This window comes from Lissotriton helveticus, chromosome 1_1 (assembly GCF_964261635.1).
Source record: "Lissotriton helveticus chromosome 1_1, aLisHel1.1, whole genome shotgun sequence".
Lineage (NCBI taxonomy): Eukaryota > Metazoa > Chordata > Amphibia > Caudata > Salamandridae > Lissotriton > Lissotriton helveticus.
In genome coordinates, this window is record NC_136057.1 from 1540764994 (window position 1) to 1540909172 (window position 144179).

The following is a 144179-nucleotide window of genomic DNA, read 5'->3' on the forward strand; positions in this document are numbered from 1 at the left end:
CACAGGTCCTCCATGGGTACTATAGGAACTACACAACATGACGCCCTCAACATTGGTTTGGTACTAATTTAACAGTAGAATCTGAGTAGGTCAGTCATGCTAAATTCCCAAAGACCCCTACTCACAAACACCAGAGACGGCTGGAGTGGGTGGGCACAAACTCCGCCTGTCAGGATCCCTCCTTTCAGCAAGCCTAATGCAGATTCAGTGTGCTTACAGACAAGAAAATGGCACACCAGCCGAGACTTCACTTGGTCCGAGTTGTGGAATGCGCGGAATGCTAGGTTAGCAGTCTATCCTTCCCAGCGCGAGATCGAGAGTCCAGGTGCAGCGCGCGTTCCTTTGGAACTGCGCACTTCACCGAGGAATCCAGTCACAGTGGTCGCGTTAGAGTGTGTCTTCGGAAAATTAAGCTAAGAAACGTTTTCAGCCAGCAAAGAGTTTTTTCAACTTTCATTACCTTGACCTTGGGTTCACGTAGTCCAGAGTTTACAGAGTGTTCAAGCAAAGTTCGTGTTTTCAGAGAAGAAACCGGAGCCTTTGAACTGCGTGTAGAGATGAATCTTTCTAAGCTGTGAATTCCTGTCTTTCATTCACGGAAGCTGAAGGAGAGAGACTCATTCGAAGTAGCGGAGAAATATAGAGCTAAGTGAAATGTTTCCTGTAATCTGTGCAAGTTTATGAGACTGTGTAAATATAGTATTTCAACGTTATCAATGCATGGAAAGATTAATGAACATTAACTGAGTGAATCAAAACTCACCAGTGCTGAATTTCGTCCATTGAACCAGTGCAAGACAAAAGACTTCACGTTATCTAGAAAAGAATAGGGACAGTGTTAGAGAGGTAGTTTGGGTTCTGTGAAAGAATTTACAAGCAGAAGAATAGGAAACTTACCTGAAGAGTTGAATGAGGTTAATTCATCTATCCAGGAGAAGGTCTCTGTACAAGAAGAAAAAACAATATAAGGACAACATTTAGACAACACTGGTAGGTGGGGAAAAAACAAACAGCATTATATAGAGCCAACACAGAGCAGTGAGCAGAAGGTAATAACTCTATTGTCATTGCAGAAGTAGGAGGAAGAGCTGTCATCAGAAAATACAGATTAGACAGATCATTCACCAAGCTACACTTCAGTATAGAAGAGAGGCAGGTCGTTACTGATTCCTGGGTAGGTGTTCTTAGAAACAGTAATAGGAAGACCATAGTAGCTCAGGTACAGTGATTCATTATTTGAATGTGTTTAGTATTCCTAGGGTTCTTTGAGAAGCTGATTTGCAAGCTGATTGAAGATTCCCACGGAACTCCAGAGGATCAGGACCAGTCTCTTCTCTGTTTTATTTATTTCGTTATTTTATCCAATTTTCCCCTTCCCTCTATCTAATCAGTTAGAGTCAAGATATATTCTGATTCTGATTGGTTGGAAGTGGGAGTCGGAAAGCTAGCATCTTCTGTTCCTGTGCAAGTCTTCGAGAGGAGAAGTCGGTAAGAAAGTGGACTCTGACAGAGTGTAGTGCCCACGTTGTAAACTTGCACCCGAACAGAATGGTTGAGGGAATTAATTTGCAGTCATTGGGGGCGGTGTTAGATACTATACAAAAGGAGTTAGTAGCGGTAAAAGAAGAAAACCAAAGGTTGAGACAAGAGGTGATTAATTCCAGAAAAGAAACCGCAGAGTTAGCGCAGCAAGTTGGGCCATCACTTTTAAGAAATAGGGAGACTCCCATAACATCTACAGGGGGAACTAGCAAATCAACCACACAGGTCATACATTCCTTGTCCCCAGTGATACCCCTAGCGGCACCAGAGAGATTTAATGGGGATCCCCAGAAAGCACAGGTGTTCATCACACAATGTTCCTTGCACTTTATGTGTCGCCCTTCTATCTTCCCTGACGCACAATCTAAAGTGGCATTTATCTTATCATATTTGAGTGGGGATGCGGCCGCATGGTCTATGCCTTTGGTATCAAGGGATGACCCTCTTCTGCAGAATTATGATGAGTTTAAAAAAGAATTTTTGCGAATATTTGACCGAAGAAGAATCTCGCAGGCAGTGGACAATGAGTTGTTGGATTTGAAACAGGGCAATAGAGACTTAGTAGCGTATTTGGCCCAATTTAACAAGTTAATTATGGAGACAGATTGGCCCGAAAGTAAAAGAACTGCAATATTCTATCGTGGCCTACGAGATGAATTAAAAGATGGACTGGCACAAATACCTAATCGACCCACAGAGATATCTGCCCTAATAGACCTAGTATTGGAATTGGATTTCCGTCAAGGGGAACGGAAGGGGGAAAGACGACGTGAGTTTCGAAGCACAGTACCCCGTTTTGATAGAGCAAGGTTTGAACCAGGAAAAGGTACAGAAGGAGGTAACAGCTCAGAACCCATGCAAATCGGAACAATAAGGGGACCGCTTACTAAGGAAGAAAAAGAGAAAAGACGAGCCAGCAATTTATGCATGTATTGCGGCTCAAGCGGACATTTTGTGAGGCATTGTCCAAAGAAACCTAAAGGATCTTATAAGCCGAAGGAAAACTAGCTGCACCACCTGTAGAAGGAGTTGTACAGGTGGATGCGAGTCAAGAATCAACTCCACAAGAACATCAATTGGCTAACACCCTACAGTCGTCTTCTCCACATCTCATATTATCAAAGACCATCAAATTCCGTCAAGAAGTGCGAGAAGGCATAACAGTTATGGTGGATTCAGGGGCAACTGGAAACTTTTGTGATCTGAAATTCGCAAGTAAGATTGGATTGAGAGCCATAGCCAAAGACAAGAGTGAATCGGTCAGAGCCATTGATGGGACGAATTTGTCTTCTGGACCTATAGTAAGTCACACGGAATTGGTGCAGTTAATTCGAGAGGATGGTCATCAAGAAGACATTCATTTTAATTTGATCGACGCCCCTCAGTTTCAGTTGATTCTTGGACTTCCTTGGCTCACTGAGCATAATCCAACGATAGATTGGGCTGCCAGAACCATAGAAATGACTTCAGATTACTGTAGGAACAACTGTTTCGGAAACCAAATAGAAAACCATCGGGAGAATCCGGCCCAAGCCTTATGTTCAGCTGATGCAACGGTGTGTGTAATCGATACCCAGACGATACCCCCGGAATATCAAGATTTTAAAGATGTGTTTGATGAGCAGGAAGCGGAACAGTTACCACCGCATCGTGTCTACGATTGTAAAATAGATCTTGAACCAGGGGCAAATATGCCGTGCAGTCGGGTTTATGCTCTGACTGAGAAGGAGCATGCTCACTTAAAGGAGTACCTCAACAAGTATTTAGCAAATGGATTCATTCGTCCTTCTCAATCCCCAGTCTCCTCGCCTCTATTCTTCGTGCCGAAGAAGGAAGAAGGCGAGTTGAGGACTTGCATAGACTATCGCGCAATCAACCGAATAACCAAGAAGAATAGATATCCACTTCCTCTCATTTCCGTCTTGTTAGACCAGGTGAAGGGGGCACGAATATTCACGAAGTTGGATCTAAGAGGGGCATACCATCTCATCCGAGTAAGGGCTGGGGATGAATGGAAAACGGCGTTTAGAACCCGTTTTGGACTGTTCGAGTATCAGGTGATGCCCTATGGGTTGTGCAATGCCCCTGCTGCCTTTCAGCATTTCATCAACGATGTTCTCAGTGAATACATAGATCAATGTGCAATAGTTTATATTGACGACATCTTGATTTACTCTGTCGATGTACAAGAACATCGGAACCAAGTACAAAAGATTCTACAAAAGTTGAGAGAAAACAGGTTATTTGTCAAGCTGGAAAAATGTGCTTTCAATGTCACTGAAGTTGAGTTCCTGGGTTTTGTAATCTCGCAGTCGGGAATTCACATGGACAAGCGGAAAATTCAGGCAGTGTTGGAATGGAAGTCCCCAACCAGTGTAAAAGAAGTACAAGCATTCATTGGTTTTGCAAACTTCTATCGTCGGTTCATTAGTGAGTTCTCCCGCCGAATCCTTCCTCTCACTAGGCTGTTGAGGAAAGGGGTACAATTTGAATGGTCTGAGGAAGCAGAATTAGCGTTCAAGGCCTTAAAGGATGAATTTACTTCAGCTCCAATCCTTCTTCATGCAGACCCATCTGAGCCCTTCTATGTTGAAACGGACGCTTCAGATCTGGCTGTAGGAGGTGTACTTTCTCAAAGGAACAAGGAAACTGGTCAACTACACCCCGTGGCCTATCGTTCACGGAAATTGACTCCAGCAGAAATCAACTATACAATAACCGAAAAGGAACTATTAGCAATAAAAGACGCCTTCAAGGAGTGGAGACACTACTTAATGGGAGCTCATCATGTAGTTACGGTTTACACCGACCATCGTAATTTGAAATTTTTAAAATCAGCCAGGACCTTGACGCCTCGGCAACTTCGCTGGTCATTGTATTTCGCCGACTACGATTTTGTTATTACCTACAGACCCGGAGCTCAGAATGGAAAAGCGGACGCCTTGTCCCGAATGGGTACAGGAGAAGGAAAAGAGGAAATTAAGACACAAGCAATCATTCCCAATTCAAAAATCATCGGTGCAGTAGATTCTTTGAGTGTTAAGGAACGAATTCTCCAGGTCATGTCGCCTGAGAAAATGCTGGAGTGGGTGCAGCAAGGAGTTGGGAGAGAAGTCATTGATGGTTTACCTTATCAGACTGAAGCCTTGTACTTACCCACTTCTACACTACAGAGACAAGCGATGAATGAATGCCATGATCATCTGTTGGCAGGTCACAAGGGAGAATTGAAGACTGTGGACTTAGTTAAAAGAAAGTATTGGTGGCCACACATGAATAAGGACATTGAGCAATATGTAAAGACATGTGAGATTTGTGCGCAGGGAAAATCAGAACGGCAAGCACCTAAGGGTTTATTACAACCTTTGCCTAACCCTCCTTCCCCCTGGCACACAGTCACTCTAGATTTGATAACTGATCTTCCCACTTGTCAAGGGTTTAACACCATCTTAGTGGTAGTGGATGCATACACCAAAATGGCGCATTTTGTAGCGTTGAAAGGAACTCCAACTGCTAGGCAGTTAGCTGCTCAATTTACTGCTCAGGTGGTGAGATTACATGGAATTCCTGAGGTCATGATATCGGACCGAGGAACTCAATTTGTGTCTCATTTCTGGAAGGCCTTTATGAAGAGACTTGGGGTTGAGACACGTTTTTCCACCAGTTTCCACCCAGAGACTGATGGACAAACAGAACGAGTGAACCAGGAAGTGGAGCAGTATTTAAGGTTATACACGTTGAAGCAGGGTGGGGAATGGTTGGACTATTTATGGACTGCAGAATTTGCCTATAATAACGCAAAGAATGTGTCCACGGGTTATTCACCATTCTATTTGAATTATGGCAAACACCCGAATTCCACAGTGCAAGATGTTCACATCTCTGTCCCGGCAGTTCAGGATTTAGTAACTCACTTACAGCAGATACATGAAGAGGCATCCAAGAATTTAGAGCAGGCAAAAAGCAGGTACAAGAAGTATGCTGACAAGAAGAGAAGAGATACCCCAGATTTAAAAGTAGGTGATGAGGTTTGGTTAAATACTAAGAATCTTCGATTAAAAGGCAGTAGAAAGTTTCAGCCTAGATTCATAGGACCATATCCTATTGCAGAACAGATCAATCCAGTAACCTTTAAACTAACTTTGCCCACAAAACTAAAGATTCATCCAGTTTTCCATGTCTCCTTATTAAAGAAATCAGTTGAGGGGTTGCGGAAAGAAGGAATTCCACCTCCCATTCAGTTAGAAACTGGATTAGAATTTGAGGTCAAGGAAATTGTGGATTCAAAACGAGTAAGAGGAAGATTGTACTATCTAGTGGACTGGAAAGGCTATGGGCCAGAGGAAAGGTCTTGGGAGTTGGAGTCGGATGTGCATGCTCCTAGGTTGGTGTGTCTCTTTCACCAAAGAAATCCTACCAAACCTAGACCGGGAGGACCCTCCTTGGTGGGGGGTACTGTCAGGATCCCTCCTTTCAGCAAGCCTAATGCAGATTCAGTGTGCTTACAGACAAGAAAATGGCGCACCAGCCGAGACTTCACTTGGTCCGAGTTGTGGAATGCGCGGAATGCTAGGTTAGCAGTCTAGCCTTCCCAGCGCGAGATCGAGAGTCCAGGTGCAGCGCGCGTTCCTTTGGAACTGCGCACTTCACCGAGGAATCCAGTCACAGTGGTCGCGTTAGAGTGTGTCTTCGGAAAATTAAGCTAAGAAACGTTTTCAGCCAGCAAAGAGTTTTTTCAACTTTCATTACCTTGACCTTGGGTTCACGTAGTCCAGAGTTTACAGAGTGTTCAAGCAAAGTTCGTGTTTTCAGAGAAGAAACCGGAGCCTTTGAACTGCGTGTAGAGATGAATCTTTCTAAGCAGTGAATTCCTGTCTTTCATTCACGGAAGCTGAAGGAGAGAGACTCATTCGAAGTAGCGGAGAAATATAGAGCTAAGTGAAATGTTTCCTGTAATCTGTGCAAGTTTATGAGACTGTGTAAATATAGTATTTCAACGTTATCAATGCATGGAAAGATTAATGAACATTAACTGAGTGAATCAAAACTCACCAGTGCTGAATTTCGTCCATTGAACCAGTGCAAGACAAAAGACTTCACGTTATCTAGAAAAGAATAGGGACAGTGTTAGAGAGGTAGTTTGGGTTCTGTGAAAGAATTTACAAGCAGAAGAATAGGAAACTTACCTGAAGAGTTGAATGAGGTTAATTCATCTATCCAGGAGAAGGTCTCTGTACAAGAAGAAAAAACAATATAAGGACAACATTTAGACAACACTGGTAGGTGGGGAAAAAACAAACAGCATTATATAGAGCCAACACAGAGCAGTGAGCAGAAGGTAATAACTCTATTGTCATTGCAGAAGTAGGAGGAAGAGCTGTCATCAGAAAATACAGATTAGACAGATCATTCACCAAGCTACACTTCAGTATAGAAGAGAGGCAGGTCGTTACTGATTCCTGGGTAGGTGTTCTTAGAAACAGTAATAGGAAGACCATAGTAGCTCAGGTACAGTGATTCATTATTTGAATGTGTTTAGTATTCCTAGGGTTCTTTGAGAAGCTGATTTGCAAGCTGATTGAAGATTCCCACGGAACTCCAGAGGATCAGGACCAGTCTCTTCTCTGTTTTATTTATTTCGTTATTTTATCCAATTTTCCCCTTCCCTCTATCTAATCAGTTAGAGTCAAGATATATTCTGATTCTGATTGGTTGGAAGTGGGAGTCGGAAAGCTAGCATCTTCTGTTCCTGTGCAAGTCTTCGAGAGGAGAAGTCGGTAAGAAAGTGGACTCTGACACCGCCACAGCTGAGTAGGAAAAATATCCTATTTATTGGCTGCTGGTTAATCAAGCTTGAGGGACTTAGTGTTCTTAAATTGTGCATCACACCGTGTCTTAGATCCCTTGAACAAACTTCTTTGTTTCAAAATGACTGAGGCTGAAAATAACGCAGTATTGGGAAGTCATCTCTCAGCAGAAGATGAAGAGGTGGTTGGAATTCTCTTTCCACCTAAATTCAGACGTACTATCACCCTGAAACTACTAGAACAATTGAGGCACACAAATCAAACAAAATAGAGGTATTCTTTTTGTGGATTACATTCCCATGCTAAAACACACACATTTCACTCTTACACAGAGGGAGATGCACCAGCGAAATATGGTCCTGGCAAGGACATAGAAGTACCACTCAAGTACCAGGAACATTTTTACTGGTTTAAAGGCATCCTACCCCACTAAAGATACAGAGTAGGAATAGGCCCGCGTGGAGGAGACGGGGCAACATGGACAACAGTAGCGGCCTACACACCACATCCTGACATTGACACATTGCCTCAACCAGACTTACTCACACAACACAAAGATTTAATTAGAATCTACAGAAACCTGACACAATTCGTCATGAGGACTTTCACAGTCCAACCAACAACAGTTGCAACAAATGGAACTCAATCACAGGGTATAGCAACTAAAATAACTCCACAAACATTATGCACGGTAAAGGATAAAATGCCCACAAATCGTGAACAAATACCATTCTGGGTAGCTCAGAAAATAACTCAGCTCGAGCCAGTATTCCCAAATTCTACCACATTCGAAAAAGACAGGCTGTGACCAGGTATCAGCCATAATACTAGCAAATATTAAAGGGGAAGCAGCTTCAGTGGCAATCCGCCAATGCCTAAGGAAGTTCGGTCCAATGGATCAACAACACAAACTGGCCAAAATAATCAAAACTGCGTATGCAGAATTAGGCAGAGACAGTTTGGGTAGGAAAGCTTTAAAACCCCAACTGATGGGCAGTCCTGAAAAGGATACGTCTAAGAAGACACCTGCTTCTTCTTCTAAAATGAAGAGGGATAATAAAAAACAATGAAAACTATACAGAAAAGAGATCTCAATCCCGAGATAGATCTCCTCCACAGGAGCCCTTTGAAAAGAGGTATAATCTCAGGAATAGGGAAAATATTAGGAAACCTGACTGGTATCAGGATACTGATACATGTTCCTCTCATTCCTTTTAGGGCTCGATGAAAACCTCAGAGAGCGAAGGACGGTCAGAACACAAAGTTGAGCGAACAAAGTACAGAGACAAGCAGCACGCTCAAGACTAAATAAGAAGACAAGCCAAAATCAAAATCTCAATTTAAGAAATAGAAAATTGCAGGTCTGAAGATCAGACATGCCCAGAATACTAAGGACGCAGCTTATGAACGGGGAATGGCCTCAGACGATGCTAGGCAGTGCGGCAGAAGTAACATTAGCTCACCAGAACCTGAAGAGATTTCTGGTGACAGCGGACTTTATTGATTAAGTCACTGTGGAAACACCAGACACAAGGGTGAGCATCCCACATAAGTTACATGAAATAACAATCCAAATGGAGGGGGACAAGCCCAGGAAAGTTAAAGGTCTCTTTGGGGAAAATCTGTCATCTGGGTATGACATCCTTTTGTAAGAAACAGAAGTGTGAAGGAGGGTCTATAGGGGAAATATATATTTAACGACCTAATTGCATCCTATCCCCTAATCTAACTGACAACAAATACATAAGGGATGCTAAAGGTCTGAATGTGGCTCACAAATTGTCTGCTTGTTCAAAGTGTGGTGCATGAGAAAGTAATGGAATAGGTGAGAAATGCGAGAAGAGGGAGAAATATACCCATCAGCCCACCAAATGGCGGAGACTGGTCATCTGGGATTCTTTGAGACTGGTATCTACTAGGTTGCTCACTCGTAATATTGTGAGAAATCCTAGTATATGATCCACCAGTGATGGAGGCCAGAAAGTTGTGGTATAGGTGCTGAATGGGCAAAAAATAGCAGTGCTCAATAAAGTGTATAAACAAAAGAAAAATGTGAAAATTAAAATTGCCTAATGTGGTGCCAAGAAAATGACTTTAATGAGAATGCCACCACAGTGGCAAGGTTAAAAAACAGAGTGTCGATAGTGCCAACAAATACTACTATCAAGAAATGGTCGACATGTTTCAGCCGGAAAGGCTTTCTTCAGGACCTACTGATGTTAAACACTACTGCAAGAAGTGAAGACAGAGAAGAAAATATCTGTCTATTAACAAAACAAGTTTGTACCATGCAAAAAAGCCTACCGTACTTGGAATGTTAGGTGGTAGGGAAGTTAAAACATGGTCAATGAAAACTCTCACCTGTGAAAACACACAAATACATGCAGATATAATTTTTGATTTTTAAAAAAAAAATAGCAGAGGTTATTTAAACCTGGACATATAATGGCCTTGTATCAAAACTTAATACAAAATTGTACTGTGATTACTAATAACTCACCCACTTATTTGTTGGGGAAAAGCCTCACCTCGACTGCCACTCGCTCAGGTTGAGAGGCTCCGCGCTAAAGAGATGGGAGGAAAAAGAAGAAAGAGAACATCCATTTCTTTAACCGACATACAGTAAATAAACTTTTTATTACACCATCTCTTATATTGAAGTCTCTGGTGCGTGATGAACAAATTAGAAAGCGACCTCAGCTGGCCACTAAAGTTAATGTTAAACCTGTACTGAGTTGTTAAAAAAGATAGATCAATATCTATACTTAGAAGTGGAGGAATCAGTTGGCATTAACCTTCATAAATAATCAAACTTGTGGATCCAAACATTCAGAATGTGCGGCAGATTATTGTCCCATCCATTGGTGGAAAACCAAGAGAATGCAGAGAATGAATGGAGGGCACAAGAAACACTGTACCCAGTGAAGTCCTCCAAAGTATAGGGATCTCTAAAGCAATAATCCTTGTAAATCCTGTGCGGTGATGTTTTCCCTAGCCAGACAGCCACCCACCTGTCCGTCGGTGCCCCAGGCTGTAACTGAGCCGAGGGGAAGGTGTCGGGAAAGGTGGGATGGCGATTGAAAAGAGAAGATAGCGGACCACAGAGAGATCCTATCTATTCATCTCTGATTGGTTAGTTCTTGAGCCGGAAACCGGAAGTAGTATCAGCGCGGCTTACCCAATTTGTTAATGGTCTCTTCGACTGAAGGCGTATCATGTCGAAAGTTAAAAGCCCATCCTGTAATGTACGAACATGGCATAGCGTTTCTTTAATGTTAATAGAATTTATTAATTTCAAGGCGAACGATTCAGAGGGCGGACCACGACGGAGACCACCACCATGAAAAGTCCATGTAAACCGGAAAAGGATATAAATTCCACCGGGCCAATGAGGGAGCAGAGAACTCCGCCAATTTGATTGGATGACTGGAAAAACCGGAAACAAAAGAAGAAAAACACGCTTGTGTTTACAAAGTGTAGTTGTGGGGGCCAATGATTCACAAAGGATCAATTTCGAAAAACAATTTATGAAAATCGAAACAGATGGCCCCTATTCATTTAAAGATATAAATATATAAACAGAGGACAAGGCTCCTTTTTACCGATTCGACAGCCAACCATCACCGGAAATAGATGTCAAAAGGCTCCGGTATAAAGTGTCGGAACCCATTGATTTGTAAAAATTGTTCAATGTCGGCCGGTCATAGATGTTGAATTGAAGCACTCGGCCACATATGGTCAATGTCGCCACAAAAATATATATATATATAAAAATATATATATAAATATTTTGTCAAGGAATTATGAGGAACATGCACCCAATGTATGAAGTCACATGGAAAATAAAACACATATGTTGATCATAAAGAGAGATTTTATGTGACAGTGCATGAACTAATGTATTTTATAGGTGTGAGTTTCATTAGGTTTCTCTCGTCGATGAAACACCATAACCCAACGTTGATAGTGTTAGTCTTGAGATTGAAGGAATTAAACCTGAATCCACAGGATTTCATCATTTAACCCATTTGTGTCACACTTTAGTTTAAAAATCCATTTCTGTTCCTTGATAAACAGATAGTGGGAGACGTCATTCACGTGTTGGGGAATGAAAGGTTGTTCAAGGACCACCCATTTCATTTCTTCTGCAGTATGTTTCATGAACAGGAAATGGTTGGTCAGCCGTGTGGCCTGTCTGTTACGCCTAATTGTGCTTTTGTGCTCATGAATTCTGAGCTTAACCTTATTAGAGGTCATGCCCACATAGCGGAGGGAACAAGGACAAGTAATCAAATAAATGACCCTATCACTGTTGCAGTTGGTATGGTGCTTAAGTACCCATGTGCGCTGTGTACCTATATCCACTGTCAGGGTTCTCTCTGTCTGCGGGCACACAGAACAGGTGCTACATGGATAGTGACCCTGGACTGGGGGAAGATTCCTCAAGGTAGTTATAGAGTCCTGGGGGGGTAGATCGAGGTCTGGTGTGGACTAGTTCGTCTTTTAGATTTTGACTTCTTTTAAATGAGAATAGTGGAGGCGGGACTATTACCCCAGCAGTGTTGAGGATTCGCCAGTTTTTCCAGACAATTTTTTGTACCTGTGTGGAAATTGTACTAAAGGTGGTCACAAAAGTAAGCTTATCTAGGCGCGATTTTACAACAGGTGGTGCTAGTAGGGCTTCTCGATGGTTGTTCGAGGCCCTCTTACGCGCCCTTTTCACCAGAGTGCATGGGTATTGACGTTGCTTCAATTTTATTGAGAGCTCACACGACTGGATGTCAAAGTCAGACCTCTCTGAACAGTTTCTCCGGACCCTTAGAAACTGCCCAAAGGGCAGATTTTCCCTAGGGGAACGGGGATGGTGGCTATCAAATCGGAGCAAGGAGTTCCTTGACATCGGCTTGCGATACAATTTGCTCGCTAGCTGGCCATCCTTGGGGATGATGAGTAGTTCTAAGAATGGAAGCTCTACCTCATTATGTTCCACTGTGAATCTGAGAAATTGATTTTGAGTATTGAGCCAATCACGAAAAGCGAGTAGGGAGGTTACATCCCCTCGCCATATAACCAGGATGTCATCAATGTATCTCTTCCACAATATCATTTGGTGGTAAAATGGATTATTGTGATCGAGTACATGCAAGGTTTCAAAAGAATGGACATAAAGATTGGCCAAACTTGGGGCGAAAATGCTCCCCATCGAGGTGCCTGATATTTGGAGATATAAGGTATCCTCGAATTGGAAAATATTCTCAGTCATGGCTATCCGTGCCAATTCCATGATAAAGTGGATAGGTGTTAGACTCTCATGTACTTGTGCTTCAAGTAAGCGCCTTACTGTCAAAAGAGTCTCTTCCTGAGGAATACAAGTGTAAAGCGATTCAACATCGAAACTGACCAGGATGTCAGTCTCGACGTTGAAAGGTACTTCAGGTAGCAATCGGAGTATGTCCTTGGTATCCTGAAGATAAGTAGGCATTGTACGAACCAGAGGTCTCAAGAAGAAATCAACAAAGGACGAAAGAGGTTCCAACAGGGACCCGATGCCGGAGATTATCGGTCGACCTGGTGGTGGCCTAATCCTTTTGTGAATTTTAGGTAGGGCATAGAAGTACGGAGTGACTGGGTGTAGGGTAACCAAATATTACGCTTCTTGTGATGTTATCCAGCCCTCCGCACTTGCCTCTCCCACTAAATTCTTCATTTCAGCTGTCAGACGAGTTGTAGGATCAGTGTGAAGTAGTGTATAGGAGAGAGTGTCTCCTAGTTGTCTCAGGCATTCAGCTCGATAAGTGGTGGTGTCAAGGATGACAATTGCACCACCCTTATCAGCGGGTTTTATTGTGATGCTCTGGTCCTTGGACAAAGTGTCAATTGCCTTCTTTTCTATATTGGAAAGATTTTGAAAGGTGCTCTGTTTAGAAAAATCCAATAAGCCAATCTCGTGGATTACTGCTTTCTCAAAGGCTCCAACCATGGAAGGTACCTGTTGGAGGAGAGGAGTGAAAGTAGATTTTTTCTTAAGGCCAGTGTTGGTCTCAACAGCCATCTGGCGCTGATCTTTTGTATTGTTAGCAAAGAAGAAGTGAAGGCGGACTTTGCGAAAAAACTTCTCAGCTTCACTGCGCAATTGAAATGCATCACCACTATACGTGGGAACAAAACCAAGTCCCTTGTTGAAGACTTGATGCTCAATTGGACTCAAAATGCGTGTACTCAGGTTTACCATCAGGTCCTCATCACTTCCCGGGATGACTATTGCTGCCCTCGCCTGCTGCGAGTGTTTGGGGGCTCTTGCTCCTCTTCCCAATGTACTTGTGGTTGACCCCTCCGTCTGCTCCTGCTCCGGCCTCGGCCTTGTCCCAAAAAAACCTGGCCGTCATAATATTGGGGCAGTGGATGGTATTGGGGCATCGGTTGTGGGAAATGAGGATATCCCCATGGGGCTGGTGGCCACCATGGACCCTGTTGGTAAAACTGCCCTTGTCCAGTACTTCTGCGGTTTGGTCGATTATATTGACCTCTCCCTCTCATTGGGAGCGTTCCATTGGTTCCTGTATCAGAGTCACTAGAATCAGGATCTGAGGATAATGTAGAATAATTGGATCCATATATTTTACCTTTTTTGGTGAAATCTGGTGGTGTATAGTTTTCACTTGTATATGGGTACATTTTTTCAAGAGAGAATTTTGCCAGATCTTTCTTAAATGTGTCTATATTAGTAAAGAAAATGGAGTCTTTGTACTCCTTGTTAGTCTTGTTTGTCTCATCTAGTTGTTTTTGAAACTGTTTGTTAGTAAGAGTGGTCTTGAACTGACCCTCCAGTACCTGTATCTCGACGAGGATGGCATCAGCCACCCTCTTCGCAGTCGTGATAATGAGGATGAGCCAATCGCGTGTACATCGCCACGCGATTAAAGACCAGTCTTTAAGAAAGATTTTATCTGTGAGGAACAATGTAGGGGTGTTGGTTACTAGAAGCCCCGTGGGAGCACACTTCCCGTGTAAATATTCAGCCATGATTTGTCCATGGATGATAGTACGGGTATGGCTTTTTTTCAGATTGAGGATGCTATCACAATCACCTAAGGGACTTGGTCCCGGAGTGGGTATTAAGTCTAACATGCTTGGATTTTCATTAATGATTGAAGTTAAAATGTCATCATCAAACGATAAGCCAGCGAAATCTGCCATCTTAAGAGTCTACCTCGTGTCACCAGAGAGAGGAAATTTATAAGCAAAGCTACATGTGCTTGCCTAGAAAAAAAGGGGAAAAAAGACCCGCAGCCAAAGCTGCACAATATACGTAAGAAACAGAAGTGTGAAAGAGGTTCTATAGGGGAAATATATATTTAAAGACCTAATTGCATCCTATCCCCTAATCTAACTGACAACAAATACATAAGGGATGCTAAAGGTCAGAATGTCGCTCACAAATTGTCTGCTTGTTCAAAGTGTGGTGCATGAGAAAGTGCTGGAATAGGTGAGAAATGCGAGAAGAGGGTGAAATATACCCATCAGCCCACCAAATGGCGGAGACTGGTCATCTGGGATTTTTTGAGACTGGTATCTACTAGGTTGCTCACTCGTAATATTGTGAGAAATCCTAGTATATGATCCACCAGTGATGGAGGCCAGAAAGTTGTGGTATAGGTGCTGAATGGGCAAAAAATTGCAGTGCTCAATAAAGTGTATAACCAAAAGAAAAATGTGAAAATGAAAATTGCCTAATGTGGTGCCAAGAAAATGACTTTAATGAGAAGGCCACTACAGTGGCATGGTTAAAAAACAGAGTGTGGATAGTGCCAACAAATACTACTATCAAGAAATTGTCGACATGTTTCAGCCAGAAAGGCTTTCTTCAGGACCTACTGATGTTAAACACTACTGCAATAAGTGAAGACAGAGTAGAAAATATCTGTCTATTAACAAAACAAGTTTGTACCATGCAAAAAAGCCTACCGTACTTGGAATGTTAGGTGGTAGGGAAGTTAAAACATGGTCAATGAAAACTCTCACCTGTGAAAACACACAAATACATGCAGATATAATTTTTGATTTTTTTTTTAAAAAAGCAGAGGTTATATAACCTGGACATATAATGGCCTTGTATCAAAACTTAATACAAAATTGTACTGGGATTACTAATAACTCACCCACTTAATTGTTGGGGAAAAGCCTCACCTCGCCTGGCACTCGCTCAGGTTGAGAGGCCCCGCTCTAAAGAGATGGGAGGAAAAAGAAGAAAGAGAACATCCGTTTCTTTACCCGATATACAGTAAATAAACTTTTTATTACACCATCTCTTATATGGCAGTCTCTGGTGCGTGATGAACAAATAAGAAAGCGACCTCAGCTGGCCACTAAAGTTAATGTTAAACCTGTACTGAGTTGTTAAAAAAGATAGATCAATATCTATACTTAGAAGTGGAGGAATCAGTTGGCATTAACCTACATAAATAATCAAACTTGTGGATCCAAACATTCAGAATGTGCGGCATATTATTGTCCCATCCATTGGTGGAAAACCAAGAGAATGCAGAGAATGAATGGAGGGCGCAAGAAACACTGTACCCAGTGAAGTCCTCCAAACTATAGGGATCTCTAAAGCGATAATCCTTGTAAATCCTGTGCAGTGATGTAGTCCCTAGCCAGACAGCCACCCACCTGTTCGTAGGTGCCCCAGGCTGTAACTGAGCCGAGGAGAAGGTGTCGGGAAAGGTGGGACGGCGATTGAAAAAAGAAGATAGCGGCCACAGAAAGATCCTAACTATTCATCTCTGATTGGTTAGTTCTTAAGCCGGAAACTGGAAGTAGTATCAGAGCGGCTTACTCAATTTGTTAATGGTCTCTTCGACTGAAGGCGTATCATGTCGAAAGTTAAAAGCCCGTCCTGTAATATACGAACATGGCATAGCGTTTCTTTAATGTTAATAGAATTTATTAATTTCAAGGCGAACGATTCAGAGGGCGGACCGCAACGGAGACCACCACCATGAAAAGTCCATGTAAACCGGAAAAGGATATAAATTCCACCGGGCCAATGAGGGAGCAGAGAACTCCGCCAATTTGATTGGATGACTGGAAAAACCGGAAACAAAAGACCGGGTCTCCCATCATTATCAATACCCCACGTCTTTAAAAGATGAAAAACACGCCTGTGTTTACAAAGTGAAGTTGTATGGGCCAATGAGTCACAAAGAATCAATTTCGAAAAACAATTTATGAAAATCGAAACAGATGGCCTCTATTCATATAAAGATATAAATATATAAACAAAGGACAAGGCTCCTTTTTACCGATTCGACAGCCAACCATCACCGGAAATAGATGTCAAAAGGCTCCGGAATAAAGTGTCGCAACCCATTGATTTGTAAAAATTGTTCAATGTCCGCCGGTCATAGATGTTGAATTGAAGCACTCGGCCACATATGGTCAATGTCGCCACAAAAATATATATATGTATATATATATATATATAAATATATATATAAATATTTTGTCAAGGAATTATGAGGAACATGCACCCAATGTATGAAGTCACATGGAAAATAAAACACAGATGTTGATCATAAACAGAGATTTTATGTGACAGTGCATGAACTAATGTATTTTATAGGTGTGAGTTTCATTAGGTTTCTCTCGTCGATGAAACACCATAACCCAACGTTGATAGTGTTAGTCCTGAGATTGAAGGAATTAAACCTGAATCCACGGGATTTCATCATGTAACCCATTTGTGTCACACTTTAGTTTAAAAATCCATTTCTGTTCCTTGATAAACAGATAGTGGGAGACGTCATTCACGTGTTGGGGAATGAAAGGTTGTTCAAGGACCACCCATTTCATTTCTTCTGCAGTATGTTTCATGGTCAGGAAATGGTTGGTCAGCCGTGTGGCCTGTCTGTTACGCCTAATTGTGCTTTTGTGCTCATGAATTCTGAGCTTAACCTTATTAGAGGTCATGCCCACATAGCGGAGGGAACAAGGACAAGTAATCAAATAAATGACCCTATCACTGTTGCAGTTGGTATGGCGCTTAAGTACCCATGTACGCTGTGTACCTATATCCACTGTCAGGGTCCTCTCTGTCTGCGGGCACACAGAACAGGTGCTACATGGATAGTGACCCTGGACTGGGGGAAGATTCCACAAGGTAGTTATAGAGTCCTGGGGGGGTAGATCGAGGTCTGGTGTGGACTAGTTCGTCTTTTAGATTTTGACTTCTTTTAAATGAGAAGCGTGGAGGCGGGACTATTACCCCAGCAGTGTTGAGGATTCGCCAGTTTTTCCGGACTATTTTTTGTACCTGTGTGGTAATTGTACTAAAGGTGGTCACAAAAGTAAGCTTATCTAGGGGCGATTTTACAACAGGTGGTGCTAGTAGGGCTTCTCGATGGTTGTTCGAGGCCCTCTTACGCGCCCTTTTCACCAGAGTGCATGGGTATTGACGTTGCTTCAATTTTATTGAGAGCTCACACGACTGGATGTCAAAGTCAGACCTCTCTGAACAGTTTCTCCGGACCCTTAGAAACTGCCCAAAGGGCAGATTTTCCCTAGGGGAACGGGGATGGTGGCTATCAAATCGGAGCAAGGAGTTCCTTGACATCGGCTTGCGATACAATTTGCTCGCTAGGTGGCCATCCTTGGGGATGATGAGTAGATCTAAGAATTGAAGCTCTACCTCATTATGTTCCACTGTGAATCTGAGAAATTGATTTTGAGTATTGAGCCAATCACGAAAAGCGAGTAGGGAGGTTACATCCCCTCGCCATATAACCAGGATGTCATCAATGTATCTCTTCCACAATATCCTTTGGTGGTAAAATGGATTATTGTGGTCGAGTACATGCAAGGTTTCAAAAGAATGGACATAAAGATTGGCCAAACTTGGGGCGAAAATGCTCCCCATCGAGGTGCCTGATATTTGGAGATATAAGGTATCCTCGAATTGGAAAATATTCTCAGTCATGGCTATCCGTGCCAATTCCATGATAAAGTGGATAGGTGTTAGACTCTCATGTACTTGTGCTTCAAGTAAGCGCCTTACTGTCAAAAGAGTCTCTTCCTGAGGAATACAAGTGTAAAGCGATTCAACATCGAAACTGACCAGGATGTCAGTCTCGACGTTGAAAGGTACTTCAGGTAGCAATCGGAGTATGTCCTTGGTATCCTGAAGATAAGTAGGCATTGTACGAACCAGAGGTCTCAAGAAGAAATCAACAAAGGACGAAAGAGGTTCCAATAGGGACCCGATGCCGGAGATTATCGGTCGACCTGGTGGTGGCCTAATCCTTTTGTGAATTTTAGGTAGGGCATAGAAGTACGGAGTGACTGGGTGTAGGGTAACCAAATATTGCGCCTCTTGTGATGTTATCCAGCCCTCCGCACTTGCCTCTCCCACTAAATTCTTCATTTCAGCTGTCAGACGAGTTGTAGGATCAGTGTGAAGTAGTGTATAGGAGAGAGTGTCTCCTAGTTGTCTCAGGCATTCAGCTCGATAAGTGGTGGTGTCAAGGATGACAATTGCACCACCCTTATCAGCGGGTTTTATTGTGATGCTCTGGTCCTTGGACAAAGTGTCAATTGCCTTCTTTTCTATATTGGAAAGATTTTGAAAGGTGCTCTGTTTAGAAAAAACCAATAAGCCAATCTCGTGGATTACTGCTTTCTCAAAGGCTCCAACCATGGAAGGTACCTGTTGGAGGAGAGGAGTGAAAGTAGATTTTTTCTTAAGGCAAGTGTTGGTCTCAACAGCCATCTGGCGCTGATCTTTTGTATTGTTAGCAAAGAAGAAGTGAAGGCGGACTTTGCGAAAAAACTTCTCAGCTTCACTGCGCAATTGAAATGCATCACCACTATACGTGGGAACAAAACCGAGTCCCTTGTTGAAGACTTGATGCTCAATTGGACTCAAAATGCATGTACTCAGGTTTACTATCAGGTCCTCATCACTTCCCGGGATGACTATTGCTGCCCTCGCCTGCTGCGAGTGTTTGGGGGCTCTTGCTCCTCTTCCCAATGTACTTGTGGTTGACCCCTCCGTCTGCTCCTGCTCCAGCCTCGGCCTTGTCCCAAAAAAACCTGGCCGTCATAATATTGGGGCAGTGGATGGTATTGGGGCATCGGTTGTGGGAAATGAGGATATCCCCATGGGGCTGGTGGCCACCATGGACCCTGTTGGTAAAACTGCCCTTGTCCAGTACTTCTGCGGTTTGGTCGATTATATTGACCTCTCCCTCTCATTGGGAGCGTTCCATTGGTTCCTGTATCAGAGTCACTAGAATCAGGATCTGATGATAATGTAGAATAATTGGATCCATATATTTTACCTTTTTTTGTGAAATCTGGTGGTGTATAGTTTTCACTTGTATATGGGTAAATTTTTTCAAGAGAGAATTTTGCCAGATCTTTCTTAAATGTGTCTATCTTAGTAAAGAAAATGGAGTCTTTGTACTCCTTGTTAGTCTTGTTTGTCTCATCTAGTTGTTTTTGAAACTGTTTGTTAGTAAGAGTGGTCTTGAACTGACCCTCCAGTACCTGTATCTCGACGAGGATGGCATCAGCCACCCTCTTCGCAGTCGTGATAATGAGGATGAGCCAATCGCGTGTACATCGCCACGCGATTAAAGACCAGTCTTTAAGAAAGATTTTATCTGTGAGGAACAGTGTAGGGGTGTTGGTTACTAGAAACCCCGTGGGAGCACACTTCCCGTGTAAATATTCAGCCATGATTTGTCCATGGATGATAGTACGGGTATGGCTTTTTTTCAGATTGAGGATGCTATCACAATCACCTAAGGGACTTGGTCCCGGAGTGGGTATTAAGTCTAACATGCTTGGATTTTCATTAATGATTGAAGTTAAAATGTCATCATCAAACAATAAGCCAGCGAAATCTGCCATCTTAAGAGTCTACCTCGTGTCACCAGAGAGAGGAAATTTATAAGCAAAGCTACATGTGCTTGCCTAGAAAAAAAGGGGAAAAAAGACCCGCAGCCAAAGCTGCACAATATACGTAAAAAACAGAAGTGTGAAAGAGGTTCTATAGGGGAAATATATATTTAAAGACCTAATTGCATCCTATCCCCTAATCTAACTGACAACAAATACATAAGGGATGCTAAAGGTCAGAATGTGGCTCACAAATTGTCTGCTTGTTCAAAGTGTGGTGCATGAGAAAGTGCTGGAATAGGTGAGAAATGCGAGAAGAGGGTGAAATATACCCATCAGCCCACCAAATGGCGGAGACTGGTCATCTGGGATTTTTTGAGACTGGTATCTACTAGGTTGCTCACTCGTAATATTGTGAGAAATCCTAGTATATGATCCACCATTGATGGAAGCCAGAAAGTTGTGGTATAGGTGCTGAATGGGCAAAAAATTGCAGTGCTCAATAAAGTGTATAAACAAAAGAAAAATGTGAAAATGAAAATTGCCTAATGTGGTGCCAAGAAAATGACTTTAATGAGAAGGCCACTACAGTGGCATGGTTAAAAAACAGAGTGTGGATAGTGCCAACAAATACTACTATCAAGAAATTGTCGACATGTTTCAGCCAGAAAGGCTTTCTTCAGGACCTACTGATGTTAAACACTACTGCAATAAGTGAAGACAGAGTAGAAAATATCTGTCTATTAACAAAACAAGTTTGTACCATGCAAAAAAGCCTACCATACTTGGAATGTTAGGTGGTAGGGAAGTTAAAACATGGTCAATGAAAACTCTCACCTGTGAAAACACACAAATACATGCAGATATAATTTTTGAAATTTTTTTGAAAAAAGCAGAGGTTATATAACCTGGACATATAATGGCCTTGTATCAAAACTTAATACAAAATTGTACTGGGATAACTAATAACTCACCCAGTTAATTGTTGGGGAAAAGCCTCACCTCGCCTGGCACTCGCTCAGGTTGAGAGGCCCCGCTCTAAAGAGATGGGAGGAAAAAGAAGAAAGAGAATATCCATTTCTTTACCCGACATACAGTAAATAAACTTTTTATTACACCATCTCTTATATGGCAGTCTCTGGTGCGTGATGAACAAATAAGAAAGCGACCTCAGCTGGCCACTAAAGTTAATGTTAAACCTGTACTGAGTTGTTAAAAAAGATAGATCAATATCTATACTTAGAAGTGGAGGAATCAGTTGGCATTAACCTACATAAATAATCAAACTTGTGGAACCAAACATTCAGAATGTGCGGCAGATTATTGTCCCATCCATTGGTGGAAAACCAAGAGAATGCAGAGAATGAATGGAGGGCGCAAGAAACACTGTACCCAGTGAAGTCCTCCAAAGTATAGGGATCTCTAAAGCGATAATCCTTGTAAATCCTGTGCAGTGATGTAGTCCCTAGCCAGACAGCCACCCACCTGTCCGTAGGTGCCCCAGGCTGTAACTGAGCCGAGGAGAAGGTGTCGGGAAAGGTGGGACGGCGATTGAAAAAAGAAGATAGCGGACCACAGAGAGATCCTAACTATTCATCTCTGATTGGTTAGTTCTTAAGCCGGAAACTGGAAGTAGTATCAGCGCGGCTTACCCAATTTGTTAATGGTCTCTTCGACTGAAGGCGTATCATGTCGAAAGTTAAAAGCCCGTCCTGTAATATACGAACATGGCATAGCGTTTCTGTAATGTTAATAGAATTTATTAATTTCAAGGCGAACGATTCAGAGGGCGGACCGCAACGGAGACCACCACCATGAAAAGTCCATGTAAACCGGAAAAGGATATAAATTCCACCGGGCCAATGAGGGAGCAGAGAACTCCGCCAATTTGATTGGATGACTGGACAAACCGGAAACAAAAGCCCGGGTCTCCCATCATTATCAATACCCCACGTCTTTAAAAGAAGAAAAACACGCCTGTGTTTACAAAGTGAAGTTGTATGGGCCAATGAGTCACAAAGGATCAATTTCGAAAAACAATTTATGAAAATCGAAACAGATGGCCCCTATTCATATAAATATATAAACAAAGGACAAGGCTCCTTTTTACCGATTCGACAGCCAACCATCACCGGAAATAGATGTCAAAAGGCTCCGGTATAAAGTGTCGCAACCCATTGATTTGTAAAAATTGTGCAATGTCCGCCGGTCATAGATGTTGAATTGAAGCACTCGGCCACATATGGTCAATGTCGCCACAAAAAAAAAAATATATATATAAAAATATATATATAAATATTTTGTCAAGGAATTATGAGGAACATGCACCCAATGTATGAAGTCACATGGAAAATAAAACACATATGTTGATCATAAAGAGAGATTTTATGTGACAGTGCATGAACTAATGTATTTTATAGGTGTGAGTTTCATTAGGTTTCTCTCGTCGATGAAACACCATAACCCAACGTTGATAGTGTTAGTCCTGAGATTGAAGGAATTAAACCTGAATCCACGGGATTTCATCATGTAACCCATTTGTGTCACACTTTAGTTTAAAAATCCATTTCTGTTCCTTGATAAACAGATAGTGGGAGACGTCATTCACGTGTTGGGGAATGAAAGGTTGTTCAAGGACCACCCATTTCATTTCTTCTGCAGTATGTTTCATGGTCAGGAAATGGTTGGTCAGCCGTGTGGCCTGTCTGTTACGCCTAATTGTGCTTTTGTGCTCATGAATTCTGAGCTTAACCTTATTAGAGGTCATGCCCACATAGCGGAGGGAACAAGGACAAGTAATCAAATAAATGACCCTATCACTGTTGCAGTTGGTATGGCGCTTAAGTACCCATGTACGCTGTGTACCTATATCCACTGTCAGGGTCCTCTCTGTCTGCGGGCACACAGAACAGGTGCTACATGGATAGTGACCCTGGACTGGGGGGAGATTCCACAAGGTAGTTATAGAGTCCTGGGGGGGTAGATCGAGGTCTGGTGTGGACTAGTTCGTCTTTTAGATTTTGACTTCTTTTAAATGAGAAGCGTGGAGGCGGGACTATTACCCCAGCAGTGTTGAGGATTCGCCAGTTTTTCCGGACTATTTTTTGTACCTGTGTGGTAATTGTACTAAAGGTGGTCACGAAAGTAAGCTTATCTAGGGGCGATTTTACAACAGGTGGTGGTAGTAGGGCTTCTCGATGGTTGTTCGAGGCCCTCTTACGCGCCCTTTTCACCAGAGTGCATGGGTATTGACGTTGCTTCAATTTTATTGAGAGCTCACACGACTGGATGTCAAAGTCAGACCTCTCTGAACAGTTTCTCCGGACCCTTAGAAACTGCCCAAAGGGCAGATTTTCCCTAGGGGAACGGGGATGGTGGCTATCAAATCGGAGCAAGGAGTTCCTTGACATCGGCTTGCGATACAATTTGCTCGCTAGGTGGCCATCCTTGGGGATGATGAGTAGATCTAAGAATGGAAGCTCTACCTCATTATGTTCCACTGTGAATCTGAGAAATTGATTTTGAGTATTGAGCCAATCACGAAAAGCGAGTAGGGAGGTTACATCCCCTCGCCATATAACCAGGATGTCATCAATGTATCTCTTCCACAATATCATTTGGTGGTAAAATGGATTATTGTGGTCGAGTACATGCAAGGTTTCAAAAGAATGGACATAAAGATTGGCCAAACTTGGGGCGAAAATGCTCCCCATCGAGGTGCCTGATATTTGGAGATATAAGGTATCCTCGAATTGGAAAATATTCTCAGTCATGGCTATCCGTGCCAATTCCATGATAAAGTGGATAGGTGTTAGACTCTCATGTACTTGTGCTTCAAGTAAGCGCCTTACTGTCAAAAGAGTCTCTTCCTGAGGAATACAAGTGTAAAGCGATTCAACATCGAAACTGACCAGGATGTCAGTCTCGACGTTGAAAGGTACTTCAGGTAGCAATCGGAGTATGTCCTTGGTATCCTGAAGATAAGTAGGCATTGTACGAACCAGAGGTCTCAAGAAGAAATCAACAAAGGACGAAAGAGGTTCCAACAGGGACCCGATGCCGGAGATTATCGGTCGACCTGGTGGTGGCCTAATCCTTTTGTGAATTTTAGGTAGGGCATAGAAGTACGGAGTGACTGGGTGTAGGGTAACCAAATATTGCGCCTCTTGTGATGTTATCCAGCCCTCCGCACTTGCCTCTCCCACTAATATCTTCATTTCAGCTGTCAGACGAGTTGTAGGATCAGTGTGAAGTAGTGTATAGGAGAGAGTGTCTCCTAGTTGTCTCAGGCATTCAGCTCGATAAGTGGTGGTGTCAAGGATGACAATTGCACCACCCTTATCAGCGGGTTTTATTGTGATGCTCTGGTCCTTGGACAAAGTGTCAATTGCCTTCTTTTCTATATTGGAAAGATTTTGAAAGGTGCTCTGTTTAGAAAAATCCAATAAGCTAATCTCGTGGATTACTGCTTTCTCAAAGGCTCCAACCATGGAAGGTACCTGTTGGAGGAGAGGAGTGAAAGTAGATTTTTTCTTAAGGCCAGTGTTGGTCTCAACAGCCATCTGGCGCTGATCTTTTGTATTGTTAGCAAAGAAGAAGTGAAGGCGGACTTTGCGAAAAAACGTCTCAGCTTCACTGCGCAATTGAAATGCATCACCACTATACGTGGGAACAAAACCAAGTCCCTTGTTGAAGACTTGATGCTCAATTGGACTCAAAATGCGTGTACTCAGGTTTACTATCAGGTCCTCATCACTTCCCGGGATGACTATTGCTGCCCTCGCCTGCTGCGAGTGTTTGGGGGCTCTTGCTCCTCTTCCCAATGTACTTGTGGTTGACCCCTCCGTCTGCTCCTGCTCCGGCCTCGGCCTTGTCCCAAAAAAACCTGGCCGTCATAATATTGGGGCAGTGGATGGTATTGGGGCATCGGTTGTGGGAAATGAGGATATCCCCATGGGGCTGGTGGCCACCATGGACCCTGTTGGTAAAACTGCCCTTGTCCAGTACTTCTGCGGTTTGGTCGATTATATTGACCTCTCCCTCTCATTGGGAGCGTTCCATTGGTTCCTTTATCAGAGTCACTAGAATCAGGATCTGATGATAATGTAGAATAATTGGATCCATATATTTTACCTTTTTTGGTGAAATCTGGTGGTGTATAGTTTTCACTTGTATATGGATAAATTTTTTCAAGAGAGAATTTTGCCAGATCTTTCTTAAATGTTTCTATCTTAGTAAAGAAAATGGAGTCTTTGTACTCCTTGTTAGTCTTGTTTGTCTCATCTAGTTGTTTTTGAAACTGTTTGTTAGTAAGAGTGGTCTTGAACTGACCCTCCAGTACCTGTATCTCGACGAGGATGGCATCAGCCACCCTCTTCGCAGTCGTGATAATGAGGATGAGCCAATCGCGTGTACATCGCCACGCGATTAAAGACCAGTCTTTAAGAAAGATTTTATCTGTGAGGAACAGTGTAGGGGTGTTGGTTACTAGAAGCCCCGTGGGAGCACACTTCCCGTGTAAATATTCAGCCATGATTTGTCCATGGATGATAGTACGGATATGGCTTTTTTTCAGATGGAGGATGCTATCACAATCACCTAAGGGACTTGGTCCCGGAGTGGGTATTAAGTCTAACATGCTTGGATTTTCATTAATGATTGAAGTTAAAATGTCATCATCAAACGATAAGCCAGCGAAATCTGCCATCTTAAGAGTCTACCTCGTGTCACCAGAGAGAGGAAATTTATAAGCAAAGCTACATGTGCTTGCCTAGAAAAAAAGGGGAAAAAAGACCCGCAGCCAAAGCTGCACAATATACGTAAGAAACAGAAGTGTGAAAGAGGTTCTATAGGGGAAATATATATTTAAAGACCTAATTGCATCCTATCCCCTAATCTAACTGACAGCAAATACATAAGGGATGCTAAAGGTCAGAATGTGGCTCACAAATTGTCTGCTTGTTCAAAGTGTGGTGCATGAGAAAGTGCTGGAATAGGTGAGAAATGCGAGAAGAGGGTGAAATATACCCATCAGCCCACCAAATGGCGGAGACTGGTCATCTGGGATTTTTTGAGACTGGTATCTACTAGGTTGCTCACTCGTAATATTGTGAGAAATCCTAGTATATGATCCACCATTGATGGAGGCCAGAAAGTTGTGGTATAGGTGCTGAATGGGCAAAAAATTGCAGTGCTCAATAAAGTGTATAAACAAAAGAAAAATGTGAAAATGAAAATGGCCTAATGTGGTGCCAAGAAAATGACTTTAATGAGAAGGCCACTACAGTGGCATGGTTAAAAAACAGAGTGTGGATAGTGCCAACAAATACTACTATCAAGAAATTGTCGACATGTTTCAGCCAGAAAGGCTTTCTTCAGGACCTACTGATGTTAAACACTACTGCAATAAGTGAAGACAGAGTAGAAAATATCTGTCTATTAACAAAACAAGTTTGTACCATGCAAAAAATCCTACCGTACTTGGAATGTTAGGTGGTAAGGAAGTTAAAACATGGTCAATGAAAACTCTCACCTGTGAAAACACACAAATACATGCAGATATAATTTTTGAATTTTTTTTGAAAAAAGCAGAGGTTATATAACCTGGACATATAATGGCCTTGTATCAAAACTTAATACAAAATTGTACTGGGATTACTAATAACTCACCCACTTAATTGTTGGGGAAAAGCCTCACATCGCCTGGCACTCGCTCAGGTTGAGAGGCCCCGCTCTAAAGAGATGGGAGGAAAAAGAAGAAAGAGAATATCCATTTCTTTACCCGACATACAGTAAATAAACTTTTTATTACACCATCTCTTATATGGCAGTCTCTGGTGCGTGATGAACAAATAAGAAAGCGACCTCAGCTGGCCACTAAAGTTAATGTTAAACCTGTACTGAGTTGTTAAAAAAGATAGATCAATATCTATACTTAGAAGTGGAGGAATCAGTTGGCATTAACCTACATAAATAATCAAACTTGTGGAACCAAACATTCAGAAGGTGCGGCAGATTATTGTCCCATCCATTGGTGGAAAACCAAGAGAATGCAGAGAATGAATGGAGGGCGCAAGAAACACTGTACCCAGTGAAGTCCTCCAAAGTATAGGGATCTCTAAAGCGATAATCCTTGTAAATCCTGTGCAGTGATGTAGTCCCTAGCCAGACAGCCACCCACCTGTCCGTAGGTGCCCCAGGCTGTAACTGAGCCGAGGAGAAGGTGTCAGGAAAGGTGGGATGGTGATTGAAAAAAGAAGATAGCGGACCACAGAGAGATCCTAACTATCCATCTCTGATTGGTTAGTTCTTAAGCCGGAAACTGGAAGTAGTATCAGCGCGGCTTACCCAATTTGTTAATGGTCTCTTCGACTGAAGGCGTATCATGTCGAAAGTTAAAAGCCCATCCTGTAATATACGAACATGGCATAGCGTTTCTGTAATGTTAATAGAATTTATTAATTTCAAGGCGAACGATTCAGAGGGCGGACCGCAACGGAGACCACCACCATGAAAAGTCCATGTAAACCGGAAAAGGATATAAATTCCACCGGGCCAATGAGGGAGCAGAGAACTCCGCCAATTTGATTGGATGACTGGAAAAACCGGAAACAAAAGCCCGGGTCTCCCATCATTATCAATACCCCACGTCTTTAAAAGAAGAAAAACACGCCTGTGTTTACAAAGTGAAGTTGTATGGGCCAATGAGTCACAAAGGATCAATTTCGAAAAACAATTTATGAAAATCGAAACAGATGGCCCCTATTCATATAAAGATATAAATATATAAACAAAGGACAAGGCTCCTTTTTACCGATTCGACAGCCAACCATCACCGGAAATAGATGTCAAAAGGCTCCGGTATAAAGTGTCGCAACCCATTGATTTGTAAAAATTGTTCAATGTCCGCCGGTCATAGATGTTGAATTGAAGCACTCGGCCACATATGGTCAATGTCGCCACAAAAATATATATATATACATATAAAAATATATATATAAATATTTTGTCAAGGAATTATGAGGAACATGCACCCAATGTATGAAGTCACATGGAAAATAAAACACATATGTTGATCATAAAGAGAGATTTTATGTGACAGTGCATGAACTAATGTATTTTATAGGTGTGAGTTTCATTAGGTTTCTCTCGTCGAGACTCTGTCCCTCACCACCCCTTGTTGTAAATATTTTTGTCCACCCTAAGCGTGGAAGGGTATACTCAGACATGAGTCCCTTGCTCATTGCACCATCAGGATTCAAGCAAGCCGGGCCGAAGACGGCTGTAATGCCAGAAACCGGTCCCCGGAAGCTTGTTTCCTTCCCAGTGTAAGAATTGGCTTTTGTAGTTTGGTTTGCCCTGTTCCCATCATGCACTGGGACAGGAACAGACTAATTTGCATACAGCCAGGTTCTGAAACTGGGATGGTGCAGTGAGCTAAAAAACGGTGTTGGATCTAGCCCTGATCTCTTGACTGGGTGAGAGTATTCTGCTTAATTCAGAGACTCTGTCCCTCACCACCCCTTGTTGTAAATATTTTTGTCCACCCTAAGCGTGGAAGGGTATACTCAGACATGAGTCCCTTGCTCATTGCACCATCAGGATTCAAGCAAGCCGGGCCGAAGACGGCTGTAATGCCAGAAACCGGTCCCCGGAAGCTTGTTTCCTTCCCAGTGTAAGAATTGGCTTTTGTAGTTTGGTTTGCCCTGTTCCCATCATGCACTGGGACAGGAACAGACTAATTTGCATACATCCAGGTTCTGAAACTGGGATGGTGCAGTGAGCTAAAAAACGGTGTTGGATCTAGCCCTGATCTCTTGACTGGGTGAGAGTATTCTGCTTAATTCAGAGACTCTGTCCCTCACCACCCCTTGTTGTAAATATTTTTGTCCACCCTAAGCGTGGAAGGGTATACTCAGACATGAGTCCCTTGCTCATTGCACCATCAGGATTCAAGCAAGCCGGGCCGAAGACGGCTGTAATGCCAGAAACCGGTCCCCGGAAGCTTGTTTCCTTCCCAGTGTAAGAATTGGCTTTTGTAGTTTGGTTTGCCCTGTTCCCATCATGCACTGGGACAGGAACAGACTAATTTGCATACAGCCAGGTTCTGAAACTGGGATGGTGCAGTGAGCTAAAAAACGGTGTTGGATCTAGCCCTGATCTCTTGACTGGGTGAGAGTATTCTGCATAATTCAGAGACTCTGTCCCTCACCACCCCTTGTTGTAAATATTTTTGTCCACCCTAAGCGTGGAAGGGTATACTCAGACATGAGTCCCTTGCTCATTGCACCATCAGGATTCAAGCAAGCCGGGCCGAAGACGGCTGTAATGCCAGAAACCGGTCCCCGGAAGCTTGTTTCCTTCCCAGTGTAAGAATTGGCTTTTGTAGTTTGGTTTTCCCTGTTCCCATCATGCACTGGGACAGGAACAGACTAATTTGCATACAGCCAGGTTCTGAAACTGGGATGGTGCAGTGAGCTAAAAAACGGTGTTGGATCTAGCCCTGATCTCTTGACTGGCTGAGAGTATTCTGCTTAATTCAGAGACTCTGTCCCTCACCACCCCTTGTTGTAAATATTTTTGTCCACCCTAAGCGTGGAAGGGTATACTCAGACATGAGTCCCTTGCTCATTGCACCATCAGGATTCAAGCAAGCCGGGCCGAAGACGGCTGTAATGCCAGAAACCGGTCCCCGGAAGCTTGTTTCCTTCCCAGTGTAAGAATTGGCTTTTGTAGTTTGGTTTGCCCTGTTCCCATCATGCACTGGGACAGGAACAGACTAATTTGCATACAGCCAGGTTCTGAAACTGGGATGGTGCAGTGAGCTAAAAAACGGTGTTGGATCTAGCCATGATCTCTTGACTGGGTGAGAGTATTCGGCTTAATTCAGAGACTCTGTCCCTCACCACCCCTTGTTGTAAATATTTTTGTCCACCCTAAGCGTGGAAGGGTATACTCAGACATGAGTCCCTTGCTCATTGCACCATCAGGATTCAAGCAAGCCGGGCCGAAGACGGCTGTAATGCCAGAAACCGGTCCCCGGAAGCTTGTTTCCTTCCCAGTGTAAGAATTGGCTTTTGTAGTTTGGTTTGCCCTGTTCCCATCATGCACTGGGACAGGAACAGACTAATTTGCATACAGCCAGGTTCTGAAACTGGGATGGTGCAGTGAGCTAAAAAACGGTGTTGGATCTAGCCCTGATCTCTTGACTGGGTGAGAGTATTCTGCTTAATTCAGAGACTCTGGCCCACATGCATCAAAGTAGATTGCATTCGCAATCGTCATTTTTCTGAGAAAACGGGCGTTTGCGAATGCAATCTACTCGGCTGAGATGCATCATTCTTGGTGTGCATTTTCGGTAATTTAGAAATCCTATTTTAGTATGCGAGTCCTTAAATGACTCGCAACGGATGCGATTCGGTTTAAAAATGGAAAACTGCCTATGCATCAAAGTTTAGAAGATGCGAATTCTGTAGAACTCGCATTTAGCATTTCTGAAATTTAGAACAAGTCAGAGTTGGTGTAATTTTTTCGCAAGCTTTGGAAAGTTTGTACTGTGGACGGTGTGGAAGTCGTGACAGCAATTAAAAGTGTCAGAGTGCATTCCCAAACTGTGTGAATGATGTCAATTGTCAGGGCATGGGCTGATCTAGTGCGACCTATGACCTTTTGAGAATGTCAGATGCAATATGTGTTTTTTTCCAATTAATCCTGCAGTTGCACAGGTTTTGGTTAATATTCAGTGTGTTTCTGTGGAAAATGAACACATTCAAAGGGTGAGAAATGTTGCTGAATGAAAAATTATTTTCACATGATGTACTGTGATTTTCACTTTTAAATGTATTTGTATTTCAACTTAAGATTGTCTTTTAATTTTTTACTCCTATATTTGCATGCACTGTTAAGGGTTGCAAACCAGCTTTTCTTATGGTCTTGCTGATTGGCAGCTCCCCTATATAAGGCAGGGTTTGCCTGCATCCACTGTTGCTGTCTTTCAGAGAGCAAACAGGAGGCTTTCACAATGGCAGCACTTTTCTTCCTTGCACGCCGCCACAGATTGAGAATAGGAGCAGGTTTGAGGGGAAGGCAGATAGAAGAGAGAATTTTTAGACTTAGGATTACTTTGCTTGGTCAAACTGAAGACCAAATTTATGATAGGTACCGGCTTACTGGTGACTTAATAATTGATTTAATTAATGATTTGGATCCCTTGTTGCAAAGGGAGACTCGCAGGACAAATGCTATCCCTACTCATGTTCAAGTCCTGTGTTGTCTACACCTGTTAGCGTCTGGTTCTTTTCAGGGGGTGGTAGCTATTGCTGGTGGTGTATCCCAGAGCTCTCTGTCCAGATTTTTCAACTCTTTTTTGGATGCAATGTTAAGTAGAATTGGTCATTACATAAAGTTTCCTTCTACTCAACAAGATTTACAGAGAACTAAAGTGGATTTTTATGGTATGGCACAATTTCCACATGTGATTGGATGTGTTGATGGGACTCATGTACCTATTTGTCCTCCATCTGAAAATGAGTACATATTCCGTAACAGGAAAAATGTTCATTCTCTGAATATTCAGGTGATATGTAACTCCAAGACCATCATAACTGACATAGTGGCTAGTTGCCCAGGGAGTGCCCATGATTCTTACATTTTCAAACATAGTGCAATACATGCCAGACTTCTAGCAGGACAGTTTGGAGATGGTTATTTGCTAGGTAAATGGTTTTATCCATTTCAAATTTAAAACTTGTCCTTCTGTCACACTTACCAAGTAATACATATCTAAAGTAAGTGTTGTTTTCTTTTGGTTATAGGTGACAGTGCCTATGGAGTCAGGTCATACATATTGACTCCATACCTGAACCCAGCAAGTAGAAAGGAACAACATTACAACCAGTCACATAAATCAACGCGTAATGTAATTGAGAGAACATTTGGTGTGCTTAAATCAAGATTTCGCATACTACATAAGACTGGTGGTAGTTTGCAGTATAATCCAAAAACATGCTGTAAAATTGTTGCAGTCTGCGCCATGCTGCACAACTTGGCAACTGAGAGAGGCATACCTTTGGAAGAAGAAGACATGTTACCACCAAATGACAATGATCCCCAGCAACCCCCAGCAAGACAACATGGACCAGAGGCTGCAGAAGGACGGATAAGGAGAGCAGAAATTACACAGAATTATTTCTGAAAAGGTAACATGCTTTATTTTCATTTCTCTACAAAAAAAGGAATTTTGTACTATGTAACCAAAGACATGTACGGAATATACAAAGTAAATTTATGTCATTTCTCAAAAAAAAACACCAGGCCTCTGTCTATAAATGAGGATCTTCATTTCAGTCAATGATTAAATGTGAAAATAATTATTCATGAAAAATGCCTTTCACAAATAACTTGCTTGCATACTACTTTTTACGCCCACGCACACCCAAAGCCTTTGCATTTTTATTTCCTTCATCCATCACCGTGTGGCATCCTTCCTTAGCAAATCTAATACTTCTTCTTGACCCACCAAAGGTCCCTTCTGGTGGATTAACTTTTTTCCCACCCATAGCACTATCATCCTTTGGTTGAGTAATTACAGGTACATTATCACTGTTACAAGCATGCTCTAAGGAAACCTCTCTCTCCATTCCCCTTCTTATTGCCACAAATGAAGCATTAATTTTATCATGTATTTCTGCATTTTGCTTGCAAATTTTGGATAATGAATTGGAAATTCTTGATAATAGTCTGTTCTGGCCATGTAAGCTTGTCTGTTGCCTAAGGTGCCTATGAACACTTTCCTTATGTTGCAATTTCATTACTGTGCAAATTGATTCCAGTGACTTTGCTATACTGTCCATTTTTTCAACAGTAGCCTCTTGGGTATATTTGAAATCATCAGCCATCTTCTTCATAGTGCTGTGCATGCCTGCTATGTTTTTGCACATAAACTTCATGTTTCCTTTTATAATTCTAATGTCTTTTCCTTGCAGACGCTGTATTTTTAATATTTTATCCTCTACAAGACTTCCAGTGGTGGACCCCTCCTCAAACATGGACACTGTTGAGGTCCTTGGACGCCTTCTATAAAATTGGCTTTGCCTCCTTCGCCTACTAGGCCTGGCATTGTTGGCTGTTGGTGTGGGGTCTGGTATTGAGACTGCATTTCTTTGAGTACTTTCATCCTCTGATTCAGTTTGCAGTAATTGGCGAACTCTATGCTTTTCATTTAATGTCTCCTGTGCTGTTGATGTACTTGGAATGTTGGCATCCTCATTTATTTGAATATCTAAGTTATTAAAATCTCTTAAATCTTGCTCTATCAATTCTTGTAGTAATTCTGTGAAGTAAAAACAGATATTTTGATTGGAAATTGCTTGGCTGTGATTAATAAAGAAATTAATTGTACCTCATGGATGTTGTCTAAATAAATTTTGGTTATTTACTAACATATCTGTGTTTCTGGATTTTTTTATGAGAAGTAAAACTTTTAAATGTCAAGCATTGTTTTCAAAAAACTACATTAACCATGATGCATTACTCTGACCAATCTAAATTCCCTTTCAGAAAGGCAAGTAGTGTTATAAATGTAATTTACCAAGCATGTCAATGTTGCAACATTCTTCCATCTACTGCCTTCACTATGGTACTTGAAAACTATATCATTCATACACTTACATTATCAAACACATGTTAACTTACCTTCAGAGGGAGTGATGAGGTCTGAAGTGTCTATGTTCATGACACCAACAACTGCCTCAGTCAAAAGTGTCCCTTCCACGAGGTCTTCCAAAGGGGTTGTTGGTGTGTCTTTGGGGGGGCCACCTCCAGTTTTGTTTGCTGATTTTATTCTTGCAGCTATCTTCTCCTTAGCGCGACTGCGCAAGTCATACCACCTCTTCTGTAAATTGCAGATTTCCTGGTGAGCCACTCCAACTGCATTCACCTTTGACTGAATGTTGAGCCACACATTCCTTTTTACAGCATCAGGCACTTTGTGAGACAGTTTTCCAAATAACTGTTCATGCCTGTCTGTCACCTCCTCAATCAGAATTTCAAGCTCTTTTTCTGAAAATTTGACTTTTCTTTTCCTGGAGGGCCCCTCTGCCTCTTGATTTTCCATGTCCTTCCTTGTCAAAAACACAGACTGCAGCAAAAACAACCTTCCTCACCAAGCTCTGAGATCAACTGCCAGAGCTACATTCAAAGGAAACATCAGGTGTCCCTGATTGCCTTCTGAGGCTTTCAAATAATCAGACTGCATCAATTCATCAACTGTGCTGTTTTCGCATTTTGCGAAATCGCAAAATGCGATTTCGCGGTATGCGATTTCGCAAAATGCGGTGAAAAGCGCGAATCGCATTAAATTGCGATTTTTTGCGGAACGCAAAAAAAACGCGAAAATATTGATGCATACCATTTTGCGATTTCTTATTTGCAATTCCTTAAAAATCGCAAATAAGAAATCGCAATCTCCCACTATGATGCATGTGGGCCTCTGTCCCTCACCACCCCTTGTTGTAAATATTTTTGTCCACCCTAAGCGTGGAAGGGTATACTCAGACATGAGTCCCTTGCTCATTGCACCATCAGGATTCAAGCAAGCCGGGCCGAAGACGGCTGTAATGCCAGAAACCGGTCCCCGGAAGCTTGTTTCCTTCCCAGTGTAAGAATTGGCTTTTGTAGTTTGGTTTGCCCTGTTCCCATCATGCACTGGGACAGGAACAGACTAATTTGCATACAGCCAGGTTCTGAAACTGGGATGGTGCAGTGAGCTAAAAAACGGTGTTGGATCTAGCCCTGATCTCTTGACTGGGTGAGAGTATTCTGCTTAATTCAGAGACTCTGTCCCTCACCACCCCTTGTTGTAAATATTTTTGTCCACCCTAAGCGTGGAAGGGTATACTCAGACATGAGTCCCTTGCTCATTGCACCATCAGGATTCAAGCAAGCCGGGCCGAAGACGGCTGTAATGCCAGAAACCGGTCCCCGGAAGCTTGTTTCCTTCCCAGTGTAAGAATTGGCTTTTGTAGTTTGGTTTGCCCTGTTCCCATCATGCACTGGGACAGGAACAGACTAATTTGCATACAGCCAGGTTCTGAAACTGGGATGGTGCAGTGAGCTAAAAAACGGTGTTGGATCTAGCCCTGATCTCTTGACTGGGTGAGAGTATTCTGCTTAATTCAGAGACTCTGTCCCTCACCACCCCTTGTTGTAAATATTTTTGTCCACCCTGAGTGTGGAAGGGTATACTCAGACATGAGTCCCTTGCTCATTGCACCATCAGGATTCAAGCAAGCCGGGCCGAAGACGGCTGTAATGCCAGAAACCGGTCCCCGGAAGCTTGTTTCCTTCCCAGTGTAAGAATTGGCTTTTGTAGTTTGGTTTGCCCTGTTCCCATCATGCACTGGGACAGGAACAGACTAATTTGCATACAGCCAGGTTCTGAAACTGGGATGGTGCAGTGAGCTAAAAAACGGTGTTGGATCTAGCCCTGATCTCTTGACTGGGTGAGAGTATTCTGCATAATTCAGAGACTCTGTCCCTCACCACCCCTTGTTGTAAATATTTTTGTCCACCCTAAGCGTGGAAGGGTATACTCAGACATGAGTCCCTTGCTCATTGCACCATCAGGATTCAAGCAAGCCGGGCCGAAGACGGCTGTAATGCCAGAAACTTGTCCCCGGAAGCTTGTTTCCTTCCCAGTGTAAGAATTGGCTTTTGTAGTTTGGTTTGCCCTGTTCCCATCATGCACTGGGACAGGAACAGACTAATTTGCATACAGCCAGGTTCTGAAACTGGGATGGTGCAGTGAGCTAAAAAACGGTGTTGGATCTAGCCCTGATCTCTTGACTGGGTGAGAGTATTCTGCTTAATTCAGAGACTCTGTCCCTCACCACCCCTTGTTGTAAATATTTTTGTCCACCCTAAGCGTGGAAGGGTATACTCAGACATGAGTCCCTTGCTCATTGCACCATCAGGATTCAAGCAAGCCGGGCCGAAGACGGCTGTAATACCAGAAGCCGGTCCCCGGAAGCTTGTTTCCTTCCCAGTGTAAGAATTGGCTTTTGTAGTTTGGTTTGCCCTGTTCCCATCATGCACTGGGACAGGAACAGACTAATTTGCATACAGCCAGGTTCTGAAACTGGGATGGTGCAGTGAGCTAAAAAACGGTGTTGGATCTAGCCCTGATCTCTTGACTGGGTGAGAGTATTCTGCTTAATTCAGAGACTCTGTCCCTCACCACCCCTTGTTGTAAATATTTTTGTCCACCCTAAGCGTGGAAGGGTATACTCAGACATGAGTCCCTTGCTCATTGCACCATCAGGATTCAAGCAAGCCGGGCCGAAGACGGCTGTAATGCCAGAAACCGGTCCCCGGAAGCTTGTTTCCTTCCCAGTGTAAGAATTGGCTTTTGTAGTTTGGTTTGCCCTGTTCCCATCATGCACTGGGACAGGAACAGACTAATTTGCATACAGCCAGGTTCTGAAACTGGGATGGTGCAGTGAGCTAAAAAACGGTGTTGGATCTAGCCCTGATCTCTTGACTGGGTGAGAGTATTCTGCATAATTCAGAGACTCTGTCCCTCACCACCCCTTGTTGTAAATATTTTTGTCCACCCTAAGCGTGGAAGGGTATACTCAGACATGAGTCCCTTGCTCATTGCACCATCAGGATTCAAGCAAGCCGGGCCGAAGACGGCTGTAATGCCAGAAACCGGTCCCCGGAAGCTTGTTTCCTTCCCAGTGTAAGAATTGGCTTTTGTAGTTTGGTTTGCCCTGTTCCCATCATGCACTGGGACAGGAACAGACTAATTTGCATACAGCCAGGTTCTGAAACTGGGATGGTGCAGTGAGCTAAAAAACGGTGTTGGATCTAGCCCTGATCTCTTGACTGGGTGAGAGTATTCTGCTTAATTCAGAGACTCTGTCCCTCACCACCCCTTGTTGTAAATATTTTTGTCCACCCTAAGCGTGGAAGGGTATACTCAGACATGAGTCCCTTGCTCATTGCACCATCAGGATTCAAGCAAGCCGGGCCGAAGACGGCTGTAATGCCAGAAACCGGTCCCCGGAAGCTTGTTTCCTTCCCAGTGTAAGAATTGGCTTTTGTAGTTTGGTTTGCCCTGTTCCCATCATGCACTGGGACAGGAACAGACTAATTTGCATACAGCCAGGTTCTGAAACTGGGATGGTGCAGTGAGCTAAAAAACGGTGTTGGATCTAGCCCTGATCTCTTGACTGGGTGAGAGTATTCTGCTTAATTCAGAGACTCTGTCCCTCACCACCCCTTGTTGTAAATATTTTTGTCCACCCTAAGCGTGGAACGGTATACTCAGACATGAGTCCCTTGCTCATTGCACCATCAGGATTCAAGCAAGCCGGGCCGAAGACGGCTGTAATGCCAGAAACCGGTCCCCGGAAGCTTGTTTCCTTCCCAGTGTAAGAATTGGCTTTTGTAGTTTGGTTTGCCCTCTTCCCATCATGCACTGGGACAGGAACAGACTAATTTGCATACAGCCAGGTTCTGAAACTGGGATGGTGCAGTGAGCTAAAAAACGGTGTTGGATCTAGCCCTGATCTCTTGACTGGGTGAGAGTATTCTGCTTAATTCAGAGACTCTGTCCCTCACCACCCCTTGTTGTAAATATTTTTGTCCACCCTAAGCGTGGAAGGGTATACTCAGACATGAGTCCCTTGCTCATTGCACCATCAGGATTCAAGCAAGCCGCCGAAGACGGCTGTAATGCCAGAAACCGGTCCCCGGAAGCTTGTTTCCTTCCCAGTGTAAGAATTGGCTTTTGTAGTTTGGTTTGCCCTGTTCCCATCATGCACTGGGACAGGAACAGACTAATTTGCATACAGCCAGGTTCTGAAACTGGGATGGTGCAGTGAGCTAAAAAACGGTGTTGGATCTAGCCCTGATCTCTTGACTGGGTGAGAGTATTCTGCTTAATTCAGAGACTCTGTCCCTCACCACCCCTTGTTGTAAATATTTTTGTCCACCCTAAGCGTGGAAGGGTATACTCAGACATGAGTCCCTTGCTCATTGCACCATCAGGATTCAAGCAAGCCGGGCCGAAGACGGCTGTAATGCCAGAAACCGGTCCCCGGAAGCTTGTTTCCTTCCCAGTGTAAGAATTGGCTTTTGTAGTTTGGTTTGCCCTGTTCCCATCATGCACTGGGACAGGAACAGACTAATTTGCATACAGCCAGGTTCTGAAACTGGGATGGTGCAGTGAGCTAAAAAATGGTGTTGGATCTAGCCCTGATCTCTTGACTGGGTGAGAGTATTCTGCTTAATTCAGAGACTCTGTCCCTCACCACCCCTTGTTGTAAATATTTTTGTCCACCCTAAGCGTGGAAGGGTATACTCAGACATGAGTCCCTTGCTCATTGCACCATCAGGATTCAAGCAAGCCGGGCCGAAGACGGCTGTAATGCCAGAAACCGGTCCCCGGAAGCTTGTTTCCTTCCCAGTGTAAGAATTGGCTTTTGTAGTTTGGTTTGCCCTGTTCCCATCATGCACTGGGACAGGAACAGACTAATTTGCATACAGCCAGGTTCTGAAACTGGGATGGTGCAGTGAGCTAAAAAACGGTGTTGGATCTAGCCCTGATCTCTTGACTGGGTGAGAGTATTCTGCTTAATTCAGAGACTCTGTCCCTCACCACCCCTTGTTGTAAATATTTTTGTCCACCCTAAGCGTGGAAGGGTATACTCAGACATGAGTCCCTTGCTCATTGCACCATCAGGATTCAAGCAAGCCGGGCCGAAGACGGCTGTAATGCCAGAAACCGGTCCCCGGAAGCTTGTTTCCTTCCCAGTGTAAGAATTGGCTTTTGTAATTTGGTTTGCCCTGTTCCCATCATGCACTGGGACAGGAACAGACTAATTTGCATACAGCCAGGTTATGAAACTGGGATGGTGCAGTGAGCTAAAAAACGGTGTTGGATCTAGCCCTGATCTCTTGACTGGGTGAGAGTATTCTGCTTAATTCAGAGACTCTGTCCCTCACCACCCCTTGTTGTAAATATTTTTGTCCACCCTAAGCGTGGAAGGGTATACTCAGACATGAGTCCCTTGCTCATTGCACCATCAGGATTCAAGCAAGCCGGGCCGAAGACGGCTGTAATGCCAGAAACCGGTCCCCGGAAGCTTGTTTCCTTCCCAGTGTAAGAATTGGCTTTTGTAGTTTGGTTTGCCCTGTTCCCATCATGCACTGGGACAGGAACAGACTAATTTGCATACAGTCAGGTTCTGAAACTGAGATGGTGCAGTGAGCTAAAAAACGGTGTTGGATCTAGCCCTGATCTCTTGACTGGGTGAGAGTATTCTGCTTAATTCAGAGACTCTGTCCCTCACCACCCCTTGTTGTAAATATTTTTGTCCACCCTAAGCGTGGAAGGGTATACTCAGACATGAGTCCCTTGCTCATTGCACCATCAGGATTCAAGCAAGCCGGGCCGAAGACGGCTGTAATGCCAGAAACCGGTCCCCGGAAGCTTGTTTCCTTCCCAGTGTAAGAATTGGCTTTTGTAGTTTGGTTTGCCCTCTTCCCATCATGCACTGGGACAGGAACAGACTAATTTGCATACAGCCAGGTTCTGAAACTGGGATGGTGCAGTGAGCTAAAAAACTGTGTTGGATCTAGCCCTGATCTCTTGACTGGGTGAGAGTATTCTGCTTAATTCAGAGACTCTGTCCCTCACCACCCCTTGTTGTAAATATTTTTGTCCACCCTAAGCGTGGAAGGGTATACTCAGACATGAGTCCCTTGCTCATTGCACCATCAGGATTCAAGCAAGTCGGGGCGAAGACGGCTGTAATGCCAGAAACCGGTCCCCGGAAGCTTGTTTCCTTCCCAGTGTAAGAATTGGCTTTTGTAGTTTGGTTTGCCCTGTTCCCATCATGCACTGGGACAGGAACAGACTAATTTGCATACAGCCAGGTTCTGAAACTGGGATGGTGCAGTGAGCTAAAAAACGGTGTTGGATCTAGCCCTGATCTCTTGACTGAGTGAGAGTATTCTGCTTAATTCAGAGACTCTGTCCCTCACCACCCCTTGTTGTAAATATTTTCTCGTCGATGAAACACCATAACCCAACGTTGATAGTGTTAGTCCTGAGATTGAAGGAATTAAACCTGAATCCACGGGATTTCATCATGTAACCCATTTGTGTCACACTTTAGTTTAAAAATCCATTTCTGTTCCTTGATAAACAGATAGTGGGAGACGTCATTCACGTGTTGGGGAATGAAAGGTTGTTCAAGGACCACCCATTTCATTTCTTCTGCAGTATGTTTCATGGTCAGTAAATGGTTGGTCAGCCATGTGGCCTGTCTGTTACGCCTAATTGTGCTTTTGTGCTCATGAATTCTGAGCTTAACCTTCCTAGAGGTCATGCCCACATAGCGGAGGGAACAAGGACAAGTAATCAAATAAATGACCCTATCACTGTTGCAGTTGGTATGGCGCTTAAGTACCCATGGGCGCTGTGTACCTATATACACTGTCAGGGTCCTCTCTGTCTGTGGGCACACAGAACAGTTGCCACATGGATAGTGACCTTGGACTGTGGGAAGATTCCACAAGGTAGTTATAGAGTCCTGGGGGGTAGATCGAGGTCTGGTGTTGAATAGTTCTTCTTTTAGATTTTGAATTCTTTTAAATGAGAAGAGTGGAGGCGGGATCATTACCCCAGCAGTGTTGAGGATTCACCAGTTTTTCCAGACTATTTTTTGTACCTGTGTGGAAATCGTACTAAAGGTGGTCACAAAAGTAAGCTTATCTAGGGGCGATTTTACAACAGGTGGTGCTACTAGGGCTTCTCGATGGTTGTTCGAGGCCCTCTTATGCGCCCCTTTCACCAGAGTGCTTGGGTATTGACGTTGCTTCAATTTTATTGAGAGCTCACACGACTGGATGTCAAAGTCAGACCTCTCTGAACAGTTTCTCCGGACCCTTAGAAACTGTCCAAAGGGCAGATTTTCCCTAAGGGAACAGGGATGGTGGCTATCAAATCGGAGCAAGGAGTACCTTGACATCGGCTTGCGATACAATTTGCTCGCTAGGCAGTGCTTAATTTGTGCCGGTGCTTTCCGGTGCTTAGCACCGGCACTTATTTTTCAGGGCCGGGTCTACACCTAAGTCAACTCACGTCAATGACTGAACTGCCTGTAATATATATCAGCATAAATAATTGACTCACTACAGAGTAATTCACACTATCACAGTACCCTGAGTCCCCGCGAACGGTGCTGATGTACCGATAATAAATCCATATCGTGGTTCCGTGCAAATTTGCCGTTAGTTCTGTGTTGCTTTGGGCGGGCGAATGATTGGGTTGGATTTTATGTGGGGTAGGGGCGCCAGCAGCGTGCGTGTGCGTAACATTTTTTTTTATTCCAACGCCTGCATACACGCACTTCTGGAGTCACTGCCAGTTGAGCATGACGTATAAAGGAAGTGCTACCGGTAAACAAGTAAGGACCCAAATATTAACTATGCTTTTCATTGCGCGCGGTGTGGTGTGACAGTCACCGTGTTTAGTAAAGTTAAACAGTCGAGCCTGAGCAATCATGCCGCCGGACTCGAAGTCTGTTTAACTTTACTTTGAATATAATTACCACGAGGCCCGGCAAATTTTGGTAGATGTGGCATTGGCGGGTCAGGGGCGTAACACAGGACCCCGCAGTGCGGGGGGCCCTCAAGCTCCAAGGGGGCCCCCTCAGCACAGCACTTCCTCCGGAGAGCTCCTGATAGAGTTCCATGGATGCCTTAAGGGGACCTGAGGCAAGACTCTCTGATTAGTTTGGCGCTCCCCACTTTCAGGAAGTGGCAGTTTGCGCCCAGTGCAGGACATGCACAGCTGGGCAAAAGACTAGAGGGCAGGTCCCCAGGCTCGGGCTGCTACTGTGCGGGGAAGGGTGTATGCGGCCGTCGCAGTGCCTGGGAAGGTGGGCCCTGACTCTGGTTTGCCTCCCGTCCTCCCGTTGCCGCCGCGTGCTGTGTAAGGGCAGCTGTCGTGCGGCATCTGCAGAGTCCACGTGGAAAAGCCCCTGAGGTACCACGGCAGGCAGGAGTGCGTGCCAGGAGGGACTAGTCTGGATGCGTGACGCACACACAGGCCGCTTCCGGACCGGGCTACTGCGCTCGGTGGCCTTGACAATCAAAGCATACGCACTATGCCATGTATGTAGAGAGGCCCTGTGCCTTGCTCTGGGGGTGCGATGCGGAGCAGGACTGCAGAAGAGCAGTTGCATAATCCTTTGGACAGCCCGGTTCTCATAAACAACCAAACTCGGCGCTGTCCGGCTCCGTAGCCTTCCTCATGGTGACACATTACATATAAGGTAGGGCACCCTTGCGTTTTGTGGGGAACTTCATTGGTGAAATAGTTGTATTTTTTTCCCTGTAAAACAAATATGCATGAAGCCAGTCAGATCAACAATTCCATTTTATTTGCTAAATTAGAGGAAATGCGCTTGATGCTATGCCAACGCCGTCCGGTCTTTTTACCTCAGTGGTCAGCCAGGCTGCTAACGGTGAGTTCCATTATTCTAAAATGAGACCCTGACCCCCACCAGCGGCAATTCACGACTCTCACGCAGCACTGGCTGTTTGTAGATTCAGAAACATGCTGCTCTTCCTGCTCTAGCGACTAAATAGAACCTTTCTCGGGGATCCAAGCTTCATTTGCCACTGTGTAACTCTGGGGTCGGAGACGTAAAACCCGTGGAAAGAACTGGTGCTTCATAGCGGCACCCGCGGGCTAAAAGCTGGACTGCACCCAGATTCGCTTCTACATTTTTTCTGAGGAAGAGCGATTCTAGATAGCGGGTGCTCAGCCACCCTAGGGGAAGCTTCCTGCTCGGCTCATCGAGGCCACACGGTGCCTTTTCCTCCCTTACTGGTTTGTGAATGTTCCTCACCACAACGTGTCTGAGCCACGTGTAGCTCTGGCTTTTCGGTGCTACTTCAAGGACAGGGCCCCAGTGGATCGTCTCACACTGAAAAGCTTCTGCTGCCCGGTTCCCTGTCTCCAGCAATTTTCTGGGGCAACAATAAAGATGTCAAGATAACTCAGTCATTAATGTTCTTCATGGAGAGCGATGGGAATTGTATCTAATAGAGGTTTTTTGACTCATTTTTAGGTCAGGGTTAATGTGCCTGCTGTAAAGAATTCGTACCATGCAGATGAAAAGTGCACATAATGTAAATAGGTCAGTGGGTTACTGCTTTTCTAAGAGACAGCCATTGTTACCGTTTATAAATTAAAAATACTAACATAGAACAGTAAATTATTAACTGGCGTCAAAGAACTGCATGCACAGTTCAAAATGTAGGTTAGGGCATAGATTAATGTTGCAAAAAGTGTTAATTTGGGAAGAAATCAATTCTTAATAGTAAAGAGAACCCTCCAGTATGGTGTGCCATTTTCAATTCAGAGGTTGTGCTTCTCCAGATCAAGCAGTCTTACACTGTACTGCCTACCCATATGGACATGTCACTCCAACAACTTGTAGTCTTCTGGACCTGGCTTGTGTAAGATTTCATATATGGTGATTTACATACGTAGGATTAATTGTGTGTGGACCCAGTGGAGGAAGTTGGTGGAGCCAGAGGAAAATGGGTCCAGCGAAAAACATTTGAACACCTGGACTTCAAATTTTACAAATTAAGCACTGTCGTTAGGTGGCCACCCTTGGGGATGATGAGTAGATATAAGAATGGAAGCTCTACCTCACTATGTTCCACTGTGAATCTGAGAAATTGATTTTGAGTATTGAGCCAATCACGAAAAGCGAGTAGAGAGGTTACATCCCCTCGCCATATAACCAGAATGTCATCAATGTATCTCTTCCACAATATCATTTGGTGGTAAAATGGATTATTGTGGTCGAGTACATGCAAGGTTTCAAAAGAATGGACATAAAGATTGGCCAAACTTGGGGCGAAAATGCTCCCCATCGAGGTGCCTGATATTTGGAGATATAAGGTATCCTCGATTTGGAAAAAATTCTCAGTCATGGCTATCCGTGCCAATTCCATGATAAAGTGGATAGGTGTTATACTCTCATGTACTTGTGCTTCAAGTAAGCGCCTTACTGTCAAAAGAGTCTCTTCCTGAGGAATACAAGTGTAAAGCGATTCAACATCGAAACTGACCAGGATGTCAGTCTCGACGTTCCTGGTCAGTTTCGATGTTGAATCGCTTTACACTTGTATTCCTCAGGAAGAGACTCTTTTGACAGTAAGGCGCTTACTTGAAGCACAAGTACATGAGAGTCTAACACCTATCCACTTTATCATGGAATTGGCACGGATAGCCATGACTGAGAATTTTTTCCAATTAGAGGATACCTTATATCTCCAAATATCAGGCACCTCGATGGGGAGCATTTTCGCCCTTAGTTTGGCCAATCTTTATGTCCATTCTTTTGAAACCTTGCATGTACTCGACCACAATAATCCATTTTACCACCAAATGATATTGTGGAAGAGATACATTGATGACATCCTGGTTATATGGCAAGGGGATGTAACCTCCCTACTTGCTTTTCGTGATTGGCTCAATACTCAAAATCAATTTCTCAGATTCACAGTGGAACATATTGAGGTAGAGCTTCCATTCTTAGATCTACTCATCATCCCCAAGGATGGCCACCTAGCGAGCAAATTGTATCGCAAGCCGATGTCAAGGAACTCCTCGCTCCGATTTGATAGCCACCATCCCCGTTCCCTTAGGGAAAATCTGTCCTTTGGACAGTTTCTAAGGGTCCGGAGAAACTGTTCAGAGAGGTCTGACTTTGACATCCAGTCGTGTGAGCTCTCAATAAAATTGAAGCAACGTCAATACCCAAGCACTCTGGGGAAAAGGGCGCGTAAAAGGGCCTCGAACAACCATCGAGAAGCCCTACTAGCACCACGTGTTGAAAAATCGCCCCTAGATAAGCTTACTTTTGTGACCACCTTTAGTACGATTTCCACACAGGTACAAAAAATAGTCTGGAAAAACTGGCGAATCCTCAACACTGCTGGGGTAATGATCCCGCCTCCACTCTTCTCATTTAAAAGAAGTCAAAATCTAAAAGACGAACTAGTCCACACCTGACCTCGATTAACCCCCAAGGACTCTATTACTACCTTGTGGAATCTTCCCCCAGTCCAGGGTCACTATCCATGTGGCACCTGTTCTGTGTGCCCGCAGACAGAGAGGACCCTGACAGTTGATATAGGTACACAGCGCCCATGGGTACTTAAGCGCCATACCAACTGCAACAGTGATAGGGTCATTTATTTGATTACTTGTCCTTGTTCCCTCCGCTATGTGGGCATGACCTCTAGGAAGGTTAAGCTCAGAATTCATGAGCACAAAAGCACAATTAGGCGTAACAGACAGGCCACATGGCTGACCAACCATTTCCTGACCATGAAACATACTGCAGAAGAAATGAAATGGGTGGTCCTTGAACAACCTTTCATTCCCCAACACGTGAATGACGTCTCCCACTATCTGTTTATCAAGGAACAGAAATGGAAAGTGTGACACAAATGGGTTAAATGATGAAATCCCGTGGATTCAGGTTTAATTCCTTCAATCTTAGGACTAACACTATCAACGTTGGGTTATGGTGTTTCATCGACATGATAAACCTAATGAAACTCACACCTATAAAATACATTAGTTCATGCACTGTCACATAAAATCTCTCTTTATGATCAACATATGTGTTTTATTTTCCATGTGACTTCATACATTGGGTGCATGTTCCTCATAATTCCTTGACAAAATATTTATATATATATTTTTATATATATATATATATTTGTGGCGACATTGAACATATGTGGCCGAGTGCTTTAATTCAACATCTATGACCGGCCGACATTGAACAATTTTTACAAATCATTGGGTTGCGACACTTTATACCGGAGCCTTTTGACATCTATTTCCGGTGATGTTTGGCTGTCGAATCGGTAAAAATGAGCCTTGTCCTCTGTTTATATATTTATATCTTTATATGAATAGGGGCCATCTGTTTCGATTTTCATAAATTGTTTTTCGAAATTGATCCTTTGTGACTCATTGGCCCGTACAACTACACTTTCTAAACACAGGCGTGTTTTTCTTCTTTTAAAGACGTGGGGTATTGATAATGATGGGAGAGCTGTGCTTTTGTTTCCGGTTTTTCCAGTCATCCAATCAAATTGGCGAAGTTCTCTGCTCCCTCATTGGCCCGGCGAGATTTATATCCTTTTCCGGTTTACATGGACTTTTCATGGTGGTGGTCTCCGTTGCGGTGCGCCCTCTGAATCGTTCGCCTTGAAATTAATAAATTCAATTAACATTAAAGAAACGCTATGCCCTGTTCGTATATTACAGGACGGGCTTTTAACTTTCGACATGATATGCCTTCAGTCGAAGAGACCATTAACAAATTGGGTAAGCCGCGCTGATACTACTTCCGGTTTCCGGCTCAAGAACTAACCAATCAGAGATGAATAGTTAGGATCTCTCTGTGGTCCGCTATCTTCTCTTTTCAATCGCCGTCCCACCTTTCCCGACACCTTCCCCTCGGCTCAGTTACAGCCTGGGGCACCGACGGACAGGTGGGTGGCTGTCTGGCTAGGGAAAACATCACCGCACAGGATTTACAAGGATTATCGCTTTAGAGATCCCTATACTTTGGAGGACTTCACTGGGTACAGTGTTTCTTGTGCCCTCCATTCATTCTCTGCATTCTCTTGGTTTTCCACCAATGGATGGGACAATAATCTGCCGCACATTCTGAATGTTTGGATCCACAAGTTTGATTATTTATGAAGGTTAATGCCAACTGATTCCTCCACTTCTAAGTATAGATATTGATCTATCTTTTTTAACAACTCAGTACAGGTTTAACATTAACTTTAGTGGCCAGCTGAGGTCGCTTTCTTATTTGTTCATCACGCTCCAGAGACTGCCATATAAGAGATGGTGTAATAAAAAGTTTATTTACTGTATGTCGGGTAAAGAAATGGATGTTCTCTTTCTTCTTTTTCCTCCCATCTCTTTAGAGCGGGGCCTCTCAACCTGAGCGAGTGCCAGGCGAGGTGAGGCTTTTCCCCAACAATTAAGTGGGTGAGTTATTAGTAATCACAGTACAATTTTGTATTAAGTTTTGATACAAGGCCATTATATGTCCAGGTTATATAACCTCTGTTTAAAAAAAAAAAAATATGATATCTGCATGTATTTGTGTGTTTTCACAGGTGAGAGTTTTCATTGACCATGTTTTAACTTCCCTACCACCTAACATTCCAAGTACGGTATGCTTTTTTGCATGGTACAAACTTGTTTTGTTAATAGACAGATATTTTCTACTCTGTCTTCACTTATTGCAGTAGTGTTTAACATCAGTAGGTCATGAAGAAAGCCTTTCCGGCTGAAACATGTCGACCATTTCTTGATAGTAGTATTTGTTGGCACTATCCACACTCTGTTATTTAACCTTGCCACTGTGGTGGCCTTCTCATTAAAGTCATTTTCTTGGCACCACATTAGGCAATTTTCATTTTCACATTTTTCTTTTGTTTATACACTTTATTGAGCACTGCAATTTTTTGCCCATTCAGCACCTATACCACAACTTTCTGACCTCCATCACTGGTGGATCATATACTAGGATTTCTCACTATTACGAGTGAGCAACCTAGTAGATACCAGTCTCAAAAAATCCCAGATGACCAGTCTCCGCCATTTGGTGGGCTGATGGGTATATTTCTCCCTCTTCTCGCATTTCTCACCTATTCCAGCACTTTCTCATGCACCACACTTTGAACAAGCAGACAATTTATGAGCCACATTCAGACCGTTAGCAACCCTTATGTATTTGTTGTTATGACATCCTATTAGCAGAACAATATTGTCTGCCAGCATTCGTTATGGAGTACCCTGGGGGAAAAACGTAATTTTTCCAGCATTTTACGACCTCGTTCCCATGCATCTAAAACATGCATATGCACAGGAGTGGGCAGTAGCCCTAGCTCCAGCATTGTATAAAAATCATGCAGGGTGGGATGAGGAGTCAATCCACCATGTGATCCTGTTAAAAGTTTCACTAAATGCTCAGAGGCAATACCCTGTTGAGCAAGAAGCTAAAAAACAGGTCAGGGAGATCTTAGATCAACTTGAATACCAAGGGGTGATCGAAAATTGCACCTCACCAATGAACAATCCTTTGTTTCCCGTATCAAAACCAGACAACTCATATTGACAAGTTTTAGATCACAGATATTTAAACACTTGCACAAAGACATTTGCTGTCCAAAAACGCACACAGTGCTGCATTGATGAATAACATTGAGCTGAAAAAATACAAAACAACACTTGATATCTCAAATGGATTTTTCTATCAAAATATAGCACCTGAAAGCAGGTATTTGACCGGATTCTCGGCGTTAGGGTCCCAGCGACAATTATGGCATCTCCCCGGGGTATAAGAACAGCCACGTGGTATTTTCAGCAAGAGTAGCTGAGTTAATCCAAAATTTTGATGAAGAAACATTGTCCTATGTGGATGATATTTATCTGACCGATGATGACTTAAAGAGCCCTTGACAAGGGTGAGCACCATTATTATGGGATTTGCCTCTGAGAGCTACAAATTTAACTTAAAAAAATCAAAAATTGTCCACCTCAGTCTCCTGTTTTAAGGATAGGAGCTTTCAAGTGAAGGAAAAAGCATGGCAGCTAACTTTTTGGGAAAGTGTGCGCTGCTCCAACCTCCAAAAACATTAAAAAAACTTACAATCAATACTGAGATTCCAAAATCTCTGCAGAACATACACTTTGGATTACGCAGAAAGAGTAAAACCTTTCTACGATTTAATAAAACCTGACTTTTCAGTTAGCCATTGGACACTAGAACATTCCAATATCTTACATTCATTACAAGAAAACATGATTGCTTCCAAACACTAACAGACACGCGTACATTTTTGCAACTTAATGATCCGTGTTATAGCTGGTGAATGCGGGTACACTTACACTTCAATGAAGGCAAAACGGTACCAATCGCATACAAATCACACCTATACACAAACGTAGAAATGCGTTTCACTTCAACAGAAAAAATCATGACAGCAGTTCAGACTGCTGTAGCAAGAGAAAGAGCACTGGCTCAAGGGAAATGCATAATCGTCGTCACCCCGGTACCAGCCATAGAGGCTATTACAAAGGCTAGGATTCCAAATGCAAAAGCTTTACATCCAAGATGTATCTCAGGAGACGCTTATATTTCTACGTTCCCCAAAGACAACTGCGATCAGCCGCATTACGTTTCGCATTCATTCCCCGATTTCGTCTTACACAAACCGGGGTCATGGAACGCCATTCCTTATAAATTATGAAACACTCAGGATTTCAGGCTGCTTAAAAAGCAGTTAAAAATCTTGCTTTTTTAACTAACCTCCCATAGCTCCCGGCTCTGTGTTTTCTGCAGATGGCTTTCAGACTGGGACACTCATGAGTATCCGTGCGCGCTATAAGTGTTTTATAATGATAGAGAAAGATTTCGCATCGCGACTTGCTCGATTCATGAACCTTTGAAACCGTTGTAACCTCGTAACGAATTGTAAGTTTTACTAATATCTTTTATTTCCGATATATATGTATGATAGAGAAGCTTGCTTATGTGTTTTATTAATACGAATAACTTTTGTAATTCTAAAATGGCCGCTGCTTGACTTTCCTCTTCTGCGCATGCGTCAGTCACACTCACGTGACTTCGTGTAGAGATAGTTTTGGAGGGAAAGGGTGCGCATGCGTAATATGCAATAAGATGACTATGCTTTGATAACGTGGTGAAGCCTTGTGCTGCTGCTCTTGTGACATTGTTCGTTGCACTTACCATTAATGCATAGTATATTTTTATAATGATGAAACCTGAAATGTGAAATCATGACATGTAATACATTCATTTATTTCTATGTACTAATTTGTTTTCGCTTACTTTTCATGTGTCCTCGGCACTGAGGGGTGATGGGGCTGGGGAGTCCATCTTGGAGGGCAGTAATGCGCAGAATCAGTCGATGGTGCGGTGGCATTGAAACCAAGCCAAAGAAGGTTGCTGCCAGAGCCTGCATGGGAAGCTGCACCTTCACCCAGCGAGAAAGCCTAACTTGTACCCTATTTTGTATACATTGTATATCATTCCATTGTATTCCCTGCGACTTCTCGTGGGAACCCCAATCTTGCTAGGCGGCACCCAAAAATGTAAATTAGGCCTTAGAATAGTCTGTTCTGATTGGTGTGTTAACCAAATCCTACTTTAGGACCAATCCAAATTGAGGATTCTGATACTTTGCAACATTTGGAGGGTGGTACCCTGTCCCAAAACAGTATATCTAGCCTAGGTTCACCTAGGGAAATTGTCCGACTTGTCTGAATAGCTGACCTGTCACTGACCCAACGCACTCAATAGGTGACTTGATACAGAGGTGCTGCGGAGCTCTCTGTCCGAAATTTGACCATAGACTCTGAAGGTTTTACTGAACCTTAAGTGCTGGCGGAGCACTTTGCTGGGGAATTCGCTGACCCAATCGGGGTCCTGACTGATAGCTGCAGAGAGGGTGGAACGCAGGCGTTGCTTCCGAACTGCGGGTGCTGGTCGTGTCCTGGTGGTCCTGTCCTGATCCGAATCTGGGTTTCCTGTCCTGTCCTGGGGTGTCCATTCTGCACCTGCTGTCCCACTGAGGGTTATCCTTCCTTGAGGGTTTTCTTGTCCTTAAACTGACCCGTGGCCAGGGTTGGTTTTCACACCAGTCTAGGTAAATATCGCTCTGAGTTCTTAAACTGCACCTTTCTATTTTTCTGTCTTTGCTTTAATAAAGACATACCTTTGCACGTGAATAATTTTCCATGCTTTCTCCTGCAACCATTGCATTTCATAAAATCGTTTGCATTTTTATTTCATAGCGTGTTCCTATGTTACCCTACCTTTTAGAAATCATTTTTGTATTGCAGTTTGCAACTTCCTGTTATGATCTTGGGTTTTCCCTCGTAAACTGACTAAAGTAACTCAGATTTATAGCGTGTTCACTTTGCCCCTTATCTTAGTTATTCCCTTTCCACTTAGCGGGTTCCCTGTCGCACTAGCCTTCTTTTGATAAAACTGTATGACTGCCCTTTATTTTGAATTTAAGATAAAACTTTCAAAACTTCCAGTTGTCCGTGGTCATTTCATGAAAAGTAAAGTCATATGATGCATAGTATATTTTGCTGCCTTTCCTTTTACAGCTAGCTCCCTGACCCATCGTTGTCATAGGTACCCATAACGGTGGATGGTAAGTTGGGTACACTGGAAAATCGAAAAGGAACTCACAATTATTGGTAGTAGATTGCGTGGTCATCTGATCAATGTATAAGATAAAGTAAAGTATATGGGCCCGAAGCCAGAAGTGGCGAAATTATTGGTCGGGTGACCCGCGATCTCTAGCAGTAATTTTCTGGTAGCAGAGTTATGGTTAGGGACTAGTTAAAGGATAGGTAGGACTAGTTAGTCTAGCCAAGTCGGATGCTGCTATAAGAGTAGGCGCTTCAAGGGAAATTGATCACTCACTTGAAAATCGTTTACTTTGAAAAAATTATGAAATGTTTTAAAATTGTTATTCTTCTTATCATACTGTTATATGTATTAATCCATTCGTACGTAAAACGTCTTGCATGTTGTTAAGAATCCCCGGGGAATTGAATAGCGAGTGGTGAATAGAATCCACTTGCTTTGAGGTCACTGGCCCAAGGAAAGTTGGTGCAGGTTAGGCAGAACTGGAAGCACTGACTAGGGTTTTCTGAATGTATGATTGAATAAATGTTAGTGACGAGGTTCATTGGCAAAATTCCTACTGTGGCATAACCTAGTAAGGGTCGCACCGGAAGAGTAGCAGGTTCATCGGAGCTTGAGTGAAAGCAAAGGGGTTCGCTAGGGAAACTTTAGGCTGGGATATATCCCGGAAAGGTGGATGAGTCTAGGGGAGTAACAGGTTCTCCAATGCTAGGGTGAAGGGTAGGCAGAGGAGATCTACTCGTAGTAATTGAAAAGTAAATGGAAGTAGTTTACTTGCAGTGAAACAAAATTCTTTCCTGTCTAGACACTTGAGCACAGTGGCGAATGTGTATTCGTTGTTAAATAACCAAGCACTAAGCACTTTAGAAAGAAAGAAAGTTTCCGTTACCTTGTGAAGGAGGAAGTAAGTCGCGAAACTGCTCTGACGTCACTCTATGCCGCGCGGGGATTGGTAGACGCAGCGGGCTGGTAGCGGAGCTGGAATTGTAAAGGAGGGGCGAGCGCCGGAGCGTGGGAACTGTCTCGCGAAAGGGCCGCGCACCCATTGGTCGAGATTTTTTGAACTCGTGCATTTCATTGGTCGCACGAAAATAAAAGACGCACTCGGGTTGGAAGTGATTTGTAAACAAGTCACTCGTAAAAATCGTATGTGGCATTCGTATTGTGGAAAAGTAAATTTTGCCATGTCATATGTGCCTACGTGTTCCCCATCTTATGTTATATGTGCATGATCGATATGCATGTATTCCCCTCTGATCGATTAAAGACGCAATTACAGTTGTGTCCATCTCTAGTATGCCAGTTTCCAGTTTTCGTGAATATAACGAATATCAGGCCTATGTAAAGCTACGTTGCCACGTTTTACAGTGTGCACGTTAATTCATTGAATTGTCCCCGTTTCTAGGCCTCAAAAGGGCCCGGACTCAGATTCAGCTCCTGTTTCCTGAACCCTCTCCGAGGAGCGATACAGCCCCCACCTGTATCCCTGACCCTTAGCTTACTTTCATGCCTCGCAGTGCCCGGCCCGGCCTGGCTCTGCCTCCCAGTCTGCCAAGAGTATGTTATGTTTCTAGTTATCAGTCCAGCCCTCCTTCTCTGCATTCCTAAGCTACTGAATCGCATCAATAGTTTCCGTCATGGTCTAGCCTTTATGTCTCCATGTAAGAGAAATACTGTATTCATATTCATAGAATATTCCTCGCACATGCAATACATTTAGAATAATGCATGCACCAGTCCTAGTGTCTGTTAGCCTTTACCCTGATAACTTTTGGATTCTATCAACATGTACTATAAACACCAGATACTAGATATGCCTAGGTACATGTCGCTCTGACCCTCCAGACTTTCGTCTCCTCTTCTAGTGCAGAAGTCATAGCCCCCAGTTCTCCCTGGTAACACGTCATTGCCAGTTTACGCGCACCACTAGGTTAGAGGTCCCAGCTGCTCAGGTAGCCCCCTCCATGTTTCCGCCCCGTTTATGACATATTCTGTTACGTTTGCATCACATGTCTATGTATACGCCCTGTACACACCTCTTGTTACACCCACTTTATGCCTTATCTTTCGCGACTGCTACAAACTCCGCCTACTGCTACGCCTACTGTATTGAATGCAATGTAATTGTTTTTAGTATATATATTAATGCACTGTTATTAAAAGCGAGCCAATTCCCAGATCCTGCCCCCGGCAGCTGCCATCCCATTCCCATGCAGGCTGTTCTGTTCCTGTCCTTTTATGCCTGATTAAAGCCTGTACACTCCAGCTACCTCGAATCTTGACTCTTATTTATTGAGCTATCTGTTATTAGAGTATCCTGAAAAATAGAACCGGTAATTAATTATTTATTTACCACATAATGGCGCCCGAACAGGGACTTGCCCTTTCCCCACGCGCCGGAGAAGCCACGCAGGCCCCCTGATCCTCTGCAGCCGTGACGGAACCATACCGGCCACGTGCAGATATTTCTGCTTCAAGTATCCCTCAGGTCCACGGAGGAGACGGAGGTTGCGGTCCAGCGTCCAGACGAGGCGGTGGAGGAACGCGGCGAGTCCCGACCAGAGCCCAAGCCGAGAGTCCAAGGTCCGAGGTATCCGGAGGCCCACCTGTAACTGAAGTCCGAAGTTCGTCCGTCCGTCGTCGTAGCAGTCCAGTCCAGTCCGAGGCCTTCCGTTCTTGCTGCCCGGTAAGTACCATTGCTGGGGTAGTATCTAGACAGGGTCAATTAATTTGTCTCTGGTCCGTGGGTTTGGGTACACAGATCCAACACGAAGTGTCCACCTAGGTGGATGCGGGTCCTGACGTGTCTCTTTATGAGACCGGTAAGTTTCGTACTGTTTTAGCAGTGCATCTAGTCATTCCAGTAAGTTCTGTTCTGTTCTCGAGAAATTCATGTGTTTCTGTTTTCAGTATTCCAGGTAGTATTCTGTCCGAACTGTTATTTTAAATGTTATTTCATGTGTTTTCAATGTTGTGGTATGAGTGATTTGTTTTCAAGTTATTATTGTGTTTATCGTGTATTGTATTTGTGTCCAGATTCCAGTCTAAGTCATGCCTCTGTTCTCGAAGTTACGTCAGTTAAAAACCAGGAAAGGTCTGCTCGAAGAAGCAGTTCCTGTCCCGCCTAGGGACAGTCCAGGTCATTTTATGTATCATAAACATGGCATAAGTGCCATATTATATCTAGACTTATGGGTCGAGTATACTAAAGATCAAGAAGAGAAATATAGATGGCCTGTATCAGGTACATGGGATGCCGAGTGCATCATGCGAGTAGAAGAAGCATTATGGAAAAAGAAATCCAGACAGTCCCAGAAAGATGCCATCGAGTTATGGCGCAAAGAATCTCATAAAAGAACCGAAAAAGAAATCAGAAAGTCAGAATTAAGTAGAGAATCCTCAGAAAGAGCCCAAGAAAGGGAATTAATCGAAGTAGGTGAACGAGTTAAAGCCGAACAGTCAGACAGACAGAGAAATGCCCTTATTAAGGGTATGTATCCTCTTCGTGTCGAGGGCTTGCCAAAAGCAACCCCGGAAGCACCATGTAATTTTCCGCCGACATTGGTTCCGATTAAGCTACGTCACAAACCGACCGCAGCTGATATTTTTCTTTCGTCCTATTTGGACGACACAGTCCCAGAATATGCAAATCCTGTTCCGCCAGCTCCTGTAAATAATGTAATTCCTGTTCCTCCAGCCACCGGGGCACCTGTTACAGCACCTGTTACGGTACCCCCGGTCCAGCCCGTAGTACAAGTTCCCGCTACATCGGTCACTCTGCCAGCACGAAGAGTATCAGTCGACGATTCTAGTATAGGGGCCGCGGGGGGAGGTCCTCCTGGTACCCCGCCGCCACACAAACGTGTAACGTTAGTCGAGTTACATGAACGTGCGTTACAGCGTACGCCCAAATATCAGTCCGTTGCAGATATCAGACGAGCTCTCACCGAATGCCGTTATGATCCAGTCCCAGGCGATGATAATATGGTTATATATTCATTGCGTGTAAGACGGGTGACCGAGTATTTGGACACCCTACCGAATATGAAAGAAGATCTAGACAGAATATATCGTTTCATCCGTACAGGAGACTATCCAGAAAGTATTGGCGAAATCATGTCTCAAAGGAAAGCTGAGATTCAGCTCATGCTATTAAAGTTTCTAATCAATTGTTTAGTAAGGGAACAAGATTGTCCGACTAAAGACCCGACCGAAATGAAAGTCCTGACAAGGTGGAGTGATAATATAGCCGAGGGAAGACACAAGACACTCAGTAGTATAGAGAGTATGTACAAGAAAATTCGTAAGGAAATAATAAGGTTACACGAGAAACGCAAAGCAGCACAAGTAAGCGAGAAAGAAGACAACACTGATACTGAAGAGGTAGAAGACGAGAATACCGCCAGAATAGCGTATGTAGGTAAATCTAGACTTCTAGACCGACATTCACGCCTAGAACACAAGAAAGTTTTTCACCTTCCAGCACTAGAACAAGAGAATCTTGAACAAGTATTTCAAGCTACCGATCACATTCTGAAATCACGTATCGGTTATAGTGAACTTAGTACCATGCATGAACTAGAACTAGCCCGATCAGCAGTCCGATGGACTACTGATTCTACCACTTTTCCAGATGAAATAGTGGCACAAATGTTTCTGAAACTGCCCCCAGCCGAGCAGCGACTGGTGGGTATGTATATGATTCAGCACCTCATTACACTGTATGAGGGTCAACATTCTGATCCAGGTCCGTTACATGATGTCCTGAACGAGTTACTCCAGTATAAATGGAAAGGTTTAGGTACCGATTTAATTAGTGTCATTCTAGAACAGCGCCACAAATATAGAACGTTTCTGAATCCGCATTTTGTTCACGTCTCACCTCCAGAAAGTAAACCATTTTACATAGATAGACAGCATCCGTTACGAGAAGTACACCCAGTTAGGACAACGGGTGGTGAAATGCAACGAGTATTTGTTTACACCCCTATCACAAAGATGGAACTCTTAGAGATGAAGAAATTAATTCCTTGTCACGACAAAGATCCAGCAGGGTTCCATCGAGAATTAAAAGACATGCTCCGTATGGGAGAATACACGTATCCAGATATTATTAAAATGCTAAAGGTCCTGTTGCCCGCAGGGGTATATGAAAAACTCAAGGAAAAAGAATGGGAGGTGGGAGAGAAAAAGATTGATTGGACAGCTCTAGAAGCTGAAGATAAAATACGAGTACCAGGTACCGGTCTTGGGGACAAATGTAAAGAATTGCCCGAGTTATTGATACAAGTTTTGCCAAGGTTACTAGCCACGAAAAAGGAAGATTGGGATGCAATCTCAGCATGCAAACAGAAACAGGATGAAGACACTAGTGATTTCTATTCTAGATTTGAAAAATGTTTTATTATTAACAGTGGTTTGAAGACAGGTAGCGAGTCATACCCTCATCTTTTTGTTACTAAACTAGTCGAGAATTCAAGCCCACAAGTTAAAAATCGAGTTTTGAAAGTCGAAAGTACCTGGCAAGCTAATACCCCGTCACAAATGCTTCAGATGCTCCAGTATCACCAGAATAGAATCAGGGAAGAGCAAGAACACGAAAAGAGACGCATGAAAGACACGAAAATGAAAGTACTAGTTGCACAATCTGTTCCACAAGACAGTCAGAAGAGGGGTCCGAATCAAGCCAGTCATCCTGCAGCTCCCGTTAAAGGGACATGCAATTATTGTAAACAGCCAGGTCATTTTATAAACGAGTGTGCAGTTCTGAAACACAACATAGCTACTGGTAAGACTAAAGAAAGACCACGTCCGCCTAGACCAGAACAAGTCTCACAGACTTCTCAGTCACCGCAGAATGCACAACAGACAGTTCCAGCACCGCAGCCTATCGCTGCAAAACAGCATGTTACACAGCAAATGTACCAGTATGCTCAGACAGAGTATCCAGAGTATCAACAATATTCATGAAACAGCCTAGAGAGGGAGGTAGGCTTGCCTCTCATCGAGATACCTGTAGATCAAGAGGGTCCCTATGTGCACAGTCAAGTATTAGGGAAAGACAGAAAGTTTTTGATTGATACAGGGGCAAGTAGGACTACTATCAGTCATGACGAGGTTCCAGGGGCTCCGCTCTCAGGCTCTAGAAATGTTTCCCTTGGATTTTCAGGAAAGCCTATTGTTAACGAGATTTCAAAGCCAGTTACTCTAGAAGTTGGTCCATTGTCCCGAACTACTGATTTGTTACTTACGAAGTCATGTCCAGAAAATGTGTTAGGCATTAAAACATTGAAAGAATTAGGTGCAGTAATTTGCTGCTCTCCAGAAGGAATACGATTGTTTTTGCGTGACTTTAAAGGTCACTATGTATTACGCAATTTTGATCCAAGATTATCCAATGTACCGCAGCATTTATGGGCGCAAGGTCCAACTGATGTAGGTTTTATGCAAATCACACCCCATCGTGTGACTCTCAAGCAAGGTATAGTCTTGCCACGAATCAGACAATATAGATTGCCACCTGAGGCTGTAGCAGCCTAATCCAAAATTATTGATGAGCTCATTGCTCAAGGAGTGGTTGTAGAAACTGACTCCAATGTATGTAATTCTCCTATCATTCCAGTCATGAAACGTACTGATCCAAATGCACCTCCAGTATATCGATTAGTGATTGACCTTTGAGAACTTAATAAATGTATCATACCCCAGTATCCAGTAGTCCCGGGTATTTCATCCCTATTGACAGCCATTGATTCTGAAGCTACATTTTTCACTGTCATCGACCTCAAGAATGCATTTTTCAGTGTCCCCATTCATCCAGACAGCCAGTACCTTTTCGGTTTTTGTTTAAATGGAAGGAGCTATAAATTCACACGAGCTCCTCAAGGTTTCACAGAAAGTCCTAGTATTTACAGTCAAGCACTTAAAAGACAACTAGACAATATCCACATGCAAACTGACACTGCCCTGCTCCAGTATGTCGATGATCTACTGATCACAGCCCGTTCTGAACGTGACTGCGAACGAGCGTCACTTACAGTTCTGTATTTCCTAGCCGAGATGGGGCACAAGGTGTCCCCTTCGAAGCTTCAGTTCTGTGTCCAGCAAGTGATCTACTTAGGCCACTTACTGTCCAAGTGGGGTAGGCAGTTGACACCAGACCGTATCCAGTTGATAGCGAGTCTTCCACAGCCCAAGACACAGAAGGAGGTACGTGCTTTTATTGGCCTCACTTCTTACTGCAGACAATGGATTCCTCAGTATGCATTTCTAGCCAAGCCACTGATACAGTTAACGACACAGGAGGCAGCCGTATCGACTGTCCTCCCTTGGACATCTGAACATACACTTGTTTTTAATGAGTTAAAGAAAGCCCTATGCCAAGCACCTGTTCTAGCAACACCGAACTACAGTAAGCCTTTTACACTTTTTGTCACAGAACGTGATGGTACTGCATTATCTGTTCTCACACAAGATCAAGCAGGACAGTACAAGCCTTGTGCTTATTTTTCGAGCACATTAGATCCAGTAGCCCAGGCTTTGCCTGCGTGCCTCAAGTCAGTTGCAGCCACAGCTCTAGCTATCAGACAAAGTGATTCCATAGTATTAGGACACTCCTTGACAGTACAAGTTCCACACTCCGTGGAAGTTCTTTTAAACCGAACACAGACACAGCACTTGACCATTGCACGTTTAACAGGTTATGAACTGACACTGTTCCAGCCACACATAGAATTCAGACGCTGCAACGTTCTAAATCCTGCTACCCTGTTACCATCAGTTACTTCAAATCCTGCCACACATGACTGTGTGGAAGTCATTAATACTATGACTAAGCCAAGACAAGATCTGACAGACATTGCATTACCTAACCCCGACCTGACACTTTATGTGGACGGTTCATGTATGAGAACTAGTACAGGAGAACTAGCAGCCGCGTACGCAGTGACTACTGACACTGAAGTTATTGAAACACACCGTATTGACACCCTGTCTGCTCAAGCAGCAGAGCTAGTTGCTCTGACCCAAGCCTGCATACGTGCCAAGAACCTGAAGGTAAACATATATACAGATTCACGTTACGCATTCGGAGTTGTACACGACTTCGGAGTACTCTGGCAGGAGAGAGGTTTCATGACTTCTCATGGAACCAAGATTCAGCATGGTCTCCTCATTCAAGCTCTGTTAGATGCAATACATTTACCGACAGCTATCGCTATCATGAAGTGCAAGGCACATACGAAAGTTACTGACATCATTTCCCAAGGTAACGATCTAGCAGATCGAACAGCCAAGCTTACAGCTCAGACCCCAGACATTCCGACACAGACACTCATTCCAGAACAGACTACATGTATGACAGTTAAGGACCCTACACAAGATGTCATAGACATACAGTTACATGCTACTCCCGAAGAAATCAAGAAATGGTCCGAACAAGGAGGGGTCCAGACAGATCAGGGATGGTTGACGAAGGGAAAAGCCACATGGTTTCTCCCCGACTCTATGGTTCAAGTCATTATTAATACCGCACATAGTCCAGCATATCTAGGAGAAAAAGCTATGTTAGACAGTATTCAGAACCTTTGGTTCAACAAGCACTTACGAGCTGCAGCCAAGCAGAAACTCCGTACTTGTATGATATGTTGCCAGTTCAATCCAGGTAAAAGTGTCCCGGTGGAACAAGGTGGATTCCAACCTCCTGACCACCCTTTTGAAGTCCTCCAGATGGATTATATTCAGATGGAGCGATGTCGAGGTTTCAAGTATGTCCTCGTAGTTGTATGCGCTTTGTCCAGGTGGACAGAAGCATATCCAGTTCCAGATTATACAGCAGCGACCACTGCTAGACAGTTGGTTTGTGAATTCTTTCCCCGCTATGGACTCCCTAGGGTCGTGTATTCTGATAACGGCCAGCCATTCTCATCCGAGTTAATGAAACATGTTTCCCTCTTGTTAGGGTACCAGTGGAAGTTCCATTGTGTGCGCCATCCTGAAGCAGCCGGTCTCGTAGAGAGACATAATCAAACCCTGAAAATCCGTATTGCTAAGACATGTAAAGAGAAAGGTGTAGACTGGCTAGTTGCCCTGCCAGTTGCTTTATTCTACATGAGAATGGTCGCACATTCCAGATCAGGTCTGTCCCCTTATGAGGTCGTATTCGGCCGCCCCCCAAACATGTGGGGTACACCTAGACCCCGCAGTATTACAGATGTTTCCAGCAATATGTTGACAGATTACCTAGCTTCCTTGATGTCTGCCCTACACTCTTGTCGTTCACAGGTTGCCGCCGCATTTCCAGACAACACCGAGGTGAAACCGCATGAGGTCATTCCAGGCGACCTCGTATTGGTCAGGAACTTTGATCGTTCAAGTCCGCTGGAGCCTCGTTGGAAGGAGCGGAGACTTGTCCTTCTGACCACCCGTACGGCCGTGAAGTTGGAAGGCCGCAAGGGGTGGGTCCATCTGTCCCATGTAAAGAAATTCCATGGAGTCCGGAAAAAGACATTTTTAAAGGACACTTCTAAAGACTGTTCCATTCCTAAAGACTGCCTAAAAACAAACTCTGAACTCAAGCCTCCCCTGTTAGAGGAAACTCCGCAACAGGAGTATAAAAAGAAACTCAGGTCTAGTAAAATAAGTCAGCCAGTTTAATTGTCTAAGTCCCTCTCGGGTGAAACGGTTAGACAGGTCCCTGACATGTATGAGATAGACCCCCATAGTGAGAGAGTTAGTCAAAACTCTATACGATGTATCGTCATTCTAAGTTTCCTATTGTTTCTAAGTTTGATGGTTACCTGCACAAGTTATGCATTACATTTATGTTTTCCAATTTCGCATATAAATAAGTTTGCTAATGCTACAGTAGAGCACACATTTAGTGATCTGCCTCCTCACGAGCTATCCTATCGTCTTGCTATGCGTAATAATACATTCATCCGAATGTTACACTATTCACACCAGACCAGCAATGCCACTAATTGTTGGGTGTGTGGTCGACTCCCCCCTTTCCAGACACCGAAGGGAGTTCTGCCACTCTTTCCTTATCCGTTTTCACATAATGGTTCGTGTGGAGCATGGTCCATGTTAACGTCATCTTCAAATGATATGTCCCTTCTGAATAGAACATGTTTTCCAGACAAGCAAGGTCTCCCCCATAGAACAGGGTTAGATCTAGAAAATGAAGTATATAATTTAGGTAATTATTCTTCGAATTTTATGGTATTGAATGTTCAGTCTGATACTACTCCAGACTTACCTGCTATTTCAGTACTACCAGTCAAAGGCGAATTATGTGTCAGAAATAATGGTTCCGCACATGTAGGACATAGTGATTGTACTACTACTGTCAAGTATAGTGACAGTGGGAAATCTATTTTCAAAGCATCACGTCATTCTTATTTTGTTTGTGGTCAGACCGCATATGTTCGTCTGCCCCTCGATTGGGATGGAACATGTTACATTGCCTTCCTACTGCCACCAGTTTTTCTAGCCCCATCTGATTATCACAGAAACACACATCTAGTACACGTCAGACATAGAAGGGAGATCGAGTCCCCAATTGTCGATCAAACTGAAACTACTCTAGAACAGTATACAGATTTCAATAAAGGTTTCTTCTTCTTTATAGGACCTATCCAGAATAGTAAGTTAATACGTAGACTAACCAGAACCCTTGAAGCAGTAGTGAATGAGAATACTTCTGCTCTAGGTAACTTAACCGAAGAGCAATCTGCTATGAGATTTGTCGTGCTCCAAAATCGTCTCGTTCTTGACGTCATACTGGCCGATAGAGGAGGAGCATGTAGAGTCATCGGATCTAGTTGCTGCATTTTCATTCCTAATAACGCGCCGTCTGTTTATTCAGCTATAACCAGACTTCATAAAATTGCCCATCAGTTGCACCAGAATCCAGGCACCTGGACATGGTCCGGTTGGCTCTGGAGTATCATATCTGCCTGGGGATGGAAAGTATTGTCATTTCTAGGTATTGCAGTAATGATCCTATTCAGTTGCTGCCTCTGTATACAATGTGGCCCTGCAATTTGCGGCATTTGTGCTACCTCTTGTATTCCTAGTCCTAAGTCCCGTTCCAAGACAATTCGAGACGAGCAAATGATGCTATATGAAATGATAGATGGTATCATGAATATTGATGTTTCCTGATGGAAACGTAGGGCACAAGGAGGGAATGTGGAAAAGTAAATTTTGCCATGTCATATGTGCCTACGTGTTCCCCATCTTATGTTATATGTGCATGATCGATATGCATGTATTCCCCTCTGATCGATTAAAGACGCAATTACAGTTGTGTCCATCTCTAGTATGCCAGTTTCCAGTTTTCGTGAATATAACGAATATCAGGCCTATGTAAAGCTACGTTGCCACGTTTTACAGTGTGCACGTTAATTCATTGAATTGTCCCCGTTTCTAGGCCTCAAAAGGGCCCGGACTCAGATTCAGCTCCTGTTTCCTGAACCCTCTCCGAGGAGCGATACAGCCCCCACCTGTATCCCTGACCCTTAGCTTACTTTCATGCCTCGCAGTGCCCGGCCCGGCCTGGCTCTGCCTCCCAGTCTGCCAAGAGTATGTTATGTTTCTAGTTATCAGTCCAGCCCTCCTTCTCTGCATTCCTAAACTACTGAATCGCATCAATAGTTTCCGTCATGGTCTAGCCTTTATGTCTCCATGTAAGAGAAATACTGTATTCATATTCATAGAATATTCCTCGCACATGCAATACATTTAGAATAATGCATGCACCAGTCCTAGTGTCTGTTAGCCTTTACCCTGATAACTTTTGGATTCTATCAACATGTACTATAAACACCAGATACTAGATATGCCTAGGTACATGTCGCTCTGACCCTCCAGACTTTCGTCTCCTCTTCTAGTGCAGAAGTCATAGCCCCCAGTTCTCCCTGGTAACACGTTATTGCCAGTTTACGCGCACCACTAGGTTAGAGGTCCCAGCTGCTCAGGTAGCCCCCTCCATGTTTCCGCCCCGTTTATGACATATTCTGTTACGTTTGCATCACATGTCTATGTATACGCCCTGTACACACCTCTTGTTACACCCACTTTATGCCTTATCTTTCGCGACTGCTACAAACTCCGCCTACTGCTACGCCTACTGTATTGAATGCAATGTAATTGTTTTTAGTATATATATTAATGCACTGTTATTAAAAGCGAGCCAATTCCCAGATCCTGCCCCCGGCAGCTGCCATCCCATTCCCATGCAGGCTGTTCTGTTCCTGTCCTTTTATGCCTGATTAAAGCCTGTACACTCCAGCTACCTCGAATCTTGACTCTTATTTATTGAGCTATCTGTTATTAGAGTATCCTGAAAAATAGAACCGGTAATTAATTATTTATTTACCACAGTATAGACCGCATACCAGACCTGATCCACGGCATATGGGATTTGAGAACGATCAGTGGAAAGGAGTTAAAAACGACATTATGTACGGAAATAAGAGAAAGTTGTCTCTTGTAAACAAAGTAAAGAATTTTTTCAAAAAGGACAAGCCGATTAAAACTAGAGAAGGTGTTGTCATACCACAACCCAACACTCCCGCATCTTTCATGATGTTCGATAAAGGGTACAACACATGTGTATGGTTGGAGAATTGGGTGAAATACACGAAAGATGACGGAGTATTGGCTTTTCCGTTAGATGGAACATTTAATAGTAGGATTCTATTTAATTTGAGAACTCGAATGAATGATTTACATCCCAGACCTAGATTAACGCAGTATGAAGCGCTAGAGGAATGGGAAATTGAGGCTTTTGAAAGGGATAAGCCCCGAATGGATAAAGGGTTAACTAAATTTTATCCAAAATTGAAGCAAGAAGCCTGAGCTAAAAAGATGAAACAGTGGAGGCAGAACATGATAGTGGAAGGGTTGTTTCCCATGATGCCAGCAGATGATCCTTCTGGGGGACAGAAACGGTTAGAAAAATCTAAACATTGGGTACCCATCGGAGAGTCGGATGATGAATTATTAGATGACCTATGTACAAGAAGTCCGCCTCCTTATAATGAGGGACATCGACCTTCCAGTGCAGGAGATATTTCCCGAAGACTTCCTCCTCAGGAAGAAGTTAGGTCCGCAAGTGTAGGAGGGGGTTACCACATTCCTCCCTATACCGAGAGTCTAGGACTAGTAGATACCAGAAACATTTACCCCAGGATGTCAGCTAGTGGGGAGACAGGATATTCCCGTGAAGGAGATTTTTGTTCTCGACCTCCCTACGGAGGCGAGATGAGACCCTCAAGTTCAGGAATGCCGTTATTGCAGTCACAGTATGAGGAAGAAAGAAGATCCCTAGGTACAGGAAGTTTATTCCCGAGACCAAATTATGGTGAAGGACCTAGTGAGACTCATCCCACTGCCCCAAGTTATGCTCCCACACTGACCCCGCAGGTGTTACATGACAAATCCCTAGAGAGATTACTGGAAGAGAAGGAGCGGGAGGTTCTAGCAAAACAGAGAACTGAGATCATTCAGAAAATGTCCCAGTTAAATACCAGTCCTGAAGCATTGACAATCCCAGTAACAATCGGACCCGTGGTTTCATTGTACGGGGATCGGCATGAAAGTCCAAAACCTCCAGTTATTACTCCCGTTATTGCACAGCCCAGACCAGAACCCTTAATTGTAGATGAACAGACGAGTGAGTGTGAGTCTGAAGTCTCACTGATGGATCTGCCCATTAGAAATACAGGGAAAAAGATGCAGAAAAGGCATAATCCTTTCAATGCAAGGGAGATTCAAATGGAATCGACTTCGGGTACTAGAAGTGTCACTTTGGTCACACCTGAGGAAATCGAAAGATGGAGTCAAGAATTAGAGAAACAAACTTCGCAAACGAAACCTTTAGACCTCTACAAACTGAGAGTAGAAATCGAAGAATTAATGGCAGGAAACATAGGATTAGACAGATTGAATACCTACTCTGAAGAAGAGCTGTTGTTTATGTGCAAAAGTCTTACCCGCAATGTCCGAGTACTTCATGAAAAATTGACAGATATTGCTGCTAGTATGGGAATAGACATTTCAAAATCGAAACCCTTGCAGAAACCCTACCGAGCAGAATTTTCAGACAAAGATTTGGAAAACCTGAATGTGTCAGGGAAAAAGGCACAGGTCAAGGAACTATTGACAGTATTGCAGAAATGGGGAGACGTGGAAAAATGGAAAGCCAGATGGGCTAGGAAGAAAGATGAGGCCAGGTCTAGGCAGGTAACTCCCGAATTCGCTCTAAGAGAAGCTGAAAAGCCAGAACAGTTATGCCCTATGCGCGAAGTGCCAGGAGGAAAATATGTACATGTTCCATGGTCCCGACAGGATATTGTGTCCTTTACCAACGACTTCCCGAAATTGCGAGAAAAGCCAGTCGATTGGTACCGGCAGGTAGAAAGATTCGTAAAAGTGCAAAAGTGCTTGTGGAAGGACCTGGATGGGTTCTTCGACATAGTGGTCCCTGTAGATCTATGGACTGAATGTAAGATAGCCATAGCTTGGCCTAGTGAGGAATACCCGAGAGACGACAAAACAGGGGAACCATCGAAGGAAGTGATGAGGAAGTATGAACAAGTAATTCAACATTTGAAAATAAAAGTACCTGCAAAGGAAACTGATTGGACTAAGATAGATAGAACCACGCAGGAAAGGGACGAGACTGTGCATTCCTTTTATGAAAGGCTGTTGCAGGTATTTAAAACATACAGTGGTATAGATAACATCGAGATGAAGGACATGACCCACTTCATTTACAGGTTTGTAAACGGTTTAAGACCCGAAATTTGTCAGTGGATAAAGGATAATAAAATCTGTTGGCATACCAAAAAGATAGATGAGGTCCTACGGTACGCAAAGTACTGTGAGGACGAAATGGCAGAAAAGAAAAAGGCCCTGAAGGAGAAGGTGATGTGGGCTCAAGTGAAGCTCGCAGAACAGCAAGAAAAGCAACTGAGTAAATTAAATAAAGTTACTCAGAACCAAGGTCCTGGGGGAGGGAATGGAGGAAAGCCCCGACCTAAAATGAGTAGGGAGGAAGCCAAAAAGAAATTTCCCTGCCATCAGTGCGGAGAAATTGGACATTGGCGAGACGAGTGTCCGTATTTACAAAATGATAATGCCCAAACACCTGATTTAATTCCACAGACGCAGAATGAAAAGCAAAGAAAGACCCAGCAGCAGGTAAAAACAATTCAAATGCCACGAGCGCCAAAGCCTATATTTAAAGGGAAGTCACCACAGGGTGATGATGTAGAAGTCTGGGGAGGCAATGAAGATAGAAATACAGCAACTTCGCAGTATTTGTTGAACAACACTTTTTTCTGTGATGACCAGTACTGACGGGGCCTGAGAGGGGAGGACGAGGAGTGCGTACTTGGCGCCTCTTTGCCGGTAGACCAGTCAGGGCCATACATTGAAGGAAAGGTTGATGGAAATGATGTCACCTTTCTATTGGACACTGGTGCTACCCGTTCTACTGTGAGAACAGTGGACGTTCCAAACCTACCCCTCTCGGGAGAAGCAATCCAAGTAGTAGGAGTATCTAATCAATTGATTAGTACACCTGTTACCGAACACATGGAGATCTCAATTGGAAACTTTAAACAAATGCACAGATTTGTTGTCTGTGATACCAGTCCGGTAAATTTACTGGGACGTGATTTGCTGTGCAAAATGAATTGTACCATCTTTTGCACACCAAAGGGCGTCGAAATTCAAACCCCAGATGAAGACGGTATCTACAAGCTAATGCTAATTAGACCTGACTCAGAAATAAAACGAATGACTATACAGGACTTGCCTGAAGAACTCCAGCAGACAGTGAAGTCTGAAGTGTGGGACTTTACTGGAAAGGATGTGGGATTAATGAAAAATATAGATCCAATACAGATAACAATGAAAGAAAATGCAGTTTACCCTAACACTAAGCCTTACAAAATGAGTGCCAAAGTGAGAGCAGGTGTTGCTATTGAAATACAGAAATTGCTAGAAGCAAATATCATACAGGAAGTAATGAGTAGCCGGTGTAATTCACCCATTATGGGCATTAAGAAGCCTAGTGGCAAGTATCGAGTAGTGCAGGACCTGAGAAAGGTAAACAAAATTGTGGTTCCTTGCTGTCCCATTGTCCCAAACCCAGCAGTCATCCTGTATCAGATTCCCTGGGATGCTGAATGGTTCACTGTGATAGACCTATGTCATGCTTTCTTTTCGATCCCATTGCATCCAGATAGCAAATTTATTTTCTCATTTGCTTTCAACAGTAACGTGTATGTCTGGAACAGGGTCCCCCAGGGGTACACAGAAAGCCCCTCTATCTTTAATCAGATCTTGAAAAAATGCCTTGAAACTTTAGTCTTACCTGGAAAATCTATTTTGGTACAATACATTGACGACCTGTTGGTGGCGTCTAAAAGCCATAGGGATTGCGTGGTTGACACCATTGCCCTACTGAATCACCTGAGTGAAAAGGGACATAAAGTGGCCCCTGAAAAATTACAGTTCTCTTCGAAATCAGTGAAATATCTGGGACACCAGATAGAAAAAGGTATCAGAAAAGTCACCTCAGAGAGAGTCAGAATAATTCAAAATATGCAGTTACCCCGTACTCAGAAAGAAATCAGAATGTTCCTCGGAGTTGTAGGTTATTGCAGGCAATGGATTGTGGGATTTGCAGTTCTTTCAAAGCCTTTAATACAAATGACAAAGAAAGGAGCAAAGGACCCAGTTGAATGGAATGACGAGAGCCTAACAGCTTTCACACAGTTGCGAAATTGCCTGTATACAGCTCCTGCTCTGGGAATGCCTGACTACTCCAAGGAGTTTGGCTTGTTCTGTGACACTCGTGACAATTGTGCATTGTCAGTCCTGACTCAGGAGCATGGGTTGACCAGAAGGCCTGTGGCATATTTTTCTGCCACTTTGGATCCAGTGGCTGCTGGACTACCTGGATGTCTAAAAGCAGTAGCTGCAACTTGCACCAGTTTAGAACAAAGTGAGTCTATCATTATGGGATATCCTGTAACTGTATATGTTCCACATGCAGTTGTGATACTATTGACTCGTACAAAAACTCAGTATCTCACCCCTAGTCGGCTGACTAAATATGAGAGGATTCTCATGGGGGCTGCAAATATAGTTATTACCCGATGTAACATTTTAAACCCTGCCACTCTACTCCCTGACTCAATGGTAATGGAAGATAAGGGAGATCATGAACATGACTGCATTGACCTGACAGAGTTTAGTACTAAACCTCGCCCAGACATAAAAGAAACTCCTTTGCCTGTACATGATGTGGAATGGTTCGTGGATGGTTCATGCCTAAGGCACGAACTAGTAGGCCTAAGTGCTGCTTATGCTGTAGTCACGTTAAACAAAATTGAAGAAGCATCCTATTTATTTGGAGTAAAGTCTGCACAAGTAGCCGAATTGATCGCCCTGATAAGAGCTTGCAAATTGGGAAAAGACAAAAAAGTGACAGTGTATACTGATAGTCAGTACTGTTACGGGGTTGTGCATGACTTTGGCCAATTATGGCTACAAAGAGAATTCCTGACTTCTTCAGGTACCCCCATTCGAAATGGAAAAGTTGTTCAAGACCTTTTAGAGGCAATCCAATTACCAAAAGAATTGGCAGTGGTCAAATGTGTTGCTCATAAGAAGGGCCTTGACCCTGTATCTTTGGGAAATGATTTCGCTGATCGGGTGGCAAAACAATGTGCTATGGATCGACTGAGAATAAATCCCAATCGGGGTGGGGTTGGAAACAGCTGCCAACTTAGAATGTTTGAAGAAGTGCCTACTTGGGATGAAGTGAGAGAATGGCAGCATGTGACGCCCTGGGAAGAGAAAGAGAAATGGAAAGAACAAGGTTGTAAACCGAGACGTGAGGATGGTGTCATTGTGGGCCCAAATGGTATGCCTGTGTTACCCAGACACCTGCTTGCCCCCATGGCTCGATTGATACATGAAGGATCACACATTGGGAGGGACGCCATGGTTCTGGTATTTCAACAGACTTGGTACAACAAGAAATTCAGGAAAGTAGCAGAATCTCTCTGCCAGAGGTGCTTGACCTGTCAGCAGTTCAACGCTGGCAAAAGAACAGTGGTTGAATTGATGAAAATTGGGAGATCAGGGGGTCCCTTTGTGAGAATACAAATTGATTTCATTACCATGCCTCGTTGTGAGGGAAAAAGGTATGTCCTAGTCATTGTCTGCCTATTTTCAAAGTGGGTGGAAGCTTAACCTGCCACTTAGAATGACGCCATAACAGTAGCTAAACTCCTACTAAAAGAGTTGATACCTAGGTTCGGGGTTCCAGTCTTTATTGACTCAGATAGAGGCACTCATTTTCAGAATGAAATTTTGGCCCAGCTTTGCAAAGCATTCGGGATCACACAAAAGCTACACTGTGCATATCATCCAGAGGCTTCTGGAGTGGTAGAACAAATAAATGGCACTATAAAAAATAGATTGGCAAAAATGTGTGACTCTACTGGCTTGAACTGGATAAATGCCTTGCCTCTTGTTCTGATGGGACTCAGAAGCATTCCAGATCAAAGAACAGGCCTGAGTCCCCATGAGATATTGATGGGAAGAGTGATGAGACAAGCTTGGGTACCAGGATACAAACTGTTAAGCATTTCTGATGATTTGGTACTTGAATACTGCAAGCAACTGGGTGACCAAGTGCGTTCTATCTCTCGCCAGATTGGGGCAGAAGCCGTCGCCAACCCGACAACACCAGTTCACAAATTGGTTCCTGGTGACTGGGTTAAGATAAAGAAGCATACTCGTTCGAGTTGCCTTGAACCAAGGTGGGGACAAAAGCGCCAAGTAATACTGGTAACGACGACAGCAGTGAAATGTGCAGGCGTTCCCAAGTGGATCCATGCCAGCCATACCAAGAAGGTGATACCAGACGAGGAGCCTGGAGCTGAAGGTTGTCCAGCTGAGGGGTCTACAGACGTTGGTCCTGAAGTAGCTGATAACAGACGGCCGAGCACCAGTCCCGTTGAGGGTCCTGTAAGCGTTGGTCCAGAGGTAGCCGATGACGTACGGCCAAGCACCAGTACTGCCGAGGATCCCACAGACGTTGGTCCGAAAGTAGCTGATGACGAGCTGCAGAGGATTTAGCCAGAAGATTGGATACCCATAATAGATCTTACTGGAGATCCACTGAGAACAAGAGAGCGAATAAGAGAAGACAGAGAGTGGAATAGAGAGGTCGAGCAAGGCACAGGCGAAGACCCTCAGATCATTGAGATTCACATCAAATCTGAGGACGAAGAAGGTCAGACAGGGACAGAACAAGTGATCGATACTCCTCCACAGACTCCTGACATCGAAAAGGGACAGACTAGACATAGTGTAATAGTTCGAGCAGAAGAAAATCAAGGGATCGAAGTGCTCGAGCAGGATCAGGCAGAACTAGAAGAACGTGTTCAGGACACAGAAACAGAGACATTCAAAAGCAAAAATCAAAACTCACCTGAACAAGGCCAGCTTAGTAACCAGGCAGAAGAAATAGATACAAGACCTGGGACTAGTCAGACAGAAAGGGAGAAGACAGAAATTGAAGTGCCACAAACAAGTGAAAATAAAAGGACATTAGAAGAAAGCCAAATAACAGTGCCAGCTAAAAGACTCAAGAAAAAGAAGCACATTGAGCCAAGGTATATTAAGAGACTAAGATTAAGAATAAAAACAGTCCAAGAGAAACTTGCAGACATAAGAAAAAGTCCCCGAATTGCAGAAATACCTGAAGATAACTCCAAGAGAAGGAGTGAGCGAATAAAAAGACAAAACGAAAAATGCAAGGATCCAGAGTGGAACTACTTAATCTTGGAAAACTTTGAGGATCTTGATATTACTGACGAAAGCGACGGAGAACGGATTACTGATTACTCTGCAGAGGAAGAGGAAGAACCTCCGTGAAATTGGTCAGCCATAAAAATACCTGGGAAAAGCTGCGAAGAGGGGTTAAAATTTCCTTCTGAGCCAAAATGTCTGATTCAAACGTGAGTGGTAGACCTAGTCGCAGTTGTTGCAAAACATGCTGCAAAGTGTGTATATGTAGTATAGTTATAGTAATAGTAATTTGGATAGGATTAACAGTTTTCATTCCCTTTATGGTTAGCAAAAATACTAATATTGACCCTACTCAGATTACCGACACTGAAGAACTGACAACACGAAGTGTAGAAAGACGTGAGGAAGCACTCAGACAGACAAAACGAGACTTAGAAGCATCAGATGAGGAAGGACTACATTACCACGGAGTTAGAAACAAGACACATTTAAATGTTTTCGCAAATTTGTTAGTGCATTATGTAGAAACTATGGAAATAGAAGATTGTTATGTCTGCATGAAGCTACCTACTTCTGTGGCTGAAGGCGTGACATATCATCATCTACCTCTGACCTATGGAATCTCCTGTAGTATTTTAGCAAGCTTATTTTACAAAAGAGGACCGTTGCAGTACTATTATTCTAATAATGACGTGATCTTTTCTGAACTTCCCATTCATGGAAACTTGAATCCTGTACATACCAAAAGTGACGTTACACGTTATATGGGAGAATATTTTCTGACTATAGGTACTATAGACTTAAATGAAGCACACAGAGATAACTTGACCTGTACATTACATGAACAAGAAAAGATATTTTTGAACATGGCAGAGAAGAGAAGGGAGAGTTTCCAAAGAAAGGCAAATGACAAAAGTCAGAAAACACCTAAATGGGCTGAGAACATGGAAAGCACCTCAAATGGCGGGGCAGGGCCTGCTTTGTTGCTGGATTTCGAGAAGAAAGGGAAACTCTGTCTTCATCGCGAGAAGACTAGTTATTATAATAACATTTTCATTGGTTCCAGCCAATGTGAGCACAATTACAAGGTAATTGGAGGTTGGGGATTCAAAAATGGGTCAGAGCCTGTGTTTCCTGGAATTTATTATATATGTGGAGACAAGGCTTATTTCAAATTGCCGGATCACTGGTATGGAAGCTGCTACTTTGGCATTGTTTTCCCGAGAATATACCATGTGAATGAAATTGCTGGAAGCAGTGAAAATACTAATGGCTTAGTGCGTAGTAAAAGAGAAAGCGTAGGTGAAATAATGGGTAGTATTTTTAGTGCACTGATACCTGGAGTGGGAGTGGTTCTGAACACTCACAGAATTTGCAAATTGTCCACAATAGTGGATGTGTTGTCTACTGACACCGCTCATGGATTTCTGCTGGTCAATACCGAAATGGTTGCGATCAGATCAATGGTTTTGCAGAACAGACTTGCTCTTGACACCTTATTAGCAAAAGAGGGCGGAGTCTGCCGGATGCTGAAGGCGCAACATTGTTGCACTTACATTCCGGACAAAAGCGTACAGCTCAAAAGATATGTGAAAAACATTACTAATTTGGAAAAGGAACTCAAACCACTCGAGGTTGACAGTGCCTGGAAGAGACTGGTTATTGGTCTCTCCAATGTAGGTCATTGGTTTGCTAGTTTAGGTAAAAGCTTATTGTTAAAGGTACTGATGCCAATTGGAGTGATAGGTCTTATCCTATTTCTCATATTCGTCTGTTGCAAATGTCGAAAGCATACTAAGAAATACCAAGTGAATGCGAGAGGAGTGAAACGGAGTGCGGATGAACTTGAATTGGAAGAAATGAATAATCAGATTTATAAAAAGGTGAAAAATTCTCACCCTACCAAAACTGAGAAAGAGAAGCTGAATCGCTTGTTGGAAGAGATAGAAATGTACAAGGTGTGAAAGAAAGTTGGCATCTGGTTCCATTTTTTTTGTGATGATAGTAAATATCATCAAAGAGGGGATTGATAGAGCAAGATTTCGCATCGCGACTTGCTCGATTCATGAACCTCGAAACCGTTGTAACCTCGTAACGAATTGTACGTTTTACTAATATCTTTTATTTCCGATATATATGTATGATAGAGAAGCTTGCTTATGTGTTTTATTAATACGAATAACTTTTGTAATTCTAAAATGGCCGCTGCTTGACTTTCCTCTTCTGCGCATGCGTCAGTCACACTCACGTGACTTCGTGTAGAGATAGTTTTGGAGGGAAAGGGTGCGCATGCGTAATATGCAATAAGATGACTATGCTTTGATAACGTGGTGAAGCCTTGTGCTGCTGCTCTTGTGACATTGTTCGTTGCACTTACCATTAATGCATAGTATATTTTTATAATGATGAAACCTGAAATGTGAAATCATGACATGTAATACATTCATTTATTTCTATGTACTAATTTGTTTTCGCTTACTTTTCATGTGTCCTCGGCACTGAGGGGTGATGGGGCTGGGGAGTCCATCTTGGAGGGCACTAATGCGCAGAATCAGTCGATGGTGCGGTGGCATTGAAACCAAGCCAAAGAAGGTTGCTGCCAGAGCCTGCATGGGAAGCTGCACCTTCACCCAGCGAGAAAGCCTAACTTGTACCCTATTTTGTATACATTGTATATCATTCCATTGTATTCCCTGCGACTTCTCGTGGGAACCCCAATCTTGCTAGGCGGCACCCAAAAATGTAAATTAGGCCTTAGATTAGTCTGTTCTGATTGGTGTGTTAACCAAATCCTACTTTAGGACCAATCCAAATTGAGGATTCTGATACTTTGCAACTTTTGGAGGGTGGTACCCTGTCCCAAAACAGTATATCTAGCCTAGGTTCACCTAGGGAAATTGTCCGACTTGTCTGAATAGCTGACCTGTCACTGACCCAACGCACTCAATAGGTGACTTGATACAGAGGTGCTGCGGAGCTCTCTGTCCGAAATTTGACCATAGACTCTGAAGGTTTTACTGAACCTTAAGTGCTGGCGGAGCACTTTGCTGGGGAATTCGCGGACCCAATCGGGGTCCTGACTGATAGCTGCAGAGAGGGTGGAGCGCAGGCGTTGCTTCCGAACTGCGGGTGCTGGTCGTGTCCTGGTGGTCCTGTCCTGATCCGAATCTGGGTTTCCTGTCCTGTCCTGGGGTGTCCATTCTGCACCTGCTGTCCCACTGAGGGTTATCCTTCCTTGAGGGTTTTCTTGTCCTTAAACTGACCCGTGGCCAGGGTTGGTTTTCACACCAGTCTAGGTAAATATCGCTCTGAGTTCTTAAACTGCACCTTTCTATTTTTCTGTCTTTGCTTTAATAAAGACATACCTTTGCACGTGAATAATTTTCCTTGCTTTCTCCTGCAACCATTGCATTTCATAAAATCGTTTGCATTTTTATTTCATAGCGTGTTCCTATGTTACCCTACCTTTTAGAAATCATTTTTGTATTGCAGTTTGCAACTTCCTGTTATGATCTTGGGTTTTCCCTCGTAAACTGACTAAAGTAACTCAGATTTATAGCGTGTTCACTTTGCCCCTTATCTTAGTTATTCCCTTTCCACTTAGCGGGTTCCCTGTCGCACTAGCCTTCTTTTGATAAAACTGTATGACTGCCCTTTATTTTGAATTTAAGATAAAACTTTCAAAACTTCCAGTTGTCCGTGGTCATTTCATGAAAAGTAAAGTCATATGATGCATAGTATATTTTGCTGCCTTTCCTTTTACAGCTAGCTCCCTGACCCATCGTTGTCATAGGTACCCATAACGGTGGATGGTAAGTTGGGTACACAGGAAAATCGAAAGGGAACTCACAATTATTGGTAGTAGATTGCGTGGTCATCTGATCAATGTATAAGATAAAGTAAAGTATATGGGCCGGAAGCCAGAAGTGGCGAAATTATTGGTCGGGTGACCCGCGATCTCTAGCAATAACATATAACATAACATACAATAGGCGAATTCTCTTACTGCAACGGACGTTGAATGCAGATTTGATCCAAGTTTGAAAACATGAGCATTCCTACAATACGAACAAGAATATCCTCTACCAAATGAACTCTTGCTTTTAGATCTGTATGTATATATTATTTACACTGACGGATCTGTCCAACTGGCCATAGAGAGTAATCAACAATACAGCGCAGCATGTGCTATTGTTAAAGGTCGCATCCAGGATGGGAAGTTCTATCCAAGTTCACTAAAACGCAATCTCTAGGAGACTGCACGGCTCAATTGGCAGAACTACAAGCACTTATATTGGCACTTGTAAATACAGATCACAAATTCTCCACACTAATTGTGTGTGATTCCTTTTACTGTGTACAGTCGTACAATGAGTACTTACATCATTGGGAAATAAACAGGATTAAGATGCGAAAGGTGGCACAATTAAGCATAAAATGCTACAGAAACAGGTAGTAGAGTTGAAAAACGAACTACCACAGGCTCACGTAACACACACATTGAGTCATCAGCGTGATGACGTTCACGTTGAAGGGAATTCTTTGGCTGATAAAGCCACAAAGGGGGCTGTACGCACAGCTTCCGTAGCTGCAATTACTTGCTCTAAAACGAGAATAAACTGTGATATATTGGTGGCTGTCATTGCTTCTCGCAAAGGCAGCTCAGCAGTACCTAAAAAATTTCCACTCAAGCACTCCTACAAGTTAGATGCAAGCATCATTCCATATGCTCAGATTGGTAGAGTGGGTGCAGGGTAATACAAAATATGAATTGTAGGCAAGGTTTAACACTAGCAGCAGACAAGGGTTTGGGCTCTGGGCACACAGGCGTTGCAGTGACTATTTCTTTATTAAAACAGCTCTATTGGTGGCCCGGACTGACTAAACAAACTAAAAACTACGTCTTGAAATGTGACATCTGCCAACAGATGAAAGTCTCAACCATTGCACAACCGGCATAGACACCATTATTAAAATCCAACCTCTCACTTGTATATATTTGGACCACTGCGGCCCCTTACAATCTGATGGGTCTTACAAGTATAACTTGGGGGCAGTAGATTCATGTTCCAGATTCCTATGGGTTTGGCCACAGCGCTCGGCTGATGCTCAAACTGTTATAAAAGATTTGCGAGTCTTTATAGGGACATACGCAGTTGGCACTTTACATTCTGACCGTGGCCCTGTGTTTAGCTCTCTCGGGGTTACAAGAGGCCATGAAAAGTATGGCCGTAGCATTGCGGTGATCCTCTCTATACCGTCCTGAGGGAAATTCAGTTGTGGAGCGGAAAAAACAGGACTTAAAGCAATCTCTAACAGCTAGGGAATTAGGCAAGGGCATTCGTTGGGTCAATCACTTATATGGGGTACAGAGAGCCCTCAATAACCAGCCAAGAAGTTCTCTAGAGGTGTCACTCCATATGAGGTCCTATTTGGGACGAGAATGTGGGTACTTGATCTTGATTGTAAAGGCGCAGTTGCAGATGGGAACCCATTAGATATCCATGATTGTTTGGCTGTTTTACAGGATATAAATGATTCCAGGACAAGACAAAGTAACATCTGAACAAAACAGAACTCCACTGGGGAAGTCAAGGCAGTAAAGGCAAGAACTGCCTGGATCGCAAAAGTTGGGGATCTGGTCAGTGAAAAAAGAGCAGATAAGAAAGAATTCAGTCTATCCTACAGAAAGCCTGTACTGTTCCAAGCAGTACAAGGAACACAAATTGTGCTGTTGTGCCTCTTGCTAGAAAAAAGGAGAAAAGATTTGTCTCAATTGACTTAATCAAACCACTCTATCAGCCAGATTCATCAATGTCCCGATTTGCGAGTCCTTAATAGCGATTATTAAGGAATCGCTATTAAAGACTCGCAAAACGGGATTCATGTAGAAATCACACAATTAAATGCGATTTCTACTGCTTCCTTATTTGCGATTTGCTAATTGCTAATCGCAAATAAGGAATAACTCTTCATTCATTCCTATGGGCCAAAGACCCATAGGAATGAATAGGGAGTCATTCCTTATTTGCGATTAGCAATTAGCAAATCGCAAATAAGGAAGCGATTTCAAGGGTGTCACGGTGTCCAAAGGACACCCTGTAGCAGCCCTGAAATGCAAATATACACAGGTGTTGCGCACACACATGTCCAAAGGACATGTGTGTGTGTAACATACAACTCAGAAAAATGCACTAAAGTGCATTTTTCTAAGTTTTCGCTATTTACCACGAAGTTACACTTCGCGGTAAATAGCGGCACCATATTGCGAATTCGCAATTTTTAAAAAGGTTCATGAATAGCATTTAAGGAATCTCTAATTGAGATTCCTTAAATGCGATTCTTCGCAATTAAGCGATTTCGGTATTTGCGATTTTTGCATTTGGGATGATGAATCCCAAATGCAAAAATAGCGCTCGCAAAGGGCCGGATTCTCAGAATCTGGCCCTTTGCGAGCCGATTTGACATTGATGAATCTGGCCGTACGTGGCCAATACTGAATGGTAGGCCTCATGGACTCCACAGTAGCAGATGCCCTCCTCTAGCTGTAATCCAAGAAGTTCAAAAAGAAAGACTCATCATGTTTGAAGAGCCTCTTGTACGGAATGAAGGACTATGCAACAATGCTATGGAACTCGTTCCTCTTGAACCCGAAGTTCAACTTCAAAATCAAATTCAAAATAATAACCAGGTTGCAATCAGACCTAATAGAGACGTCTACGTCAACATGCCTCGACGAGAGCGAAATTCAATTTCAACAAACCCTGATGCAATTCCAACAATTAACCAAACTGCTTCTGGCTACTTCATGAACTTTTTTCCTTGGATCCAAGTGAACCGGAAACGACGACAGCCCAACAATCACACAAGCAACGAATAAAGAACTTTCTGCACTTTCTTCAAATGACGTACCTGGTATCGCCTTGGGTAGAACTCTGGGTTCTTACCGGGATACTGTTTTTTTCTTTTCTGGCTAAGCTTAGTTATAACTTTTAGCATGCTTATTAATGGAAGATACCTTCCGCAAAGTTCTACAGCCCAAAAGGTCAACTTGATTCTAAAGCCACATCAATCATCACATTGTGAACAAAGAGACTTGTCATCAGTGAACATCACAGCAATTCCTATACCGAACGGTATAGTTTGGGACAAGATTGATTTCGATATATTCGGCCCGACCAAACTTTTTAAAATATTTCATGTATTTAAAATTTCATTAAGTGATATTATTACCTCCAGTACTTTTTCTGATGATTGGGACACTAAAACTGTTAATAACATGTTGTCTGATTTAGAGAAAACTGCAGCATTTCCGAATACTGACATGTTAGAAGATAGTTCAAACTATGACCCTTTGTACTGTTACCAACATTATGGTCATCATTTCCTGCAGAAATCTTTTTCACCTAGAAATGTTTTTGAGTACCATCAATGGGAACATTGCCCTACACCACCAAAAAGTAGCTTGCAAACTTTTGCACAGAAATATTCATATTTTTCAGGGTTTAACACCATGGATTTGACTCCTATTATTATAAGGCTGCACCGACATCGGCACTGAAAAGTATGCTGACTAATACCAAACAGATTTACTCTGCTTCCTTTATTGCCCAAATGTCTGAACAAGGTTTTGACCTATGGAAGGACAGAATAGACTTAAAATCAGTCTGGGGATCTAGGGACTGGCAAGTCCAGGGAACAGAAGCACTATTTCGAGCATACCTCATTCCACAGCAGATTATATTTCTAAACAAAACTGTGCAGACATCCTGTCTTGGATTAGCCAAGGTAAAGGACCTTAACACACCTCGGTGTATAACACCATCACAGAGGTGGCAACATTCGACGAAAAACAGTATGGGGAAACAGTTAATGACATTTTACAGTACAATAGATCAGACCCTAATTGGAAAGAATGTGTGGTTTGACCTTTAGACACGAACATATGTCATGAGAGATTCTTGGGTATTACCGAAGGATACAATATCCACAGGCCAGACCCACGCTATGTACAAAGAGAACACCCAGGGGTAGTGATATCCTATAGTGTTGGGAAGTTGTGCCTTGATTGGCTAGAAACCTCAACACTCACAGAAGTGAAACAACATTTAACCCTACTCACACAAGATATGGATCTTAGGGATCAAAAACATTTCATATCTACTGGCATTTACGCTGCCTACAATGAAATCTGGAAAATATCCCAAATGAGGAGGCAGAGAGAATATGAGAAATAGACTGTTTTAACTTAGAAAAATTGTTTGCTTTGGTAGACATTGGGTTAACAACTTTGTCTTCTGGAATATATTCCTTAGGCAACATTGTATCTTCTGCGATAGACATCCTAGAACAGGATTTGGCCATATTACAACACGGGCAACTCAATTACGTTCTATCATGTTATTGAGTTGGACACTGCAATCTTTGCATGCAGGCTATGTGCCTTGGCGTTTTATAAACAGTATGTCTCTGTTTTCTGAATATGATCTAACAGATAAACAGGTTGAAATGGCACAAAGGGGATCTAAATATATAATGCTGCGTATTGAAAAACTGGACTGACTACCATTTACAGTTGCGGAAGCTAAGTCTACGGAATGGCTAATCCATGGCCACATAACTCTACTGTCACTACTTTTCAGTTTCAATATAGCCTTGAGCAAAGGCAGGTGGGCAAATATGAAAAGATGAGTTAAGGAAAACATTAAGGAATCTTGGGATTTACTATATAGATTTCGATGCTGGAGTGGGGATCGAGAAGTGTTTCTAAGTGGTACAAACTGCAAGAACGCTTTGAGCTGTTCTCTCATGTGCCAGGACATTACATTGCACAGGGCTTGTAATGGGTCGGTAGCAAACTTGTCCTGCCACATGAAAGAAAGTCCAGCTGCCGTGATTATATCAGTGTTTGAGCTGCTCTTGAATGGGAGTTACTTGATACTGAACGATCAAGGTTGCTGTGGTATGCTTCCGGGCATTTCCTATCTAGTCAGCGTGAACTCCAGGGTTACTTACTGTATGCAACTATTGTTTCCCCCAACAAGGACAGTCAGGGTGGCGCCGTTATGGCCTTTGTTGAATGTTTCTTTTATACAATTTGATACTTTGAGCAGAATGAAAGCCATGCTATTACAGCAAACCATACCCTTAACCTCCGCTTGAGAGACCTTTGATGTTCAAATCGCAAGGACCTCGAATGAGATACAGGCACGTATACATATAACCTGCCACATTCATTTCACAGAAATGGTGAGTCGTATCTTTAATGTGTCTGATCGAGTGGTATTGTACACCTATTTAAGGCCATAGGGTCAGGATGTCTTAGCACCTTTCAGACAATCCTCTGAGTTATTCCAAACGTTATACATTCCCTATTTGGAAGCCTTTTTGGAGGCCGGACTCTGATCCTGCTGTCAATAGCGGGAATCCTAATTTTCATTTATCTGATATGCAATGGATGGCACAATCACCAACTAGATGGCAAAAGCGCTCCTGGAGCAGAGATACCGTGAACGCATGGTACAGCATCTGGGCACACCTAGCCTATGGGAACTGAGCACCTCTTGGTTCCTATCATTTAAACCAGTCTGGATGGACTCCATCTTACCTGTTCTCTGATGCCTGTTTTGTGGTGACGAATGCGTGTTGGACCTCTGTCTGACACTTGCAATAGACACGCCTGCGGACTTGAATACCAAGCTGGAACCCTCGAGGACTCATGCTCGGCAATGTCCCCAGTATCCTCCTATACTGATGACTGCATTCCTCGAGAACCCGCATGTGCCGTTTACTACTGGGGTGAGCTTCAGCTCCACCACTAGCACCGCTAACACCCAGGTATTGACTACAGCCCTGGGTACCTCTACACCAGCTATTCTATCTGGGAAAATGGCCTAGCCTTCTCAATTATTCTCAAAAAACACTTTGTGCTATAAGACAAACACCTTGCTTTTGTTTATCTTGGTATATTTATTTATACCTTTTTACTTTGTATAATTCGTTTTAAAACTCATACATCAGTGTGCAGAGAATGTAAAAACATCAATATTTCACAACAACATCCCAAAACATTTCATTTTCCATTTGAAATCAATAAAAAAATAAAAATAATCATGCTCAAAAGGACAATATCCTAAAACATACAAACAATAATTGTGAATAAATATTGTCATTCAACAACAACAGTGATCTTGCGAATCTCAAAATACACTATTCAATCCTAACATGAAAAATTGAGTGTGCAGTACTTCATTTGATAAAGTTTGAACAAGGAAAACATATTTCTTTCGAATCCCTCGATTGCACAGTGAGCCAATTCAGATTTAATGTCTTAGCCTATTTTGCCAATATGCCAACACGTTTCGCCTCGTAACTTGTCGGCATATTGGCAATTCTTGAACAATTCGATCTTTGAAATTGGAAATCTGGACTCATTTGCTACCGGGTCCACATTAATCTGTAGGAAAGTCCAGTTTTTTACTATGCTTTCTACTTTTACCAGTCTTCCATCAATATCTGAAAAGAACTCTCCCATGCTCCTCTACTTATGTGGAATCATCTTGGTCGTACACCACTTGTTTTAACTCAACATTCCTCTTCCTTTCTGTTTCTGAAAATATTGTCAAATGCCTCAAAAACACCTCTGTTACAAAACACCCCATTAGCAGTGCCTTCTCCATGAACACTTGTCCTTCAAAATGAAATCCTAACAGGTGAAAGTTCTCTGACAATAAGCAAAAATCAGATTTTGTGTCTCATTTGGCCTAGTTCAAAAATATGAAATCCCCTGCTACCAACTCAAATGACTTATCTTGATTGTAGCATATGATTGAGCACATCTGTTATTTGAAGCAAAGATTTCTATTGTATAACCCTAAACTCACTTTTCAATATTTTAAAGTCACCACCTACGTACCTTTGATTTTTCATTAACCTCAAATTCTTTGCCCATCTAACATATACCGGTCCCTGATTTGGCAATATAATCTGACGATAGAAACTTCTGTAATCCTCCTTGACCACTCCATACCTGGGTGAGCTAGAACACTGATCTCTTAGTTCAAATTTCCCTGCAATGAACCTTTTATGAGCCTAGGGAACGAAAGGGAGTTAACACAATCCACAAGTTCAAACTTACAATGTAAACATTTTGGCCACACAGTGAGGACCTAAAGTCAGTAGATAAGATTAATGATGGATTTAGTACAAATTCAAAGCCACACTGATGCACACTAATCTAAAAAATTCATCGTAGAAATACAGAATCATTACTGGCAGACCAACTCGTCTAACTAATTTAAGTCTCAGCAACACAAAACACATAAGAAACACAGTAATGGCAAATCAAAACATTATAAAGAGAATCTGATGAGTAAAATGTGATTTGCTTTCCCCTTGCCTAGGCGTGAGTAAATCCAAGTTACCTAGACTCAGCTAACTTTATGTAGCACTAATTGGGGAAACCCGCATTAAATCCAGTAAAGCAGGAATGTGTCAGCATTACTGAGAATTTTTGTAGAAGTTCTCTGAAATCAGTAGTATTGCATTGCATAAAGCCACATAACAAAGAAAAGGAAAGTGGTCTGTACAGCTCTTAGTCTAAAGGGAATCCGACTAAAGCTAAAGTGTGATAATCAATTAAAACACACAAAAGAACATTTGAGAATCCAATATCATGTGTCTCATTACTTTCCACCTTCACATGGTAAAACTTGGCAACTACACTTGAAACTTCTTTTGTTTGGTCCGCTCATCAGAACGTGCTTGGATTCCTCCCGTCTCCCAATTTGGCATGAACAGTAGTCCTCCCTATGTTCATTAGGGTTTTTCGTCCTTGCCAAAAGTTACCCTCCCATGCCTCACTATCTCTTTTACACAGTGTGCCTTTCCCTATGCATGAGATCATACAACCGCACCAGCAGATGGGAGAAAAACATTGCAACCTGAGCGAACATTCATGTTGTACGTTATACATAAAATTCAAATGCTAAGTCTTTTGGTCAAGTTAACAGTGGAGAAGTGTGGCTCACTGGTTAGAGGATGCAGACCCTGAAGCAGAGGTCAGACCTGGGACCAGGGTTCAATTCCCGACGCGGCAGGGTCTTGAGCAACCTGAGCGAACATTCATGTTGTACGTTATACATAAAATTCAAATGCTAAGTCTTTTGGTCAAGTTAACAGTGGAGAAGTGTGGCTCACTGGTTAGAGGAGGCAGACCCTGAAGCAGAGGTCAGACCTGGGACCAGGGTTCAATTCCCGACGTGGCAGGGTCTTGAGCCCAAATATCCATGGACTCGATAATTCTCGTTTCGGTGCCTACTCGAATCACGGGTTCACACTCTGCAGCTCTGGGCATTAGCTGCTTAATCTCCTCTACGGCCCCCCCGCGGCGGGATGCCTGGCTTTCACCTTGGAGGTGCCCAGTACGGGTATCTCACAGGGAAAAAAGCCAGGACGGGTTCCCAAGGCAAGCGCCGAGATGCCTACGGGTAATCGAGCGCTATATAAGAACGCATAATAATAATAATAATAATAATAACATGGCAAGCATTGCAGTACACTTTTAAATACATGGTTATAGAAACATTCAGTTATAAAATAAAGGCAGAATACCATTTAAATGAGTACATGAATATATAAGAATTAACAATGTAATTCAAACCACACATCTAGATATATATATATGAGGACAGCCATCTGTTGATACTATAAGGAAAACATTAGTATGCTGACTCATATACATATCGAGATTACACATTAAACGCACTTTCTGTATCTGTTCAGATGTACTACATTACGCGAATGATATTAAAACACACACACACACATGAGACCATGTGTACATATGTATGGCATGGTCAAAATATAAAGGGTGAAGCAAAAATTATGCTGTTCCTTCTCTGTTGGCGAATCAAGTTCTCAAAGATTACAATCTGATGTTATTAGATGAGCCAGCTAAAACCCTGTTGTTTAGGACTAGGATTCTCTTCCCACACTAGGTCATTGAGATGTTCCACATGAAAATCTTTCGGAAAACTACACCTAGGGAGCAAGTGCCATACCAGCCTCATGGCAACATGAAAAAAGTGTGTCCTTCAAAAATATAATAGATTCCAGGAATAACAGGATCATCACACATCAAAAATAAATTCCAATTTCTCCTACCTTCAAATATATGGTCACACTCACTCTTTTCCACACAATCATTGTCAAATAAAGACCTCTCTACAAATATACATAAGTTCCCTAAATATATTCAGTCAAGGGTGAATGTTGCCTGATTTCCTAACCTGAAATGTTCAATTCCCCCCTTAGTCCACTTGTGCTCAATCTTAATATAGTTGTCTGTTTTTTACTTAGATTCCAAACTTCCCCTCATGTCTACTACTAAATGTACGAATAAACAACAGGAGAGATAGGGTTCAAAGGACACTCCTCTACCCCAGTTCAGATATATTCAACAACAGAGGAGTGACTGAAGGTTCAAAACAGTGAAAAGGTGAAAAAAATGGAGTGATACGTGGAGATAAACAAAGTTTTTTATATAACCCTCACTCACCCGTCTATTTCACATAATAGACGGGTGAGTGAGGGTTATATAAAAAACTTTGTTTATCTCCACGTATCACTCCACTTTTTTCACTTTTTCACTGTTTTGAACCTTCAGTCACTCATGTGTTGTTGAATATATACCACTAAATGTAAACATTTCTTCTCAAAGGCTGTTAGAAAGCAAGTCAAATTTTCTGTGTGAACATAAGCAGTGCCTATGGACAGGATAGGTTTAAATACCTTTTATTGATTCCAGGGAACTTAGCACTGGAGTCAATACGATGACTTAAATGCTCATGTATGGGGACCTCCGAGGAGACTAAATCTTGATTGGAAAAATAATATTCAAAATGTTCCATTCCATACAGAAGGTTAAATCAAAATACTACAGGTAACACCAGAAAGCAAAGGAATATGGTGGTAAGTAATACCCTCTACAGTTGTTGCGGGCAATTGCTTGCAGACGTAGCAATACCTTGTATCCATTGTGTCAAAATACTCTTAAAGCAGTTTAAAATAAGCATTTGCAGAATAATTACCTTTAGATGTATCTATGTGCAAATTTGACTTATCTAATTGATAAAAACTATTACCTCTAAGGCATGAGGATTTGGGAATTACTTGTACACTTCGGGCCCAATTACGAGTTTGGCTGTGCACGAGTAGACCGCCATGTCGGTGGTCCTCTCCACACTGTCAAACCTGTGGTTGCACAGCCTGCCAGATTATTAGTTTCCTCATGTCTGGTGGGCTGTTTTGGGCAGACATATGTCGTTACCTCTGAAAATAGGCACAGCAATGGGAATGCCAAAAACATTTCCTGCTTGGCATGGACTATAAAGTACATTCCATGTAGGAACTGGGATGCATGCACACAGGGGGGCACATCTTGTGCCACCCTGCATGCATCAACTTGCACAGGGGCAATATGTTTAAGGACTGCCAGGAAAGACCTCCATGACACCTCTGGTGGTCCTGAAACTTGCAATGTGCATGGCAGTGCCGCAGTGGCACCACCAGCATATTACTGAGGCCCTGACCACCGCCAGGCAACAGTGATTTCCTGGCGGCTGCGGCAGTCCAATGGCAGTCTGACCACCCAACTTGTAATGGGGCCGTTGGACCGCCGATACGGCAGTGGCTGAGCCGCCAGCGCTGCTGCCCCGCAAGTCTTGCAGTCCTTGGACCACCAGACTCGTAATGAGGCCCTTAGTCTCTATTGAATTAGGTGTAGATGTATATATTTCTACAAGCAAAATGATCAGTACTACAACTACAACAATTAGGTTGCTTGCTAATATGTACCTACGTCTACTAATATTTAGATTGGCTACAATTATTTATCTAAAAGCAAACCTTTCGGAGGAACTTATCAAAAGGAGGGTCCTCTTTTTCATTTCCACCTGAGCAAATGGCAAAAACAGAGTTCATGAAGTATGCAGTACCGCAATTATTTTCAAATCTTCGTGAGACTTCCTTAACCGCACTCCATGTTCTGCTAAATGAGATCCTTACACTCTTTCAGAAGATTCAGGCCCGGTACGCTTTTTACTTCTCCTGCGAAGTCTTTTTAAGTGTCGCTGAAGGGAAACTGTTCAAGATCATTGACAATCAGTTTTAATTCAATCACATCAAGGATCTTAACAACAAAGTAAATTCAAAAGTAAGATCAAACAGAAGATTAAGTTCTCAGAGTTTTAGATGAATCTTCACCATTAACCCTGAATTCCCAGGCTTCTCTCTCTCTGCCATTTGCAGCAAGGCAAGTCCATTCAAGGCAAGAATACCTCAAACAGGGCACTCTAGCTTGTTTGATCATCTGAGTAGAGTCCCTCACTTCCTTTGTCACACAGATAAGAATCTCCATTATCTTCCAGAATATCCTGGAGCACAGAACCAGTCTCCTTCTCTCCTGTCTCCATGGCCAGCGCTCAGCTGCGGCCACTTGCGGGCCTCCACAGCACTAGGTCCTACATCGGGGTCCAAGTCTGGTTCTGTTACAACAGGACTAGACTCCCCAACTTCAGTTTCAGTCACTGATTCTCCAAGTCCCCCCTCAGCCGGACAAGTTTCAGATGCTTGCTGGTCCTCTGGTCCCTATATATGCTTGACTAACCTCCCATGGTGTCTCGACCACCACCGGCCCTTCTGGGAGAGGTGCTGTTACATCATCAAGGGGACATGGAACTCAGTGAGTGTGGGCAGCATACACCTAGTTAGGGAGACTGTTGGACTTAGCCCTTTTTGCAGGGTCATCCCTGAACTTTTTGCCTTCCTCCTGTACTTTCTCTGACCTATTTTTGTTGGTTTTATGACTCTGGGCACTTCACCACTGCTAATCAGTGCTAAAGTGCAGATGTTCTCCATATTATAAATTGATGTATGGATTAGTGATTCCATGATTGGATGGTTTTGTTTACTTGTCAGACCCTAGTACAGTGCACCTTGCCCAGGGCTTGTAAACAAAATGCTGCTAGTGGACTTGCAGCACTGGTTGTGCCATCCACAGAAGTAGCCGGTAAAAGTATGTCTAAACCCTGCCATAAGGTAGGACATGCCCTGGTGTGTGTGGCATGTCCTAATAGTGAATTACAGCCATTTTAATTTTTCACTATTGCAAGGCTACCTGTTCTCCAGAGGCCAGAATGGGCAGTTAGATTATTACATCTTATAATCCTAACTGACTCAGGGAACATGGTAGAAATGTGAGTTTAGTATGCCTGAACTCTGAATGATAAAATACATTTTTTATTGAAGTTGGGTGGGAGGTGTTGCACCTGGGACCTGAATAGGGCTGTGCCTTCCCTCCACAATGCCGGCTCCACCCCCTGTGGAGCGTCTGATGTATCTGCCCTGCAATGTGAAAGGAGAGAAGGAGTCATGTCAACAGAGGGCTCCAGGGCAGTCCCTTTCCTCCACAATGCTGGCTCCACCTCCTGTGGGACTTCTGATGTCTCTGCCCTGCACCGTGAAAAGAGTGAAGGAGTCATGTCAACTTAGTGCTCCAAGGCTGTGCCTTTACTCCACAATGCTGGTTCCACTTCCTGTGGGGCATCTGATGTTTCTTCCCTACACTGTGAAAGGAAAGAAGGAGTCATGTAAACAGAGTGCTCCAAAACTGGTTTGGACTAGACAAAGGCCCCTCTGCCCTCAGAGGACAAAGGATTTTGGGGTATAAGTATTGGGACCCTGATCCCAAGAATTTAGATCACTTTTGGACAACAAGAAGAAACATTTGCCAACGAGAGGAACCAGAAGGAACTGAGGAGAGACTAACACTAAGCTGAAGTGCTGCTTGGGGGATTGGCCTGCAGTGGTTGCCTGACTGCCAAAGAAAGGAGAAAGGACTTTGTGTGCACTATTCAAATTGTGAAGGATCTCCATGGGCTTGAGAGACACCTCACAACATCGGAGAAGCGCACAGCATCAAGAAGACAACGACTTTATTTCTTTGCACCAAAATTTCTACGCATCCCCATCTTTGCACCACTTTTGATGCCATGCGTGTCGCATCTTAAGGTACATTGACTCAAAGTGTTGCATATTAAGATCTAAAGAGAACTAAGCTAAACCTACCATTTTAAGAACAGTATTGTGGATTTTTGTCATTTGTGGTCGTGTATTAAATCTATATAAAGAATACTTATTTTTAATATACAACTATTTGGTGTCCATCTGTAGTGTTGTCACTGGATTTACTGTATGTGTTCACAAATGCTTTACACACTGCCTCTGAGATAAGCCTGTCTGCTCGTGCCAAGCTACCAAGGGGGTGAGCAGGGGTTATTTTAGGAGTGTACCCGATTACCCTGACTAGACGCAAGGGCCCACTATTTGTCACAAGTACCTACCTATGCCAACTAGAGACCCCCAAATATAAAATTGGTGGTCAGCTGTGAGGATTCTTGACTTGCATTTGTGACTCATGTACAGTGATTGGTGAACACTACTAGTGAGTGCAGACCAAACGCAACCACATACTGGTTTTTTGTTTTATGGTGTCATCCTGAAGGTATTTTTGATACTATGGCTCTGGTTAGTTGTTGCAAAATGGAACTCGACTTTTGGCACATGTTTGTTTACACAATGAAGGAGCTACGTGTGTTTTGCAAGGAAAGGGGGCTGCCTGTGAAGAGAAGGTCCAAGGAGGATCTAGAGGCATCCCTATTTCAGTATGAGTTACCCAGCTGGAAGGCAACACTACCAGTGAAGTCTGAGAAGGAGGAATTTCCTGAAAGTGAGAGAGAAACAGAAAAAGATAGCTGGCTTCTGGATTATGAGCAGAAGATGTGAGACATTGACGAAGATCTGAGAGAGATTGATGAGGCTCAGAGGGCCTTAGCCCAAGAAGAAGACATTTGGGCAGCTCAGAAAGTGAGTTTTGCTGAGTTGGAGGTGGAGTCCAGCTCAGATGATGGCAGCAAAATTGAAGTATCTAGTGCTGAGAGAGTAGTACACACACCCAGAGATGTGGTGCCTGACTTGGAGGGGGTTAACATACACTCCAGTAGTACGCAGCGTCCCTGAGGAGAATAGGGTAACTGGTGCAGGGTTTCATGGTCCTAGTGGTGGGAGGGACACTCTACTGTCTCTAGATTAGAGGTGCAGGGAGAGAGGTTCCCCCAAGGATGAAGTCCTGGTATGTGAGTGTGAAGTCTACCCAGAAGAGTGTGGGTTGAATGACAGAGACAGTTGGATACTGTCTTGCCAATCTCAGGAGAGTGGTGTGGAGTACGTGTGCGAGGCACTGGATGGTGAGGTGAAGGATAGTTTGGTTAACACCTGTGGGGGGCTGTGTGATCCAATTGTGGGAGAGCATATTGTAAGTCCCTGTGTTTCAGAGTTATGCCAACACCTGTTGGAGAGTGAGTTCTATGACCCCAGGGAGCTCACATTGGAGGCAGACCTTTTAGTGGGTTCCAGAGGGTATGGAGAGGCATTTGAGGGTGATCCTAAGGGGAGTGGCTTAGGTATCTTACAACCCAGAGTGGTGGAAGTGGTTCAGAGTAGCCCAGCTAGGTCCAGTTGTAGTGGGAGGGGTGTAGGGGCTCACGTCCTGTCTCAGTGGAGAAGGCAGGAGTGTGGAGCTGCGTGTCCCCAGGTGCCCGAAACCCAGTCTCAGAGCCTGGATGGTTCTTTCAGGGAACACCAGGTGGGAAGCCTCGGATGTCATGATGGGCTGCCCGTTGAGGGGATCCCCTATTGTCTGGTAAACTGGGAGTGTCTGTTAGCAGGCCTCCATCAGTTCTGGTGTCCTGCAGTGCCGCACCTAAGTAGAGGGTGCAGAAGTCAAGACTGAGGGGTGAGAGGGGGATGAGTCCCAAGTGGAGGAACCAGTGAGCCAGGGGTCAGTCAGAAGGGCTGAGTCTCCAAGGAGTCACCATGGTGACACCACTTCTGTCCTGGGGGATCTTCGCGCACTGTCAGAGGGACAGGAGTCGGGAGATCTGCTCCAGGCAGACTGTCACGCGACACATGAGTTATGTGTCACCCTCGGGGAGGGTATATGCACTCCCCAGGAAGTCCTGGTTTGCCAGGCAAGTGTTCAACCGCAGAGGTTGGTCCCTGGGTTGGGAAGCGAGGCTCAAGTGTTGTCTGACCTGGAGGGAGGGACAACGGTAATCAGTATCCTGACCGATGTAGCTTCTAGGGGTACCACTCCAGGTGGGAGGGTACAGCACTCTGGAAGGGGGATGTAGTGGGAGGGAGTCCTCACCTCTGACCCTGGTTCAACTAGAGGGTCTAGACCCTACGTTGGAGGGCCAGGTTTAGGGTGTCCCCCCTGACCTGGTAGCCCAGTTGCAGGATAGAACCCCCAAACTGGAGGGCAAATTCTGCAGGACACCTGCTACAGGCACCCTGACATTTCTGGAAGGGGGTACATCTCCTGGTGGGAGGGTACAGAGCCCCAAGGAGGAGGACCGGGTATGGGAGAGGCCACCCCAGTCTCTGGTCCAGCTGCTGGGTACAGGCCTGGGGCTGGTGAGACAGTGTTAGAATGTCATACTTGACCTGACAAGAGGGAGAGTAGACAAAGGGTGCCAAGCACCTGGGGTTACTGCCCCCTGCTCTCGGATGCCACCATGGTTTGAGAGCCCTGAGAGGCATAAGGCCTGGGTCTCAACACTAAATACTGTCAGTGGCCACCGTGGCATGCTGTCCGTCTGTTGGGACACACCTGTGAGCAAGCTAAGGTTTGGTGCTGCCCAGATGGTGTCCACAGGTAAGAAGAAGGGTTCCCCATGGCTTGGTGGGCCCTGAGAGTATGGACAGAGGAATTGAAATAAGTTCGGATTGGCGTAGAACTGGAATATGCCCCTGCTGTTGCGGGCAATGTCCATGTTCTATCGCCCAAAGCAGGGAAGCCCATCAAGGTAGTAATTGGTCTATCCTGCGTTTTGGCTGGAAGGGGGTTTCGTTGGACTTGTCCCTTTTTGCAGGGTCATCCCTGAACTTTTTACCTTCCTCCTGTACTTTCTCTGACCTGTGTTTGTTGGTTTTATGACTCTGGACACTTTTCCACGGCTGATCGGTGCTAAAGTGCATATGCTCCCCCTATTATAAATTGATGTATGGATTAGTGATTCCATGATTGGCTGGTTTGGTTTACTTGTCAGACCTTAGTACAGTGCGCTGAGTGTGCCCAGGGCTTGTAAACCAAATGCTGCTAGTGGACTTGCAGCACTGGTTGTGCCACTAACAGAAGCAGCCTGTAGAAGTGTGTCTAAGGCCTGCCATTGCAGAGTCTGTGTGCAGTCTGGTACTGTCATGCAGACTGGGCAAGTGCACCCACTTGCCAGTCCTTAAACCTTCCCTTTTCTTCAAATCAGATACCTCTATGGTAGGCCCAAGGGCAGGGTGCATTGTAAGTATGAGGTAGGACATGCCCAGGTGTTTGTGGCATGTCCTAATGGTGAGTTTCAGCCATTTTCGTTTTTCACTATGCCAAGGCTACCTGTTCTCTATAGGCCAGTATGGGCAGTTAGATTATTACATCTTATAAGCCTAACTGACTCAGGGAACATGGTAGAAATTTGAGTTTAGTATGCCTGAACTCAGTATAATAAAATACATCTTTTAGTGAAGTTGGTTTCAAGATTCTCTGTTTGAAAATACCACTTATAGAAAGTAGGTATTTTCTTGTCTAACTATCCAAGCCTGCCTCTGCTAGGTTGTGTGTCCTTTGTCTGGAGTTTGAGTGACAGGGCAGAGGGATTCCAGGAGATAGGATGAGTCAGCCCAGTGGTGACTAGAGCTATCTGCATGTAGATGGGCGGGAGGAGTTGCACCTGGGACCTGAATAGGGCTGTGCCTTCACTCCACAATGTCGGCTCCACCCCCTGTGGATCGTCTGATGTCTCCGCCCTGCACTTTGAAAGGAGAGAAGGAGTCATGTCAACAGAGTGCTCCAGGACTGTGCCTTTCCTCCACAATGCTGGCTCCACCTCCTGTGGGGAGTCTGATGTTTCTGCCATGCACTGTGAAAGGAAAGAAGGAGTCATGTAAACAGAGTGCTCCAGAACTGGTTTGGACTTGGCAAAGGCCCCTATGCCCTCAGAGGACAAAGGATTTTGGGGTAGAGGTATTGGGATCCTGATCCCAAGAATTTAGATCACTTTTGGACAACAAGAAGAAACCTTTGCTGAGGAGAGGAACCGGAAGAAACTGAGGAGAGACTTTCCCTAAGCTGAAGTGCTGCTTGGGGGATTGGCCTGCAGTGGTTGCCTGACTGTCAAAGAAAGGAGAAAGGACTTTGTGTGCACTTTGTTCAACTTGTGAAGGATCTCCAAGGGCTTGGGAGAAGAGCTTAACCTCCCACTGAAGTCTCAGGGACAACAGACTACAACCACCAGCTCCTCAAGAGTTCTTTGGAAGTGCCTGCTGCTGTTCTTGGCCTTCTGAGGGACTGTGTGTTGCAAGGAGCTGGAAGCACTACTCACGAAGAAGAAGCGTGTCGCCGTTGCAGCTGCTGCTGTCACATCTCTGAACAAGGGCGTCGCCACTGTAGCTGACGCATTGCACCACATCACAGGAAACCTCTTGCAACATCGAAGAAGCGTGTCGCCGTCGCAGCCGCTGCTGTCGCATTTCTGAACAAGGATGTCACCGCTGTAGCTGACTTATTGTACGGCAGAAGAGCCTCGCATCCAGGGAGAAGCGTGCCGCCCTCGGAGCCGCTGTTGTTGCTTCTCTGAACAAGGGTGTCGCCGCTGCAGCTGTCTCATCAAGTCGGGACAACTCGCAACATCGGAGAATCGCGCTGCATCAAGAAGATGGCGTCTTTATTTCTTTGCACCAAAATTTCTATGCATCACCATCTTTGCAACACTGTCATTGCCCTGCGTGTTGCATCTTAAGGTACATTGACTCAAAGTGCATTTTAAGATCTAAAGAGAACTTAGCTAAACCTTCCATTTTAAGTACAGTATTGTGGATTTTCATCGTTTGTGGTTGAATCTATATAAAGAATACTTATTTTTAATATACAACTGTGTGGTGTCCATCTTTAGTGTTGTCACTGGATTACTGTATGCTTTACACATTGCCTCTGAGATAAGCCTGTCTGCTCATGCCAAGCTACCAAGGGGGTGAGCAGGGGTTATTTTAGGAGTGTACCCCCTTACCCTGAAAAGACGTAAGGGTCCCTATTATCACAAGTACCTACCCTTGCCAACTAGAGACCCCCAAATCTAACAGAGACCTTTGCACTTCACAGCTTTGCAGTAACTAGATTCACCTGGAATGGCCACACCAGCAGGCTCAGGTCAACTCCTTTATACATGCTATTCCAGCAAGAGACAGTCTCCAGGACTAAGGTCATGGCACTGCTTGATGAAAAACAACATGCAGCTCCACACTCCGGCCCCGGGTACTGACACTCCTTGGCAAGTATGGGCCGCGATAAGGGCTTGAGCGGAGTCTCGCGCTGCAAAGATGGGAAAGGCCGAGAGCAATTATTTCGTAGCCCGCACCCCGCCTCAGGCGGCGACACACACACGCTTGCTGAGTGTTACCTTTGGGGTTGATCTCACTCTCCTCTCCTCGTGGCTTGGGCCACCGATGCGACTTCATTGATCTTGAGCAGTGGAACTGAGACCCCCGACGGTGATGGTTCGAGGTCTCTCTTTGGCAAAGGCAGGCCCGGGCCGGCGGCGGTGAATTCTGGTCACGCTGTCGATCAAAGCAGGGAACAAGACTGCTCCGGGACTCACAGTCACGGGGCAATTTCTCACGAAGGTCTCAGGCAGCCACAGGGTACACACACACAGCGACACTGAGACTCACATGAGCACCTGGTGCACACAATCACATGGCAATCCTCACGAAGGTCTCAGGCTGCACGAAGCACACGCACACATTGTCGGTGAGACTCACTTGGACTCCGGGTGCACTCAATCACAGGACAATCCTCATGAAGGTCTCAGGCTGCAACAGGGTACATGCACACGGTGTTGCTGAGACTCCCTTGGCCTCCGGGTGCACATGATCACAGGACAATCCTCACTAAGGTCTCAGGCTGCACATAGCACATGCACACAGAGTCGCTGAGACTCACTTGGACTCTGGGTGCACACGATCACAGGACAATTCTCATGAAGGTCTCAGTCTGCAACAGGGCACATGCACACAGCGTCGCTGAGACTCCCTTGGACTCCTGGTGCACATGATCAAGGGCAGTTCTTACAAGGTCTCAGGCTGCAAAAAGCCCACGCACACAGTTGGAAACTTTTATGGTCCTGATTTTCCACAACAGGAAGCCAGCTCTCCTCGGGCTCTTGGGGACAAGTTACTTCAGGAGATAGCACACAGCAAAGTCCTTTAAAGCAGGGAAACACAGCAAACAGCAAAGTCCCTTAGCTTCTCCTTGGTTAAATCAGCAAACTGCAGGCCAGCCGCAGAACACACAGCAAGGGTCAGTCCTTCTCTTCAGCTGCTCTTCCTTGCAGAGGTTCCTCTTGACCACAAAGTCATTTTAAATCCTTTTCAGTCTTGATCAGTCCAACGTTCAGGGGTTTCAACTCTCATAGTTATACCCCTAAATGTCTTTGAAGTTTTTTTGTTAAGGGGGGGCACTGACCCCAGTCCAAACCAGTTCTGGGTGTCTGCCTGCCAGGGACACCTTCTTCCTTTGATTAGTGGGGGTCTGGATCCTCAATTGCTCAGCATGAGATGGAGCCGTTGTTTTATGGCAGCATCCCAGGCCTCTTCACCTCCAGGGGCTTCTCCTCCCCCCTACACTCCAGATGCAGGTCAGCCTGTTCCTCCCCTGGGTCAAGACATTTTCCAGACCCTATCACATTCAAATCCAGACAGTAAATCCACAACCTGGCAGAGGCACACAGAATTGGTAAAACAAAGAAACCAGCTACTTCTAAAAGCATGGCTCCTAAACACACACTTCAAAAACCACCTTCACAAAAGGATGTGTTATTAAATTGTGAGTTCATGCACACTAAACTTCACCTCTCCATCTTAAGCCTATGGGAGGATAGGCTGGAAATATAATACACAGCCTTCCCAATTCTGTCCTATGGGCAAGATGGCATTGCAACAGAGAAAAACAAATTTGAGAGTCTTTCACTGTTAGGACATGGTACACACCTCAGTCCGTGTCCTACCTTTCACATACACTGCACCATGCCCATAGCAGGGTGGTACCTTGGGCCTACTATAGGGGCATCTTATGTGCATAAAAAGGGAAGGATAAGGCCTGGCAAGTGGGCACACTTGTCAGTTCAACAAGGCCATTTAACAAACTGTGCGCAAGCACTGCAGTGGCAAGCCTGAGTTCTCTCTTTAGGGCTACTTGTGTGGGTGGCACAATTAGTGCGGCAGGCCGACTAGTCGCATTTGTATTACATGCCCTGGCACACATAGTGCACTTTACTAGGGACTTTACTAGTAAGGCAAGCTTCAATTTTGGACAACCAATTACCATTACACTTTACACAGGGAGCACCTGCACTTTGACACTGATCAGCAGTGGCAAAGTGCCCAAAGCATCTAAGCCAGTCAAACGCAATCCATCACAGCATGAAAAATAGAGGAGGTAGAGGTAAAAAGTTAGGGGTAATCATGCCAAAAAATTCCAGGTCTAACAGGTATGCTGAGTAGACTCATCAACACAAGTAGCACGCCATCAGCCATTTCAAAGATGTAGAAACACACACTTTTGCAAGTCTGTCCATTGACCTGCTCCACCAGACCTGAAGCCTCAGGCCTATAGCTACAATGCAGACTTTGTTCAACTTGTAAAGATCTACACAGCATCCTCAAGATTTTATTGTTGAAGTACGTGCCTCAGTACGATCCAGAGAAGTTGGGAAGCCAAACCTAGGTATTAGCTCCCACAACAGCAGCTTTGATCCTGTGAGACTGTCATTCCTCCTAGTTGGTTATGCCTCAACATATCTTGAAAAGATACACACAACAGCCACAGCCAGGACATACCTCAACCCATTGCACATGGCACATCTCAATGAAATCCCATTGAATGGACCACCTTATCTCCCTATGTGGCTTAATGTCACTACAGTTATTTTCCCTACATTGTTCTGTTGACACACAACACATCTGTGTGCACAATGCTTCTGCCATCAATCATAACCTTGGTTTAAACCAAGTCTGCCTGAACAACCTGGCAATGGCATCCCTCCCTACATGAGCTGGACTTTGATAATGCATACCCACTGGGGGCAAATGACTACTTGGCAAAAAAGGTATTCCATCTCTTGAAACCCACATCTCATTCTCATCCCTCTTGACACAACCTGCCTTAACCCAGCCTTCCTACATCCTCTTGACTTCCTCCCACATATCAGCTGGTGTTACAAAAGGTTGTATTGGTCTCCTCTGTCCCCTCATTAGTATATTACCATTGGAAGTGCAAGCATTTTGAGAGCAGTACTTTGCGACCTTTTCAGCATATCTGTTTCCAATGGTCACATAATCATCCCCTTACAATGAGCGGCACATTTTCAACCACAACTTGAGTAGGCATTTGCAATGCTTCAAGAAGCTTCCTTACTTGTTCTCCGTTTCTGATGGGGTACCCTGAAGAGGTCATAAACCCCTTCTAGGACCATAACTGTCCAAAATTGTGAACAACCCCAAAGCCATAATGACTATCAGTGAAAATGGTCACTCTCTGCTGGTCAAAGATACAACATGCTCTAATAAGAGCAATCAATTGAGCCACTTAAGCAGAAAACAGTACTTGGAGCCACAACGCTTTGACTACTCCTGAAACTGTGCAAACTGCATAATCAGCTCATAAATTTCCTTCATGGTCTCGCAAACACGAGCCATCCATAAACAAGCAAAATCAGATTCAGGTAGTGGTGGAACTTCGATATCTTGTCCCCACATTTGAGTTTGGAGAGCCTCCCTGGGACTTTGAACTTGGCCGGAACTGCCAAATTATGTTGTACATTCCCTGTGGAACTGGGATTATATATAGGGACCACAGGACCAATAGTAATCAGGACCATGAGAGACCTGTGGAGGTACCAGGGAGAGAAATCCATGAGTTTTCTCCTATCTGAATCTGATCCACTCTCATTTGGGGTGGTTCCCATCATACTAGGGTTCACACTTACAGATGCGGTAGCCACTCCCAAAATCCCATTTATAGTAGCGCTTCCACCTCCCATTGCAGGGGTTTCATTATATGGAGGTGGGCGTTCAGACAATAACACGTTTAGAAGACTGTCACTAGAGTCAATATCATTGTTGTTGTCTCTCTCATCTTGTTCCTTTAACGCATGCCCTCTTCCTCTCTTCTTCTTCTCTTTCTTTCCCTTTTCAAATTCATTACCTGTCAATGCATGGTATAATTTTTCTCCCTTAATCATATCAGTTCTCTACTTCTTCTGTTCTGCATCCCACCTCACATCAGCACTGCCTTTCCAGCTCTTCCCTGATACCTTTCCTTCTCCCTGGCATGAGCTGCAAGTTCCCAAGGTTTGAGCGCTTCAAACTGGGTACGTCTAGCTATGATTTCGTCTCATATATTATTCTCCTAAAATTTTCAATAATTGTCTAGTTGAATATACCAAAGCATGTAAATGCTCAGTGACAATATTCCATTGTTATAGCCAAATACGAATTGAAGCCCTACGTTTATTGCCATAAAATGATCTGCAGTATCCTCGAAAGGTATATCTTCTACTTCTCTCATTTATATTATAACATCTCCCAATATCAAATCTTGTATCACTTCAAAAAAGGTCATTTTCTGGTAGGAATGTCAATAGTCACAATTAGAATTTTATTTCAGAGGAGGAAATAAATGTTTACTCACAATTTTCATTCAAGAATCAAAAAACAATACCAGAGCAGCACTCCGAGATGTTGACAACCAACAACAGCGCAGCTTTGCACCAACTGACCAATCTTAGCATGGTACACCGTGAACTCAATCTTACGCACAGTTCACCCTCCTTTACAATTTTCATGAACACACTCTCCTCAGCAATACAAATGCAAACAAATACAAAGCAGTTAAAACAAATAACATTCACTGCTCCCCCAAACGAAATCAATAGTATTCAATGATCCAAGGAATGGTTCAGCATAACACTTTCCAACCCACTCAAATGAGGCCTTGACCTGTGAGGATTACCCCTGATTAGTCCCCCTGCACAAAAGGTCCAATACACTAATCGCACATCACTTTTGCACACAAAGATATATGTTCACAATCCCAATCGTGCTGTCGACGACATCTCACAACAGACACCACAAAACTTTAGCAGACAATTACAATGCAGTGTCTTCTACACTTTTTTATATCTTTCCGGGATATTAAGACTAGATACAAGCTTTAACTTCTCAATGTTAAGCACAAGCAACACTGCAAGCTAAGCACAACCCATTAGAATGTGCAACCCTATAAATACTAACACCTCTGCTGTTACAAATCTTTATTGAACTTCTGGAACTCTGCCAATCCTCCAAATCGAGACATGAGCTCTAAAACTGTGACTGTGTCTAAACTACTCTAACAAATTATCCTAACTCCCCCTATTCCAATACGTAACCATCTGCACTTTGCTACTATCTGCTGGAGAACTGAGCCCTTCATTCACATTTTCCGGCAATTGGTCTTTTTAGGAGCCTAGGGAATACAAGAGAGTTAACATTATCCACACATTCAATTTACAGTGTAAACAATTTGGCCACCCAGTGAAAACCCAAAGGCAATAGATAAGCATAAATATTGATTTATTACAAATTCAAAGCCAAACTGACATACAGTAATCTCAAAAATACATTGTAGAATACAGAATCACCACTGGCAGACCAAATTTACTAAAAGGTTAAGTGTCAGCAACAGGAAACACACAAGTATCTCAGTAATGGCAATGCAGAAATCTGATGATAAGAATATGATTTGCTCTTCTCTTGTCTAGGCACAAGAAAATCAAAGTGTTGTAAAGAATTAATGACGCCAAGACTAGAATATGCTGAAGATAAAGCGTCTTTATTTCCAGTCATCAGCTCTCTGCAACTGACAACGGATGTATGTCATTACAACGCGGGCTTTACACCGCGCTACCATTACGACGCAGCCATCACAACGCAAGTCGTTACAACGACTTGCGCTGGAGGCGCTGGATTTAGGAATAGTATGATTTACTATTCCAACTCCAGCCTACGTAACAGTAGGGAAGGTGTTGGAATAGTAAACCATACTATTCCTTAGTATATAGCACCAGCTGAACAGCCTCAAATGCAACTCAGACAAATCTGAGGTACTCTTCTTTGGCTGTCCTCACGAGCCAGACTGGCAGGAATGGTGGCCGGTTAACATGTTTCCTCCAGCACATTCGTCCCAGTTGGCTAAGAATCTGGGAATTAAGATGGATAATGGCCTAGCGTTAAGGTCTCAGATTCTTGGTCTTTCGGGAACTTGTTTTGGCCTGCTTAGGATGCTGCGTAAGTTCTTCCCTTTACTATCAGTAGATCACAGGAAGTTGACGGTGCAGGCCTTAATCGGCTCAAGATTGGACTATTCCAACGTCCTGTATCTTGGCCTGCCGGACTACCTTCTGCAACGGCTCCAGGTGGTCCAGAACTCGGCTACGCGGGCCATTTTTGGCCTTTATAGGCACGCCAGAGTTTCGGGTCTCCTGCAGTCGCTCCACTGGCTGCCTATCCGGAAACGGATAGTGTTTAAGGCTTTGACCTTGGCCCATAAGGCTCTCCATGCCTCGGGGGCAAAATATCTCCAGAAGAGGCTGATCTTTTACCATCCGACCTGATCTTTGAGGTCAGAATCCCTGTTTCTGGCGGTGGTCCCTCGAGTAAAAAAGGCTCGCATTGGGGGCCGCTCTTTTGGGCTGTTGGCACCACAGATGTGGAACACGCTCCCTTTGTCACTTCGCACCACTTCTAATCTGCTGATCTTTAGGAAGGGCCTTAAAACCTGGCTTTTTGCCCAGTAGTTTGCCTCTGTTCCTGTCTCTCCTTGCTTCAATGTGTTGTGTTACTCTGTGATGGTTGTATTAAAAGCGCCGGGACACTTCATGGAGTAGCCGTGCGCTATAAAAGACAAAAATTAACATAACATAACATAACATCCAGCGCAAGTCGTTGTAACAACTTGCGTTGTGATGGCTGCGTCGTAATGGTAGCGCGGTGTAAAGCCTGCGTTGTAATGGCTGTCTCCCCTGACAAATGCCTCACTGAACATTCTAAGGTGAGCCCTAGAAAATTCCAAGGAAAGAGGGGGAAGGGAATGTACCATTTTAATGGTAAAAAGAGGAAGGGGAAAGAAGAGACAGATTACACCACATCTTCCAACGGCCTAAGAAAAATTATAGTTCATTTTGGTTAACCCCAACTTTAACAAGGTTATCACCACTCCATATATCACCACTGTCAATTTGAACAACATTTTTGTTAACTTTCGTCAACTCATGTGTCAGGTAAAACTTGATGTGACCTATGTTCTCTCTAGCCGGTATTTGACAAATGCAAAGTCATCAACTTTCCAATTGCGTTCCTTGACACCATATTTATTGTCATATAAGCTTTTATACTTGCGTTGATGTTTTTATACTCTTCTACTAATTTCATATGTATTGGTTGAAACTGGCTTCCCTCCACCCAACCATAGAGGATTTATTTGTGTGCTTGGCTCCTTCTTCCTGATGCAAACAAAAGGAGATTTCCAGCCCCAAAGTTGGGCGAAGTGTGATATGACCAAATGCAGACATGTACGGATTTGTCCAATTCATGTCCATTTACAATGGCTAGTTGAATGTGTTCTAGAATCATATTATTTGTCCTCACAACTAGCCATTAGCCTTCGGGTAATATAGAGCAGTATTTTCTTGTTTGATGCCCAGCTCTTGAAGGAATTCTTTCATTCCCAACAAAGTGAACGGGACACCATTGTCCGTAACTGATGTTTCAGGAATCCCTTCATTGCTGAATAACTTGATAAAATTTGATGAGAACATTAGTAGTAGTGCGTGAAACAAACTTATACTTTATCCAATGGGAAGTGTAGTCAATAAGTACAATCATAAATCTTTTTTGAACACCCATGTACTCCATAGGACCAATTATGTCCATGGCCAACTTGCTCCATGGTATACTCTGGCCCCCTACCGTGGATAAAGGAACTTTACGCAATATCTTAGTTTTATCACTCCTAGCACAGAACATGCAATTTTTAACTTTGTGCATAGCCATGGAATCTATATTTGGAACCAAAAAATATTCCTTACTCTATTTTTTGTGATACTCCTGTCCAAGTGTCGTTTGTGTGCTAAATGAATGATTTTGTCTCTAAGGTCAACAGTGACACAATTTTTCCATTTCGACATATCTTATCATTAAGTATAGATAACTCAAGCCTTACTTCCCAGAAACTCTTCAATGCTTCAGCAACGTATTTGCATTTTTCTGGCCAACCATTGATAATCAGCTCTTTGAGCATATTCACTTTGTTATCACTGCACACACATTTGTTCCATTCACTCACAGTAATGGCTGGTAACTGTACTGCTAAAATAGGAACATCTAGGGGTTCGTCCTGAAGCTCAACTTCTAAAGGTGCTCTAGAATGATAATCTGCAATAATATTTTCCCCACCCGGTAGGTACTCAATTTTGAAGCAATAACCTCCCAAACCAAATATCCATTTGCATATGCGAGGAGAACCACAGTATTTTTTTTGTCAGAGAACCTGAATGTGAGCGGTTTATGGTCAGCACCAAAGGTGAATTGTATGCCCCATAGATAAAACTTGAAATGTTGAACAGCCCAGAAACAGGCGAGGGCCTCCCTTTCGACTACAGAATAGTTACGTTCAGCAGTGGTTAAACGGCCTGAAGCAAAAGCAATGATGTTTTCACCATTTTCCCCTTTTTGTGATAATGTGGCATCCAACACTTTGTTAGAAGCATCTGTAGTAAGGATCGTCTTTTTTGCAAGATCAAATTCACCTGATGCAGGTAACTGTATAATTTCATCTTTTAATGTCACTGTGCTTAGTTTGCCATATAAAGTCATTATCTTTTCTCAAGAGATCACAAAGACACTCACACTTTTCAGAGAAGTTTTTAACATATTTAGCCATATATTGAATTAAGCCCAAGAAGGATTTCAATTCCTCTTTGTTTTTTGGGTAAGGCGCATCCTTCACAGACTGAATTAAAATATATTTAGGCCTGAACCCTTCTTGCAATAGGGTGTGCCCAAGGTAATCTACAGAACTGACTTTAATTTTGCATTTGTTATGTTTTACGGTCAAAACAGTATCCATCAATCTTTTAAACACTGCTCCTGAAGTGTGATCATGTTCTTCTACTAATGACCCAAAAACTAAGATATCATCTTGGAAGCAAAAGGTTTTTTTCCATGCCACTTACAATTGTATGCATTATTTTTTGAAAAACTGCTGCAGCAGTAGCAAGACCGAAAGGCATCCTTGTGAACATGTATGCCCCAAAGGGAGTGGTAAATGCGGTAAGGGGTCTGTACTCCGGATTGAGCTCCACCTGATTATATGCCATGGATAAGTAAATAACAGAGAAAATCACCCATAGTACTTAACATCTCATTTATATGGGGAAGAGGAAATCTCTCCACATATATTGTAATTTAGGCTGCGTAAATACACGCACAAACGGATTCCATCCCCGCTGGCCTTAGCCGCTAAAACAATGGGGGCCAACCATTCAGAGGCCTCTACGGGTTGAATGACACCTTAATCACATAGTGTGTTGAGCTCCTTCTGTAGGGGCTCCCTCAACACAGGTGAAACTTTTACGTGGTTGGTGTACAATAGGTTTTGTACCCTGTCTAACCTTTATTTTATATTGAAAATCTTTAAACAAACCAGGTTTTTCGGAGAACAATTCTGGATATTCTTCGCAAATATCATTTGTCCCACTAGCACGCTCAATAAGAAGTACTTGTTCCTAATTATTGGGATCTTTTATAATTCCTAATTCCTTTTGTTGATGCCAACCTAAGAGATTGATCCCTTTTTTTTTACAACATACACTTTGCCACATGTGGATCTGCCCTTGAAGTCTATAAGCATCCTTACCATTCTGACCAAAGGTATAGCTTCCCTGGTATATCCTTTTGGTGAAATGTCAAGTTCTGACATGTAAAGGTTAGAAACGCCAAATATGTTATTAAAGTGTTCTTGGTTAATTAAAGTGAAACGGGGAGCATGAATCAGCAAACATGACTATGGGCTTATTGTCAAGGTATACAGTACATTTCCAATATTTAGGAGTGGTATCACAATTAGTATCCTTCACTTGAAACACATACTTAGGTAACTGTTTTCCATCACTACAAATAACTTTTACATGGTTATTTTCTCCATCTCTGCAGACCCTAGCAAAGTGCCCTCTTCTATTGCACTTTTTACATGTTACATTGCGAGCAGTACACATAATGTTGTCGGATAGGTGATTGCTGCTGCCACACCTGAAACATTTCAAGTTATTACCTTCCTTAGTGGGCCTGGTAATCTTTATCTCTCTGGTTCTAACTTTAAGCACTTCACTGTCATTATGATTATCCTGTGCACAAATGCTTGTGACTACTTCTATAGGCAATTTAATCTCCTTGATGAACTTAGCTGATTGCTCTATGGATTGAGCTATGCTAATCCCCTCTCTTAATGTAGGATTTTTTGCCAATAGCTTCTTTTGGATGCAACTATTATTTGTGCATCTAACTAACTGAACACTAATCAAAGAGTCATTAAGCGCACCAAAATCACGTAATTTTGTTAGAACCCTTAGTGCTACTACATAGTTGGTGACAGATTCTTGTTGTGCTTGGATACGACTAAAAAATATGCCATTCTAAAACTACATTTACTTTGTCACCAAAATGCATTCCAAATTCTAAAAGAGTAACATTAAAAACATCTTCTTCTTCTTCTTCTTCTTCTTCTTCTTCTTCTTCTTCTTTTAAGTCTTGTTCTGGTAATGTCTCATAATTCTTCCTACCTTGAATACCTAGAGTATATAGTAATACATGTTGTTTACGAACAGCAGAAAATCTTTCCCCACCCACGGCAATTTGATACGACTCAAACCATTTTATCCAGTCTTTCCAATGGATTTCTGGTTCCTCAAACTCGTCCAGAAACAAAGGTGGTTGACTCATAGCAGGCACAGCCATAGTGAAGACTAAATAGATGAGGAAGTAAGACTATTAAGGAAACAATTAGTGTAGGGAACAACAACAACGCCCTCCTAAACAATTAATATTTCACAGGGCTGAGAAACTATATGCAAAATGGAACACTGTATTGAAGAATATCAATCTCACATTTATTGAAGGTGTGGATATCACCGTGACTAAAGTAGCAACACATAGAGATTAAAGATGTCACTGGGAAAGGACTATAATGTTGAAAAAAGTGGCAATGGTATAGATTTCATAGAAGATGTGCGTGTCACCATAAAAAGCATAGGTACACACAGAAAGGTGTGTGTGCCACCGTTAAATTCCTTGCCAGGGAGAACTTATAAGTCTTGTCAACTTAAAAGGTGTGCGTGTCACCGTGTAAAAATAAATTTGTGCACACACTGTACTAGAAATCACTATACTGAAGGTGTGTACATCACCATGAAAGCAATATTAAAACTAGTCGAATTATATCTGACAGGTTGCACTTGTAAAGCACACCCTCTGGAAAAACACTTCGATGAAATTAAGGAGTGTAGAGGAAAAGGAGGAGTGTGTGCAGCACTATGAAGCAGGGTGCCCGGTACCTTATGTCATGTGATGGTTTACTCAGATGGCGTAGTTCTTGAGGCTACACCCACAAGAACGTGGGTGTCTCCGTGAAAGCATGATAATAGATGTGCCAAAATATATATGGGGCGTGACTAAAAACTGAACGCCTCGATGTGTATTTCCTGAAAGAGGCATTGAAGTTACGCCCACAACGTGGAAGCGTGCTAAATGATCTGCCGTAAAGAAATGAGGGGCGTGACTTGAAGCTGTGCGCTCTAGCTCAGATGTTCTTCCTGAAGGAGGCATTCTTTGTAAGATGAACCACTGATCTGCGATCTTCCTGGGTAGATACTTTGGGCGTGACAACAACAGGACTCCACCTCTGCTTGTATTTCCTGAAAAGGCGTTCCTTCTACCACTGTAAAAACGAGAGAATACGTCACTGGGATAAGATAAGGTAACGCACTGTCAAACTGAGTAAGGCATGCAATCCGGATTCTCAATGTAGGAGAGAGTACTGAGAGGGGTGATGGCTGGCTGGCCTCATACACCAAGATCGTCAGAAGGGTTGTAAAGAATTAATGACACCAAGACTAGAATATGCTGAAGATGTAGTGTCTTTATTTCCAGTCATCTGCTCTCCGCAATTGACAACTGCCTCACTGAACACTCTAAGGTGAGCTTTAATAGAACATTCCAAAGGAAGAGGGGGGAGTGTAGCATTTTAATGGTAAAAAGAGGAAGGTGAAAAGAAGAGACAGATTACAACAACAAGTTATCTAAACCCAGCCTACTCTATGTAGCACTAATTGGGGAAATCCTAAATCCAGTAAAAAAGGAAGGTGCCAGCATTAATGAGACTTCTGTTGAAGTTCTCTGAAATCAGTAATATTGCATTGCATAAAGCCACACAACATAGAACAGCAAAGAGGCCTGAACCCCTCTTTGTCTAAAGGGAATCTGACTAAAGCTGAAGTGTGATCATCAATTAAAACCCACAAAAGAACACTTGAGAATCCAATATCACGTGTAGTATTACTTTCCACCTTCACACAGTAAAATGTGGCAACTACACTTTAAACGCCTTTCCTTTGGTCGGCTCATCAGAACATCCTTGGATTTCTCCCATCTCCCAATTCAACATGGACAGAAGACCTTCCATTGTTCATTAGATCTTCTCATCCTTGCCAAAAGTACTCCACCTGAACCTCACTATCTTTCATACAAAATGTGCCTTTCTCTATTCTTGTGATCATGTGACTCACCTGCAAATGAGAGAAAAGCATTACAACTCAAGTCAATGTTTAAGGTTAAACATAAAATTAAAATGCTAAGGTTTTTGGTCACGTTAAAGTGACAAGCATCTCTGTACACATTTAACTGCATGGTTAGAGATAGATATTTGTTTATAAAATAAAGGCAGAATACCATTAAAATGAGCATGTGAATGTTAGTCCTAGCCATTTCTGGCTGGCTAGGATGCATCAAAGCCAGTCAGAATCTAACATCCTAGATAGGATGAGAATGATACACTTGTCCAATAACCTGTGCTCACCCTTGGGTAGCTTGGCACTGAGCAGTCAGGCTTATTCTCAGGGCTCAAGTGTAAAGTATGGGCACAACACCACCCTCACAACACACTGTGTATACAAAAAAAAGACCACACCGTATGTATAAAACACTTGTCTTTGTATTATACACACATTGAAATCAAAATGAGATACACATTGTATATACTGCAACGAACCCAAAATGCAGCTGCCCGGATGCTGCTTGGTCTCCCCTCCAGATCTTCCGCAAGACCTGCCCTCAAAGCACTCCACTGGTTGCCAGTACGAGAGAGGATCGAGTTCAAGGCTATGTGCATTGCCCATAGGCTCCTAAATGGACAAGGCCCCTCCATTTTGGAAGAAATGGTTACCCCGTACAAGGCCTTGAGGTCCCTTCGATCGGACAATGATCGACTGGTGAATGTTCCCAAGTTTAGGAAGGCACGTACCGGAGGCCGTCGTTTCTCCGTAAAGGCAGCCTCTCGTTGGAACTTGCTTCCCCGCAGCCTGCGATTGGAACCCTGCTACCTTCGCTTTCGCAAACAACTTAAAACACTGCTTTTCCCCAAATAAAGAGTTCCGCTCCTCCTCTCTCCCCTCTTAGCCAACTTACAGTTTAGAGCGCGGGGATGCCCTCGGGTCACCAGGCGCTCTATAAGTCCTTAAATAAATAAATAAATATACACTTGACAGTTATATGCAATTGTTGAACTTTCCTATTAGCAGCAGAACTGCATGAACATATAAGCCCTAATCAGAGGAATTCATCCATCCCCAATATTGTATACCCCAAACAGTTGCAGTGGTCAAGCAATCACAAGTGTTTGACTAAGCCTCATGACCCAGCCCCTCGGTCACTCAACCACACGAGCCAACAATACACATAACCCTGCTGGCGCTACGTTTGAGAGATTTTCGGAACCACCTAAAACATAGAGAATCAGTTACTTAGTTTTGTCCATCCGGATTGGGCCTCCAGGCATGCATCAGCACCTGCACAAAGGTGCGCACAAGGCACAACTAAACCTCTTGTGCTCCATCTCTATGTTCTCTACAACAAAGTATCTTGTGGCGTGGGGCCAGGCAAAGGGAGCCAGTGACGGTGGACGGATGCTGCAATGTCAGACACTGCCGTCCTCCCATTCGAAGACAACCTCAGCTAATAGTTCAGCTTGCACAGGTCCCCTTATTGCAAGCACGGGTCCCTCTGACTCTGCAAGCTTCTCCTGCACTAATCGAACTCCTCATGTCCTAGCCCCTTAGGTGAGCTGCTAATCTTTACGAGCACACTCTTCTGCACAGTTTGATGATGGTGTATGTCAGGATTGACCTTGTCCCAACTGCTGATCACTTCCACCCATTTCCGCCACACCTTGAGTCGTACTTACAATCTTGTGGAAATGGGATCTTGGGGACGGGAGGCCAGCCAACCAGCCATTGGAGTACTTAGGGACCCAAGCCATGACAATTAGCACTTAGCTGCAGTCCAGCAATGTTCCAGGCAAAATCCACCAAGTGATTGTCCTCTTCCAAGAGCATGACAAGCTCTAGACCACCACAAGTCAGTGGGTAATCCAGTTGCAGTCCCTCCTCCCCTAATGATTCATCTTGTCAATGTCGCTGCATTGAACCAGCGTAATATGGTTCTAAATCTAAAAGTGTCTCTAACGTCTGAGGCCAGAGCCACGGTAGTTACATCCAGAATGGCCTTTGAAGATGGGATCACTTCAAAAGGCCATGTTTGAAATGCACAGGCCCTCTCTAAATGTTGTCATTTCTGCCATCCTGGAAGGCTTGAGTGGGACCCAGACCCTGCCCTTTTGAATGCAGGTCCTAAATCTACCCCGCGTAACCGTCCCAGAAAGGCCCCTCAAAGACAGAGGTATGCAGTTTCACCTGAGCCTCTAGTTTATGGCCGCAATCAGAAATGCACAGATGTAGCTGTCTCCTCAGCACCCAGCTGTGAATTTGAGTCAAGCTGGCATACACACATAGCCATGAGCATCAAAATGGCTACTTTCCCAGGGGCGTGGTCTCACTGGCGGCAAGATGGCTGCACCTTGAGTGAGCTCTGCCGGCCGAGCATATAATCCACCATAATCTGTGAAGATGCCCACTTCTTCAGGCCAATACAAAGCGTGACTGCACTACCGTTATCGTCAGGCAACTATATCTCTTCCTGAGTGCTTTCAACAAGCTGTGCGAGCACGACTATTGGCGTGGCTGTGCTGGCCAGCAAGTCAGCTAAATGGGCAGAGAAGGACACGGTGGGCCACGTTTACCGGTATCTGCCACGTGGATGTAGATTGAGAACCCATATGGTGAGAGACAATTAACGTGACCATACCAGCGTGAGTCCTGCTCTGACTGGAACGCTTGCACCAGCTGCAGCAGAAGGGATCACCTTGAAGACGGGCCAAGTGTGGTGGCTGGTGGTGCTGGTGGAGTGGCCCCCTTGTGGGTGCGATCGCAGAGGACAGCGGGGCTCTGCCCATGAGCTAAGTGGCCGAGCGGGTTCAGTTCGAACATCCAGCAACAACAAAGCAAAGTAAGGAGTCAGGGCGGGGGAGGAACGTGTCTGTCAGCTGGCTGCAGCAGAACATGCCAGGTCCTGTGCGGTTGCTGAATACCCCCCTCCTGTCTCCAGGGCCACTGCATCAAAAGTGGGCGTAACGGACTGGTGCCGGACGGGCTTGCTCCTGACTATATTATAGCCCCATACTGCCTGAAATAACCTCACAACACTGGGGCCCAGATGCCAACATGGCCCTGGATCCCCCTTTAAGAAACAGGCACAGAGGTTAAAGCTCCCTAAAATCACAGTGGGAGAATTTAGGGCCAGTGTGGCAGTACCATAACTCTCCAGACTGGAGAGCACAATAAGCTTTGTGCAGTGCCGTAACCAGACCCGGACAGAAAACAAGGGACTGTGAACACCAAACCACAGCCGCAAGTTTAGTCTCAGATATAGTCACTCAAAGCTCATTCCCCCTAACGACTGCCGCCTAAGGGCTGGCTGGGCTTGGTAGTGTGGATGTGTTACTAGCTGGTGCGGCCACAATGATTGATATCTCCATAAAACAGAGGCAACAAACACAATACCAACAAACTGACTATCTGTGTGCACCATTACATTCTCCCCGAACTGGTTTTTGCCCTACTCACTGTACTAACACACCTGTAGTTAACATAACATGGGGAAGGCAGATACTAAACAAGCCAAGCTTGTCTTTGAAAATTGAAGGACAGGGAGGTACGGGGAACCGAGTGTCAAAGAAAAGGTACACAGTTCCCCTGGGTTAGAGAATCAAATGACAGTTGGAAACGTATGTGAGTGAAGGCACACAGGAGGGGAATCCTCCTATTCAGAAATAGAGGCCTCACACACCCAGCAAGCTAAGTGTCATGCTTCATCACCCATAAAGGGGCTCTTTGGCTGGGATCTATTATTCCTGCCGTATGGTGCTGTGAGTGTGAGGGCCTTAGAAAACAATGGTGAGGGTTGTAGATGTGTGTATGTGGTTTAAAAGAGGTCAGGTAGTCCACAAGGTATTTTTAATAATGTGGTAACCCACCTCATTAAAAACAGAGAGAGTGGTTGCTTCGCAGGCTTAAGGGTCCGTGGTGGCAGAAACCTTCTCTATGTGGTGGTGGTCGACATGTTTCATGCTACTGTGTGTAAAGTATCACTGAGTATTTCATCAGGACCGGAGTGAACTATCTACACTAACGGGTGATCCTACCCTATTAGTTAATACATATTATGTGCCGGGTATCATCTTGTTGAGACCTGCAAGGGATGACAAAAAGACAGGGAAGAGGATAGTCATCCATAGAAGGGTCACTTAATGAGTAACAACTGTCAAAGTGGAGAGGCTCAAAGATGCATACTCCAAACTTGGTGAAGTGGTAAAAAGTGACTAAAAACATCTTAAAAACAAACGACTGGTATCATACTCTCAGATGGTAGAGCACACAGTATTGAAGTATACATGCTTAGTCAGATCTGTGCGACTCACCCGTAGAAGTAGATGTGGGTGCTTCAACAGATCCACCCACGGCGTCTAGACACCTCAAAGTAAATGTCCTGTAGGGGGATGGAAAGTAGACAGGTATGCCCCCTTAGGGTAAGGTGTCATGATGTTAATTTTAAGCCATGGTAGGTGCCTACAATCAGTGTGATTGTTAAGGTGGGCATCAACAGGTAGCCCGTCGTACTATGGGTGTGGCGTGCTCAAGGGGTATATATATGTGTGAGAGTAGTCAGGTAGACAAACTTGGTAAGGAAGAGACCCGGGCAAGGGAGGAGCAGCAAACAGATACAACTCCTGTGGTCACGCTCCTTAGCGAGGGGACGGGGGCATGCCAATTATTAGCTAAGACCTCCCGAGAACCCAGTAAGAGGTAGGCGCCTTGCCATGTAGCCAATTAATCGGGCCAGTGCTCCTACCCTCGGGTCAATTATACTGGTGTGTGCACCCATACCACCAAACAATCCCCACAGCCGCACCACGCTCCTGTGTATAGCGGTACCAAGGAGTTGCTCAAACCGGGGCACCACGGGAGCAGTGCCTCACAATGTCTCACCCCAATGCGTATGTGTCCACACTGGGGACGACGACGCCTACCTAGACCACGCTGCTATAGGGGATCCGGAACGGAGCGCTCGTTCGGCATGACTCCATTATATCCCGAGTGGATTGTGGTGAGGGAGGAGCGGCGCTGCGTCATCATGGTGCGTGTAAGTTGTTATAGCAACGGGAAGCTTGGTCACGTGTCCCCTCATTAGCGATGTGTAATGTGTCGGCCATATTAGAATGGTGCGTTTCCTATGGATTCAGTGGTGTCTAGGCTCGACATCAGTTCTCCAATACGAGGCTGGCTCACCACTGTGCTAAGTACTTAAGTGTTGTGTGTAGATCAAAGGTGAGCTCATACAGGCACAAGGGCAGGGGATTCACCAATTATAGTGGACCACTGTTTATAAATGCCAAAAGAGTGCTGCCCCGTCATCAGCATTCGACGCGGGGAGGGGGTGTTACGGGGCGGGCGCGAGGCCCAACTCATGCTTATGAAGACCTATTGAGCGGAAGGGTGAAAAGTCAATACTGCCCCTTAAAATCGTGGCAGTGCCAATGGTCAATGGTTGGATTATTCTGCCATGGTGTGTGGCAGTCGTTCTGCATCAAACCTACACGCAGCAAATGTCCCAGGGGTGGTCTGGCATCATTATCTATAATAGTCATATGGTGGGTGGAGGGGTATCCCATCTGCATCGAAATAATTTACGAGGGTGACCCTCCATCTACTTAAAATCCATCAAGTGCCTATAGTGTGTTTAAAGCACGGATGTATGACGTTACAACGCATGCTTTTACCACGCATGCTGTTACAACGCAGTTTTTACAACGCATACCATTACAACGCATAGCGCTTTGGGGTGCTGGATAGTGAATAGTTTAATTTACTATTCCAACTCCAGTCCTCGTGGACACTAGGGAAGGTGTTGGATAGTAAATTAAATCTATTCCCTATCCTAGAGCGCCCCCCAGCGCAATGCGTTGTAATGGTTTTTGTTGTAAAACCTGCGTTGTAATAGCACTGCGTGGTAAAAGTTGTGTTGTAAAGGATGTTTCCCTTAAAGCACAGGTATGGGAATCTGTGTCCTATGGCCAGACCCAGAGATCCGCATTAATGTCATGTGTGGATGTACTGATTTTGCAGAGATAGGGCGCCCAAGGCTGGACTAGCAGGTATACACACAGTGGACTAAAGGTTAACCCAGAACTGAGGGGTTACCATACCAAAATGGGCATGTTTAGTTGTTAAGTGCAACCCACGGTATACTGTCGTTCAGACCGGCGTTGTCTGGGTTGAGGCGATCTACCCATCTCTGCTCAATCCTAAAAAGTGCTTTCTGAGTAATAGTCTGGTGTGTCTCCAGGACAAGCTACCTAAGACTGTCTGGTGTATGTCTGAGCTCTCTGCAGTGTGTGTATAATTTTGTAGTTATCTTCTGGCATCAGATATTGCTCTTATGTTCAATTATTCTTTGTTCCACCTGTCTCATAGTCATGCCCACATATTTCATGTCACAGGGACATGAGAGTGGGGCAGATGCATTTGTTAGAGTTGCAGTTAGTGTGCCTTCTAAGTTGCCACATGAATGTGTCAGACAACTTGACCTCTTTACATGAAACAGTCTGTGAGCAAACTGTGCATCCACCGCAGGAGTAGTCGCCCACCACTGGTGGCAGGTTCCAGAAAGTCCTCTGGATGCTCGCTTCCCTAGTCCTAGGTCTGGTGTGGCCTAGGCTGTCTTTCAAGTTAGAGGTGCGTTTAAATGCAAATCTGGGTTTTGGGATGGCCAGTTCGCCGGTGTTTACTATTCCCCAGTGTCTGTTGATCATCTTCTAGATCAGATTGGAGTTGCACGTAAAGGAAGTCACACAGGTAAGAGTGTCAGAACTATCCCTGTCCCTCCTTTGTAGTAGACTCTCCCTAGGATTGTTCATTGCCTGTTTGTACGATTGTTTGATTTTACGGGTAGGGTAGCCTCTGTCTAGTAGGTTGTGTTGTAGAAATAGGCCCTCTGTTTTATAGTCTGCTATGGAGGTACAGTTCCTTCTGATACGAAGGAACTGACCGAAAGGAAGGTTATCCCCCTGGGATTTGGGATGGTGGCTCTGGTAGAGAAGGAGGCTGTTTCTGTCAGTTGCTTTTTTATACAGGCTAGTGTGAAGGCCAGTATCAGTTAGCCTGATAGTGAGGTCCAGGAACGGGATGTTGCTGCTTGATATGGTACTGGTGAAGCGTAAAAAGGGATTTTGTGTATTTATCCACTCACAGAAAGCTTGACAGGTCTCGGTGTCACCACTCCAAAGTAGGAGGATATCATCAATAAAACTCCTCCATAAGGTGAGATTACCCCTGTATGGATTGTTGGGGTTGAGAATGATGTCCCTTTCAAAGGTGGCCATGTACAAACAGGCCACGCTTGGGGCGAAGGTACTACCCATCGAGGTGCCCTGTGTCTGGTGGAAGAGAAGGGTGATGTACTCGAAAAAGTTTTCCGTCAAGGCTATGGTCGCACAGTGCATGATGAAGGGGATGGGCGTGGGGGAGGACCAATCCTCAGTGAGGAGACTGGACTCAATGGCTTCTAGAGTGGTGCGCAGTGGAATATTAGTATAAAGTGCTTCCACATCAAGGGTGACCAGTAAATCCACCCCTTCCCTCCCATTGATATCCTCAATCAGGCATAACACATCCGCGGTGTCCTGGACGGGGAACCGCCGCAAGAGACAGAACAGGCTACACAAACCGAAAAACACTGCTGTGCAAGATGAAGAAATTATCTCTCTCTTTCTTGAGGTTAAATTCAGCCTCAAAACAATTGACTCTAAAATAGACCATCTTGCAGCCTAGCTGGATCAAATGAAGCAGCGTGTAGGCCTACACGACTCTAAGATCGACAACGCCTACTAAAAATGGATAAGGTGCTAAAACTTATTTTTGCAAAAAGCCAAGACCTAGAATCACGTTCTCGCAGAAACAACCTTAGAATAATTAGAAGCCTCAAGTCCACTGCAATATTCAAGATGGAGGACTAGCTGGAGTGCTTATTCTACAAACTGTTTGGTTCAGCACTGCCAGAGGTCTTCATCGTGGAACGGACGCACCGGTCCCTGGGTCCGCGACCGCCCCCGGGGCCCCTGTATGGCCAATATTAGCCCACTTGTTGAATAATTGTGATCAGGATACAATCCTGCAGAAAGCTAGAGAACTAGGCGAGATCAGGCATCAAGGGAACACCTTCTCCTTCTACCCTGACTTCACCCTGCCGGTACAGGCGGCAAGACGTGACTTCCTACCAGCCAAACGATTCCTCCAACAAGTAAAAGTATTATATGACCTCCTGTACCCAGCCAAGCTCGCCATTGACACAGATGGCAAACTGCATTGCCTTACCGATCCTAAGGCTGCCATGAGTAATGTGAAACAGCTCAGCAAAACCCCATTGCACTCGAGAAGCTCACCTGGTCCATCCGGATATGGCGGCACCAGCAACAATGACTGAGGCTTACTTATAAGCAATGTTTACCAAATAGACTCTAAACTTAATACCACACCCAACAGTGCTGCTACTACACCAACAGAGCACTGCAAAGAATGAGCATCAAGGCAGAGGCTTGAATGTACTATGCTATGTTAACATTCCAAATATCCAAAGTACTGCACCGCTTGGCCACACTGTCCTTTACGCAGGTCAGTAAGCTTGGAGAGCTCACGTGCCCCAACAGGATCATTCCCTCATATGTTCACTATGTTTCAAATTTGAGGGTATCTGGGAGGGTACTGCATCTCAACCTGATTGGCGTTTGGAGTGGATGGGGGTTGGATGTGGGAGGGTGGGGTTGGGCTCTGGGAGCGGGTTTTTAAAAAATTCTGAGATATGCTGATGTACTGTTTAAGCTAACCCAGAACTGTGATAATTGTTACTTTGAGAGGTTACACCACCATCACAACCACCATCGATACAATTCCTTGGTACTTTTGCTGGGAATGCTAGAACATGATACAGCATGTACACTCCAAACCTGATTCACAACGAATGTAACTTTCCAAACATGGAACGTTTGAAATTTTAACAACCACCCCAATTCTTGCCTCATATATGCATACCTGGCGAGATGCAAAATAGACATTTGTTCCTGCAGGAAAAGCATATAGCCACTACCACTCTGCCTGACTTCGAGTTCGATGGTGGGGGGATTCTTATGCAGCTGCATACTCAAATTATACTAGGGGAGTAGCCATTTTGTTTAAAAGGGCTCTTCCCCATTGCAACGGCCACACACACATGTGGTATTAATCAGCACACTCTACTCTAAGCCGTTGATTATGGCAGCCATATATGGTCCCAACTCTGAGGAGCCTGGCTTTTTCCTCCACGTTTGGAGTTTGTTAGCCAAATATGGCCTCTGCCCAGTAGTTTGGGGCAATGATCTCAGGTAAATTTGGATCATTTGGGCACCAGATTACAGCACCCACACGCCACAGGAATGATAAACCCAGATAGTGCACTAGTAGATGCATGGAGACACGCCAACCCCAGTGGACAAGAGGGCACTTGCATCTCTAACCCACATAACTCCTGGTCCGGCATTGACCTGTGGCTGGTGTCTAGAGAGGTGGCCAACTGGTGCTCCTCTGTTGTCCACCTTGCGAGCACTCTGTCTGATCACTCAACTGTGCGGCTTTAAGAATAGAACACTTCATTCAAGTGATACTCAAGATCGGCTGATCTTTAGCATTAGTGTTTGGTCCTGAAGAGAACCCCCAATTTGATTAATGTGAGGTTCAAAACGCATCGACCAGTCTTTTTCCATACAAGTGTCGTTATACATTCATGTTCTGGGTTTTGATTATATAAAATTAGTAAACTTCAGTTGATCTACTCTGGTCAGAAACATGGCATTCCTAAACATTCACACCATTTGAGGATTTAATATTGACGCTTTGTAAATCACTGTCCATTTTATGAACGTTGAGTTGTTTTATGTTATTTGTTGCATGTTGTCTCAGTCTTTGTTTAAATGTTGTCAAAGAAATTTGTCATTTAAATGTATTGCCAATAGGTTTGTTTAACTAGTGGCTGGTTGTAATGTTTTATTAATGTCCCTTGCGTGTGTTTTTGAACATGAGAGGCACATTTAAATTAGAAAAAAGATGTGTTTGCTCTCATGGAAATGAAATAAAAGCATTTTTGGATAAGAATCCACTTGGGTGCCTTTGATTCAAATTTGTGCACCCATGGTCATTTGTTGTTAAAAAAACAATCAGTATTGGCAACTTTGTTGTTCATCGTTTAGATTGGCTCAGCCTTACTGACTAGAGCCTAACCCTTTTTTGTTATATAGTATACCGGGAAGAGCCACATCACATAACCTGCATATGATTTTTTCGGTAATGCATTACATCAATCCCTCCCTATCAGCAGTGTTGGCTCTCCCAGACGCCACCAAGGTGTTCGACTACCTAGAGTGGCCCTTACTCTTCTCAATCGTTGGGCGGCTGGGTTTATATGTAGGATCCGATTATTATATATCCTCCAATCGGCATGCATCAAAATAAATGGCCAAATCACTGGGCCCAACACAATTGCTCAGGATACAAGACAAGGTTGCCTACTATCCCCACTATTATTTGCCATTGCCATGGAACCGCTAGCAGCACTGCTATGTCAGCATCACACTGCATGGGGCCTTGGCTTCAAGGCACAAGGACTAGTGGTCTCTATGTATGCCGATGATATTAATTTATACATTCGGCCGCCACATAGAAATTTGGAGCCCTTGACACGAGAGGTAATTCATTTCAGTGGCCACTCAGGAATTCATATCAGCTGGAGAAAATCTATATTGTTTACCCACTGACCATCACCTGCCCAGCCTGACCTTGGGCACAGTTTCTCCCCTTCTCCCTGTCTCACCCATCCCCCCCTCTACTGGCGAAAATCGCACCCAGCGTTTTAACCTCAAGATGGCACCTGAGAAGGAACTGTCCTGCTTTTTGAATGACTCAAAGCAGATCCATGGGAACTTTTACCGAACTACCTACCCCCTACCCCTCCCCGCCCTACTCCTCTCCACTTTGCTGCTACTGACCTATGCCCTCACCTATCCTGGCCCTAGTCCCCACCCTGTTTACCTGTGAATTTTCCCTCATCATTTGAGATCTAACTATTTTGTCTGATGCCCGATGGAGCTACCTGGTTTAGCTACAGGGGAGACAGGTCGGGGATTCCCTCCTTGGACGTCACCTACCCAGTCAGTCTTTAGCCAGACTTCCTTTCGTCTCTCCTGTCATCTCTTCCCGCATCCTCCCTCTATTTATGTCTCTCCTTCCCTCCTCTCTCAATGTATTGAGACTGAACTATTTTGTCTGATGCCCGATGGAGCAACCTGGTTTAGCTATAGGGGAGATGGGCCGTGGACTCCCTCCTTGGTCGTCACCTACCCAGTCGGCCTATAGACAGACTTAATTTCGTCTCTCCTTGTTGTCTCTTCCCCTATCCTCCCTTTCTCACCTTCCCTGTCCCCTCCCCTCTACGCTCCATTATTTTGCCCTCCATGTTCTTTAAATGTTTCCCATTGAGACCTAGCTATTTGGCCAAAGCCCGGTGGAGCTACCTGATAGCTATAGAGGAGATGGGTTTGGGACTTCCCCCTCGACCGTCACCTTCCCAGCCAGACTTTGGGCAGACTTTCCTTTGTCTTTCTGCCGTATCTCCCTCCCACCCCTTTACCCTTACCCCCTTACCCCCTTCCCCTCTACACTTCACTTATCTCGTTCTCTATGCTCCTCTAATTGTTTGTCTAGCAAATGATGTAAATTGAAATTGATGTAATCTTGTAATTTTGTGGAACCTCATGTAAAGAGCTCTGATACCTCCGGGTCTAGCCAGCGCTATATAAAACTCTTAAAATAAATAAACCCTTACTGCCACTATGCACCCTCACCTCACACAATTTCCACTAAAATGGGCCACTGAACCAACCAAATATTTGGGCATATGGCTCAGCAGAGATCCGGAAGAACTTTGGAGGGCGAACTATGGCTGTGCAGTACATTGGCTTGGATCTAAGATTCAGATGTGGAAAAAACTCCAGATTTCAATGGTTGGGGGTATCACGATTGCAAAGATGGTAGTCTTGGCAACATTTCTGTATCTATTCCTTAATATTCCGCTACCCCTCACAACACAGTATTTAAAAGGCTACACTCCATCTTGATAATGTTGACATTGAAAGGACGTATGCCGAGAATGGCCTTTGAAACCCTGACGCTGCCCACTGCTCGTGGAGGAATGGGCGCCCCGGACTTCCAGTTATAAGCGCTCTGAGCTCCGGTGAGCATTCTTCACTTCTGGCTGCACCCCTCGCCATTTCACCCAAATCTGGCGGTAGAGGCGGACCAGGCATCACCTTGGCCACTAACAATGGCACTTTTCAAAATGTACAAAGTACCCAAGAACAAAATTAATATGGTGGAATGCGTGCGCTGGGCATGGGAGGCGATCCACAACAGACAGGCTTCGATAATCTGTATGCACCATCCATCAAGCTGGCAGAAAACCCCTCCTTCCCTCACTGCATAATAAAGGGATGGCGAGCTGTGTCAGGATACTGGGCATACATACATTCCGTGACCTATTCCCTGATGGACAGTTCTTGCTCCCCTTCACTAACACAGCCACGCGCACAATTATGCCATTCGATACTTTATTGTATTATCAACTAAGAGAGACTTGCAGAAACACAAACAGCGCATTCCCAGACTCACCATCGGTGAACACAGCACTCAAATACCTTTAAACTGCCACATCACCATGTAAATTAACAACCCGACTCTACTCTCTAACACTAGCAGCACCTCCACGGGACACTGCGTGAGCATGGCAGGCCCGGGAAGCAGAAATGGGCATGAACATTCCAGCGGACCAATGGCAATACTGCTGCCGCCAAACCAAGCAACTCTCCCCGAACTATAGATTAAGGCTAATAAATGTTAAATATTTACATAGATTATACCGCACCCCAGTGAGCCTCCATAAGACGGGACTGACTAATGGTGCATAATGCTTACGGTGCACCGCGCCCAAAAGTCCCTTTTCTGCACCTGGACTGAGCATGCCCATGGGTAGCGGTATACTGATGCGCATTGTGTGTGACAATAGGCACCATTACACTAGCCCCCTGGCACAAGTTTTATCTATATGCTTATTAGGCTATGTCAAGGAGCTTCCGGACATACACCGAAGATGAGTAGCGATGCTGCTGTTGCTGGAAAAGCGTAGGATAGCGATTCACTGGGGTCGCAAACTAGCACTGTGGGTTAAAGCATGTTTGGTCAACACCACACACTGTCAGATGCATTTGACCGCATATTGGGACCTCATGCCCCCTGCGAGCCCTCCACCCAATTTCTGGGACGCACGTACAACAAACCTTCGCCATGTGGAAGATGCCGAGGTAAACCCCCATTCCCCTAGCGCACAACCATAAGGCAAATTATACCCGGGATTGGCAGAGAGTTGGACCATGATGGTGTCTGCATGCACAAGAACATTGCCCCACACACTATACACTCCAGTCAAACTCAATAGAACTGCATGTACCACTGTATAATATGTTTGTATGCATCCATGCCAAACTGATACCGGGATTGTGCTTCACCAACTTACTGAATCGTTCTGAAATCAGTTGTGTCCCTCTATTGAAATATGTGTACATTTAAAAAAAGAAAAAAGAAATGTCCACTTTCCCAAAGTGACAGTTCCACAGACTTAGGGGCTCATTAGGATGGCGGACGGAAGAGCCACCGCGGCCCTGGAGTAGGCGGAAAAAGCCTTTTCCGTGTCCGCCTGCCGCGGATACTCCGTCCGCCATATCAGGATAGGAAAACGTGTCAAATTTCCGTCCGCGACGGAATAGCACGCTCCGCCGCCGAACTACACACGAGACCGTGGCGGACGGAACACATCCGGATGCCCCGCCGTACGTACTGACGTCGAAGACCGTCCCCCAAATCAAGATGGCGGAAAATACACATAAAACCGCAGCGGAAAAACAACCTGTCTGAACACGGCGGAATCCCCACTGCGAAGACAGGTGACATAGCAGAGATACCCACCGCAAGCTGACCAACACCATGGACCCAGCGCTACACGCTTTCCCGATGCTCTTCGCGATCCACCACGTCCTAGTCATGGCCCACCATGGACGACGACGCAGGTAAGGCACAAACCATTGGCCGTCTGCAGGGGAATACCAGTAAGGGACGTGACGTAGGGAGGGGGAGTGTCATGTTACCGAAACCACTGATGAGAAGCAAATACAAATACACATTAGTAGTACGCAAGCAGGAATGACAACGACAGACCACGAGACCTGATAGACTACCTTTATTGTACAAAATAGGGGTTAAATCACAGTGTATGCGTGAGCATGGGCAAAGTGGGCACCACAGCAGCTACATCATTGGCAGTCAACGAGAGGGCAGTATGCAGTATCAGAGCATCAACAGGGCATTGTGCAGTACAGAGCAGGTACATCAGAGCAGGTAACGAGAGGGCAGTATGCAGTATCAGAGCATCAACAGGGCATTGTGCAGTACAGAGCAGGTACATCATAGGCAGGTAACGAGAGGGCAGTATGCAGTATCAGAGCATCAACAGGGCATTGTGCAGTACAGAGCAGGTACATCATAGGCAGGTAACGAGAGGGCAGTATGCAGTATCAGAGCATCAACAGGGCATTGTGCAGTACAGAGCAGGTACATCATAGGCAGGTAACGAGAGGGCAGTATGCAGTATCAGAGCATCAACAGGGCATTGTGCAGTACAGAGCAGGTACATCATAGGCAGGTAACGAGAGGGCAGTATGCAGTATCAGAGCATCAACAGGGCATTGTGCAGTACAGAGCAGGTACATCATAGGCAGGTAACGAGAGGGCAGTATGCAGTATCAGAGCATCAACAGGGCATTGTGCAGTACAGAGCAGGTACATCATAGGCAGGTAACGAGAGGGCAGAATGCAGTATCAGAGCATCAACAGGGCATTGTAGAGTACAGAGCAGGTACATCAGAGCAGGTAACGAGAGGGCAGTATGCAGTATCAGAGCATCAACAGGGCATTGTGCAGTACAGAGCAGGTACATCATAGGCAGGTAACGAGAGGGCAGTATGCAGTATCAGAGCATCAACAGGGCATTGTGCAGTACAGAGCAGGTACATCATAGGCAGGTAACGAGAGGGCAGTATGCAGTATCAGAGCATCAACAGGGCATTGTGCAGTACAGAGCAGGTACATCATAGGCAGGTAACGAGAGGGCAGTATGCAGTATCAGAGCATCAACAGGGCATTGTGCAGTACAGAGCAGGTACATCATAGGCAGGTAACGAGAGGGCAGTATGCAGTATCAGAGCATCAACAGGGCATTGTGCAGTACAGAGCAGGTACATCATAGGCAGGTAACGAGAGGGCAGTATGCAGTATCAGAGCATCAACAGGGCATTGTGCAGTACAGAGCAGGTACATCATAGGCAGGTAACGAGAGGGCAGAATGCAGTATCAGAGCATCAACAGGGCATTGTAGAGTACAGAGCAGGTACATCAGAGGCAGCACGTGAGAGGGGCTAAGTGCATCAACAGTCCATTGCACAGAGCAGGCCCATCAGAGGCAGCACGTGAGAGGGGCTAAGTGCATCAACAGTCCATTGCACAGAACAGGCCCATCAGAGGCAGCACGTGAGAGGGGCTAAGTGCATCAACAGTCCATTGCACAGAGCAGGCCCATCAGAGGCAGCACGTGAGAGGGGCTAAGTGCATCAACAGTCCATTGCACAGAACAGGCCCATCAGAGGCAGCACGTGAGAGGGGCTAAGTGCATCAACAGTCCATTGCACAGAGCAGGCCCATCAGAGGCAGCACGTGAGAGGGGCTAAGTGCATCAACAGTCCATTGCACAGAACAGGCCCATCAGAGGCAGCACGTGAGAGGGGCTAAGTGCATCAACAGTCCATTGCACAGAGCAGGCCCATCAGAGGCAGCACGTGAGAGGGGCTAAGTGCATCAACAGTCCATTGCACAGAACAGGTACATCAGAGGCAGCACGTGAGAGGGGCTAAGTGCATCAACAGTCCATTGCACAGAACAGGCCCATCAGAGGCAGCACGTGAGAGGGGCTAAGTGCATCAACAGTCCATTGCACAGAGCAGGCCCATCAGAGGCAGCACGTGAGAGGGGCTAAGTGCATCAACAGTCCATTGCACAGAACAGGTACATCAGAGGCAGCACGTGAGAGGGGCAGTATGCAGTATCAGAGCATCAACAGGGCATAGTAGAGTACAGAGCAGGTACATCATAGGCAGGTAACGAGAGGGCAGTATGCAGTATCAGAGCATCAACAGGGCATTGTGCAGTACAGAGCAGGTACATCAGAGGCAGCACAACTACGTGTCCCTACCAAACCGTCACAGGGACCACAAGAGTGCCACACAGTTCTCAATGGACACACCATGTGAACTAACATTTGAGTGAAGTGTACAGCACCTCACATCACAGAATCAGGGGGACTGCGTGAACTACCTGCCTCGGACACACTGGCAGCACCAGCAACAGGAGTGTGAGACACAGCCACAGCCCGAGTGACACACACATGGGCCACGGACCCAGACACACTGGCAGCACCAGCAACAGGAGTGTGAGACACAGCCACAGCCCGAGTGACACACACATGGGCCACGGACCCAGACACACTGGCAGCACCAGCAACAGGAGTGTGAGACACAGCCACAGCCCGAGTGACACACACATGGGCCACGGACCCAGACACACTGGCAGCACCAGCAACAGGAGTGTGAGACACAGCCACAGCCCGAGTGACACACACATGGGCCACGGACCCAGACACACTGGCAGCACCAGCAACAGGAGTGTGAGACACAGCCACAGATGTAGTCACTGACACGTGAGCCACTGACCCAGACAGACTGCCAGCACCAGAAACAGGAGTGTGCAACACAGACACAGATCTCCTAACTGACACGTGAGCCATAGACCCACATACCCTGCCAGGATCTGCAACAGGAGAGGGCACAACTGACACTGTGCCACCATCTGATACATGAGAGTCAACTGCACCAGCGCCACTGGGACTACTGAAATGATGAGCCACAGGGCTGTATGGGCCAGGAGGCAGGGTGGGCCTGGGAGCTGGGGATAGCTCACCTAGAGCCAAATCGGGGTTGGCAGGTGTCAATGGTGTGTGTCTGCGTTTCTTAGGGAGGTGTGAGTGCACCCTGGACAGGACAGGACTGCCAAGTGGTGGGGACTCCAAAGAATCACCACCCAGCATAGGTGGAGCAACTGCTGCCGGGGATCTTGTTTCGGGGGACGTGCTGGAGCCTGCCTGCCGTTTGCTCTGTGCCTGCCGCCTGGACTCGGAATGATGTGTAATGGGGGATGCAACAACAGGGGACACCCTCCTCTGCTTCTGACTGGCCTGGATGGGAGTGGAGGTATGGGGGGACTCCGCCGCGGAGACATCAGTTTGGCGTTTAGTAGAAAACATCAGCCTCAGTGATGTATGCCTGTCCTTGATAGCGCCATTGTCCATGCGAGATGCCTTGTCCGTAGGATGTGCCTTATCCTTAGGTGGAGTGTTGTCTCTGGATGTAGCCTGTGCCCTGCTCGCCGCCCTGTTCCTGCCAGCAGACTTGTCGTCTGTGGTGCACCTGTCTCCAGCAGACACCTGCTCTCTGTGTGTGTCCCTGCCCTTGGGAGTGGTCCTATCCACTGCTGTGGGCCTGCTCTTGGGAGTCTCCCTGCTCTTAGTAGGTGCCTTAGTCTTCTCACTGTCCTTGGGAGTGTCCCTTACCTCTGCTGTGGGCCTGCTCTTGGGAGTCTCCCTGCTCTTAGTAGGTGCCTTAGTCTTCTCACTGTCCTTGGGAGTGTCCCTTACCTCTGCTGTGGGCCTGCTCTTGGGAGTCTCCCTGCTCTTAGTAGGTGCCTTAGTCTTCTCACTGTCCTTGGGAGTGTCCCTTACCTCTGCTGTGGGCCTGCTCTTGGGAGTCTCCCTGCTCTTAGTAGGTGCCTTAGTCTTCTCACTGTCCTTGGGAGTGTCCCTTACCTCTGCTGTGGGCCTGCTCTTGGGAGTCTCCCTGCTCTTAGTAGGTGCTTTTGTCTTCTGACTGGCCTTGTCCAAGGAACAGTCCATGGACATGTGAGTATCCCTTGCCTTGGGAGTACCTTTCGTGTTGAATGCCTGTGTAGCTCCGGAAGGCATGTCCCCCAACAACACTTGTGGATCCTGTGTGTGTACTCCAGTGCATCTGACGTCGTCTACGTGAACAGAGTTAGCTGATCTAGGGGATGGGGTCTGTGCCCTGCGTGCCCTGACGTGCTGTCTGACGCTGCTTCTAGTGCAATAACCTGTATTTGAGTCCTGCTCAGAATAATCACTACCCCCTGAGACATCCAGCGGTGTAGATGGTGAAACAGAAGTAGCACCCTGTTCGTTCGACTGTACTATTGCAGACGACACACTGCTTGCCAATGACTGCACTGTCCTGTGTAGACCTGCAAGATCGCCATGCATCCCTTCCATGAATGCCACCACCTGCCCCAACTTCCTATCATGGTCCTGGAAAGCATTTGTCATATTGGTCTGCCCCACACACAGCTGTCGCAGCAGATCAACGGCCTCAGCACACAGTGCATTTTGGCTCACCGTGGCAGGGGCAGCGGTGCCTGCACCGAACGCCACTCTGCTCCCCCTACTCCTCCGGCCACGAACAGTACATGGTGCAGTTGGCGGAAGTGTGGGCCCTGTGTGCTGTCTTACGACAGAAGGTGATGAGTGCCCACTCCCAGTCTGTGTCAACAGTGCAGGCTCACCACGAGTGTCCGACGAGGAGGACGATGGTGTCTCCACATGCGAGTCCTCAGGGACGGTCCTGTCCCCCTCTCCGGCGCTGGCCTCCTCCGTGTCAGTCTGCGTGTGTGCGAAGTCTGAGCCGGACTCATTTCCTCGGCTACTCTCCACCGTCTGTGGCTGAGTGTCCTCTGTCAAAGCTGAAATGCACAGAAAAGATGTGTGAGTCATGGGCACACTCACGTACAGAAGGAACAGGATAGCCAAATCACATAGCAGACAAAGGTTTAGGAGCCCTCATCCTGCACATGGCCCACCCCTACCAGTCATCCTCACATTTTCTGCCATGGGGCCATGGACCACTAGGGGATGTGCTTTTACACTCAACTACTAAGCAAGTGGCGTGTCAACATGGCGGACCTGGATGTCAAATGAGTACCACCCAATGGGACCAAAATGGCTTCACAGGCATACATACGCAACACGGAACTCAATAGTGTGTCTGTGCACCAATACATGCATAGCACTCACAAGTTTCCTACACAGACAGTATGCTCACCGCTAGTTTGCTGTTGATCGGCACTCAGACGTTCGGCCAGTTCAGGATGCGTCACTGCAATGATACGGTGCATGAGAGGGGTCATGGAGCGTCGGGACAGACGGGGCGTCCTTGGAATCAGGCCCAGTGTTACTTCCGCTACATTCTTGCTCAGCCTGGAAATGTCGTCCCAGCGTTTGTGGCAGTGTGTATGTCGTCTGTTGCACACCCCCAATGCCCGTACTTCCCGTGCTATGCTCCTCCACAGGTCCTTGCGAAGGTGCAGCTTGACCTACCATGATGGGAGACAAAAGGGTGTAAGTCAGTGGACAGGTGGCCTGTCACACACATAGGGGCAAGACGTTACTGTCAGCAGCCATGCACAATCAGGAACATATGACTAGCCCACACTACACAGCTAAGATAGAAATAGGCCTGATCATTTGGCCCCCTCATGCACACCAACATGTCCCACACTGCACTTACCACCCGTCCCGGTGCGCCGTAGAGGCGTCCATAGTTGCGGAGTACACCGTCCACGAGGACATCAAGCTCCGCGGCGGTGAAGGGTCGAGACCGGATCTCTTTGCCTCTCGACATGGCAAGATCACGGAGTATGGCACTAGAGCAGCAGTCGGTGGTCAGCTCAGCAGCAGCAGCAGGTCGAGGTGATGGCACTAGAGCAGCAGTCGGTGGTCAGCTCAGCAGCAGCAGCAGGTCGAGGTGATGGCACTAGAGCAGCAGTCGGTGGTCAGCTCAGCAGCAGCAGCAGGTCGAGGTGATGGCACTAGAGCAGCAGTCGGTGGTCAGCTCAGCAGCAGCAGCAGGTCGAGGTGATGGCACTAGAGCAGCAGTCGGTGGTCAGCTCAGCAGCAGCAGCAGGTCGAGGTGATGGTCACAGGCAGCAATGGTCCCCAGGGTAGGAAGTTTCATTTTGGCCAAGACACATATATAGGGCCCTCAGCACGTGTCAGTGGCATACGTCGCCAGCAATTGGTCAGCCCTGGAAGCGTGATCGTGAAATGGGCCAATGACTGGCCCTGTTGTTGCGGTGCACAGCTTCCGCTACTTGCGATTGGCCGTATGCGGCCAGCGTCCCTCTTCCCATTGGCTGCATGTGCAGGGACCGTCACGGGCCCACATCGGCAACCGCACGTGCAAGCCTCAGGCACGGATGCTTCAGTTGCAACAATGTACTATCACTGGCGCCTCCATGGCGGTGCACGTACACAGCGGGGGAGGTGCAGGCCTATACACCCTGTAGATGTACTCAATGGACATGCCAGTTCATGACCCCCCTTACAGTCACCTTGCATCATCCACCGTACACCGGCCGGAGCGGCCGGCCCTTCCACTACCGCCGTGCCAGGCCCTGCCCAGGACCGCCGTGCCGGCCATGCCAACCACCGCCATTGCACGGCCCTTCCACTACCGCCGTGCCAGGCCCTGCCCAGGACCGCCGTGCCGGCCATGCCAACCACCGCCATTGCACGGCCCTTCCACTACCGCCGTGCCAGGCCCTGCCCAGGACCGCCGTGCCGGCCATGCCAACCACCGCCATTGCACGGCCCTTCCACTACCGCCGTGCCAGGCCCTGCCCAGGACCGCCGTGCCGGCCATGCCAACCACCGCCATAGCACGGCCCTTCCACTACCGGCGTTCCCTGGCGGTCCGTGCAATGGCGGTTGTTGCCATGGCCGGCACGGCGGTCCTGGGCAGGGCCTGGCACGGCGGTAGTGGAAGGGCCGGCCGCTCCGGCCGGTGTACGGTGGATGATGCAAGGTGACTGTAAGGGGGGTCATGAACTGGCATGTCCATTGAGTACATCTACAGGGTGTATAGGCCTGCACCTCCCCCGCTGTGTACGTGCACCGCCATGGAGGCGCCAGTGATACAACATTGTTGCAAATCGACCATCCGTCCCGGATCCTTGCACATGCACTTGCCGGTGTGTGGGCGTGACGGTCTGTGCACGTGCAGAAAATGTGAATGTCGAAGGCGGCCCGCGTATGCCCAGACGTAAACAGCGGATGCAGTGCACCGCCATGGCGTGGTCAATGTTTGCATCTTAGCCGATGATGCACCTTGTACCATTGTCTGCAGCTGCCTGCTCACGGTTGTGTGCGTGATTGCGTGGCTACACATGTCATGCTCCATCCCATGTGTGTCCATACCATGGGCATCGGTGAGCCACAAGTGTCCATCACGTGTGCATGTCCACATCGGGTAGTACCCTACACAATTTTGTCGTACCTCACATGTACACAGTAGATCCCGTATGTATGGGCACCTGTGAATCAGTTGTCAGTGAGTGGTATGTGTCAGATGATGACTATGGTGGGGGTTCTGTTGTGTACTGTACATGTGTGTTGCCTATTGTGTCCCCATGCATGTGATGTCTGTATGCCCACCATTCCTGGTGTTGCCATTGGTGCATCATGATATGGGGGGGTGGGGGGGTGTTTAATTTAGTATGTGTGCATGTACTTACATGTGTGCATGTGATGTTGGGCCTACACATGTGGGTCATGTCACATGTCTGGTTGGCAGTGATGTTGAGGTGAGACAGTGTGCATTGCACATGTTGCTAAACATCATGTTGCTAGTGGATGCACATTGTTGCCACGTCGATCCATGTTGTCCTGACAATCAGAGGAGTCACACATATGACAAGCATACACTGGATACTACATGTTGGTAGAGGGCGTTGACATGTGATTGAGGTGCACACACATGCGTTGTATGTGATTTGACTTCCATTCCATCTACTCCCACACAGGAGGGCTCCAAATGTCCATCGCCCATACACTGTGCTGGAGGATATGGTGGACGAGGAGGTGATCCGGAAATTCAGGCTGGATCGCCGTCGATTGTTGGAACTTGTGACCCTATTGTCTCCTCACCTGCAGCCGCGAAGAAACTATCCAGGTTCCATGACACCCACGCAAAAGGTGATGGCGGCACTCCATTTCTTTGCAACAGGCACATTCCAGTACACAGTTGGAGATGCCGGGGGAATGTCACAGGCCATGTTCAGCACGGTACTCCGGGATGTACTGACAGCCATGATGCTGTACAAGCATGACTATATACATTTCCCTCAGGCGGCGGACTTGGCAGCGGTCAAAGCTGACTTCTATGCCCTGGGTCGTATACCACACGTTGTGGGTTCCATTGATGGCACGCATATCGCTCTCATTGCACCACGGGCACGTGAGCAGGTGTATAGGAATCGGAAACACTTCCATTCCCTGAACGTGCAGGTGGTGTGCCAGGCCGACAACATCATCTCACATGTGTGTGCAAGATTCCCTGGCTCTGCACATGACGCCCACATCATGCGGAGCAGCATGGTCCCCCAACTGATGGCTAATCTGCGTCCGGCACAAGCGTGGCTTGTTGGTGAGTATGCTGTGGTGACAGGAGTGATATCTGTGTGGCATGGTGTGACCCACAATGCAGGTTGTGATGTTTCTCTCTCTCTCTCTTCCACCAACACAGGCGACTCGGCGTACCCAAACAGGCCTTGGCTGCTCAGTCCCTTACGCAATCCCACTACAGCTGGAGAAATGAGATACAATGATGCCCATGGTAGGACACGTCGAGTGGTAGAACGGACATTTGGCCTGCTGAAGTCTAGGTTTCGGTGCCTGGATAAGACTGGAGGGGCCCTGCCTTACTCACCAGGCAAAGTATGCAAGATCGTGATAGCGTGCTGCATGCTTCACAACCTGGCTGTGCGCTATAACATTGAACTGCTCTTGGACCCTGATGAACTGCAAGTTCCTCGCCCTCCCGACCCAGCCATGTCAACTGATGAGGATAGTGGTGAGGAGGAAGGTGTGGACCAGAGGCGCCAGATCATTGATCGCTACTTCCCTTGATTGTGAGTGTGCTCCTCTTGTGCTGCTTGGGTATGCCCTGTGAATGTGTGCTGGTGTTGTGGCATAGTGGTGTGCTTCATCTCTGTGTTCTGCTATGTGATGCATGCATGTGTGTGTGTGTGCTAAATTGTGGCCAATGCACGTCTCCATGATGTGTGTCGTCTCATCCATTACTGTTGTGATGCGTGTGGGTTGTTATATGTTGCACTGCAGTGTGTTCTGATGAGTGTGATCATGTTTCCTGACGTGTCTTTGCGGTTTCTATTTTCCCTAGGTCACTCCCGCAGCGCCATGATTCTGTACCAGTTGGATACCTGTACCTAGTAACATCTGTTTCTGATGCATTCATGTGAATAAACATGGAGGCAACACATGATTGAGTGAGTAAGTGGCTTTTATTTACAAATTGTGCATGGGTGTAGGTGCATATTTACAAATGAGTGAAGGGGTGGGGGAGTGAGAGTAGAAGGTTATGGCAGATGAAAATTCCGTGCGGACACCACATAGGGTGGTGTCTGCCTAGTACAGCAGGCCTGTGGCAGGTGGGACCGGATAGTTGCCAGGGTGAATGGCATGCGCAGGTACTGGTACAGTCATTTTCTGTTCCTCTTGGAGCGTGTGGCAGCTGCTTCCACACTGCTGTCGCCCACTTCCTGCCTCGGACGGCCCCTCCGTCTTTGTGCCGGTACGGAGTCAGCTGGTTGCGCTGGGGCATCGGGTACCACATCCGCCGCAGGTGGCGGTGGCGGTGGCGTTGTTTGTGGCCTGATTGTCCTGGTGAAGATGTCCACTAGTTGGCCAAGCCGCCTCTCAATGGCCCCCAACATTGCAGTGTTATCTACAAAGTCCTGGTGGGCCCGGTCTGCCTGTGCCTGACCACGTTGGTAGCTCACCTCCACCCTGCCCAGTGCCTCCAATGACTGTTGCACTGGATTGGGTGTGTTGGTATCCTCCCGTCTTCTTTGGCGTATGCTCCTGCCTGCCGGATCTGGCCTTGCATCTCTGCCTTGCCTCACACTCTCCCTGCGTGGCTGGCATGGCGCTGGCACGGCGTTGGCCGTTGGGTTGGGCAGGGTGGCAGGGGCAGGAGTGGTGGTAGTAGTAGTGGTGGTGGTGGAGGTGGTGCTGGTGGTGGCTGTGCAGGTCACAGTGGCCGGTGTTGTCACAATGGCAGAGGCCGTAGTTGTTGGTGCAGGGGTGACCTGGGAGCCAGATGGCCCTGGCTGGCTGCTTGTGCCGGGATCATCCTCTGCCCCGGAGGTGGCTGGCCAATCGTCCCCTGAGACGTCTGTGATTGGCGAGTCTGGAGGGCGGGTGTTGCTTCCAGCTGTCAGATTAGGATGACCTGCAAAACAAAAATGTGAGGATGAGTAATGTGGACTTGACAGGTTGTTTTCACTTTTTTTGCCGATTCTGTCTGCACTGGTACTCACCCCACCCACCACCACCACCGCCATCCCTATGGACATGGGGGCCTGTTGGGAGTTGTAGTTCCGTCCCCTCACACCCACCACCACCCACCACCACCACCACCACCGCCATCCCTATGGACATGGGGGCCTGTTGGGAGTTGTAGTTCCATCCCCTCACACCCACCACCACCGCCATCCCTATGGACATGGGGGCCTGTTGGGAGTTGTAGTTCCATCCCCTCACACCCACCACCACCGCCATCCCTATGGACATGGGGGCCTGTTGGGAGTTGTAGTTCCGTCCCCTCACACCCACCACCACCCACCACCACCACCACCACCGCCATCCCTATGGACATGGGGGCCTGTTGGGAGTTGTAGTTCCGTCCCCTCACACCCACCACCACCCACCACCACCACCACCACCGCCATCCCTATGGACATGGGGGCCTGTTGGGAGTTGTAGTTCCATCCCCTCACACCCACCACCACCGCCATCCCTATGGACATGGGGGCCTGTTGGGAGTTGTAGTTCCATCCCCTCACACCCACCACCACCGCCATCCCTATGGACATGGGGGCCTGTTGGGAGTTGTAGTTCCGTCCCCTCACACCCACCACCACCCACCACCACCACCACCACCGCCATCCCTATGGACATGGGGGCCTGTTGGGAGTTGTAGTTCCGTCCCCTCACACCCACCACCACCCACCACCACCACCACCACCGCCATCCCTATGGACATGGGGGCCTGTTGGGAGTTGTAGTTCCATCCCCTCACACCCACCACCACCGCCATCCCTATGGACATGGGGGCCTGTTGGGAGTTGTAGTTCCATCCCCTCACACCCACCACCACCGCCATCCCTATGGACATGGGGGCCTGTTGGGAGTTGTAGTTCCGTCCCCTCACACCCACCACCACCACCACCACCGCCATCCCTATGGACATGGGGGCCTGTTGGGAGTTGTAGTTCCATCCCCTCACACCCACCACCACCGCCATCCCTATGGACATGGGGGCCTGTTGGAGTGATTTCGACGTTGGTGAGTATGTGGACTGCATGCATGGGTTGGGGTCTGGGAGATGTGTCTTCACAGTTGTGTGAGGCACACCATGTAGTAGTGCTCGTGGTGCTTGGTTTGTACTTACCAGCCTCTTCTCCCTCAGGAAGTCCATCAAGGCTCTCAGGGTGGATGATGGTCATCACCTTGTCCTCCCACTCGGTGTAGGGTAAGGGCTCCGGAGGGGTTCCACCGCCGGTGTGATTAGCCCGGAGATGGTTCTTGGCTCGTATGGCTTTGACTCGGGTCTTTAGATCGTGCCACCGCCTCTGGATGTCCTGCTTCGTCCTCGGGACGCTCCCGGAGGCATTCACCCTGGTGACTATCCGGTCCCACATGCTGTTTCTCCTGGCTATGCTGGTCTGCTGCACTAGGGCCCCGAATAAGTGGGGTTCCACACGGATGATCTCATCTACCATAACCTTCAACTCGGTGTCAGTGAATTTGGGGTTTTTTTTTGGTGCCATGGTGTGTGGTGCTCGGGGTGTGGGTTTGCGTGGATGGGGAGGTGCAGGTGTGTGGTGTGTAAGAATGGTGTGGTGGAAGTTTGTGTGGTGGGTGTGTTTGGGTGTGGGTTGTGTGAATGCTATTTCTCTTTGGTCTCAGTTCAGTGGTGTGTCCTGCTAGCAGCTATGCTGTGATGCAGAGGAGTTGTGGAGTGGGTGGGAGTTCTTTTATGGTGTGTGTCTAGACCGTGTCTGAATGGGTATTGGCAGTCAGGTGCTAGGTGGGAGTGTTGCCAGGTGTGGATTGTGTGGTGCTTGGCGGTGGATCATTGTGTGTTGTGATTGGTTTGGATGTTTGCGGTGGGTGGGCGTTTTTTTTCGTGTGTTTGGTGATTAACTTCCGTGCCAATGTATGGCATTGGTTTGACAGTAGGGATGTTGTTTGTGTTGTCGTTCCGCTGTGGTGCACGGATTCTCGGTGCATTTGTACCGCTGCGGACGTGGATGGCGGTGACTACCGGGGTACTTGCGGAGTTATCCTAATAGCGGACACGGACATTGCGCAGGTATCGCGGGGGTGGTGGATGTATTCGCGGTCATGTGCGTACGCGGCGGTCGGTGTTTTTACTGTTCCGTCCGCCTGCCGCGGACTCAGGTGTACTCCGACCGCCGCGGACGGGGATTGGTGTGCTCCGTACGCCGCGGTCGGCGTTTTTTGCATGTTTTATCCTAATTGCTGTTGCGGATTTTCCGCGGACAGGTCCGGAGTATCTAGCCACCTTCCGCGGCGGACGGTACACGTTTCCGTCCGCCATCCTAATCGACCTTTTAATGTCAGAGCCACTCACACTACGGTAGAAGATTTGCCATTACAAACTCACAATATCAAATACTATACTGCTATTATTCTGCACGTAGGGAATACTGCTTAATAGCCTTTCCCTACTTTCTCCCTTGCTAATCCAATGCGATAAGAAGGCCTTGTCGTACCGAACACACCATTCGGTGCCATTCCCGATCCTTGCATGTAACACACAAGTGCACATGCCCTACCTCTTTCCACCACTGTACCCTGTCCCCATGGAGAACTCCGATATACCAAGATACATGCAGAACCTTGGCACACAGATTTTTAAATGCCAAGTTATTTAACAGTAACCTGTTCACACAGGCCCCAGCAGGGAAAACCAATGTCACTATTGATTAGCTACCTCCGTGAATGGCACAACCAGTGCTGCAGGCCTTTGGAGGAGCATTCAAGGTATATGCTTTTGGTATATGTCTTACCCCTAGACAAGGGACTTACCCCCACATGCATCATTGTGTTTTGTATTCGCAAACGGTGCGATTCGGAGAATTTGGCCGTTTGCGAATGCAAAATCCAATATTGGGATGCATCATGTTTTTTGTGAAAATTCGCTATTTAAGAATTCGCATATCGGTTGCGAATTCTTAAATAAGTCGCAAATTTAAGGAATCGCTCATTTTTAAGAAAAAATGGCATGCATGAAAAAACGCTATTTGCGATTCTCTGTACATTCGCAAATAGCATTTCCTAAAATAAGAAGAGCTCAGACTTGGTGTTATTTTTTTCTTAACCAAACGCACATGTGTTTTTCATTGCTCTTGCTATAAAAGTGACACTCTCACCATTACATTTCCTTTCACCATGGCTGCAGTCATAGTCTTGGCACGTAGGCGGAGATTGAGAGCTGCTCTGAGGCGCAGAGTAGTGAGTGAAAGGATATTTAGGGTGCGCATTAATTTATTTGGGCAGACTGAGGCAGAAATTTATGATAAATACAGGTTAAATGTAGATTCTATACTGGAATTAATTGCTGATTTGGATCCTATACTACAGAGGCCCACCCTTAGAACACAAGCCATTCCTACTCATGTCCAAGTACTTTGTTGCCTACATCTTCTGGCTTCTGGTTCTTTTCAAGGTGTGATTGCCATTGCTGGGGGGGTGTCACAGAGTTCCCTTTCAAGGTTTTTCAGAAATTTTTTAAATGCTATGTTGTTGAGGATCAGGCATTACATAGTTTTTCCAAGTACTCAGCAGGAACTTTTACAGACAAAGTTGGACTTCTATAATATGGCTCATTTCCCTCATGTCATAGGCTGTATAGATGGTACTCATATCCCCATATGCCCACCTTCTCACAATGAGTACATTTTTAGGAATAGGAAATTGTATCATTCATTGAACATTCAAGCCATTTGTAATTCAAAAACCATAATCACAGACCTAGTTGCTAGTTTCCCTGGAAGTGCTCATGACTCCTACATATTTAAACAGAGTGCCATATACACAAAGTTGGAAGCAGGACATTTTGGAGATGGATATTTATTGGGTAAGTTATCATGTTATGTTGTTGATATTGTTGTCAGCCAAAGAATGTTTTCACATGTTTGCATTCAAATTAAATTTTTTTAACTTTTCCACAGGTGACAGTGCTTATGGTGTGAGAACTTTTATCCTGACTCCTTATCTCAACCCTACAACCCGCAAAGAGCAAAATTATAATCAAGCTCATATCTCTACCAGAAATGTGATTGAAAGGACATTTGGAATAATGAAATCCAGATTCAGAATACTTCATAAAACTGGAGGTGCATTACAATATCGTCCTGATGTCTGTTGCAAGATTGTTGCCACTTGTGCCATGCTCCACAATGTAGCCATGAAAAGAGGACTTGGATTGGAATTTGAAGACAACATCCCAAACAACCTCAACCAACCTCACCAACCCCAACCTAGAATCAATGGTCCTGATGCAGCAGAGGGAAGGAGAAGGAGAGCAGAGATAACTCAGCATTACTTTTAAATAAAGGTATGACACGGAACAAACATGCTTTTGTTGTAACTTTGGACTTTATTTCAGTTCAAAAGTAATGTAATGTGAGCCTTTATTCAAACATATCTGCTGTTTTTCAAAAAAAATCTCATTTAAATGTAATCTTCAAAGGTATGGATATTGACATTCAAAAACAGTGCAAAATAAGGTTCCCAAAATATCCACATATGACTCATTTTTTCCTTCCTCTTAACCCCAATGCTTTAACCTGCACAGGGTTTGAAGTAAGGTTTTTAAAGGTATCTTTGGCTACATTTCTCACACTTCTTCTTTCTGAAACTGCTTTGCTTTTTAGATTTGGATTTTCAGCAGAAGATGCAGTGACTGCAGACTCTGGTTGAGTTATACTTTGCCCTTGATGGTGCTCTGAAATGAGGCCTTGCATTGACTTCATGCCAGAGGACAGCTCTCCATAACATTTCATCATTTCCTTTTGAATGGCAACAGTACTTTCTATCAATTTTGAAGTGTTATTGCACATTCTGTGCATGGCTCTTGTGCTGGAATGCATATTTACTACTGTTGCTCTTTGTAAAACTGCACCCTGGTTGCCCTGCATTGCTTGAGATAGTGTCTCTATTGCTGATGTCATGCGTTCCATTTTATCTGAGGAGACATTGACCATGTTGACAAGTGCTGTACTCATAATGTTCATGTCTTTGGCCATATTGGTGATTGTACCCTTGATAACCCTAATATCCTTTCCTTGCAGGCGCTGTACTTTTAATAACTTCCTCTCAATGACACTTCCATTGACAATGTCATCCATTGCTTCATGATTTTGAAAAGGACGTCTGCGACGCCGGATGAATTGTCGCAGTCTTTGACGCCTGCCTGGGCCCCTTTGTGCAGGCTCTGCATTGACTGTTGTATTTGGGACTTCAATGTTCACATTATCCTCTGCCGCAGATTCTGTGTCTACCAGTTGACGCAGTCTGCGTCTTTGACTTTGTTGTTCCACAGTGGGTGAAGGTGGTGGGTCAAAATTATTACCAGTATCATTTAATAAGTCTTGTGTAAAGGACTCTGCAAATTGAATGAATTCAGCATCCAAATCTGCATCTGAAAATGAGACAGTGGGAGTAAACTGTTAGAAAAATTTTCCCAATGCCTACTCTTTTTTTACAGGTTAACATATGACACTCATATATTGAGGCATGGCTCACAAATACTCTTTAAAGTGGCACTACATATTTCCTGAAAAGACCCTGTTTTTGTGATTTCAATAAAGAAATATTTTGAAAACTACATGTCCCATGATGCAATTTTTTAAAGCTAAATGTATCAAAAATGTCATGCACTTTGGCCAAAAATGTAGTTAACACATTATTAACATTTCAAAATTAATGACAAGTAATGCAGTCAATGACAGTACCCTGATTTCAAATAAAATTTACCTTGACTTGGTCCTGGCTGCTCAGAGGTGTCTATGTCAAACACTCCAATCACTGCTTCTGTTGGTAAAGTCCCTTCTACTAGTTCCTCCCAAGGGGTAGTTGGTATGTCTTTTGGAGCTCCCCCACCAGTTTTCCTTGATGATTTAATGCGTGTCGCAATCTTCTCTTTGGCTCTGCTGCGCAAATCATACCATCTCTTCTGGAGATTGCTGATGTCTCTGTGGGCGACACCTACAGCATTGACCTTTGCCTGTATTGTAATCCAAATTTTTCTTTTCATAGCCTCAGTTACTTTTAGAGAAGTTTTACCAAAAAGCTGTTCATGCTTAGCTGTCACTTCCTCAATTAGTATCTCCAATTCTTTGTCACTAAATTTGACTTTCCTTTTCCTGGGCTGCTGCTGCTGTTGTTGGGGCTCCAAGACCTCATTGCTTGGCTCCATAATCACATGAGAAAACAGGAACCTCTCCAGCACCTTCCAAACACTCTTTCCAAACTGCCAAATTCAAGTAGAATGTTGCCCACAGGTGTCTGTAATTAGTTTCAGAGGCAGGCACACTACAATCACTTCAGTATTCATCGTGTGTGTGTTTTCCTTATTAGCGAATTCGCAAAATGCGATTTCGCTAATAAGGAATCGCATTTTCCTTGCGATTCGGTAAAAATTGAGATTTTTACCGATTCGCTAAAAAATTGCGATTAATTTCATGCATCCCATTATGCGAATTCTTATTTGCGATTCCTTATTTTTCGCAAATAAGAATTCGCAATTTGTCACATTGATGCATGTGGGGGTTAAAGCCATCTCGAATCAGCCAATCATGTAAACATTAATCACCAGTATGTAAATGCAAGCACTATGATTTGGCACTGAATGCAATAGGTGAAAATTCCCAGGGTGCCAGGACCATTTGTTTTTAGTTTTTCAATACAAAAAACTACTGCTTTGGTCAACTCTAACCACAATTCAGGCACCTAACAACCTGTGTAAAATGTATCCAAATAGCCTTATTTTTGTTACACAAAAGTGTAGTTTTTTTCCGGGCTTTCTTAAGGAACAGTAGATTCAGATAGCATTGGTTTTTCTAAGTACGGTGCCTAGTTACATCCTCTAGTTTCAGCGGTATTTCAATTGTTGTATGTTGACGACAGATGGATGTTCTAGCTTTATGGGGCGTTATTTTAGATTAGGTTTGGTTAAATTAGGTTAAACCTTGTTAGAGTAGGAGCGTTAGCATATTGTTCACTACCTCTGGGCAGACTTCCTACCATTTTTCTCACATACTAAAGCAATTGGATTTTGGTAAAATCTAACCACTATTATGAATTTTAATGTATATTCGTCCATTTACATTGCAAAAACTCAAAGCCTGCAGAGATACACATAAATGTTTGTCACCATGTTAAAAAGTCCAAGGAAAGCATGATCACCACTTGTAACATAACGTACACAGCACATAATTCTGAACTGGCCAGCCATGCCCTGCATTTCTGGGCAGGCAACTGGATGATGTCTCTATCTTGATAATGAAGTAGGTGAGCCACCAAAGGTCGAGGTATTGAAACTTGAGCCAGAAGACGTCCATAATCATGAACTGAATTTTTATGTTTTGGGGGGAATTTTATATAGCATGAACTCAACTCGAAGGTATCAGAGAGCTTCACATGAGCAGCAGTTGCGCCACTGGTGGACACCATAATTTTTGTTAGGCACGGGAAGATTAAGTGATTTGCCCAGAATCACAGGATGCTGAGCGTCTCGCTAAGACTCGAATCCGGTTCCCCAACTTCGAGGTCGACCTCTCTAGCCGTTAGGCCGCATCCTCTGCCCCCAGCATATTGTATATACCATAATATATTTACACCTAAAAACCTCAGCCATTCAGTTTGACCCTCATTTAAAACTCCTCCATAGTCTCTATTTGTGATGTTTTTGCCTATCGAAAAACTACCAGTGTCTAAATTGTTGAGGCCTTACACTTTTAATTTAGGTGCAAATTATAAAAATACTATTCAAGTGTTAAGCCATATATTATTCAGCTTTCTCATAACGCTCATCATATATGCCAATCGTTAATTCAAATCATATGCTACTAGGTGAAGTTTATGTGAGTTTCTCTACCTGACTCCATCATACATGCCAACAGACCAGATTTAGGTGGCAGAGTCATCATTTCTGAGCCAGAAATGACTTTAATTATGAATATGTTCCCAAGATTTTGTTTTGAAAATCTCCCACTTTCTTAAAATGTTGTCATGCATGTTCCATTAATGTCTGTATGTAATGCAGTGTTTATGTTGGGTGGGGTAGCGACTGCGCTGTAATGTTTTGGGCCTCTTTGATTGATGTTCCAGGTATGTCTGCTTTGCTGGATTTATAGACCAATTTTATTGCCACCACTGGCAAGTCAAACAAACGCCACAAAGCCTGTCCCTGCCCTGCACTTTACGGCTCATGGCACAATTGCAGTGTACTAGTGTACCTTCCAGGTCCCCGCCCTGTTGAACTTTTGCTGAAATCAAAATAAAATCCAAGCAATTAATGATGCAGTGGTAGAGGAAGTTGGGAGAGTGGCAGACGGGTGCATTTAGGTAGGATTTGGTACTTCGAACAGGATGTGAAAATTCTGTTACGCCATTAAGATCACTTAAACTGCAAAAATGTGAACATTGTGCTCTTTGTTGTGTAATATACACAATATATTTTGTAAAACACTAAGGGGGTCATTAGGATGTAGGGTGGATCACCACTGTCTTCATGGCAGTGGCGATCCACCCTACAGCCTTCCCCGTCCGTCACCCATTTACCCTCTGCCATATTAGTATGGCGGGGGTACCGGTCGACCGGGCGGAAAAGGGTTTAATAGGTAGCGGTGTCTGCCAGACACTGCCATCCATATTAGTATGGGTTCAGAAACATGTCTTTGGCATGCAGATTCTGCTTTCGGGGGCCTGTTGCGGACCCCCAGGGTATGGGGGTAGGGGTGCACATGGAGGGTACCTATGGGACCCCCTGCATTCGCATGTACAACGAGGCAGGCACCGCGCTGTGCCTGTCACGTTGTGCATTCAAATGCACAACTTCATTTTTGGCATTGCGGCAAACCGCGGGTTGCGCCCGCCATTCTGGCGGGCGCATCCTAATTGTGTGTGCAGGACCGCCGCATGCATTGCGGGCAGTCCCATTTCACGGGGCTATGGCGGGTGGACTTTAATGAGCCCCAAAGGGACCAATTCACAAAAGAAACTGACACAAAAGTCTAACTTTGCAACTTTTGGTATTCACAAATGACATTTACTCCTCGTAAATACCCTTTATGAATACCAAAAGTTGAACTTTACGACTTTCGGTATTCACTAAGGGCATTTACAAGTAGTAAATACCTTTTGTGAATACCGAAAGTCATAAAGTGGGTGAAGCCTGTTAACTACGTGGATAAGCGTTTGTGCAACTCACACAGATGTAGCAAGCACTGTTCAAATGACGTAATAAATACACTATGTCACATGGAAATAACGTTATTTCCTTATGCAGTTGTTACATCCTCACACTGCATGGTATGTCAAAAAGCCTGATCCAATTATGTTCCAAAAACCTCTCCATGAAAAATGTATTTAGTCTTCAAATCTATCATTTGTTCTCGTTCCTGTCTTCCTATCAAAGTACCTCTTACTCTCAATCCTATGCATAGCTCATTCTCCCTGAATGTAACCTGCACTAAGTTGCATTCCTGTATGCCGTATCCTCTATTATTATACTTCTCCTACCTAGCCTATTTACTGCTATACCCATTTATATTAGCTCACACTAACGGTCACACTTAAGTCCTACTAATTTAATCTAACACAGAGAAAATGGTATAAAAGAATGGAATGGTTTCCTTGAGAGCACAGGCTAATACCTTAAAAAAAAGTAATCAATACCACTGGACTAACCACTAACCTTGTATTTATTTGTAGCATATTACCTACCACATAGCACTTCAATGCCTCGTCTGCACTATATCAAGCCAATTACAATATATATAATACAATATTTTCATTACATTCGTCTTTTTTACATACGTCTTAAAAAAATCAATAGAAGGTCCAAACTAAAAGAAACAGAACTGTGAATTGCCCATGTGGTAAACATGTTATATAGTCATTATCCCTTAATTCCTATCCAGTGTTTCTTTGCTCCATGCAGTTTGTAAACACATTTCTTCTGCTAGCATTTTATCAGTTTTATAATGGGGGCTTCAATCTCCTAATAAAACCCCGGGTCAGATGTACAACCCATTTTGCAGCCGCAAATGAGGATCGGCCTGTTTGCAACAGCAAAAAAGGTTCCAGGCATGTACAAATGCTATTTTGTGAGTCACTGACTCGCAAAATAGCATTTGCGATTCTCGCTATTAGGAAGGGGCGTTCCTTCCTAATAGGGAGTCACCATGCCATGTACTATTGTTTTACGACCGCATTTGCAGACGCAAAACACTCACAGTTTACCACCCACTTCAAGTAGGTGGTAAATCACTTGCTGACGGGAAGGGGTCCCCAGGGGACCCTTTCCCTTTTGTGAATGGGTGTGTAAATATTATTTAAGAGCAACCAGTGGTCCCAGGGACCACCGCCTGCCCTTAATAAATGAAACTGAAAAGTAAAATTTTTCTTTTTCAAATGCATCCCGTTTTCCTTTAAGGAAAACAGGCTGCATATGAAAAAAAACATGGTTTATTAAAAAAGCTGTCAGACATGGTGGTCTGCTGACCCCAGCAGGCCACCATTCCTGTGAGTGCTATCCATTCCCAATTGGGTCGCAAATTGCGACTGCCTCATGAGAACATTAATTAGACATGCAATTTGCGACCCCTCTGGGAATCGCAAACAGTGTCTGAGACACTCTTGTACATTCACTTTTGCAAGACACAAATTGCAAGTCGCAATTCAACGCAAATTGCAACTTGCAAATGTGAATGTTTGTACATCTGGCCCCCCTGTCTCTAATTTCCTTATTGCGACTTGCAACATATCTGGTAACATTGAATAAAGAAACATAGTAGATGCTTTACTGTAATAAACTCCTACAGTTGACTTCTGACAGCATAATACCTAATACCAGAGCAAGCAGCTAGGGTGAAAGGCAGGTCACAGAACATAATTACAGCTGCAGTTTAAACAAGGGAATTAAAAACAGGATTTTCCTTCTTCGCATATATTTTTCTAAAAAGATGAAGTGATCACATTCTACATAGTATGAGTCACATCATGTTTTTTAAATTACTTACATTACACTGATTTTAATATATTTCTTGAAAAAAATGTATAGTGCTTTTTGGTCTGGTTTATTTCACAGTATAGTGTCTGCTCTTAATCCTCATATCTGCAAATAACGTAAAATAGCAAGATGACCATGTGTTACAAGGAATAAAGTATACCCTGCTGTACATTATAAGAATTTTGCAAGATATCACAGAGTTCAATTACCTTCTAAAGAAACTCAGCCTTTCGCCTTCCTCCTCTATAGAATTATCAAACTTCTCTGTGAATTGCAATATCCTTATAATATCAAGCAGGGGCTACTTTAGCCCATGTATCTCTTAAATTGTGTCACTATCACAAAGATTAGAGTGTTCTGTTAGCATATTGTGCCTGCAATATGTGAGGCAATTTAGGTAGCTAAGTGAGTGGATGAGTAGTGCCTGGGTGATTGCAGGAGTGCTTCAGTAATACCTGGGTGATTTTGTAAGTGGATAGTTATTGTTTGGATGATGTTGTAAGTGCACAGGTTTTGCCTGAGTGATTGCATGAGTTTATAGGTAATGCCTGGCTGGGTAATCGAAGGAGTGAATAAGTAGTGTCTGGGTGATTAGAGGAGTGCATGGGTAGTGCATAGGTGATTGGAGCAGTGCCTGGGTTATTGCATGAGTGGATGAATAGTGCCTAGGTGATTGGAGGAGTGCATGGGTAGTGCCTAGGTGATTGTGTAAGTTCTTGGTTAATTCCTGGGTGATTGAATGAGTGCGGAGGTAATGTATGTGTGATTGGAAGAGTTCATGGGTAATGCCTGACTGATTGCATGAGATTATGGGTAATACCTGGATGATTGCATGAGTGTATGGGTAGTGCCTGGGTGATTGTAAGAGTGCAAGGGTAGTGCATGGTGATTTTATAAGTGCTTGGGTATTGGCGGAGTGATTGGCTAAGCGCATGAGTACTGGCTGGGTGAAAGGAGGAGTGCATGGGTAGTGCCTGGGTTATAGCATGAGTGGATGAGTAGCGCCTGGGTGGAGGAGTACATGGGTAGTGCCTGGGTGATTTTGTAAGTGGTTGGTTAATACCTTGATGATTGCATGAGTGCAGAGGTAATGTATGGGCGATTGAAAAGTGCATGGGTAATACTTGACTGATTACATTAGTTTATGGGTAACGCCTGGATGATTGTATGAGGATTACTGGAATACATAGGAAATGAGTGGGTAATTTCATAAGTTCTTGAGTACTACCTGGGTTATTACAGAAGTACAAAGATACTGCCTGAGTGATTACAGGAGTGCAAAGGTAATGTCTGGGTGATTTCAAAAGTGCATGAGTACTGGTTGAGTGGTTTCATAAGTACAAGAGTAGTGCCTTTGTAATTGAAAGAGTGGAAAGATAGTGGCTGACTGATAGAGTACTGTATATGTAATGAATTCATGATTGCATGAGTACAGGGGTAATATCTGGGGGATTAAAGGAGTACATAGCTAACGCATGGGTGATTTCATGACAACAGGGGTGATATCTGGAGATTTACATGACTACATAGGAAGTGACTGGGTGATTTCTTAGTGCATGAGTACTTATTGGCTGATTGCAGAACTACTAAGGTACTGCCTGAGTGAAAAAAGGTGTGCAAAGGTAGTGTCTGAGTGAATTAATAACACCATGACTACTGGCTGAGTGATTACATGAGTACAAGGGTAGTGCCTCCGTGATTGAAGGACTGCACCTATAGTGCCTGGGTGATTATATAAGTGTATGAGTAGTGGCTACATGTTTAAAAGAGTGCATGGGTAATACCTTATTGATTGCATGAGTGCATATATAGTGCCTAGATGACTGCATCAGCACAGCAGCAATGCCCGAGTGATTACAGCACTGCATATATAGTGCCTGCATCATTGGAAGACTCCATGGCGAGTATTTAGGTGTTTTTATAACCTCATGAATGTTGGGCCAAGCCAAATATAAAGCCGCAGGCTATTACATGACTCAACTATAAGTCTTTCCATATTGTTAAAATCAAACATACACATAAATCTACCTTTTCAAATCATCATCATACCTAGAAATAATATGTATACTGTATTACTGAAATATAGTGAAACCTAGAGACTGAGACATGTAATAGATCTGTCTGAGTGATTGC